General features: G+C 34.2%; 8 protein-coding genes, 2 long non-coding RNA genes, 2 other non-coding genes and 2 pseudogenes across 15 annotated transcripts; 7 read left to right on the top strand and 7 right to left on the bottom strand.

Moving 5' to 3' along the window:
* Positions 1-27,785: 27,785 nt before the first annotated feature.
* LOC140181460 (protein FAR1-RELATED SEQUENCE 5-like) lies at positions 27,786-28,550 on the bottom strand. The gene has a single exon (XM_072225048.1). The coding sequence runs from the start codon at positions 28,548-28,550 to the stop codon at positions 27,786-27,788; it is 765 nt and encodes a 254-aa protein (XP_072081149.1).
* A 63-nt stretch (positions 28,551-28,613) lies between these two features.
* LOC140181459 (protein FAR1-RELATED SEQUENCE 5-like) lies at positions 28,614-29,363 on the bottom strand. Its single transcript, XM_072225047.1, has one exon. It carries the CDS (start codon positions 29,361-29,363, stop codon positions 28,614-28,616), a length of 750 nt encoding a protein of 249 aa, XP_072081148.1.
* A 20,590-nt stretch (positions 29,364-49,953) lies between these two features.
* On the bottom strand, positions 49,954-51,819 carry LOC112772972 (probable indole-3-acetic acid-amido synthetase GH3.1). Its single transcript, XM_025818003.2, has 2 exons — positions 51,704-51,819; positions 49,954-51,552 (listed from the first exon to the last, which is right to left on the bottom strand). The coding sequence occupies exons 1-2, from the start codon at positions 51,817-51,819 to the stop codon at positions 50,175-50,177; spliced, it is 1,494 nt and encodes a 497-aa protein (XP_025673788.2). The 3' UTR covers positions 49,954-50,174.
* A 914-nt stretch (positions 51,820-52,733) lies between these two features.
* LOC112770421 (protein FAR1-RELATED SEQUENCE 5-like) lies at positions 52,734-56,484 on the top strand. Its single transcript, XM_025814780.1, has 4 exons — positions 52,734-52,835; positions 54,397-55,071; positions 55,156-55,994; positions 56,115-56,484. The coding sequence occupies exons 1-4, from the start codon at positions 52,734-52,736 to the stop codon at positions 56,482-56,484; spliced, it is 1,986 nt and encodes a 661-aa protein (XP_025670565.1).
* An 11,944-nt stretch (positions 56,485-68,428) lies between these two features.
* Positions 68,429-72,556, top strand: LOC112771707 (probable protein phosphatase 2C 52). 4 transcript variants are annotated; one of them, XM_072224199.1, is made up of 9 exons: positions 68,490-68,844; positions 69,187-69,289; positions 69,404-69,463; positions 69,578-69,739; positions 69,874-69,927; positions 70,757-70,975; positions 71,063-71,180; positions 71,263-71,486; positions 71,901-72,556. In XM_072224199.1, the coding sequence occupies exons 6-9, from the start codon at positions 70,847-70,849 to the stop codon at positions 72,204-72,206; spliced, it is 777 nt and encodes a 258-aa protein (XP_072080300.1). In that variant the 5' UTR covers positions 68,490-68,844; positions 69,187-69,289; positions 69,404-69,463; positions 69,578-69,739; positions 69,874-69,927; positions 70,757-70,846; the 3' UTR covers positions 72,207-72,556. The 4 variants fall into 4 exon arrangements, with proteins under 4 accessions (XP_029151063.1, XP_072080298.1, XP_072080300.1 ...); XM_072224198.1 differs by having other exon boundaries at positions 68,512-68,844; positions 69,159-69,289; XM_029295230.2 differs by having other exon boundaries at positions 68,429-68,844; positions 69,874-70,975.
* Positions 72,557-76,836: 4,280 nt separating this feature from the next.
* On the bottom strand, positions 76,837-78,616 carry LOC112769194 (uncharacterized). Its single transcript, XR_003186392.3, has 2 exons — positions 78,491-78,616; positions 76,837-78,349 (listed from the first exon to the last, which is right to left on the bottom strand). It is a non-coding gene; the product is annotated as an uncharacterized lncRNA (long non-coding RNA).
* LOC112769193 (TMV resistance protein N-like) lies at positions 77,266-82,145 on the top strand (annotated as a pseudogene).
* On the top strand, positions 82,035-83,661 carry LOC112769192 (beta-galactosidase 10-like). Its single transcript, XM_072225046.1, has 7 exons — positions 82,035-82,204; positions 82,314-82,367; positions 82,608-82,717; positions 82,807-82,916; positions 83,152-83,259; positions 83,380-83,483; positions 83,592-83,661. The coding sequence occupies exons 1-7, from the start codon at positions 82,035-82,037 to the stop codon at positions 83,659-83,661; spliced, it is 726 nt and encodes a 241-aa protein (XP_072081147.1).
* On the top strand, positions 82,060-85,251 carry LOC112770418 (uncharacterized). The gene is made up of 8 exons (XM_072224196.1): positions 82,060-82,204; positions 82,608-82,717; positions 82,807-82,916; positions 83,152-83,259; positions 83,380-83,490; positions 83,592-84,038; positions 84,159-84,234; positions 84,861-85,251. The coding sequence occupies exons 6-8, from the start codon at positions 83,671-83,673 to the stop codon at positions 84,969-84,971; spliced, it is 555 nt and encodes a 184-aa protein (XP_072080297.1). The 5' UTR covers positions 82,060-82,204; positions 82,608-82,717; positions 82,807-82,916; positions 83,152-83,259; positions 83,380-83,490; positions 83,592-83,670; the 3' UTR covers positions 84,972-85,251.
* Positions 85,252-85,894: 643 nt separating this feature from the next.
* Positions 85,895-86,754, bottom strand: LOC140181165 (uncharacterized). The gene is made up of 2 exons (XR_011875932.1): positions 86,660-86,754; positions 85,895-86,535 (listed from the first exon to the last, which is right to left on the bottom strand). It is a non-coding gene; the product is annotated as an uncharacterized lncRNA (long non-coding RNA).
* A 538-nt stretch (positions 86,755-87,292) lies between these two features.
* Positions 87,293-92,572, bottom strand: LOC112769191 (probable glucan 1,3-alpha-glucosidase; annotated as a pseudogene).
* A 44,433-nt stretch (positions 92,573-137,005) lies between these two features.
* LOC140181458 (uncharacterized) lies at positions 137,006-138,714 on the bottom strand. The gene is made up of 3 exons (XM_072225045.1): positions 137,800-138,714; positions 137,530-137,643; positions 137,006-137,428 (listed from the first exon to the last, which is right to left on the bottom strand). Exons 1-3 carry the CDS (start codon positions 138,712-138,714, stop codon positions 137,006-137,008), a joined length of 1,452 nt encoding a protein of 483 aa, XP_072081146.1.
* Positions 138,715-143,482: 4,768 nt separating this feature from the next.
* On the top strand, positions 143,483-143,556 carry TRNAP-UGG (transfer RNA proline (anticodon UGG)). Its single transcript has one exon. It is a non-coding gene; the product is annotated as a tRNA-Pro (tRNA).
* A 193-nt stretch (positions 143,557-143,749) lies between these two features.
* Positions 143,750-143,823, top strand: TRNAW-CCA (transfer RNA tryptophan (anticodon CCA)). Its single transcript has one exon. It is a non-coding gene; the product is annotated as a tRNA-Trp (tRNA).
* The last annotated feature ends 356 nt before the right edge of the window (positions 143,824-144,179 follow it).

Below are 144,179 nucleotides of genomic sequence, written 5' to 3'. Positions count from 1 at the left end.
CAATAGCCAATTCCTTGGTCAATTGCTCATGAAAAGAGATGAAGTGTGGTCACTGATTATACCACATGCATTTCCCAAATCAAGTATTGAGAGGGTTATAGCCACATACCCATCCACACCCAATTTGGTCCAGCATGAGAAAGCATTTCTAGCTGATCTCTTCATTCCTCTTTCAAGGCTCCGAAGAGATCCAAGTTTGAATAGCTTCTTTTCCAAGATAACTATCCAATTGGATGAAGATCGAAAGCTTTCAAGTAAAATCAAGAGGAAAAATAGAAGAAGAACAAGAAAATTAGTATTGATCCATCAAATTACAACAGAGCTCCCTAACCCAATGAAAGGGGTTTAGTTGTTCATAGCTCTGGAAAATAAAAACAAAGATGGAGAATACATGATAGAACTAGAAGTGCAGAGAAAGTAAAATACAGAGAGTAGTTCTAAGCCAAGAGGCTCTCTATAATTTCTAACTCTCCAAAAGCTCCCCTCTAATTCAAAACTACCCCTATATATACTACTCTTCTGCTCTTCTAGTTGATTCTTCAAGTCTTGGGTATGTGCCTTGGATCTTGAGTTTGTAGCAGTTCCTCTTCTTCATTGGGCTTAACTTCACTTGCAGAGAGAAAGTGTGAAGTGGGCAGAGACTTGAGCTTAGGACGTTAAGGGTGTTAACGTTTAAATGAAGAGTGGATTCGAGAACGTTAGTGTCATTCAACATTTTCACTAACGTTCCTCACCAATTTAGAAGCCACGTTAACCTTGACGTTAGTGGCACAAACGTTGCCACTAACGTGGCCCTTTCATCCTTCGCACACGTTATTGGGACTCAACATTCCCAATAACGTTGCAAATCCTTCCACTTCCCTACGTTAGAGTCCACGTTAACTTAGTTAACGTGGCTCCTCTAACGTAGGCTTGCCAATCTTCGAGAACGTTAGTGACACTCAACATTGTCACTAACGTTCCATTGTTCCATTAGTCTCACGTTAGAGTCCACGTTAACTTGGTTAACGTGGCCTTTAACGTGGCCTTGCTAGCCATCTTCAACGTTAGTGACAATGTTGAGTGTCACTAACGTTGGCTCTTGAATCCTTTATCCACGTTAGCTTCCACGTTAACTAAGTTAACGTGGGAGTTAACGTGGCTCATAGTGGCTTGAGTGGTTGCTTCCAACGTTAGTGACAATGTTAAGTGTCACTAACGTTGGCGATGGCCTTCCTCTTTCACGTTAGCTTCCACGTTAACTAGGTTAACGTGGAAGTTAACGTGGCTTCTTAGGGGCTTTGTGGTTTCATTCCAACGTTAGTGACAATGTTGAGTGTCACTAACGTTGTCGACCACTTTGTTGCTTCACGTTAGCTTCCACGTTAACTAGGTTAACGTGGGAGTTAACGTGGCTCTTGTACCCTTGGCCAACATTAGTGATTATGTTTAATGTCACTAACGTTGGCTTCCCCCTTTGTTCTTAACGTTAGAGGCCACGTTAACTAAGTTAACGTGGCAACTAACATGGCCACTTATGAGCATGGACCAATGTTAGTGATAATGTTAAGTGTCACTAACGTTGGTTCCATTTTTCTTCTTCCACGTTAGAGCTCACGTTAACCTAGTTAACGTGACTCTTAACGTGGGCAATGATGGCTTCTATAGCTTTATTGGCAATTGCTTGTCTCATTACTTTGCAAGTTACTCCCATTCCTTGCTTCCTTTGTCCTGAAATCAAGCAGTAAAGTGCATCAAAGTTCTAATCCAAGTCATGGGATATGCAATATCAATTTTGTCATTAAAACCATGCAAAATCCTCATGAAATCATGTAAAATACACAATGCATGCTTGAATCAAGATGTAAATGATTTTCTACCCAAAACTAGCTTATTTCCTAAGAAAATGCAATGAAACTACCTAAAAACAGTAAAGAAAAGGTCAGTGAAACTGGCCAAAATGCCCTGGCATCAATGGCTTTCCCTCTCCACTATATATACACCTTTTACATTGGCAGTATTTGGGGTCTACATTATCTGTTTTGTTCCTCTGCTGTTCCCTCTATTGAAAGTAATGTGGCGGCCTAGGTGGTCCACAGTAAGTGTTTTTGTTTTCCTGGTCCTTATTTTGTTGGCCTCTGTGCCGTCGTAAGTGGTCCACGTCTTCTGTGTTGTGCTGTTGCTTAATTGTTAATGGTTCGCTATCTGGTGGAGCCGTGGTTGACTTGAAATTAATTACACAAATTTGTTGGTAATGCCTCGTATGCTGTTTTTCAATATCCAATCTTTTGTGAAACAAGCACCCAATTGCATGCTAACTGTTCATAATGCCATCATCAATAGTTGCCGTTTCATTTTCTTGGCTTCATGCACGTTGCATTCATGTTACACATGCCTTTAACTTTAAGTACATCTCCTTCTCGTTTTTTGGTTTGCCCAACCAAATGTGCCGCACTTTGGAGACGACGTCAGCGATGATGTCATGGTCACTCTAAGAGCGGGGGAGATTTCCGTCCGGGCAGACTACGCCAGATACAGGGGCAATAGAAGGCGCAATTGTGGCACCATCGGCGGAGGGTGGGCTGATTTCTTGCGCAAGTGCAACGTAACTGTGGAGAAGCTGGCCGTCTTTGAGATCTCCAGGACCAACCCAGACGTGGAGCTGTTGGTCCAATTTGTTGATTTTGAATGAATCCAACTGGGTTGATGAACTAGCTGACCATGTTATTTTGGATTTCCTTTTTTGATTTGGCAACAACTTTTTGTGTTCTGATTGTTGATGTGTTGCAACTGCTAGACTTAAATCTTTTTGTACATGATACAATCTTGTGACCGGTGTAACTAAGAACTTTTTAAAATATCAGTGTTCCTTAGATTACTTTACAATTCCAATTCACACAGCACCATGGATGCTCTCTACACTAATTTATATGGTCAAATTGGAAGTATAATAGTCGAAAACAGTTTTCTATAGCTACCCATTGTTTGTCCAAACATAGAACATCACGCATGATCTTCTAAGAAACTAAAACACCTGTTGCATCACCAAACCTTTGCCTAATTTGAAGACCCACGTTCCCACTGGATTGAGCTGTGAGCGCACTAAAAATAATGAATAGTTACCAAATTGTGCCCTGTGAATCATAACCCTCGTCCAAGGCAACGTCCGATGCATCGTCCCATGCCAACTACAACGATACATTCAGTTAGCCATGAACTACGAATTGATGAACGGTCAATACATTAATTGAAAAGGACGACTAAACAAATTTGTTGACAAAGCTTACCTCATCCTCCTCAGACGAGTCCTCCCTTGTGCCAGTTTCACCTTCGCCCTCACCACTAAAGTATGATGCACCCTCTTGTGTGTTCATTCTGCTGTTGGGATTTAAGTGGCAGGAAACTCGATTATGCCCTGTCTGGCGACAAAGACCGCACCTCTTCACCCCCTTCACCGTTTCCTTTCTTTGCCTCTTTCGACACCGCACCAACTCGTGCAGTGAAAAGGACCATACTAGACCATTTATCTAGTTTTAACAACACTTTTAATAGCCCAACACTTGAGCCCAGCATTGGTTTCAGAAAAAATGTGCATCTCAGGGGAAAAAATTAGTCCAGAGGCCCATCACGATTGACCCAAGTTCAACCAACTGTGTTCTAACCTAACCCGCCCGACCCGTAACACCATCGGCCCCTCCTTCGTCATCCTCTCGCCCACCATCCCCGCGCCGCTTCGATCCTTCCTTGTTGGACGTCTCCGGCAAAGCCATGCATCTAGTCGAAACATCACTCATTGTTATCCGACGGTGATCGAATCCAGCTCCGGCGAGGACACTATGCAGATCTTCATCCTCCGAACCAACGAGTCGCGACAGAGGCCGCACTTCGGAGAGCAGGCAGCTCTGCAGTGTGACTCCGTGGGAGAAAGCTTCCTACAACTCCATTACTCCATTGACGGGTCAGTGACGGATACGTATCCATCGCAGCTTATCTTGTATGCGTCAAACGACGTCCACGGCGCTTTTTCTTCCCTCCCAGCCCTCCTCTATCATGTCTGATTTAGCGTTAAACAGAATCACTAACAGCCATTAATTTAGTTCTTAAAACATGATAAACTAATTCTACATAAACCCAAGTAATTTTTTATTGTAACAAAAATAACCAGCTACAAAGTGAAATTTGCAAACTAACCCTCTGGCACACCTAAACCACTAACCAATCATAAGAGGAGAGAGAAAGAGTAATCTCTACCATTGGATTGAAAAAGCAGGGAGATCCGACGGCCAACCTCAAATGGCGCACCGATCAGCCAAACATATAAAAATTGGTATCCTCTACTATAGTTGTGAAATGAATTTATCACCTTGCTTTATATTATGCCTATACTTTTATGGTATAGAAAATTTTTAAATCTTCTTAAAACATTAATATTTTAGTGATTTTAATTGTTAATTTTAATTAATAAATAATATATATTTTATAATTAAAATCAACGGTTAAAATAACTAAAATATATTTAAAAAATATTTAAAATTTTAATATAATCATCGTAATAAAGTTTATTTCTTCTTCTAAATAATGACATAAGGTTTAACTTAATTTCACATAAACCATATATATATATATATATATATATATATATATATATATATATATATATATATATATATATATATATATATATAGTCAAATTAACAAAAAGTGTAACCCTAACTATTTTAATTAGAAATGATACAAATATAAATATATAATTAAAATTTTAATTTTGATGTATTACAATTTATAATAATAATTTAAGAATAAATTTGATATTAAATGCTATTATTGTATATATGTATAATAAAAAAAAGTCTATTTATAGACTAAAAATACAATCTATTCATAATGATAAAATCACTTTAATATTAAACTAAATAAACGAACATAAAATCAATATGAGATATATTTAGATAATATATTAATATATAATATCCTAAATATATTCTAATATGATATATTAACAGTATAAAAAAATTTATACATATATTTAATTATTAATGATATAATATGAATTATTAAAGTTATAATAATATAAAATTTTTGGACATTATTTATGCATAACCATAAAAAACAATGACATAGATAGAAGAAATCCAACAAAGATTTTCATGGTTGATACACACATATAGTGGGTGACCAAATCCCATCATCCATCTCGAACCACAACAAAACAACACAACCATGAATAATGATAATCTCTTTCTCGAGATTCTAACATTCTCTCCAACAAACTTATTATTATAAAATTCCCTTCACAACTTTACTGACTTGGCCCAACTCATTCATTTCTTGATTCCCCTTCTCTTCACACCACCATTTCACATGTAAATAAATAAAAACTTAATTATTTGTATGGTGTTTATAATTTTATTAAATTTTTAATTATATTTTTATATTTTTTAATTAAATTTTTATATTATTTTTAATTTTATAATTAAATTATTTATATGTTTCTAACGAATTCTTTTCGCCATAATCTAACCAAAAAGTCTTGGTATCCTCCATATATATTGGACACGCTAATCTTCCCCCATGCTCTAACCAGACAACATTTCATAAGCAGAAAAATCGTTAATAGTTCACATTAATGCGGCTTTTAACTAAAAATTCATCTTTCTATGAATGTCGTATGTTAGGACGCCTTCGTCCCACAACTCTTTAAGTTCATCTATCAATAGTTGAAGATAAACATCAATTTTTGCTTTAGGATTTTCTTTTTTAGGTATGATGCACGTTAGAAACAAGAAAGGATCTTTCATACACATATGAGGTGGAAGGTTATAAAGGGTGACTATAACAGGCCAGCAAAAGTACGGTGTGCTAAAATGAACATTAGGAGAAAACCCATCAAAACAAAGTCCAAGTCTAACATTACGCGGTTCGCTTGTAAAATGAGGATACTTGGTATCAAAATATTTTCATGCTTCACCATGAGAAGGATGTGTCATCATCACGTCGTCGTTTCTGCGATTTTCGTGATGCTACAACATATGAGGGGCAGTACTCATTGATGCATACAACCTTTGTAGCCTTGGAATCAATGGCAAATAATGCATTCTTTTATATGGAACCTCTTTATTTTTACCCTTCCTAGGCTTAAATCTCTGCTCCCTACAAAATTTACATTGTCTAAGATCTTTGTCCTCTTTGTAATATATCATACAACCATTGATACAACAATCTATCTTAACCTCCTTAAACCCAAGCTGGGAAACAATTTTCTTAGCTTCATAGTAATTAGCAGGAATTTCATTTGGAGTTGTTTGCATTTCTCTAAACAAAGTTACCCACTGGTCAAAAGATCCCTGGATTGGTTTTCCTCTGATTTTATACTCAGCATCCTACTAGCAAGTGACAATCGTAAATGGATACAATTAGAAATTTGTTTATAAACATGAATCATATTTGCTTATATAACTTATAAATTAAGTTTGATTATAGATTTGAACATAAGACTACTACTTTCTTATACAAGTGACTTGATTTACGGCTGATTTACGGCCGAGTAAGGACACCAATGCTTCCAAAGGACCAACAATCGACCAATTCTATCTTCTTCTCTTTGTTTTATGTTTACTCACACCGGATTCTTGAATTTATGTTTCAGTGTTTGCATTCTATTGAGTTTTGACACTTAGAAAATAGTTGAAGTCATGATCATCAAAAACTAGGAAGATGAAGACTATTTCTCACTCATTCATTTATCATAGTAATCAATTTTTGGATGGTGGCTTTTGATGGTTAATTAGTTTAATCAAGTTGTGGACTAAAGAGTGTAAAACCAATTTTTTATACATTAATAGATAAGAGAATTCACCATAATTATTAAAAAATAATAATGTCACTCTTATTTTTTATAATATTATTGTTCACATATATATTATCTAAGTTGATAAAAAAGTATATATAGACCACATAGGAATGAATTTAGTGTCATTATATACATAAGAAAGACTAATATACATAAGCTAGCTAAATACAGAACATGCAACTAACTGACTAGATATCAGATTGATTAGTGCATAATACACTAATTTAATGTGATCATATACATAAGAAATACTAATATATCAAATTAGAGTCTAGACAGATTATTTCTATTCCTTTGAATCACTAACTGACGAGATGTCAAAAGTGATGAACCCCTATGAGTTGTAGTATATATGTTCAACATTCTCTTTTGTGGGTGCATCAATAAGTGATTTTATGAAATATTATTTACTTTGATAAATAAAATTATTTGACATTAATCTATTTTTTTTCTTAGTCATACAATTCACACACATTCACACTCAACACATACTCTATTAAGGCTTCATCCACTGTATCTAGTGAAAGTTATGGACTTCCATTTATGATTTATCCTTCTAATTGCTTTTTTGAAAAAAAATAAAATATATATTTGCTTTCAAGCTCATAAATATATTAATAACTATTTGCGAGTCCAGTTTGGTTATTAGGGAAGGATCATATTCATACGGTAACTCAGGTGAGAAATTGTTGTTAGGAAAATAATTTCAAATCACCTATTTTTTTTCTCTCTCTCATACACAGCATGATTTTTTTCTGTCAATTCCTTAATTTATGCTGTTCTTTTTATTAATGACATTTTAATATTAATATTTTTTTGTTTGTTTTTTTCCTCTCCTTATGTTGTTTACAAGGCATTGCTTACAAAGACAGCCTCTAACGATCCTAAAACTGGTTATATTTTAATTGAATTTTTAGGATATGTTATTCTCTGGTTTGCTTTCTCTATATTCAAACAAAGAAAGGTATCCATCTTGGTTTCTTAGTTCATTAGTACTATAATAATGCTGCAATATAAATTATATAATTAATAAACCTGATGAATACAATGTCTTGTTATTACTGTTACTACAATTTCTTATTACCAAAGCACTAATATGTGTTAATATTAGGCTATGGATTCATGTTTCTTTAAATCAGGCTATGGATTCTCGCTTCTTCAAATCATTGTACAATGCATGTTATAGAAGTTTCATTATAATCATTAAAGTCAACTTTGTTTTACGCACACAGTCTTCAGTCTTCATCATGTAATATGAAATTAGTTTTTTTTCCTTCTTAATTTCTTATCCATTAGTAATAAGTTGTATTCTTATAAAATTAAGTATATTTATAGTTTAATTTATTTTTAATATATATTTTATATTTTAATATATATTTTATATTATTGATTGATTTTAGTATATACTAGTAATTCAATATAGATACTATTGTATTACGATAAAATTATTATTAATAAAATATTTTAAGTATTTTTATTTAATAAGTAAAAAATAAATATATTAAAAATTAAAATTTTGTGCTTTAAAAAAAATTAATTTATTATCTTAACATATGTCTTTAAAACACATATTAAATAAATCCTATAAAAATATGTAGCAGTTATATTAACTTTCATATAATATCAGTGTTATATGTCATTTTAATCAAATTTTTTTTGTAGTGTATGTTGCTACTTATGATCGGTGGACAATTTTAGAGGCTATATAAAATACAAAAAACAAAAGGATAAAATTGAGGCAAACAAATCTTTTAAAAAAAATTTATTATTTTTAGTTATTAATTTAATTTTTTTAATTTAATAATTTATTAATATATTTTTAGTCAATATTTTTAAATATTATTAACTAATTATTAGTCAAAAATATAAATTATAATATTCTTCTAACATTTTTTTTTAAATAAATAGAACAAATGATCCTGAACAGATAATTTACGATAATAGTGTATGTAAAAAAAATAGAAAAAGAATTAAAGTGAAAATATTCTGAACTCATATTTGTATGCTTTATTTTCTTCAAAACTACTTATCAAAATTAGAAAAGAAAAAGTGAAAATATCATTAGTATTTAAAGTTATCTTTCTAACAAATTTAAATATAAGATTAATGCAATAATGTTGTTTCAATTCAAGTAATGTTACTAAAAGAGTCTGTGTATGAAAATAGGAAAGTGAGTGGAGGTTGTTTGTGTAACTTCTATCAGTATAAGATTTTGTTTTGTTGACTTGTGAGAAAAAGATAAAAAGGTAAATTGGTTATTATCTGAAAATGATATAGTAATCGGTTACGCTAAGTTACCAACAGCATTTCTACCAACATCTGCCAACTCTTATGTATAACTGTGTTTAATGGATGTGTCTTCGTAGATGTGTCTAATAAAAATGTATTTTTTATGGCTGTGTTTAATAGAAGTGTCTTTATAGATATATTTTTTGGATGTGTCTATTTATAGTTGGCAATAAGTTGACAGATAATATGTTGGTACCCTATACTTTTTCTATAGTAATTTATTATTGGAAAGTCTTTCCCTTTTTTGTGGCAGCCAAAAAGTTACCGTGATTGATACTCAATAAGCCCTAAACTAAATTATCATATTTTTTTAGGGACAAAAAAATCAAATTAAACAAGATAATGACTAGACTCAAATAGTTTTAGAAATACTAGAACCTAAACCAATTAGATACAAGGACTTGATTACTAAATGTTAAACTATATAACAATCTAATTAATGAGACATGGAGTAAAGTCATAAAAATATTTAAGTAGTTGAATAAATGGAATCAATATCAACTTTATTTGTAAGAAAATAATTCTAATTTGTTTCCTTTTTATATTGAATAATGAATACCATAACAGAGCTGTGTTCACGGCACACCCTAAAATGAACCAACAGCGGCGTATCATGGTGAAAGTCAGTTCCTCCCCCTTCTGTGCAATATTCACTGTGATCGAAATTTATTATGATATAAATAATTGCAACTGGCTTAGTATTATTATTGGATAACTCAATGAAACAGGTGCCTTCCTACACCGGTACAGTGGTACCTAATTATTATATTGGTTTCTATTTTTCCGCATTAATTAATTATATAAAATGAAAACTATTTTATTTTAATTATCTTGTTTTATTTCATATGATTACATAATATATATATTGTCATCGTAAAAGAAAGATAAATCCACAGTAGAATTAATAACAATGCAGAACGACTAACATGTAAGAAAGGTAAAGAGTTGTAAAATATTGAGGACACATGCATGTTCATATTCATTGTTGTTCAATACTGATGAAAAAGGTCAAATGCGACGGTGCAGTTGGAGCTCTTGAATATTTTCTTTTGAAGTTCTGAAACTCTTTTATATTTGGTCATTGAAATGATAATTTTGTACTAATTTTATATATTCCTGCCTTTTATTAGATGTCTTGATTAACTATACTCCAGCTTATAAAATTAAAAAAAAAAAGAATAAAGATAATATAATAGATATATAACAAAGATATTTTCTTAAATTAGTGTAATTATGTATTATTCATTAAATATTAATTGTAATATTGTAATATAGTTATAATAAAGATATTTTTATAAAATAATTTATTTAGAGAAATATAAATTGGTTATTAATAATCGGTGCCATTATCATATAATTATCATATTATTAATATTATTATTATTATTAAAATTATTAAAAATATTTTCGATTGAGAATTGATAAGTAGTTTAATAATACGCATTAAATATTAATTTTATATATGAATATAATAAATATATTTTCCTAAATAATTATGCATTATTATTTAAATGCTAATTATAGTATAATTATAATAAAGATATTTTTATAAAATAAATTTAGAAGAGAAAATAGTGTATTCATTTTGGCGGAAAAATGAATTCATGAGGAATCGACACCTCACTTCTATTAGTTGGGGAAAAATCCAATTTTAGTATATTAAGTATATAGATAGATAGATAAATAGATAATATAATGTTTAATAAGAGTAAATTACATAAAGACAGATTAAAATGTGTGGAGCCCATTTACTTAACACTTTCCAATAATAAATTACTATATCATTTTCAGATAATAACCAATTTATCTTTTTATCTTTTCCACACAAGTCAACAAAACAAAACCTTATACTTGATAGAAGTTACACAAACAATCTCCACTCACTTTCCTATTTTCATACACAGACACTTTTAGTAACATTGCTTGAATTGAAACAACATTATTGCATTAATCTTATATTTAAATTTGTTAGAAAGATAACTTTAAATAAAAACACATGACACCTTCAAATTATTCATAATGTGTTCATTTTTCTCCAATAAGGAAAAATGTTATGTTTAATAGCAATAGTATAGTACATTGGAACTATTTAATGCAAAATATAATTTCATTTCATCATTATATAGCATAACAATATCTCGGAATTATCTTATTATAAAAGTTAATTACTACTAAAAATTAATTTCTTTTATTATCTTAATGATCATATAAAATTACCCTAGCACTCCTACGGATTAAAATTAATTGAGTTTTATTAACTATTTTTCTAAAATATTGGTTACAAATTTAAAATTATTTCAAATGCTAGAAAGATTGAATTTGTCACTATTGAGTATTGATGATCTAGAGTTTTCATCTTCTTAACCCAGAGATTTTATTTTAAAAATCTTAACTAATTTATTGTAGATTGGTTTAAAATTTAAATTAATTTTATTATACGCTTTTGTAGATTTCCGAATTTTAATTGAAACTCACCTTTACTAGCTACTTGGCCTGATTGTGTTTGGTATTGATCAAAGACCTTTACAAAATAATCTTATGCCTAAGGTTTCTTTAGCATTATTTTATCCTTTTTTTCCGAACATGAATTCTGAATCTAATGTATAGAACTATAAATATTATATACATAAAATTATAGATATTAAATTAAATAAAATAGTTTTAAAGATCATAATAATTTTACTACAAATTTCAGGAATTAGTAGATCATAAAAATAATGTAAAAAATCAACTATCTATAATTTAATTCAAATAAAATATATATAAGAAATTTTGATGGTTCTTTGAATTTGACCATGCTTAAATTCTTTTGCTGATGCTCGGTATATAAGGTGAATATTATAGTATTACACGACAGGAAGTTTCCTTAGTGGAAACATGGAACAATTAATTATTTAATTATGAATGTTTGTTTGCAACTAATGGGAATGTACCCTATGGCTCTGTATTGGCCATTTTTAGAAAAGCAGAGTGAGAAAAAAACCGAGTGATACCATAGTCAATATCAACCCGTACTTACATTAAATTTCATTTACACTTTTCAGTTTGGATTTTCTTATTATACAACCCATATTTTTCCAGTGTGAATCACACTACAATCTCCATCACCCCTTCCTTTACACTTTTCAGTTTGGATTTCCTTATCTCCATCACCCCTTCCTTTACGTATACAGTTAAAGGTTCTTATAGCCAACCATTTCTTAGCATCACACTATAAGTCACTGCTTCCAACATTTTTTCAGAGTGAGAGTGAGAACCAAACAGTTTTCAGAGTGAATCACAGTACTATAAGTCAATCTTAGCCGAACCAAACAAGTCTCCACTATAAGTCATCTTTCTTCTTTACTTTAAATCCTCTTCATGGCTTCCACCTCTTCTACTTCTTCAAGATCATGCAAGTACCATGTATTCCTCAGCTTCAGGGGTGAAGACACTCGCCAAAAATTCACTAGCTATCTCTATGCCGCACTCACAAGGAAGGGAATCACTACCTTCATTGATGAGACCAATCTTTGCAAAGGTGACGCTATTTCATATGAACTCCTAACAGCAATTGAAGACTCCATGTTTGCGATAATTGTTCTCTCACCAAACTACGCTTCCTCCACTTGCGATAATTATTTTATTGTTAATTTCACCGTACCAAAGTAGTTAGTTGAACGTATTTACAAAGGAGTTCACAGGTCAATTTCCAAAAAATAATTTCTTTCTTTAAAAGTTTAATCATGTATGCTTGTTCTGTTTCATGTATAAATTCTCCTTGCTGAAGATTTGATATTGACGTATCAGTGTCTTGGTTTGAACAAAACATTCATGTTTGGAAAAAAAAAGGATAAAATAATGCTAAAGAAACCTTAGGCATAAGATTATTTTGTAAAGGTCTTTGATCAATACCAAACACAATCAGGCCAAGTAGCTAGTAAAGGTGAGTTTCAATTAAAATTCAGAAATCTACAAAAGCGTATAATAAAGTTAATTTAAATTTTAAATCAATCTACAATAAATTAGTTAAGATTTTTAAAATAAAATCTCTGGGTTAAGAAGATGAAAGCTCTAGATCATCAATACTCAATAGTGACAAATTCAATCTTTCTAGCATTTGAAATAATTTTAAATTTGTAACCAATATTTTTAGGAAAATAGTTAATAAAACTCAATTAATTTTAATCCGTAGGAGTGCTAGGGTAATTTTATATGATCATTAAGATAATAAAAGAAATTAATTTTTTTTTTGTCTTACTTGATATCGTAATTCAGGATTTCTGTTAACTTTGTTTTTAATTTTTTGTCCTATTTCAAATCGTTACTCACGATTTCTTTTTATCCTACACCAAAACATCATAATATTAACGAAGTACACCAATAATAACCTAATATAAAAAAAAATTTAGCATATTCGTATAATCTATCAAAATGTCTAAAATAAAAAATATAAATCTTCTATTTTTTAAAATAAAAAACTGCATCAACGTTTTGTATTTAATAAAGGCAACCACTCGAATGAAGACACTAAAAATGTCTTCTTTTTAAAGATATTCACACATGTCATGTTATTATTGGACATCCTTATTATTAAACCGGTTAAAATTTTATTTTTTATTATAAACCAGAATAAAAATTTATGGGAGCATTCCCCTTTAATAAATTTAAAAATTATTTTTACATACCAAACGGCGGTGACGTTTTGTGTCTCTTAAAAAGTATAAAAGAAAAAATCAGCCCCTTGGCCTTACACTTCCCGTAATAATAACAATGTTAAATGTTCGCATTAGAATTTTTGTCATTTTGCATATTAAGTTTTTATCCTTCACATGCCACACACTTTAATTAAAATAGTTTTTAATATCGTATCGCCGTGTGCAGACGCTACTGATCTCATGCAATGGCAGGTCACCTCTTGCTATGTTAGGAAGCACTTTGCAAAGGCTTGAACATTGGACGGCACCCGAGGTTGCCTAACCGGTGCAATTTTAAACGCATGTGATGCATCCTGCCTCGATGGAGCTGACCGTCTTCATACTCCAAGAAAGGTGTTTGCAGACCCAACTTTTTGACCGGGCAACAGCTAGCCGATTCCATCCTCTTCACAAATCAAGCCATCGCCAAAACACAACCATCCCCACCCACAACCAACGCGGACCAACCCATCGGACGCCGACGACCGATACTGCAACTAACAATGGCCGAACATGGGACACCCGCTGCATCCAACAACGTGAATGACGACACGGCCCAGGTACGATTGTGGTGCATTGGCTGATTTTGACTTTTTATTTATTTATTTTTTTAAGTTATGCTTATGCTGCTCCCGATTCTACTGAGTTAGTTGTATATCACAACGTACTAACAAGCGCCCAATGCCATGAGGACCAGAGAACACCAAACCCAGACGACAACACTTCAAACGACGCGTTACTGGAAATAATGAGAGAGGTGCTCGAGAACACAAAGGTTGGTAACACCCGTCTCAATTTCCGTTCTAACTGTTTCGATAACTCCAACCATCTGACAGATCTGTTACGATTTTCCATGGAAGAACACGCAATGCCGAATGGACAGAGTCGAAGCGGAAATGGTGACGATTCGGTTGTTGGTGGGCGGTCTCAGAGAGCCTATCACCGAGGCGCAAAAGGGACCTGCGAATAAAGTCAACGCAACGTCTGATGGAAACCGGATTGAGAAACAAAGAATACCGGTCGCCGACAGGGAACACATACACAACCCGATGTCACGCGCCTCCATTTCCAACCGTAGACAGTTGATGCTTCCAGGAGCGATGAGAAAGAGACTGCATCAGTCGTCGACAAAAAGCAGCGGCGAAGACGTCGACATGTCTGTTTACGATGACGACGAGGATCAGAAACGGGCCATGTACCCAAAGATGTGCAGGTCAAACACGCACGGCGTCAAACATGGGGCTAAGGGTGGCAAGGCCACATTCTTCTTCACTTGATTAAAGGAGAAGGTATACAGGGGTAACCGGGGGACTATATCGCCCCAACGAAGCAACAATGCCGACAACCCGACAGGGCGCAATGGACTGCAGCCAATGCAAAACAGAAAAGGCAGTTTTCCCTTTAACACGATGACGTCATTCGACGAGAGCTCATCGAAGCCGGAAAGCAGCCACGGACGGACAGCCGATACCTATAAGAAGATTCCGCGACGACCCCCGTCAAACTTGACCAAGAAGGGAACAAATACCACCAACGCATGGCCCATCTCTCAGCACGAGATGGACATATCTGTAAGTACGTCTACGACCATCATGCTGACCCCACGTAAGTATTCGATCTGAACATCAACGACTGAATCTGCCGTGTGCCGTCATTAGTGCCGGACGGCCGCAGTTAAATTGGGTTGGCGTGTGTAACATCTTCCATTTGTTGACGGTAGGGAGATCGTTGTACGCGTCGGGTCGCAGCATGCAACTCGTTCTGACATGGGATGCCTGTTAGACGGACGGCAACCAACCCTGAAGGCACGTGGCAATCCATCGTATCCTCTTCGAATTAATGGAATTTTTTCCGCTGACCCGGATTTATTATTTCCATGCGAAGTCTGATTTTTTTGTGTTGGGCATGATTTGCAGATAATGGAGTTGATCACGATCATGGTTGCATCGGAGGGAGAAACCGATGGAGATCACCCTCGAGCGGTGTGGTGCTTGCATCCGAATTTTGCGGTACGCCCAAATCCTAATTCGGTAGTTTATTTGAGTGCATACCTAGGATTTAATGTTCTCTGTTTTAACACAAACCATGTACCGTTGACATGCACGGTGACTTGTTTCAACTTCTGAATACTTCCTGAGTAACCAGGCCGATGTAATGGAGGGCGTCCACCCTGAAATTTTGGCGCAGCGATACGGCAATGACCACATGCACCCGACGGAAGACCTATGCCTTGTAAGCTACCGACCGATTAGATTATTGTACGCAAGTTCTGAACCTGGGCGGACTGAATTATGACTCTCTTATCGTATTCAGCTTTTTCCATCAATCGCAGGTCTATATGCCAGTACTGGAAGAAGATTGTGAGAAGCACTGGTTCTTGGCTATGGTTGACCTGTCGGAGAGGCAGGTCTTCCAATTTGACACGAATGCAACTAAGGAATCAAAGGCAAGACGGAGACGTGTCATACAATGCATGGTAAGCGACGCACATAGGTTAATTCAGCGTCCTATCTGAATACGCTAATCTTTATTATATTGGCGAATCTGTGCCAGCTGACTGCGCTGGATGGAATCGTTGCAACTGACGGGTATAAAAACTCACACTCTAAGAGCGCTCCCGAGTTTGCCAGTTTGGACATCATAGCCGCACCGGGAGTGCCAAAAAACAGCAGCAGTACAGACTCTGGTATTTGGGTCATGCAGTGGATGGCAATGGGACGGAGGTTCACCCATGCGGTGCTGCCAATTGTAAGTTAATGCTTGCCTACTAGTAGAATGCAATTGCACTGTGTGTCTCTAATAAACGCCGCATTGACCATTGCAGCTGGACGAAGAGAAGACCAGGATCAAAATGGCAATTGCACTGCTAACGGGAAGATGTAACGAGAAAAGCGGTCCATTGCTTGCGAAGGCGGCGGAAGCGGCCAAGACGGGGGAACCATGTCTAAGAGAGGTGTGAAGGGGCCAAATACAACGTTTTTTTTTCCTTCCACTGCAATTTTTTTGGTTGTTGGATGCATTGATACCGGTTATGTTATGTGACATTGTTGGGTCTCCTCACTGGACGGATAGTCTTCGTGGGCTGATTATATCATGGGCCATATATCCTATTACTGTTATTCTATCTTTATGTTGGGCCCCTTTATGTTATATCATGTTATTTTCCAGCGTGCATCTTCGTTGAGGATGATCGGCCGTGTCATCGCCACCATGCATCAAGTTTTCCGAGTCTTCCGAGCTTCGGTCGGAGGTGGAGTTGACATCGGCGGAGCGAGGAGTTTTGCCTTGGATGAAGAGGAGAGTAGCTTCGAATAGGGTCGGGCATTAAGGGTTGGGTCGCTATGCGAGTTCGGTTTCTGGGTTTTGGGTCGAGTCAGTTTCTCTGGCCCAACACCTAGTAAAAAAAAAAGTTATTTTCCAGCATGAGAAAAAAAAAAGTTATGTTCCAAGAAAAAAAATTAAAAACTGTAAAGATACCAAAAAAATAAAGTAATTATGAACAACTTACCTGCTTCCATCGCCTACATCAATCCGTCCATCCATCGCCAATGCAAGGCTGCCAATATGAAGTGACTATTCACTGACCCACGCAATGGAATGAATGATTAAGGCTATGTTTAAATCTTGAACTCATTCGGTGGTTAGCGTTTTTTTGGAAATCCGGTTATTGCCCTTGGTAATTGCACCAACATTAATGACCCATTAATGCCCAGTCTAATCAGGTTTAATAGTTATTTATTAAAAAAAAAACTTAAAAAGGCGGGAGTTGTTTCGCCTATTTAACGCGCGTACGTTTCTCATTTACCAAAAAAATAAAAAAATGCAAACTTTTCGAAGAAGGGAACCCATTGTTAGAGACTCAAAAACTCCCGGCAGTAAAGAACCGGAAACCATCAAAGAAATCACAGGCGAGGTATGACAATGCCGACGCTCGCTGATTTCCGCTTCTTCAGATTCATAATCCCCAACACGGAGAATCAACTTGTAAGTTTTCAGTTGTTTTTGTTCTACTACCATATCCCCAGGGCCCGCATGCAAGCCCACATCAATATCAATTTCTTACTCGTGCAGAGAATGCCAGCGCCCTTCTTCAACGCTGTCCGGGAGAACATGAGCAACCCCATCGAGGTAAGCACCACAAATGGTCAGTCGTGGAGCATCTCCTGGGTTGTCGAGGAGGAGCATCCACATCGAATCGTCTTCACCAGAGGGTGGCGAGCCTTTTACGAACACTACCATCTTTGAATCGGTAACACAATGCTATTTTCGTATCACCAACCAAAGTTTTTCTACGTGGCCATCCATGACGCAAGATACTACGAGATCAACTATGGAAGGTAACAAGATTATTCTAGCGGGTTTTCTGTATGCACTCGGCTAAGGCGTTTGTTTTATGCTGTTTTACGTTGTACCAGAAACTTGCGTAATGGAAGTCTTCCAGCAATCCCCGCACATGGCAACTATACAGTCCAGTTCTTCGCGATAATCCTGGTGAACGACCTCGATACACTGGTATAGATGCCAATTTCAATTCCTTTACTACCTGCAATCATCAATCCATCCATGTGTGTCACATTGTAAACCTTTTTTTTTCCACCATCTGCTACAGATGCTCCCGCTATGGTTCTCGCGGGATTATGGCCGGTCCCTACCGCGACCCCTGACCCTAACCACGCCTACAGGACATCATCATCACGTGGGCTGGAATATGGAACCTAATGGAAGGATCGTGCCTCATGGAGGATGGGACGCTGTCCGGGAACACTACGGCCTAAGGGATCAGTGGCTGGTGCTGTTCCGTTATCACGAAGCTCAAAACACCACGTATGTCATGTTCTTCAACGGTCATACAATGGAAATCAACTACTTGGCCCATGCCGAGCCGGGGACGGACTCCACTTGTATAAGCTATCCGACGGCCCCAAGTCAAGGCACATAGCCGATGGGTTCAGATCGACCAATCCCTTCTTTGTCAGCCCAATCGTGCATAGACTGCCAACCCGTTTTCTCATAAGTCTCCCGACAGTTATTTTTAAAGGCAACTATTTCCGGTGCTATTGTTCTATTCAATTATTTCATTGCTCTCACCCTACAAAATATGTCCTCGCTTCCAGCCGAATGTCCCCCCTCTGCCGGGAGTATACGAGGATAGCCCAATTTCGATTACAAACGAGAGGGGCGCGTGGACCGTTCAATATACGCACTATGTCGGGAGGACAAACGGATGTTTTGGAATGGGCTGGTGTGCCTTAGCAACAGCATGTCAACTAAGACACGGCCATGTGTGTGTCTTCGAGCGGCGCGGCTGCATATATATTGAGAACTCTTGTATCCTAAACCCCCCAGCCACTGATGATATTTTTGTGGCAACGAATTCCAACACCCAAACTCACCGGCAAGTGTACCGGGTCGCATCAAGTAGTAAAACTCACAGGAGTGAGGTCGATCCCACAGGGATTGATGGATCAAGCAACTTTAGTGGGTGATTAGTTTAGTCAAGCTAACATTTGAGTGATAATTGATGCAGCAGAAAGTAAATGACAAGGAAAATTAAAGTGCAGAAAGTAAATTGGACAGTAACTTAAAGAACAAGAAAGTAAAATAGCTGAAACTTAAATTGCAAGAAATGTAAATTGCATTAAATGTAAAGGGGAGTGGGTGCTGGAAATTAAAGAGAGCAATAGATCAAAGCTTAGAGAAAATTAAACTTGCAGGAAAAGTAAATCAGATCATGAACAGAAATGTAAAATGCAGAGCACTTGCAGAAGAATTAAATTGCTTGAAAGTAAATTGAATTCAGTGAGAACAGAAAGCAATGAGAACCAAAGATCAAAATCAAGCTCAATGTAAATTAAATTGTAAACTTGCAGCAAAGGAACTTGTAGTAGAGGAGAAATTAAAATTGCAGAAGAAGAACAAGAGAAATCTTAGACCGAGAGGGAAACAGAATTCATTCTCCCCTCAATCCAAGATTCAAATTTAAAGAAAGAAAAACTAGAAGAGGGAAAGCTCTCCAATCCTAATGCTCCCTAGTGGAGCCAGCCTCCTATTCTCTCTAATGGAGCTCTCTCCTTTTTGAAATGAAATTAATGCCTTTATATAGGCTTTTACAAAATGAAAATGAAAAATGAAAATAATATTTACAAAATGAAATTCCTAATCTAGCTTCTCTATGTGCCTTTGAGTCATGTGGGCTTTGCTTGCTTTGGAGTGGAATTGGGTTGAAGATGGATCCGGATGGCATTGGTCTTGAGAAGAAATCCGCTTGAAATTTGGACTTTGGAACATTCACGTTTGAGTCAACGTTTGAGGCAAACGTTGACTCAAACGTCTTCGTGAAGGCATTATGCAGAATGGCCATTTTACTGTCACTCACGTCTGGGTTCACGTTTGAGGTCAAACGTGAGCTCAAACGTGATCTCCTCCAAGGCTTTCTTTGGCCAACGTTTGACCTCACGTTTGAGGCAAACGTTGGCGCAAACGTGGGCTCCCCTCCAGGGCATCCATCTAGCAACATTTGGTCCTTAAAGATGCCTTTCACTCATGCCTCAATTTCGTGCCAAATATGGATTGCCATATATCATTGGAAAGCTCTAAATGTCAGCTTTCTAACCCAACTGGAATCATCTTAATTGGACATCTACAATTCAAGTTATGCTCCTTTGAAGGGGACAAGGTCGCTGGTGTTGCTGTCACTCACGTTTGACCCCACGTTTGAGGTCAAACGTGAACGCAAACATTGGGAACATTGCCAGTTTTGGAGGCTCGAACGTACTGTCCACCCCATACTATTATACATTTTTGGAAAGCCCTAAATGTCTACTTTCCAATTCCGTTGGAAGAGCATCATTTGGAGCTCGACAACTCGAGTTATACTCCGTTGAAGGTGCAGAGGTCAGTTGGCCTCACTGCAGGTTGACACCATGTTCGTTTATGCATATTTCGGGGCAGTTTTCTCCCTCAATTTTAGTGTCCACCATGCAGTGCCATATATGCTTGGAAAGCTCTTGATTCCTACTTTCCAATGGTTTTGGAATCACCTCATTTGGAGCTCTGTAGCTCAAGTTATTCTTGTTGGAAGTATGCCCCCTTCAGGCTGTGGAGAGCAACATTTCCCAAGGTATTCCTTAGCCAACGTTTGACCTCACGTTTGAGGCAAACGTTGGCGCAAACGTTGAGCTCCTGGGTGGCTGTGCTGATGAAACTTCCTTGATTTGGTCATGGGCCACGCTTTTAAAAGCGTGGCCTAAGGCTCCAAAGTGTGCTCCAACTTCAAAGTGTGCCCCAAAGCTCTTTTTTTCTCCTTTTTAGCTTATTTTGTGCTTCTTTGCTTTTTTTTCTTCTTATTTCCTACAAAGTTTATCAAATCAAAAGATCAAAGAAATATACCATTTAAGCACCAAAGAATGCAATATTTAAGCACTAATCATTAATTTCTTGTATGAAAAAGCATAGAAAAACATGACATGGTGACATGTCATCACAACACCAAACTTAAACCTTGCTTGTCCCCAAGCAAGAAAAGAATCATGCATTTAAAGATTGACAATCCAAGGTAAGAAGAGTAGCAACTCAATTTTCATGGTAAGCTAGTTTTCTAAGCATGCTACAATCACAAAAGAGATGTAAATGATTGATGTTTCTATCTAGCTCAATTTATGAAATCTTTCTCTTATATTTCTTCCTTGAAACAAGCTTTTGATTTTATTATTAGCTTCTTCTTTTGGGTGCTTTGCCCCATGAGTTGATAACAAAGCTACGACTTCTAAATGCTTTGTTTTCAAGTATTACCACTTGATACATAAGCACCACAAGCATTTAATTAGAGGACTTCATTAAGCTCATTTTTCTTTTCTTTTCTTGACTCTCTAATCATTGATGCTCAGAGCCTTGAGCTTTGAGGGAGTGCTTTTGCACTTGAGCCTAGCCTTGACTTCTAAGTGTTTTGTTTTCAAGCATTTGGCTTTATACATAAACACCACAAGTACTTAACAAATAATTTGCCATTGGTACTCAGAGCCTTCATCTTTCTCATTCTTTCCCTTTTTCTTTTCTTGCTTTATTTGCTTCTTCAAGGTTTTCATGATTTTCAAAAGATTTCACAAAATGTCCTAGATGAAAACTTCAATTAAATAAAATCCAATGCAATTGAGCAACAATTAACCATACTAGCCTTCCAATACTTGTATGCACATGCTAAATTCTTCTTTAATTCCTTGTTTGTTTATGATCATGATACTTTACTGCTTTTGAATTCACAATACTCAAGTTGATAGTCATAATGGCATGGCAACATGTTACAAATCAAGATGCAGGCTATGCTTTATTCATACACACATGTAAACAGAAAAGATGAAGACAATCATGCATTTTAAGTGCTGGAAACAAATGAGGAGAAAAGGAACTCTAAACCTTGTAGTTCATCTTCATTATTGTTGTCCTTTTCCTCTATTCTTCCTTCTTCCCTTGCCAAACTCATAATGCTTGCTCATCCTCAAGCAACAATCAGAACAATGGCTACGGGGCTAAGATGGATCATGAATGTCTTACACAATGAAAAGTTAGTAGTATATGTGTTCTAAGCAAGCAAAATTAAAGATAATAGTCAAGGCACAAGAGACAGAGACATTGTGATTGCAAACTTAAGAAGGTGAGCATAATACTTTACATAAAGAATAAGTGGCACACCAAACTTAGTGTGACACTTTCACTTGGAATTGATGCAAGTATCTTGTAAGGATTAGAACCAAATTTGTTGCATAGCAACACCAAACTTAGAATGCAACCATATTTCAATTTATTGAAATTTAAACTAAACAAAGGAAGAAAACAAAGCAGAGAAAAAATGTCACCTACGGTTGGGTTACCTCCTAACAAGTGCTCTTTTAGTGTCATTAGCTTGACATGTTGTTCTTCACTTTCTTCCTCTTCTTCCAGTTTGTTAAGAGGAATGACCTTAAGGGGGGAGAAGATTCAGCTATTTCCCCTTGTCTTGGCCTTTCCTCAGCAAGCTTCCTTTTGCAAATGGCTTGATTGATCTTGCTTGCTGGATTAGGGACAGAATTGGTGTTCTTGCTAGTTGCCTTCACTTCTTTGGATTCAAGATTTGGTTGCTGTGTGATTATTGGAGTTTTGTATTCATCTAAAGCCTTTTGAATTGGTGGTTCCATGAGCTTTTCCTCTATGTACTTCTCTGCTTCACTTGAGTTTGGAATTCTTTGGTTGTCTTTCTCACTTTCTTGCTCTTCCACTTCCTCCCGTGCACTCAACATTTGACTTAATAGCTTTTTCATTGAGGAGGTTTGTTGATCTTCCCAACATTTCTTCATCTCCTCTTCATATCTTTCAATCATGGATTCAATTGTTGAGCCGTTTTGTTTCAAGGAGGTTTGAGAGAGTTGTGAGTTTTCATGTTCCCTTGTCATCTCAAGTGGCTTCTGTGAATATGCAAGTTCAGGTTCCAATACTTTCACCACCTCTTCCTTTTTTGCAATTTCACTTGACACAGGGACCTTGTGTTCTTGTTTTTCCATTTCCTCCTTCCTTGCATTCAACAATTGGCCTACCTTCACTTCCATGTTTTTGAGGGAGTTTTCTAGTTCTTTCTGGTATTTCTCTTTCTCCTCTGCAAATCTTTTGAGCATGGACTCAAGCTTTGAGAGCCTTGAGTGGTTCATGGAAGTTTGTGTGTGTGGTAAGTTTTGAAAGGGGCTTTCTGTTGAAGCATGGTCAAGTGATGATATCGTTGGATGAATATCATATGGAGCATTAGAATTCCCTTCCCTGCCACCATTAGAATCATGACTAGCATCATTTTGTGGTGGAAGAAAATATCCCATATGGTTTTCTTGCTCATCTTGTGTCTCTGAAGCAAATCTCCATGGATTGGAGTGCTTAGAATTTGTATTTTCTTGGTGATATTCCCAGCCACCATTAGATATTGGTGATGGTGGGTGATATCCCATAAAATTTTGTTTGACCATAAGATGAGTTGAACTCCATTTGTATTTTGTAAACATCAATGAAAATTGAAAATCATGTCACAGAGAAAGAATTTCTTAGTGAGGCAATAGCTCAAACACCTTGCTATCAATTTAAAATGGAGAACAAAAACAAAGAAAATGCTTGATCTAGACTTCTCACCCACTTAATCATTGTTGATATAAATCAATCCCTGGCAACGGCGCCAAAAACTTGATGGATGTTTTTGTGGAAAAATGAATTTCCAAAACACCGAACTCACCGGCAAGTGTACCGGGTCGCATCAAGTAGTAAAACTCATGGGAGTGAGGTCGATCCCACAGGGATTGATGGATCAAGCAACTTTAGTGGGTGATTAGTTTAGTCAAGCTAACATTTGAGTGATAATTGATGCAGCAGAAAGTAAATGACAAGGAAAATTAAAGTGCAGAAAGTAAATTGGACAGTAACTTAAAGAACAAGAAAGTAAAATAGCTGAAACTTAAATTGTAAGAAATGTAAATTGTATTAAATGTAAAGGGGAGTGGGTGCTGGAAATTAAAGAGAGCAATAGATCAAAGCTTAGAGAAAATTAAACTTGCAGGAAAAGTAAATCAGATCATGAACAGAAATGTAAAATGCAGAGCACTTACAGAAGAATTAAATTGCTTGAAAGTAAATTGAATTCAGTGAGAACAGAAAGCAATGAGAACCAAAGATCAAAATCAAGCTCAATGTAAATTAAATTGTAAACTTGCAGCAAAGGAACTTGTAGTAGAGGAGAAATTAAAATTGCAGAAGAAGAACAAGAGAAATCTTAGACCGAGAGGGAAACAGAATTCCTTTTCCCCTCAATCCAAGATTCAAATTTAAAGAAAGAAAAACTAGAAGAGGGAAAGCTCTCCAATCCTAATGCTCCCTAGTGGAGCCAGCCTCCTATTCTCTCTAATGGAGCTCTCTCCTTTTTAAAATGAAATTAATGCCTTTATATAGGCTTTTACAAAATGAAAATGAAAAATGAAAATAATATTTACAAAATGAAATTCCTAATCTAGCTTCTCTATGTGCCTTTGAGTCATGTGGGCTTTGCTTGCTTTGGAGTGGAATTGGGTTGAAGATGGATCCGGATGGCATTGGTCTTGAGAAGAAATCCGCTTGAAATTTGGACTTTGGAACATTCACGTTTGAGTCAACGTTTGAGGCAAACGTTGACTCAAACGTCTTCGTGAAGGCATTATGCAGAATGGCCATTTTACTGTCACTCACGTCTGGGTTCACGTTTGAGGTCAAACGTGAGCTCAAACGTGATCTCCTCCAAGGCTTTCTTTGGCCAACGTTTGACCTCACGTTTGAGGCAAACGTTGGCGCAAACGTGGGCTCCCCTCCAGGGCATCCATCTAGCAACATTTGGTCCTTAAAGATGCCTTTCACTCATGCCTCAATTTCGTGCCAAATATGGATTGCCATATATCATTGGAAAGCTCTAAATGTCAGCTTTCTAACCCAACTGGAATCATCTTAATTGGACATCTACAATTCAAGTTATGCTCCTTTGAAGGGGACAAGGTCGCTGGTGTTGCTGTCACTCACGTTTGACCCCACGTTTGAGGTCAAACGTGAACGCAAACATTGGGAACATTGCCAGTTTTGGAGGCTCGAACGTACTGTCCACCCCATACTATTATACATTGTTGGAAAGCCCTAAATGTCTACTTTCCAATGCCGTTGGAAGAGCATCATTTGGAGCTCGACAACTCGAGTTATACTCCGTTGAAGGTGCAGAGGTCAGTTGGCCTCACTGCAGGTTGACACCATGTTCGTTTATGCATATTTCGGGGCAGTTTTCTCCCTCAATTTTAGTGTCCACCATGCAGTGCCATATATGCTTGGAAAGCTCTTGATTCCTACTTTCCAATGGTTTTGGAATCACCTCATTTGGAGCTCTGTAGCTCAAGTTATTCTTGTTGGAAGTATGCCCCCTTCAGGCTGTGGAGAGCAACATTTCCCAAGGTATTCCTTAGCCAACGTTTGACCTCACGTTTGAGGCAAACGTTGGCGCAAACGTTGAGCTCCTGGGTGGCTGTGCTGATGAAACTTCCTTGATTTGGTCATGGGCCACGCTTTTAAAAGCGTGGCCTAAGGCTCCAAAGTGTGCTCCAACTTCAAAGTGTGCCCCAAAGCTCTTTTTTTCTCCTTTTTAGCTTATTTTGTGCTTCTTTGCTTCTTTTTCTTCTTATTTCCTACAAAGTTTATCAAATTAAAAGATCAAAGAAATATACCATTTAAGCACCAAAGAATGCAATATTTAAGCACTAATCATTAATTTCTTGTATGAAAAAGCATAGAAAAACATGACATGGTGACATGTCATCAGCCACCGCCCCCCAACTCAATCAAAGTAACTCGATCGGTCCATGGTGTTTTCTTGCCTCAGTTTGTCAAATACAATGATGCAACCTGCATGTCCATACATCTGTATCTTTAATCTACATTATATTTCCAGGCATACAATTCTACCTTGCCCTCATTAACTTATGCTTTAGATGATAAACACGATAATCGTTTCTGTTGTTAATGTGCGCGTAGCATTGCAAATAGACTGATCTCCCAATATTAGAAATGTATGTCAATTAGTGCCTATGAAGTTTGAATGTAATTTTATGATGTGAAGCTTGAATGTAATTCGATTCACTTCACCTACATTTTGTATGTTTGAATTTTGAATTTTGAAACCTCACACTGATTTGTTAGTACCCTAAAAATGAGAATTAGTGGTGGTTGTTTATTGATTCAGATTTGTTGCCGTGCTTCATTTAGTATTGATTCAGATTTGTTGCCGTGCTTCATTTAGTGTATTTTATTCATCATGTCCGGTGTTTTAAGCGTGTGCTTTAAATTACATCCAGAAGCCATGATCCCTTACAAAGAATTTCAAAACCGTGATTGAACCACATGCATTTTCCAATTAGCACACAAGGTAGTACAAGACGTAACCAGTTCCGAATGTCTGCTGCAAAGAGGCGGACGAAGGGAGTTTTTTTAGGAGACGTCCATCTGAATGTCCACATAAACGTTACATACAAAATATCCACTTACCATACATACAAAATATCCACTACACATAGAATCGCTATAAAGATGTCCCTAACTAACATGTTCGGTTCAACAAAAGGGTCAAAAACGAGCGATTAATAATACATCAGGTTTGACAGTGGATTTGCAGCTATTCGCATGACACCACTTCACACCTCCACTTCTTCAATCTCGATTAAAACCTGTTCTATCTAGAGCACAACCACATACCAACGAAAGCCAACATAGCAAAAACTTGTTTTAACGTCGACGACATATAGACGGTTCTGTACCCAGATGAAATGCAGACAATATTCTGTGTACGGCTACAGCCTACCGGAGAATGTGAAAGGATTCGACCAACCTACCGTTGCAACACACAGTCGTGACGATTGTAGGCCCCCTTTGCTCAATCGGCGAGAGACATGACAGGCCCGGACGTGTTGGTCCCAGCGAAGTCGCTGTTAGCAAACCCAGCCTGCGTGTCACTATCGGAGCATTGGAACGAAGAAATCTCGGCGGTCGCATACATATCGCCGGATAGGTTATCATAGAGCTGACACCAATGTGAAAAACAAATTATTAGAACCATTTAACAGGGCAGAAAACTTAACTAGATCATCTATAAAGCGACTAACCACCATGTCAGTGTCCATCGAATCCATGTCATCTGCAACTGCGCTGGATGACTCCATCGTGGGGCGGTCTGGACAAGTCGTCCTGTTGTGTCCCACCTCCCGGCACAAACGACATCGCTGGGTTTTCTTTCCACCATGAGCACTGTTATCCTTTGTATTGCGCCTGGGTGGATTCCGCGCCGGGCCTCTGCCATCCTCAGTAGGTGGCCCCTTGGGTGGAAAACGGGTGTCCCCTGCATCTTCGTTCTTGAAGTGCTTCAGCATCAGCATGGCAATGTCTCTTGCAAACTGGAATTTTTCAGTGCTGTGACATGCAATCTTTCACACTTTCCGGTACCAATCCATCAGGCACCAGTGTTGCGTCAGTTGTACAGAATCCCAAATCATGCCCATCGACTGCACCGCCACAAGTTTTGCATCCTTGGTCCATCTCGGCAATATCAGAGACCACGAGATCTCATGAACATTGTTAAGAACAAGCACCACAATTATATGTTCGCAGGGGACCCCAAAACATTCCATTCTCATGCACGTGCATCGGACCTCCCTCGTATCAGACGTTGCAACAACACGCCAATCCTTCCCCGGAGTGCCGTATCGAGAGACGGTGTGGATAAAATAGGAACCGTTGTCTTCAGAGTCAACCACCCTCATTGCGCAGGCCCTGTCAAGAATGGGAACAAACAAATAGAATATTGCACGAGTGTAGTTCTCGGCTGCACTCCGCTCCAGCTGTTTCAGGTTGGTGGTCATAACAGGGTCACCCTTTGCACACTCAAAATCAGCCTCCACCTCCTTTGCACGCACGAACATCAAGCATCGATGGAAATGACGTAAAAACTCAGTGTAGCTGTATCGAGACTTAACATACCGTGATATCACAGCGTGCAAGCCCTCGCACCTTGATGTTGTTCGAAATTCAGCAAAGAACTTTCCCCGTATGTGTGTTGTGGCCCAACTGTGCCTTCTCTCGTACATGTCCTGTACCCATCTTTTATCGGCGACGCCAAATTTCTCAACTATCTCAAACCACTTTCTCTGGAATGTTCGGACCTCGTAGTCTCCAAGCATGCAATCCCTAAACATCCTAGTGAATTTGGGCTTTCCGATGTTGCTCGTGGCGTTTCGGAGTAGATGCCAAGCGCAGAGTCAATGGTGAGCCTCCAGAAAAACTTGCTCGATCGCAGACTTCATTTGCCTGTCACCGTCGGTTATTATGGACACGGGAGCCTTCCTTTTCATTGAAGTTTGCAACTGTTGAAGCAGCCAGACATAGGTCTCTTCTTTCTCGTCTGCCACCAGTGCAGTGGCAAAGACAACCATTTGGTTGTGGTGATTCACACCGGAGAATACTACAAGAGGTGAAAGGTAAACGTTTTTCTTGTACATTGCATCAGATGCAACCATGTCTCCAAACACCTGGTAATCAATTTGGCTGGTGCCGTCACACCAAAACAAATGTTGCAACACGCCCTCACCGTCAACAACTTCCTTGTAGTACAGTGCTGGATCATTTGTCTTGCACTCTCGGAGATACCTTTGGCACGATTCCGCATCTAGGCCACCCTCCCTTCGTTGCTTCGCATTTACATTGTGCATGTCCCTTGTTGTGTACAGGACATTATGATACCCGCCGGCTAGGCTCGCCATAAAACCGTGGATTCGGGAGACGCCAATGCCCCCTTTGCGCATGTCGTTCATCTGCTCGATGTCCGCTTCGCTCATCCTCCGATGGCCTGGAAGCATGGAAGAAAATCGCAACTCAAGAACGTGGTGGTTATGCGCGTCTGAAAAGTACGCAACGTGCCAACGTCCTGATTCATCGTCCACGCGGAGTAGCATCCTTGCAGGGCATCCACAACGTGTCTCGGCCCTCGGCCTCTTTTGCCGGTTAGGCATCGAGTAGAACTTCGGGGATCAGTACCCTTGTCAGTGGCATACGAACTCCTGCCGTATCCTTACTTCGCCGCGTTTTTCGCTTCTGGAACGTCTCGCCCCGAAGCCATGGTGCTTTGCATATTGCTGGTATAACTCAAATGCAATGTCAACGTCTGCGAAATTAAACCGGAAAACATCCTCCTCGCTCAAGTTTAAAAAATCAATCCAACCTATCGACTCCACGGAATCAACAGCGTAAAACTCGTCTTCCGCATAATTGTCAGACATTCCTCCGGCGCCATCCAAACTGTCTTCCAATTCAACCGCATCCCCATTGTCGACATCGGCCTCTGCATGATGGTCGTGTTCTGTTTCATCTTCCTGAAAGTCGTACTCGTCCGACTCCATCCCTGCAGAGCCTTCGCCCTCAAACGATCCAACTCCGTGCTCTGCTCCGTCAGACATTTCTGGTTCATCGGCGACGCGCATGCCCCCAGTGGTATCTTCATCCCCGGCAACTCTGTGCCAAACAGCAACAATGTGGTAATTTAGCGAAACACGCAAAATTGGGGGATGTCCTCCAAAGAAAATTGAAGTCCTATGAGGAAGAAAAAGGGGGATATTTGTAAATCAAGTGAAGGGTGATAATACAACGGGTACCTTCTTTCCGTTGATGGAGACGGCGAAGCCATCAACTGCCGAAGACAACCGACAATGCAGATCAGGCTCCGTCGTCGTCAGAGGTGAGGCTATTTGTGGGCTTGGATCCGCCTGAACAGACTCGTTAACACTGGGGGGGAGAAGAAGTTATCTGAGTGGGGAGGCTTTAGTCGTTCTCGGTGGTGGAGATAGGAAGGGACGGTGCGATTGCGACGGAGGGGAAGGCGAGGAAGAGGACGCGATTGCGACGGAGGGGAAGGGGAGGAATAGGGCGGCAGTAATAGTTGATAACCAAATACTAAGTGTCCAGCTAATTCTAACAATTAAGTTAATTGTATGCATTTTAAAAATCGTAAAAATGACCCCCTATTTTATATGAAATTGCAGAAAGAACCCAGGAAAAGCATTAGATTTCATTTTGGCGCTCCCTGGCTGACCAGTGCGCCAAACACCAAAATGGCGTTTTGGTGCGCTAACTGGGCCCGCGTACCGAATTCGTGCCCTGATAGAAGTTACACAAACAACCTCCACTCACTTTCCTATTTTCATACACAGACACTTTTAGTAACATTGCTTGAATTGAAACAACATTATTGCATTAATCTTATATTTAAATTTGTTAGAAAGATAACTTTAAATACTAATGATATTTTCAATTTTTCTTTTCCAATTTTGATAAGTAGTTTTGAAGAAAATAAAGCATACAAATATGAGTTCAGAATATTTTCACTTTAACTCTTTTTCTATTTTTTTACATACACTATTATCGTAAATTATCTGTTCAGGATCATTTGTTCTATTTATTTAAAAAAATGTTAGAAGAATATTATAATTTATATTTTTGACTAATAATTAGTTAATAATATTTAAAAATATTGACTAAAAATATATTAATAAATTATTAGATTAAAAAATTAAATTAATAACTAAAAATAATAAATTTTTTTTAAAAGATTTGTTTGCCTCAATTTTATCCTTTTGTTTTTTGTATTTTATATAGCCTCTAAAATTGTCCACCAATCATAAGTAGCAACATACACTACAAAAAAGAAATTGATTAAAATGACATATAACACTGATATTATATGAAAGTTAATATAACTGCTACAATTTTTTATAGGATTTATTCAATATGTGTTTTAAAGACATATGTTAAGATAATAAATTAATTTTTTTAAAGCACAAAATTTTAATTTTTAATATATTTATTTTTTACTTATTAAATAAAAATACTTAAAATATTTTATTAATAATAATTTTATCGTAATACAATAGTATCTATATTGAATTACTAGTATATACTAAAATCAATCAATAATATAAAATATATATTAAAATATAAAATATATATTAAAAATAAATTAAACTATAAATATACTTAATTTTATAAGAATACAACTTATTACTAATGGATAAGAAATTAAGAGGGAAAAAAAACTAATTTCATATTACATGATGAAGACTGAAGACTGTGTGCGTAAAACAAAGTTGACTTTAATGATTATAATGAAACTTCTATAACATGCATTGTACAATGATTTGAAGAAGCGAGAATCCATAGCCTGATTTAAAGAAACATGAATCCATAGCCTAATATTAACACATATTAGTGCTTTGGTAATAAGAAATTATAGTAACAGTAATAACAAGACATTGTATTCATCAGGTTTATTATATAATTTATATTGCAGCATTATTATAGTACTAATGAACTAAGAAACCAAGATGGATACCTTTCTTTGTTTGAATATAGAGAAAGCAAACCAGAGAATAACATATCCTAAAAATTCAATTAAAATATAACCAGTTTTAGGATCGTTAGAGGCTGCCTTTGTAAGCAATGCCTTGTAAACAACATAAGGAGAGGAAAAAAACAAACAAAAAATATTAATATTGAAATGCCATTAATAAAAAGAACAGCATAAATTAAGGAATTTACAGAGAAAAATCATGATGTGTATGAGAGAGAGAAAAAAAATAGGTGATTTGAAATTATTTTCCTAACAACAATTTCTCACCTGAGTTATCGTATGAATATGATCCTTCCCTAATAACCAAACTGGACTCGCAAATAGTTATTAATATATTTATGAGCTTGAAAGCAAATATATATTTTATTTTTTTTCAAAAAAGCAATTAGAAGGATAAATCATAAATGGAAGTCCATAACTTTCACTAGATACAGTGGATGAAGCCTTAATAGAGTATGTGTTGAGTGTGAATGTGTGTGAATTGTATGACTAAGAAAAAAAATAGATTAATGTCAAATAATTTTATTTATCAAAGTAAATAATATTTCATAAAGTCACTTATTGATGCACCCACAGAAGAGAATGTTGAACATATATACTACAACTCATAGGGGTTCATCACTTTCTTTTGACATCTCGTCAGTTAGTGATTCAAAGGAATAGAAATAATCTGTCTAGACTCTAATTTGATATATTAGTATTTCTTATGTATATGATCACATTAAATTAGTGTATTATGCACTAATCAATCTGATATCTAGTCAGTTAGTTGCATGTTCTGTATTTAGCTAGCTTATGTATATTAGTCTTTCTTATGTATATGATGACACTAAATTCATTCCTATGTGGTCTATATATACTTTTTCATCAACTTAGATAATATATATGTGAACAATAATATTATAAAAAATAAGAGTGACATTATTATTTTTTAATAATTATGGTGAATTCTCTTATCTATTAATTTATAAAAAATTGGTTTTACACTCTTTAGTCCACAACTTGATTAAACTAATTAACCATCAAAAGCCACCATCCAAAAATTGATTACTATGATAAATGAATGAGTGAGAAATGGTCTTCATCTTCCTAGTTTTTGATGATCATGACTTCAACTATTTTCTAAGTGTCAAAACTCAATAGAATGCAAACACTGAAACATAAATTCAAGAATCCGGTGTGAGTAAACATAAAACAAAGAGAAGAAGACAGAATTGGACGATTGTTGGTCCTTTGGAAGCATTGGTGTCCTTACTCGACCGTAAATCAGTCGTAAATCAAGTCACTTGTATAAGAAAGTAGTAGTCTTATGTTCAAATCTATAATCAAACTTAATTTATAAGTTATATAAGCAAATATGATTCATGTTTATAAACAAATTTCTAATTGTATCCATTCACGATTGTCACTTGCTAGTAGGATGCTGAGTATAAATCAGAGGAAAACCAATCCAGGAATCTTTTGACCAGTGGGTAACTTTGTTTAGAGAAATGCAAACAACTCCAAATGAAATTCCTGCTAATTACTATGAAGCTAAGAAAATTGTTTCCCAGCTTGGGTTTAAGGAGGTTAAGATAGATTGTTGTGTCAATGGTTGTATGATATATTACAAAGAGGACAAAGATCTTAGACAATATAAATTTTGTAGGGAGCAGAGATTTAAGCCTAGGAAGGGTAAAAATAAAGAGGTTCCATATAAAAGAATGCATTATTTGCCATTGATTCCAAGGCTACAAAGGTTGTATGCATCAATGAGTACTGCCCCTCATATGTTGTAGCATCACGAAAATCGCAGAAACGACGACGTGATGATGACACATCCTTCTCATGGTGAAGCATGGAAATATTTTGATACCAAGTATCCTCATTTTACAAGCGAACCGCGTAATGTTAGACTTGGACTTTGTTTTTATGGGTTTTCTCCTAATGTTCATTTTAGTACACCGTACTTTTGCTGGCCTGTTATAGTCACCCCTTATAACCTTCCACCTCATATGTGTATGAATGATCCTTTCTTGTTTCTAACGTGCATCATACCTAAAAAAGAAAATCCTAAAGCAAAAATTGATGTTTATCTTCAACCATTGATAGATGAACTTAAAGAGTTGTGGGACGAAGGCGTCCTAACATACGACATTCATAGAAAGATGAATTTTTAGTTAAAGGCCGCATTAATGTGGACTATTAACGATTTTCCTGCTTATAAAATGTTGTCTGGTTAGAGCATGGGGGGAAGATTAGCGTGTCTAATATGCATGGAGGATACCAAGACTTTTTGGTTAGATTATGGCGAAAAGAATTCGTGGTTTGACTGTCATAGGAGATATTTACCTGAAGGTCATCCTTATAGGTGTAATAAAGTTGGTTTTAAGAAGAATGTTGAGGAGGATGAAGAACCTCCTATTAGGCTTAACGGCGAATAGGTCTGGAAAAGAGTTAGACAATATTCTAAATAAAATAGTTGACACAGGAGGACAAGTGTGATTGAGCGGATATGGGGTGGAACACAATTGGACCAAAGGGAGTATATTTTGGGATCTCCCATATTGAAAAGATCATTTGGTTCGTCATTGTTTGGATCTAATGCATATTGAGAATAATGTTTTTGATAACATAATGAATACTGTTATGGATACTCAAAGAACAAAAGACAATGAAAAGGCAAGGTTAGACATGGCTGTACTTTGTAGGCGACCAGATTTGAATTTGGTGGAGGTACATAAAGGTCATTGGACAAAGCCTAAGGGTAACTATGTCTTGACACTCCAACAACGAAAAAATATTTGTAAATGGGTACAAGAGTTGAAAATGCCAGATGGATATGTTTCAAATTTATAAAGGTGTGTCGATGTCAGGGGAGGAAATTGTTTGGAATGAAAACTCATGATTGTCATGTATTTATGGAGTGTTTACTTCCATTATCCTTCAAAGAGTTGCCAGACCACGTGTGAAAACTGTTGACCGAAATAAGTCAATATTTTAGGGACCTTTGTTCATCTACTCTTTGGGTTAATGATCTTGTACAAATGGAAGCTAATATTCCTGTTATTTTGTGCAAGTTAAAAAGAAATTTTCCTCTTGCTTTTTTTTGACGTAATGGAGCATCTACCAATTCACTTGGCATATGAGGCACGTGTTTGTGGACCAGCTCAGTATAGGTGGATGTATCCATTTGAGCGTAAAATAGGCATGTATAAGAGATCGGTGAAGAATCGGGCTAGAATAGAGGATTCAATTTGTCAAGCATACCTGGCTAGAGAGACATCAAGTTATTGTTCTTATTACTTTGAGCCACATGTAATGTCTAAGAGAACAAGAGCGAACCGGAATGGCATAACTTGTCCTCATCTATTGAGTTTAGCATTCGGTCCAAAAACTAGGGCAACGAGTGTCGGTATGTTCAAGGTCAACGGTATAGATTTCATACTTCTGAGCATGCATGTGGAAAGAAGACAGATAATACAGGTATATATGTTAAAGGTGATAGAGAGAATGATGCATCTGACTGGTATGGTACTCTTAAAGAGATTTTGATTGTTAAATATCCAAGTCTTGTTAGTTTGAGAGTCACCTTGTTTTACTGTGAGTGATATGACCCTACCAAGCCTCGGGGAATGCATAGACACAAAGACTACAAAATAACTGAAGTATTACCTACTAGGAGATATGGGAGTTACGATCCATTCATCCTTGCACAAAAAGCTAGATAAGTGTATTACATGCCATATCCACAAGGCTGTAAGTGTAATTGGAAGGTTGTGATTACATGTAAACCGCGAAAAATAATAGAGGAGACACAAAATGAGTCTGAAACTGAGGTGTATCAGAATGATGAACCTCCACATGCTAGGATCATTTCAGAAACCGAGTTTCCAACATCATTAGCATCTACATCAGGAGATATTGATATGATACAACTTCAAGTAGCTAACCTCCAGGTTCCTAATGTAAATAATGAGGAGGATGATGACGTTGAGATCTATGATGACGATGATGCTTACATTGATGATGATGATGGAAGTTTAGAATTCTCGGATTGAGGTTTTAGTTGTAATTCATATTTCGTAATTTCTTGTATCGATTACTTGTAATTCAAATCACAAGCAATTTAGTTGTGAAAATAAATGTTTAGTGTGTGCGTGTGGAAGATGACACTGATATAATTTAGATTCTGAGGAATTAGGTTTTTATTTTCTCCCTCTGTTTAAGTCATAAGATGATGCTGGTTTGTGGTTTTGGTGGTCATTGCAGCTTTCGGATTGAATTGGTCATCACATAATCATGTATTGATTCTGCTATTATTTCTTTCTTTTATCAATGTGTTGTATTTCCTTTTTTGATGTTATTGTTTTCTTATGAAGATTGTGGTCCTGGTTTGTTTGTTTAACATGGATAAATCCAGGCAGAATCATCCATATCTATTATGTATATCATCTTGATGGTCCATATGAAGCTAAAAAGAGTACAGTTCATGTTTACTCATTCATATAAACTGTCTACATTCTTTTATCCTTTTGTTTTCTGCATCTGATTGAGCCTTTTTTTGAGTGTTCACAAGCATCTTTATCTTGTAGTAGAAACTGTATGTGTTAGAAAAAAGTGCTTGGCATCTAATGCTTTTTTTTTAATTTTCTGTTTTATCTTTTAATACAGTATTGAGAAGCAGCCCCCACATCAAAAAATTTGGAAAGTTGGAATACAGTATAGAATATGGTTGGTAGAGACAGAGATTGCAGCTGTGGCTGTGGCCGTGGCCGAGGCCGAGGCCGAAAGGGGAGGCCTAGGCTTTCTACTGGTCACCCTCTTGACTTACATGCGGATCCATACACTATTGTTGGGTCATCATCAGCCACGACTGCTCCGACCAATGGGAGACCGCCACCTATTGCTACAACTACCCTCTCTTGTCAGGAGCCTCAGATACACATGATGCCTACTCCGGGTGTGCCAAGATCATGCACACAACAAGCCAATGAACCTTCCAACACTGCCTCACATGGTGTGCAGAGTGATCCAGCTATTGTAGCGCCCAGTCGAGCAGGATCTTGTAGGGAAAGACAAACCACATCTAATGGTATCCAAGATACTCATGGTCAAGGAATATCCACCGCCACTGGTCACTCCAGCACAAGTGCTCCCAAGCTTAGATATGATGGTGCCAAATGGTTTGTTATTTGCTTTAAATTTTATGAATTGCATGTCTCATTTTTACTAAGTAATCTGTCCTTATCATTTTTTTTTGGTTTTTGATGTAGTTGACACCCACGTAAGCCTAGTTTGAAGCGTATTTCTCGGGTTTTTAAGAAAAACTACAACAAGACTTGGCTGAGTTTTGATGAGGCAGATGATGATACTCGAAAAATATGGTGGACAGAGTGGAGGGTAAATTTTAATTACTATATTATAGTAATTAACTCGAAAAATTATATGGCTGAGTTTTTAAGGACCTGCATGTTTTTACTGCACATGCTAATCTCATTAATTAATTACTAAAGTACATGTCATAATCTGTTTAATTTCAACGTGATGAAGGGCTAATTTGTTGCTGATAGATTTTTTTTCGAATCTTGTTGTTTAGAATTTCAATGGCATATTATATACTATACCATCTGATTTATATATATACTTGCTGGCTGCTTTAGTTAACATGTATGTCCTTCCATTGCGCTTCATTGCCTCTGTTATGTCAGATGCTCTCTTTAAGAGCTCAGAGAAAGTGTTTATGTTGCTCATAGAAAGATAAATTTGGGATCCATCTTCCACATTTCTAATACACCCGTACACCAATTGTGGCTCTCAGAGAGTGTCTATACAAAGTAAAACTTGATCTCTGTACCTCTTGACGAACGCTACCAATCCTTCTCCTTGTCTCTGTTTCACTCTCCCCAGGTCCATGATGTGCATGGAGGGTTCCTCTTCCAGGAACTTGTTGCAGAACTCCGTTACTAATTGCAACCAGGTGTTGATGTTACTGGCTTTCAACTTGCAATACCACGTGAATGCCCTTCCTGTCAGTGATTTTGAGAACTCCTTGATCTTGAGCTCCTGGTGGTTCCTGAACACCCTGAGATCATCCAAGAATGACAGGATGTGTTCTTTAGTACTTCCAGTACCATCAAATTTACAAAAGGTAGGTGGTTGGTACCCCTTAGGGTACGGTTTTGCCAAAATATGATGCCCGAATGGTGGACTTATCTCCCAAGTGGGTTCACTTGCTTCTCCTTTGCCCTTTAAAATATGTGCCAACTCCCTACGAGTGACTGGGGTGTTCTCGCCTTCCTCCATATTCTCCTGGTTCGCGAATGGAGGCGGTGAGGGGGTTCTATACCTCGTTTGATCTCTAGCCATCATTTCCGTGATCAAAGCTTGCATCTTTGTTTGGTTGTCTATCATATAGTTGTACACATGAGCAGGAATGGTTACATAAGTGTGCATGCCAGTGGTACCTCCAGCATGGGGTGTGAAGAAATTTGCATGGGCATGAGCTCCTTCTCCTCCTGCACCCAGATTCTGCTGCTCCATGTGTTCCTCTTCTTGGTTGTGTCCGTCCTCGTCTTGAGGTGATCCCAAGCTGAGGTTGAGATCCCGAGGAGTTATTGAGCGTCGCTTAGGTGGTCGATTCTGCCCAGGATGAGTATTGCTAGATTCAGCCATCACGTCGAAGTGTTCCTCCCCAGTAGAGTCGCCAGATGATTCGGGTGGGTTTCGTGAAAAATAGATTAAGTGAAAAATAATAGTTAAGATGAGAGATTAGGGGTAAGTAAATTTGTGAGGAAGACACTTCTATTAATGGCAAATAAGCAATACAAGAACTAATAATGAGGAAGAGAGGTGGAGAACAAGTGTTGAGACCTCTACTAATGTCACAAGAGGATGAATGAGCTTTGTTTAAAGTGGACAAGGGTTGGTTAATGGTTGTTGAGCGTTTTGGTGGAACACCAGAACGCTAGTTTTTACTCGTGAAGGTGGTGAATGAAATGAAGAACAATGAAAGAAAATTTGGGTAGAGGAAAAGATGGATTTTTTAGCTTCTTAGCTTCAGAAGTCAGAAAGGTCTGTGAAGAAGAAGATGAAGATGAAAGTGAAAAGTGAGAGTCTGGTTGAAGGTGAAGGTGAAAAGTGAAGTGTGGTTGAAGGTGAAAAGTGAAGTGCCTTACAGAGGTGACTTGAGGTCCTTTTTATAGTGTAAAACCATGATGAAGAGGACACCCCTTGGCCAATGGTTTTAGTCTGACATTTGGTTTACTGCTCTTTCCAAAATATCTTTAGGTACTCCTGTCACCTCAAGTCTTGTCAACTGAAAAGGTAGGAAGTTGATTCTCACACGTTAAACTAAAGCTCCTGACATGTGACATTAGTGAAGGGACATCTAGTTTGGTTTTCTTTCAACTAGATGACACCTTTACACTCCAAATCCAACCAATCCACTTCCACCAATATAGTTCCCACTGAAGAGAAATTTAACTCCTTAAGGTGTTCTTTTGGGTTCCATCCTTTTAGCCCAATACCTTTAGGAGGAACTTAACTCTTTTTTTACCATGTTTGTAGGTCATTATAAAAATTAATTATGTACAAAAAAGGTTTATATTTTTAGTACACAATCAATCATAGAGCTCAAACTCTTTAGTGAGAGCTGACGGATTTTTTATTGACTAATCATTAATTTTACAAGTATTTAAATTATATCCAATATCCATTCAACTAGTACTCCAGGGTATTAGGTGTCCGGAATCAAAGTATAATAAATACATTGTTAATTATTATGACAATGGCAGGTCAAAGAAAACCCTATTACCATGTTCATCTTGAGAATATCCTATTGACAAATATGTGGTAATTATAACCATTAAGAATTCTCAAATTGAGTCAGTTCAATGGTCATATCTATATATGCACCATCTATATATATAATTTAATAATTGAGATCTATTAATCTTTATCCAATGAAGACCATTATATATATATATATATATATATATATATATATATATATTGATCTTTTTGGATTATTAATGTCCTTTTTAATAATCCTATGACCAAGAATAATTTAGATTAAATTATAAAAGATTTATCTCTCAATATTATGATCACTATCACAATGATAAATCTCTAAATTTAATCAAAGACTTTATTATATTAATATTTTAATATAATAACAATAACAAATTATTTGACACATAATTTATTAGATTGTGGTCATACTACTTATTTCCAACAGTAATATGATGATCAGATAAAGCTTTTTCGGAAAGTAAATATTTGATCATTAACAAGTAAAAATTATTATCTTCTAAACTTTTTCACATTATGATTGACTCTTATTTTTTCAAATAAATATTTGCCATGATAGCTCGCGCAAGTGTCTTCAACGTTCATTTTATTTTCTCTTTCATTTATTTTGCTGCTTGCATTGTTTGTAAAAATATAAAGTAAATAAATTTGCATTTTTTAAATTTATCCTTAGGTTATTATTATCATAATATTGTTATCAAACTAAACTTTGGTTTTACAAGTTCGTGAATTTCACTGAGATCTGATGATCATATGCAAAGAATGAAACAGAATTCTGATAACATTGCGTTAGGATTTCATGAAAATATGATAATAAATTGAAATATAAGGATATATTCATATATAATAATAACTAGGTTCTAGTTGCCTTTATATATATGGCGTAGAACCTGTTATCACCAAAATAATGTTGAACATAATATTATTAGAAGAATTCAAATTAAAGCGCTTTTAATGCAAGCTTAATACTCGGGAGGCGGAAGTGATGTGTGGACAGAGATAGGCTTGCTTTGATGGAGGTGGTGAGTTGTAACGTAAGGAGGAGGAAGTGAAGGTGAAGAGTGGCAGTGGAGACTTTTAATTAAATATATGGTGGAGGAGGTGACGGAGAAGGTGGAGGTGGTGACTTGTAAAAATATGGAGGAGGTGGTGGAGACTTGTAGACATATGGTGGTGGTAGTGATGGAGATGATGGTGGTGGCGATTTATAGATATAAGGAGGTGATGGTGATGGGGATGGTGGTGGAGGAGACTTGTAGAAATATGGAGGTGGTGGTGAAGGTGAGGGTGGAGGAGGAGACTTGTAGATATATGGTGGTGGGGGTGGAGAGTTAAAATAATAGGGAGGAGGAGGAGATTTGTTGATATATGGAGGTGGTGGAGAAAGAGAAGGAGAAGGTGGAGGAGGAGATTTATAATAATATGGAGGAGGTGGCGACGGAGAAGGTGGTGGTGGAGACTTGTAAATGTATGAAGATGGAGGAGGGGGAGACTTGTACATATAGGGTGGGTGAGGTTTATGTGCGGGTGGCGCCGCCTGTGGAGCTGGGTGGTAGGGAGAGTTGTGGCTTCCATAATAATTAAGGACTCTGATCATCATCAGCAGCAACATTGATAGCAATTAAGCAAAATGCTAATGCATAAATGAGTGGAGAAATGGATCCTCTCAATTTTTTTTAACAATTGAGGGAGTAAAGTGTAATCTCTCACTATTAATTGTTATAGGTAGGATCAAAAGAAAACATGAGAGAGAGTGTATTGAAGGGTTATAGATCACACTTTATTCCCTCAATTTTTTTTCAACAATTGAGAGGATCTATTCCCAATGAGCGGAGGCAAATGCTTCCATGTCATTGAGGTTCCCATAACAACTAACTCTTATTAAGTGTTAAACCCTAATTAGTCCTCTTTCCCTTACTAATTAGGGTTTATTTTTGTTGCTTGGCATAGTGAGGATTGCAACCCTATATAGTGCAAGCATCCAATACCTTGACTTATAACAATTATTTGTTAAATTCATTAATAGATTGCCGCCTTATTAGTTTTCAACTTAATGTGGCTTCCATAAAACAAAGTTCACATTTTCCACAAAGTCAAGGTTATTTGAGAGGGTTGGTGATGGCATACGCACGTCTTTAGGAACCAATTTTATTAATTAGTAGCATATGTATGATGTATCAACTATCAAGATTCAAGAGTGTTATTATTTCTCTTCGGGCACTCCAAACTCCAAAGTGTGAAGCAGCTTATCAAAGTCAATCACTAACTTGCTCTAACATGTCTTTTTAATTTCTTTATACTTTGATTTATTTGTTCTTTCATCCATATTTAGCAATATATATTTCTGGATTATAAAAACGTGTTATTAATTAGTGTTATATATTTGCTTTTGTGCTCACATTTTTGTCGGTGAATAATGTTTAAACTGCCTCAAAAGAAAAAAAAAAGAAAAAAACCCTTATCAATGTGCTAACAAAATATAAACCATGCATGATGACATATGGTAGAAAAGTAGAATTGAAATATTTTCTATAGACATATGTAAATAAATGTTTCTCTAATTCTTTATTAATTTTTATATTTACTCCAATCCTTTCATCATCTAGGTTTATGTCTACAAGAATTTTAAAGCAAAGTGATTGTATGTGTTAAATATCTTTAAATTTACAAGTCAGTTCAACATATAAATTAAAGGACAATTTACATAAATAAATTATTGGAAATAGAAATTTACACAAATACAATTTTCTAAAACATCTTACATTCATATTTTGAATGAATTTTATGTAAATCGCAACATTCTACCACGGTTTAAGAATTACACGTAATTTGCACAAGTTATCGCTGATTATGTTTAAAACACATATAAGCATAATCCATTGTACTCTATCACAGACTATGACTAAAATGCAAGACATAAATCGCTGCACTTTATCGCAGTTTATGAAGGAATAGTGAAGCATAGTCTGCTATAATCTATAGCGGATTATGAACAGGTGGATTCATTATATATAACAGTTGAAGATAATTGTGAAGTAGAGTGTCAAATTCACAATGTCTAGTGAAGAGAGTTTTTTAACTCTATTGCATTGTTCTGAAAATTTTTTAAAAAGCAAAAGAGCGGATATAAAGTTTACTGGAGAACTTTTGAGTGTCTTTATCCGGTTATCGAATACCTTGTCAGATCTAAAAATCAGTATATTGCAGAAGTTTGGGGTGTATGGGATCAAGTGAGTGAAGAATTTATTTTACCAGATCTCTATTGCATTTGTGTCAAATGGTGTGAACGAAATACGATACGTTTGTGATAACATCCGACGAAGATCTGCAGGTTCTGTAAGTGAGAACACACGAGTTGTATGCAAAGTTGGAGGATGGTGTCAACAGTTCTGAGGCATCGTCTCCGAATCCTCAATCGACTGTGTTGAGGGTGCTTCTAGTTCGATGCGTGGTTGCTCCGACTTATCCGTTGGTTGCATCTCTATCTTTTATAATTGGGATGACTAGTTCTCTTTGCATGATTCCTGATTCTGTAGTTGACAGTGAACCGAATCAAGTTGAAAATGCAATGCGAGATGATGATTCGGACGAAGAGTCTGTCGACATAGTTGTGGACAGTGATGAGGATACAAGGAGCAATCTACCTACACAATATAGCCCATCAAGTTCTGGCACACAGCAACATCCTCCACATTTCTTGACCTTGAACTTGGAAGCTATGGGGCAACAGTTGGACTTAGATGCTATCTTTCGGGGTCAGGGATTGCATGATAGAGCCGCTCTTATAAAACTTCAGATTGGGCAATCTTTTCAGAATAAAGAAGAAGCTGTGTAAAGAGTTATACCATCCGTCGTGGAGTTGAGTACAGGATATTAGAGTCAGATCATTTTAAGTACCATGAGAAATGCAAGGAGTTTGGTAAAGGTTGCACTTGGTTGATTCGCATCCCACTTAGGCAATAAAAGGGTACCTAAGAGGTTAGAAGGTACAATGGATTTCACACTTGCTTGGCTACATTGATTTCAAGTGATCACCCACAGCTTGATTATTACGTCATTTGTGCGAAAATTTTTCCATTGATTAGAGCCGATGTTGTGGTTACGGTAAAGATGTTGCAGCAAGCTACAGAAGTAACCTATAGTTTCAGAACTACTTACAGAAAGGTTTAGCTGGCAAAGCAGAAGGCAAGAGTACAGATATATGGAGATTGGGAAGAGTCCTACGGCGAGTTGTCCCGTTGGATGCTTGGTGTGCAGTCCACCATGAGTAGATAGTAGCATCATAATATAAGCACGGGCATATATACGCACCGTATCCTCACTCGCATCGGCTGGGAGCACCCTAAACCTCTCATCAAACTATGTAAAGTGGATTGTCATCTGCTTGACTTTATTCGGCAGCGGCAGCTCGCCGAATAACTCCTGAAATCACTCCCACGCTGGTCTGCCATCTTCAATAAACTGTTTGGAGTCAGTGAGGCACCTACTAACAGTCTCTCCATCATGGGTAACCCCAACTGATACGTCCTGCAGTATGATGGTGCACTCTCCGAACGGCATGTGGAAGCTGTGTGTCTTAGGATGCCACCTCTCAATGAATGCACTCACCAATCTATAAGCTCATCCACTCAAAACCAATGAGTGTTCATCTTAGTCAAGTGATACAAACCATCCCTTTCCAAATAAGGTATGATCCGGTCATGCAAAGGCATATTCTGTTTCCTCTTAATACTATAAATACACTTAGTTGACTGCATTATATGAAAAAAATAACTACGCAATTTATGAAAATATCCTAATCAGATTTTAAATACATAAATGCGTGTTTTCTATTTAATCTTTTAAACATACAAAAATTATATAGATGTTACGTGAAAATAAAAAATATAAAAATTCTAAAACATGCAAGCCTAAACCATAAATCATTTATGAAAAAGTCCTAATCAGATTTCAGATACACAATGTGTGTTATTTATCTAATCTTTTAAATAAAACTGGATATATGTTATGTGAGAAAAAAATATAAAAATTCTAAAACATAAAAGTCTAACTCATAGATTATTTATAAAAAATATCCTCATCAACAAATAAATATACAAATGTGTGTTATTTATCCAATCTTTTAAATATACAAAAATTGCAAAAATATTAGGTAAGACAAAATATAAAAAGACTTATATATTTAAACAGTTACAACTAATCTCTTAATGCAACGACAACTCTTATAGTTAGAGAAAGTTTAGGAGGCCAGCAGTTTTATTAAAATTTGGCCAGCACTTAACCATCAAAAGAAAAATGAGTAATCCTACACTATTAGATATAATCTCACATCATTAAAAATATCGATGATAGCTAATTGATGACTACAAATCATTACTGGCCCCCAAATACTCCTCCTTACCGTTAAAAAAAAAAACTAACCTCTTCATTAATACTTACAGCAATGAGAGCAATGCCGTTTCAACTGGTATAAGCGATTTTCTTCAGCCATAGTCCCACTAGAATATAGTATTCTAAAATTCTCTCTCAACCTCCTCTCAATCTAAAATTTGTTCACACAAGTGAATGAAGAATCTGTTGCTGATTATCGCCGTTTTATAATGCTGCAACACATAAACTGTAACAGCCTCTAGCAGATTATACTTCACCATTTCTTCATAAACCGCGACAAAATGCAGCAGTTTATAGCTTGTATTTTAGTCATTATCTGCGATATGGTACAACAAATTATGTTTGTGTGTGTTTTAAACGTAATTCACGATAACCTATAACGAATTACTTATAATTCTTAAATCGTAGTAGGGTGCCACAGTTTGCATAGAATTCATTCAGGACATAAATGTAAACTGTTTCAAAAAATTATATTTATATAAATTTAATTTTCTAATAATTTATTTATGTAAATTATCTTAAATTAAATTCAGCCATAATAGTTAGGTATATATATACTAACAGTAACTATTAAAATAGAATAAATATTAGAATATAAAATATATATTAAAAATAAATTTAATTATATATATACATAATAATTAATTTTAATGATTAATTTTAATTTATAAATAATATTTTTTATTAAAATCTAAGTCCACATTTTAGTAGAATTATATAAAAAGACGATAACATAATACATATGTGTTTTTACTTCAATTTTGTCTTTCATTCATTTGATTGGCTCTAATTACTAATGTTCTGATAGTGTTTTATTAATTTACCCACTTAATTAGGGAAAATCAACTCTTTTAATTCAATAGAAAATATAAAAAAAAATTTAAAAAAAATAAAAGATAAGAAGAAAAAAAAAGAAAGGAAAGAGAACAAAATTAATCTAATCAATATTCCCGTTGTAATTTCTTATTCCTTCACTTCCTAGTACATTTATATTTTGATATTCTTCCTATTCATATGTAACATTTTTTGTAATAAAAACTGATCAACATTCTTATATCTGGTGGGCATAGTTTTTTAAGTTATATGCTTAATATAATGTTACAGCTGTTATTACTTCTTATATAATTATGTGGTTAGGAACATGTTTTGAGGTGATCGAGTAGATATATTTATTTTTAATTTTAAAATTATCATTTTTAATTGTAAATCTCAACGACTTTTTTTTTTTTAAATTAAAGCAAAGATAGTAAAGATAAAAAAAAATACTATACATCAAAGTCTTTTTATTAACAAAGACTAATCAATATTATAACTAATATTATTTTAAATTATTTAACTTAATTAATTGAATTTAGTTCATAAAAAAATTTTAGATATATATCACTACCTAAAAAAAAAAAAGATCTTTTCAATTAGCAGAGATAAAAACAGTGTAAAAAATTTAAACAAATATATAAAAACTAATTTTTAATTTTAAAAAATATCCCAAAACAAAAGCACCTTAAATTATGATATACTACCACTCTTATCATATCATGTCATTGTGGATTTTATTAGTGAAGCTAGGCAACACTTATTTAAATCATTTTATAAGAGAAACAACTACGTATACCTATTGAGTTTTGAAGTTTTCTCTATCAATTTCTTTTAAAAAATAAATATATTAAAAACTATAGCTGTATAAATACACAAGCTTAAAATCGTTCACTGAACCGACCATTTGAAATTATACATATTAATATAAAATGTACATTAAAAATATATAAATTTATTTGAATAATATTCAAATATTAGTTAAATTGATATTTGTATTTGTATTTAAATTTTGAATTTATTAGACAATTATCTTTTTGATATATTTTTATTTATTTAACACCTATAAAGAGATTGTAAATTATATATTGATGGTGTATATATAGTAGATAATTAGATATATAGCAAACACATCATCATTTTCTCTAATCTCTTTTCCTTCTAACATAAACAACACACATGTATAATTAATTTTTAGTGTATACATAATAATTTTGTAAAAACTAAAACACGATTAGCAAAAAAAATATTTATATCCATTTTCTACTCTTTCACAATTTATTGATGACTTAATTAGATGCAGCCCTAGTCTTTTGTTAAATCCTCTGCTAATGATAGTACTAATTAGAGATAAACAATATAGTTGACTAGTAGCGCACGTTTTGCAACTATGGAGGTCTTGTGGTTTGACATGCTAACGTCCCCTTTCTCATTTGCCATGTTTATGTATACTTTACTTAGTGCATGTATTTGTGCCATGCACAAAAATTTGTTATTTTTTATTAATATTTGAGGTATATTTAATAAAAAAATATTTTTCGACATATTAAGTTTTATTATTTACCATTAAACTAACTAAAAATAATTCTAATTTCCTTGCAAGAATCTTGGGATGGAAATATAATTATATATATATATATATATATATATATATATATATATATATATATATATATATATATATATATACCATTTATTGTTATTATTATTGATTGACGGTTCATTTTTATTGTACTGTTATTGTGACAAAATTATTTTCCTAATTAAACGCCTCGTTAATTAGTATGTAATTTACTAATTTGTTTTAATATGAAGATGTAATAAGGAATGCAGAATATAATTGTTCAGGTATATAATATTTCGTCATCTGTATACATAAATTATGTGTACAAAACCGAATAGAGAATACAAAATTTGATACACTAATTCGATGGAACATATATAAATGGTTATAAATAATTATTTTTCTAATGCTTTATGCTGAATTTTTTTTTTAAATCAATAAAGATTAAATTTTAGATCTTTAAATTATAGAAATTTTAATATTATATCATAAAATTATTTTTTAATTTAAATTAATAAATAGAAATATATAAATCATTACATCTTAACGCTAATTAATTATTTGTCAAAATTAGCTTACCTTCTAAAAATCTTTATTAAAATTTAACTTTTAGATTTAGAAGATATATATGTGATGGAAAAAGATTTTTTTTAAAAAAAATTGATAACATGAGAAGAATTGAGTTTTAAATAACTATCGAGTTTATAATTTTTATAATCTGAATTTTATTATTTTGATTTAAAGGTAATCAGATATTTATTATTTTACTTTATTTTTTTACTTTAGAAAAGATTAATCTATATTAAATTAGCTCAAATCAATTTGCAGTTAGGTTTAATTATTTAATTGAAATGATATTTATACAATAAACTAAAAATAATTCAAAATTATTCATACTAGATAATTTTTAATTTGTAATACATGTAAATAATTTATAAATTTAATTTTAAAGTTAACCTTTACTTTTTTTATAATTTTAGGGAGAAAATGAGATAATTAAGATAGTTAGAAAAAAAATAAAGAAAGAAGAAGAACATGTTGAGAAGAAAGAAATGAGAGAAAAAATATAAGAAAGAAAAGAAAAGAGTTGACAAAGAAGAAATCTCCCCCCCCCCCAAAAACAGTTATGTAACAAAAAAAAAAAACGAAAAACAAGGGAAAAAAATCAAGCATTAGAGGAGGAGAAAGAAGAAAAAAGTTTAATTTAAAACATAATTAAAAAATAATTTAATATTTATCTAAAATAGACAATTACGGTAACTTTTTGGCTGCTACAAAAAAGGGAAAGACTTAAATCAATACTATAATGCTAAAGAAAGGACAAAAATAATACTAAAGAAACCTTAAGCATAAGATTATTTTGTAAAGGTCTTTGATCAATACCAAACACAATCAGGCCAAATAGCTAGTAAAAGTGAGTTTCAATTAAAATTCGAAAATCTACAAAAACGTATAATAAAATTAATTTAAATTTTAAACCAATCTACAATAAATTAGTTAAGATTTTTAAAATAAAATCTCTGGGTTAAGAAAATGAAAATTCTAGATCATCAATACTCAATAGTGACAAATTCAATCTTTCTAGCATTTGAAATAATTTTAAATTTGTAACCAATATTTTTAGAAAAATAGTTAATAAAACTCAATTAATTTTAATCCGTAGGAGTGCTAGGGTAATTTTATATGATCATTAAGATAATAAAAGAAATTAATTTTTAGAAGTAATTAACTTTTATAATAAGATAATTCCGAGATATTGTTATGCTATATAATGATGAAATGAAATCATATTTTGCATTAAATAGTTCCAATATACTATACTATTGCTATTAAACATAACATTTTGCCTTATTGAAGAAAAATGAACACATTATAGTATTGATATAAGTCTTTCTCTTTTTTGTAGCAGCCAAGAAATTACCGTGATTGACACTAATAAATATTCTATGAGTCTTGCTTTTGCTTTTCCTCAGAAAATCTAGGAAGTTGGACCAATGAGTTTACTCGGGTGACACCTTCCAGACCCGACCAATGAGTCCCTCTTTAGTTTAAATCTTGAAAATAAATTATTATATTTTTTAGGATTAAAACCAAATATAATAACCAGCTTTGCTAGGTAGACAACAACATAAACAATGGGTTAAAAATTTGGTCCAATAAAATTAATTTCATTTAGTAATTTAAAAATTTTTACCATTCAATATACTCTAATTTACAATATACTCTAATATACTTGAAAAAGTGAAAATATCATTAGTATTTAAAGTTATTTTTCTAACAAATTCAAATATAAGATTAATGCAATAATGTTGTTTCAATTCAAGCAATGTTACTAAAAGTGTCTGTGTATGAAAATAGGAAAGTGAGTGGAGGTTGTTTGTGTAACTTCCATCAGAATAAGGTTTTGTTTTGTTGACGTGTGTGGAAAAGATAAAAAAGTAAATTGGTTATTATCTGAAAATGATATAGTAATTTATTATTGAAAAGTCTTTCCTTTTTTTGTGGCAGCCAAAAAGTTACTGTGATTGACACTCAATAAGCCCTAAACTAAATTATCATATTTTTTTAGGGACAAAAAAATTAAATTAAACAAGATAATGACTAGACTCAAATAGAAAAATAAGAAAATAAAAAAAAGAAGTTTAAAGGTTAAAGCACACAGTTATGTTTTAACAGAGTTAAGCCACGACGGCCAAAAAAGAGAAAAGCTAAAAGCAAGCACTTTTGAACATCACATTAAGAAGTTAATACACAGATACTTCCATGAGATAATAATAATAATAAATTAAAAAAAAGAAAAAGAAAACATTTTTATTGAGATCTAGTTCTAGTGCATGACTACTGCATGGCGGGAAGGATCCTTCAACGACGACGTTCCGGTGTCCAGTGAGGTGCAGCTGGGCTGAAATGAACAAAGACCACCCTAGAGTCGAGCAGTTTCATTATTGGTGTGAAGCTTACGCACCTTGGAACCTTGTACTGATTAATGGACGCACCCCTGGAGATAGCATAGTCCATGAGCTCCTCAAATGTTCCATTCTTCACCACTCTTATTTCCAAAGGTCCAATTGAATTATCTGCAACTCTTCCCTGTCTATAAACCGAGTTTAAAGACTCCTCCATTGCCAAGCAGCACTGGTTTAGAACTTCATTAGTTGGAGGACGAGAAGCGTTCTTTATAATAAGCTCCCAGTAAATCACGTAATGCCCTGGGATCGATTTTGTGTCTGCATAACTCGTGTACTCAACCACCGTCGTGTTGAACTCCTTTAACAACACAGATGCGTTCTCTATGCCTCTCTGAAGCTCCGATTCATCGGTTTTGTCAGAATCGATGCTCAAAAGAACGTTCTTTCTTCTTACAAAGCGGAATTCTGGCGCGGTGTTGTGGAACCTTGTGACTTGAAGAATGTCACCCACACAGTAACGGTTGAGGCCGCAGTAGGTTGTGATAACGAGCTCGTAGTACTTCCCGACTTCGACGTCGGCGAGGTCAACGAGCGGCGGCGGCGAGTCACGGGAGAGAGTGAGAGGAGACGAGTCATCGTGTGGAATGAACTCGAAGTAACCCATGTTTGGCATAATGGTGTAAGAAACGTCAGAAGGATCCGAAATTGGCCTGAGATTAAGACCAAAGTAGCACTCGGAGGAACCGTACATGGTGCAAGCTTTAGGTAATCCACCACTGTAGTAGTCCAGCGTGGGAATGTATTGCGCCATGGCACCGGTGACGATCACGTCCAGGTACTTAGTATTTGGCCAGATTCTTGTGATTATCCGTTCCCAGTCCTCACTGGAGCACTCCATCGTTATGAATTCCGCCAGCTCCGGGTCAGGTTTGAGGAGTTTGGCCATGCATTCCCTTATGGAAGGGTCGGTGATTTTGGGGCTTAGGGTTCCGGTTGAGATGTCATGGCTCAAATGTTGCCAGTTAAGCTGGAGGAAGTGGATGGCCCTGAGAAGGCCGGAGGCGAAGACGGCACCGACGCGGAGGACTTGGTGGCGCATGATGAGGCCGCATAGCATCTGTGTGTACATACTCTGGAACGAATCGGGGCAGAGGATCGCCTCATTCGGGCTTGTGTACAAGTTGTATGGGTCAAACGGATGGTTCTTGAAGTGCTCGCTTTTGTAGTAGCTTGTTAGCACCGGCCGCGCCACCAGCCCTCCGGGGGTCTTCGTTTCTGCCTTCACGAACAGGAAGTGAAGCGCTTTTCCTTTGTCCAAATCAGGGACGTACCTGTGTATGTGCAAAGCGTAAGAACCAAATTAATTAATTAATTTTTTATTTTAATTAATTAGGAGTTAGTACTGTAGCTGATACATATACACGTCGGTTGCGTTGAGTTAATGCAAGCACTGTGAAAGAGAAGAGAGAGAAAGAAACGTACTGGTTCATGACTGGCATGAGAAGGCTGTACAGTAACTGACGTCGGTCTAACTCCTCATGAATGAACGGCATCAGTTTTCTTTCGCCAGCAGATGTGCCAGAACTGGAAGTTTTCATCATTACATATCATCATCATATACATATTTCGTGACTGGTAAATAGTTACGGAAGGTTTTCACATGTTCCAATGTATTATAGTGGAACAAAGCTATACCAGAGACAAAAGGGTTGCAGGTAATTTATTTGTCGTGTTGTATATAGTGTAATTTCAAACTTATCCCTGAGCTAAGAAGGCAAATTACAAAAAGGATAATAAGGAAGCCAATATGCATAGTTGTAGTTGGCTATAAACGGCTCTAAGCCGATGGTCTGAATGGCATTGGGTCATTATTGATTTTTCTTTTACCCAAACCCAACTCTTTTTTTTCGGTGGAACACATGTAGATTTCTTAGCTGGGGAAAGCCCATGGTGTAAGCCTTTGTTCTTTCAATGTATTGAAGGGTATTGTTACAAGGTAGCAGCAGTTGCAGAAAAAGCGGGGTAGGCGGTGTTTCAATCAATACCAAAAATCGGGACACTGGAACAAATGGAGCAAAGACGAACAAGCTTCTTGCCAAGGTGAAACTAACAGAGAGACCTGATGCAGATTTCATGAATCAGATCACGCTTGATTCCAAAGTTGAGGATGAACCGGTAAGTGGAATTAAACATGTTCATGTTGTAGGCCATGGGAGCTTGACTCTTGGTGGTAGAATTCGATGCGTTGGGAGAGAAGATCAGATTGGGGTTTGAATGGGTTGAGTTATGGGTTTAGATAAGATTTTGGGCTTAGCCCAAGCCAAAAAGAAAAAGGTCTTGTTACAAAAAAAATAAGGTTCTAGTAATAATACCTAAGCGGCGACCATTTATGATTTGGGATGAAACACATTGTGTGTTTGTATGAGAAGATGAAGTTCTCAAAATCATCACTGTAGTTATTGTTTTCTCAAGTTTGTTTGTTGTGAACTTCAGTCGGTTGTAACTGGAAAAAATGGAAGCCAGCAGCAGTGTCGTCCAGGACGCATGGTTATGGAGTGGTTCAAGAAAAATTTTATTGACGGAAGAAGGCGATGTTGGTGATGTTGACATGCAGGTATGTGTGGCTTTTAACACTGTGATACCATTCCCGTATGTTGCTGTGCATATGTGATTTACTACAAAACTATTTATGTGGATGTACTGAACTGATTTATGTGGATGTATTGAACTATTATTGCATAAAAAAATTTGATTCGCTGTTACAGTTTTTTGTGTTACGATCACATTTTTATCAGCTTGGTTAGTTAATTAGTTTAGGCAATTTATCAGAAGTTAAATTTTGACAGTAATATACAGACCAAATTTTACTAGATATTATATGCTTATAATTTTCATTGCTTTTTATGTCTTGTTCTTTGACATTTTAGTTTAGTTCAAATAACAAAGTATCTTTTCGAAATCAATGTCACAGGCTCAAGAACATGTTACATGTTTGGATAAATATTAATAAATAAAATAAAATTATTGGAGATAAAAAGTTTAGATAAAGTCACTGTATAAGATTTTTTGGGATGGCTAAATTTTTTTTTAAAAAATACACATATAACCTTAAATTATTTTTTTATTTAGCTATCTCTTGTTGATATAATTATGTATTCATGTATATAAATTATTGTAAAATACGTAATTTTTAATTAGAGAACTAAGAACAAATATATTTTATAAAAAAAATTTAATATCGAAAAAACTATTTTCTACAAGAGATACATAAAATGAATGGGTGTTTAATCATTTTTTGTGTAAATAAACAAATATTATATATGTACTCCTGTGTTTATATTTTGATGAACATATATACTAAAAACAAATGCTGCCTATACGTCGGTAATGATTTATTGGAGTAATTTTTTCAAAAGTTAAGAATGTTACTGTAGACTCAAAATTTGAAGTATTGATTTATTATTTGAAATGATTGGCAAATTTTTTAAAGAAAAAATCTTATTTGCATTCATTTTTTGTTATACACTAGATCGACTCACTAATGTTTGTTATAAAATGGATTCTAGATCTTAAATAAGAGCAGTAGAGAATAAGTTTTTTATCAACATTCAAAATCTAAGAAATTTTTTTATTATCTCAAATATAGTGCATGAGATTCAATAATGAATAGTATAGGATTCGGCAACTTATATTCTTATTTGACAAAAGCAACTTATTTTTTTAAATGTACCATTTAAGATTCATAATTTTTTTTTTTTTATTTTTTAGACTCGAACGGAAAATAACTTAAAAAAAAAGGTCAAATTTACCTATATTTGATCAACTCAAATTCTTTACTTTGAGACTTAATTTGTGCGTTATTTTGCATTTCACTTCATCAAATAAAACAACATTAATAGTTTAATACTTCAAACTTCACTTGCAAGAAATTAAATATGATCACCCTAAAAAATTATTATTTAGGATAAATTAAAGACATTCAATGAAAGCATAATGGAATATTTATCATTTTTTTTATTTTTTAAATTATAAAAGTCTTTTATTTTGCCTAGCTAGGGTGAGATCAAAGAAACGTGATTACTGAAAATATTTACATGGGTAGTGTTTATACATTATCCATTTGATAGTAAAATGGTTGAGTTAATTTTACTAATCTGTTTTGTGTTATAATGTAGGATGGAATGTATGATATGGGAGTTGAGGCAGATGAAGCTCTTGTGCAGGTGGAGGGGACAGCTAGTGGATCCCCAGACCAGTTGATAAATCTGGAAGGTGTTACTGTAGATGATGTTCTTCAAATGGAATTCAACACTCCCGAAGAAGCAAGTGGTTTCTACAACAACTATAGTCGACTGAAAGGTTTTGCATCAAGGCAAGGGAAGAAAATAAGGAATAGCATAGGGCATATTGTTAGATATACATTTGTATGTAACAGGCAGGGTTTTCGAGAGAAGAAATGGTTGGAAAAAATGGATAGGAAAAGGGAGCATAAGGTAGTCACTCGTTGTGGGTGTCTCGCTGAGATGAGGATTAAGAAAAAAGATGGAACCGGGAATTGGTACGTGTCGCGGTTCATTGATGAACATAACCACGAGATGGTATCTGGAAAGTTTGTAAATTATCTAAGATCACATAGGAAGATATCGGAGGTTGAGATTGCTCAGCTGACTAGTATGAGGGGAATTGGGATTAGTATTCCAAAGATATACGAATCATTTGCAGCACAGCTTGGAGGTTTTAATAAGGTTCCTTTCACGAAACAAGATATGTATAACGAGGTTAGGAGGCAAAGAGAATTGCAAGGTGGAGATGTGAATGCTGCTATTAGGTTTTTGGAGGGGGTTGCTCGTGTATATGGTAGAATGTTTTAGCGGTATAAGGTGGGATCGGAAGAGCACTTACACGATCTTTTTTGGAGTGATGGTCGTAGTCAGGATGATTATGCTGTTTTTGGGGATGTGCTTGCTTTTGATGCAACTTATGGACGTAATAAGTACAACCTACCGGTGGTGGTGTTCTCAGGAGTTAATCATCACAACCAAACTTGTGTGTTTGCCACGGCAATGGTTTCATGTGAGTCTCAAGAGTCATATATTTGGGTTTTACAACAATTTCTCGATTGCATGCAAGGAAAATCGCCAATTTCAGTGATCACAGACGGTGATCCTGCCATGAGAATAGCCATACAATCTGTTTTTCCCCAAGCTCATCACAGGCTCTGCGCATGGCATCTTTTGAGAAATGCAACACAGAATATATGTGATCCGCGTTTCACGCAATTGCTAAAACATTGTATGTTGGCAGACATGGAGACCGAAGAATTCGAAATGCACTGGCAGTCAATGGTCGACGAGTGTGGCGTTGTTGATGTAGAGTGGGTGAAAGACTTGTATAGGAAAAAGAATTCTTGGGCGACCGCCTACATACGAGGGAGGTTCTTTGCCGGTATAAGAACCACGTCTCGTTGTGAGTCGTTACATGCTAAGCTTGGGAGGTTTGTTGAGAGTAGGTATGGAGTATTGGAGTTTGTCACTAACTTTCAAAGATGTGTAGATTTTCTTCGTGATAATGAGGATGAGCTCGAATTTAGGTCATGCTATGGTACTCCCGTGTTGCAAACAGAGTTTATGGAGCTGGAAAAATCCGGATGGAGTAAATTCACACGAGAGATGTTTTGGAGATTTCGCGAGTCCCTCAGACGATGTGTTCGGGTTAGGATATTTGAAAGCAAGGTTACAGATCAGTGCCACATTTATAGGATTGAAAAGTACCGGTGACCGGATATGAGGTGGATTGTTGTGTGGGAACCTGTCACAAATAATTTCAGGTGCACATGCATGCGGATGGAGTCCTTCGGGCTACCATGTGTGCATATCCTTGCTGTATGTGTTAGGTTGGATTTATGTGCACTGCCCGATAGCCTTGTGTTGCGCAGGTGGGCTAAAATAGCAAAGTTAACGATTGGATCAGGTGAAGAAACAACGGACCACGCAGCAACTTATAGAAGCAGGTTGGGTGCCTTTTCTCAGATATGCAAGAGGTTAGGACGGGTTGCATGCATGAGTGATGAGGACTTCAAGCAATACTCTAAGAAGCTTCTAAGTGATGCAGTTGTGTTGGAAATTAAGTACGGGTTGAGACCCACCGAACCTATGGTGACAAGCGGGTTAGTCCGTCAAGGGATAAAGGACCCAGTCCGTGTTAGAACAAAGGGCACCGGACGATGTTCCCAGGCCGCTCCGTCAGTTGGGAAGAAGCGATGAAAGTGTAGCACATGTGGCCGACTTGGACATCGAAGGACGCGATGTCCCAATGCACCGAGCCAGGCTTCCTTACGGCCAAGAGACGACTATGTGCTTAATAGGATGACTCAAGAAGTTCAGGTAATTATAACGTTGTTCTTAATGAATTAACTTTTGAAACCTAATTTGCCATGAAACTAAAATATTAAGATACATTAAAGATGGTACTTGATTAGTTTTAGTTCATAGTTATTGACACTCAACTTTATTATTCTCATATTTTAATTAGTGACTCTTGACTAGTGAATTTTTTTAATGTTGGTGATATTTAAATTGTAAAAGAATTGATTAGGTGGTAAGGCTATAAAAATTTGAAGTCAATCTAAAAATTAGGTGGTAATATAATGATAGGACAGGCACTAGCAACACTTGAGTGCATTTGTCCAATCTTATGAAATGAGCTATTAGACTAATAAGAAAGGCTATTGTATCTTAAATGAGTTACCTTAAATGAGGATGGGATCATGGAAGACTATTAGAAAAAAGTAACATTAAATGAAAGAATATTAGGCAAGATTGAAATAACTTGTGGCATAAGTTGTTACATCTTTTAATTTTTACCACCGTTGTCATCTTTCGAAGTTTGGTTTCATGTGATCATTCTCAACCATTTGAATTAGTTTTAGTTTTTAGAATATCTTATAAAATTCAGGCTTACCTCGGTGTATGCATACTATCATTTGTTTTTCTAAATCATTAATCGAATATCAATCCTATTGAATCATCCAAAACTATTTTAAACAAAGTGATTATGTTTTATTCTTTTGTTGTACTACCGAAGTTTAACTAAGAAGGTCTCTGTTGACAAAACTGTTCAACCATGCAGGGTGGCGAAAAACCAGTTCGGACCAGGAAGCGGAAGATTGGTTGTGATCCTTCTATTGTCCACCAACCGATTTTCTCCGAGTCTACCACATGTATTGGTGAATGTAGTTAGTTGCCAGAGGTGTGACCCTTAGGGTTAAATTTGGCTGTTTAGTTGACAAAGTTATATTTTGGATAATTTGTGTTTATCTCTATTTAAATTGGATAAGTACTTGAACCATTATGAAGGGTTTATTTGTTGCATTAGATTGAGTAATGTAATCCGTTTGCTTCTATATGTATTGGTGGATTTAAGATGGATTTAAGCTGTATCACCATATTTTGTCATGGTTCGAAAGACTTTTTTTTAATGTTCCGATTCGTAACAATTACCAAATTTGCCACTAACCAGTGGAGACTTTTAAACTAGACTTGTATGTAGGGACGAATCTATGAAATAGAATGTGGGAGCAAAATGCCAACACTACCATTAATGAAATTTCTGGAGCAGTATATAACAATAATAACTGTTTATCCCTATTAAATTCATTCATTTGTTATTGCTGGAATTTTTTACCTCAATCATGTGTACTTGATAGTCATGAGAGTTTCCTTTTAGATATGCATTTTCATGATCAATTCTTGGAGTTAATTAAAAAATGTATTTCTTATTAGAAATTGGTTGAGATTTGATAGAATATTGTGTGTCCATGGTTGTTTTTACTTTTTAAAATTACCTTTAATTTTGTCGTATCATCTGAAACAGTAAAAAATAATTATATAAGTTTTCAATATTAAGAAGAGTCGGTCTGCTGATGGTAAGGGAGATAAATTCTAAAATGATTGTAGTTACATAATTAAAAAACTTTATCCAAATTAGATTTAAATACTCTATTAGATTTTATAGCTTTCGCAAAATTTTTATTTACGTACTCACAATTAAAAAATTTGTCTTTATGTTAAGTTTGTATATTAGATAAAAAATTTTAAGTTGGTTCTTTTTAATTTTTTTGTTATCAACTGTTTTATATTTAAACTAGGATGTCTTATACAATATGTTAAAAACAAAATATTTTATAGTTAGTCTCTCTTCTTTTAAAGATGATAACTAGTAACGATCTAATTACTTTTTTTTGTCTAATACAATGAATTTATTTTAAAATGTTAGAGTATAAGAACTAAATTTAAAAAATGGTAAAGATAAGAACTAATAAAATACTGAAACCAAAAGATTATTACTATGATTATTATATTAAAAATGTCTCTTAAAATAGCAGTCGGTAATAGTTAAGGAAGATAACTCACTTTTATTTTAAACATAATTGAAGAGTTCATTTTGGCAAAGTATAGACAATTCCCATAATTAAGCAGATTAATATCACATACCATCAATACTATTGGTCTTCATGATTCAGATTCAAAATACATATGCATAGATAGATTTAACAACAGTGAAGCCTAAAGACTAATATTTCACCATGGTTCAAAAGAGGTAACTCTAAAAGAGTATACCTAAGCTTGGAAATGTGAATTGTGTGCTATGACGGGTACCCTAGATCACTATTCTCCACACCAAAATAACTAAACAAGTAGAGCATTACATCTTAATATCATGACAGACCTATATAATTCATTAACATTTTGCAATTCTAAGATAAATAGGAATAATCCATGTTTGCTACTCAATGCTGTGCAGAATGGTGTTCCATGCCGCTGCACTATTCAAATCAACCTTCTTTAGAACCTCGTTGATTGGAAAGCGGACGATGTTTATAGCTGTCCTCATCCGCACCCTATCCGGCATTGTCTATTCATGAAATCCACACAAAATTTAGGTAACGAAGTGAAACATCGGTCGAGGAAGGCAACTTCTGTCCCAATTTTAAAAGAAATCTTGTATATCTTACCATGTTTCCTATGTCAGTGATGTTGAATTTGCCAGCCAGTTGAAGCCAATATAACATCCATGTTGCCGACTGAAAGCTGCCATTTGTTTTCACCATAAATTACTTCACGTTCACAATGGTATCATTCTTTTGTAAACAATGATTCACGAGCTTGATTTTCTCAAACCTGTCATCCAGAGTAGGAACTCCTTGTGGATATTGAATAGGTCCCCATGTAGTAGGGTCAGGGGACACAAGCTGGAAGCTTCCAGCGTTGCGGTCTAGCCTAAAAATTTGTGATAGCGCAATCATCTGAAAGGTAAAATAAAATTTAATTAATAAAAAGCTCAAATGACCATCTTTATCTCACCAGAAAATTAGGTGTTACATTAGTAGTTTATGAATATAAAACAAATTTTTAAAACTCACTATGGTTCGCATGTTGCGTTCTCGCCGTTCTATTGTATCCGGTGCCTTGGTCACGTCAAGAGAGTACACCCTTGCATTTGATACATCTATGACCATCAGATACCATGAATGACTTGCTTCGCAAATTGGCACAAACACCTACAACTCATCATTTGAAAGATAATTGTGAACTAAAACTTTATTTGTAAATTAATTTCACAGATACTCAATTACAATAAGATTTCGATGATAAATATTACATGTTCCAGTTGGGTTGTTTCAGGCATCCATCGCTCAAGGTACCGTTTGATGATGACCTCCAAAGGTTTTAGAAGGAGAATATCATTTGCCATGGTAGAAGGAACAAACCATTTACGAGGTGGTAATGCTCTTGAGGCTTTCATGGAAGCCATCATTACAGTAATATTAACAATCTGCAAAATTTTTTAAAAGAAACCATACGTCAATGTATTCTCGGTACCTTCCCGTGTCAATATTATTTCTAAGACTGAAATGAATTAACTCACATCAGAATGGGGCACATAACGTGGACAAAGAGAAAATAACTGCCCTCTGGAAACCTCAAGTTGAGTGAATTTGAACAAAATTTCCCTATGCATGAATGGCACAAGTGAGTACATTTGTTAAATAATGGCATAAAAAAAAGTTAAAAAACTAAATCAAACCATATTGGCAAACTGGTGCAAAAGAAAGTACCCGTAGTTATTAGTCTCATTAGTCTTTCGAAATATATAAGCCGCAAATCAGACTTCATCATACACAAGGTCCATCTCCGGGGTCGGCCTGAACTCCATGTCGTAGGTCTGCACATAATAGCAACAAAAGAAATGCATCAACTCTTTCTTCCTTGAGTCAGGTTATTTATTACTATAAAATACTCTTATGTACTTGCCTGTGGAATTAGAAAAACAGGGGAATCGTAGCTGTTTAAGAGTGGATCTCGTAGGACACTTGTGGGTGGACCAACTTGGGTTATGAGGGGGACTTGATTGTTCACACACCCTCTCATCGAAAGAACTGGTATATAGGGTGAAATTTCAGCAGAATGAGGAATACTGTCATTGTCTAGAGGCTCCATCTTGGGTAGTTTCGTTGGTCTAGTCCTACAAGGTGAACCTGAAAATAACTCACCAACCTGGGTGTTGCAATCCGTGTGGGTTAGGCTCGGAAGTTGCATGACAGAATGCATTATCTAGTTCATCAAAACCTTACATCATTTACAGCAAACTAAATAGTGTAAAATATTGATTGGGGAGAATATGAAGGCCTTAAAGAAAGAGACAACAACTTTTTAAGAGAACCTGTACCATCTCTGTGGATCTTATGACAGGTGAACTCCTAGCGACAGTTCGGGAGATACCGACTTTCGGGACTCCTGTCGACCAATGCAGTTTGCGAGCTAGTGGGGGCTTCGAATTTGCTACACGAGACTTAGGCCTCGGTGTAGAACGTTGCTCGTCGATGATAACATCGTCGTCGTAGTCAGGAGAATTGGGGACTGTAATGTCAAACATCCCTACTAGGCATTCTCCTGCAATGCCTTTTCCATTGTCATGCGACTTGAGTGCAATTGTTTCTGTTATTTTTTTGTCCGCTGGCATAGGGATTTCACCGGCGAGGAATTCATCAGTGTTAGAGTACAACTTTGGACCAGTTAATTGTGCTTGTGATGGGTTCCGCATGCCCTGAGTATTGGTTCTACAGATCCCCGACGTGAATGTCTCAGCACCTCCTTTAAGATGGGGTAAATTGTTATGAAGGCCAGTGAAGTTCTTCACAATATTTAACAGACGCTTCTCAAAACACTGCATTTTATCCTCCATGACAGCAGTTCTAACCTCATGGTTCTACACAAAAAAACAACTAGCATTACGTTTGACTATACTATCAGGGGATGAAGTTCCAAAAGAAGTGTCGGAATAAAAATATGCATGAGATTAAAAAAGCATTTGTCTATGTCGGAAAGCCTTGTCTACCATATGAACACAACATGTACCACATATAACAATGAAAAAAAAAACACTCAAAATTTGTACAGTATACAAACCTGCACAATATCTAGCACCTTCTGGATAGAGGCTTTATCGACAACGTCAACAGCATCATCGGTAGAGTCTTTATGCACAAATTGATCTACTGACTGTTAGAGTCATGAAAAAGCGATACATCAGCACAAATAACGTGCGGCACGTCATCATTAAGTAAAGGACTATAAAATTAACGAAATAAATAGATAAAAGTTAGACACGTCACCCCTTGAATCATAAGCTCCAGGTTTAAGTTATTGTTGTCTTCCACGGAATGCACCTCCAGGACAGACGTGGGGCTCAGTGCTGGAACAACCCTACAGTACAAACAGTAATGTAGTAGGCTCAAGCCAAAAAGCATAACAAAGACTAGTGTGGTTAAACGTGTGATCCGAAAAATGCACTACAACTTATAACAAAAAGGCATTAACAAAAAACTTAAAGCATTGTTGTGGCACTTACGCATCATCCGTCTGAGGCTCCTGTGAGTCATCCGCAGGAAATGGCCGATATTCTTCCATGGTCACAACTTCAGAACACAACAAATATTAAGACTGAAAGTAAAGGAGGGAGAAAGATGTAGACTGGTGCATAAGACCATGCCTCAAATGCCCTATTTATAAGGCGAGGATGGTTCCTTCAAGGCAACCACAGTTGCTTACTCCATGCCTTCTATTGTTCAAAGGTCATGGCCCACAATTGTTGGGTTAATCAATCGACATCAAGCTTTTTTAATTTAACATAACGGTGAGAAATAGAACTGACTTAATATTAGAGTTGTTTAAAATGGTGGGTTTAGCAACTATCACAAACTAAATGGATATTAATATTTTTTTATAATAATTTAATTATTATTCAACTAACATAGAATGAATAAAATTTTTTAATTTAAAGAATTTTTTATTTTATATTGGATGGTGTTTAAAACATCGTTTTAATATAATTTTTTAATATTATAACAATTTTATTGCATAATTATTAATCTTGATGAATAAAATTCTTCTATATAAAACTATTAATATATCTTATATTTTTTAATTAAAAATAAAAAATTAAACTATCATCTAAAGTATTATATATCAAAAAAAGGGGTATTTATGTACTAAAAAATTCTATACTTATTAAAATACCTCAATTCTTTTTTGATATCAACTTCTAAATTTCATTTAATAACATCTGATGATATATATTAATGTGACATATCTAATGTTTACAGAATTGTTATACTAGGTTTAGATATATTTCAATAAAATATATATATTTTTAATTAAATAATAGTAACTAATTTTACTAATTTACCCATCAAAAAGAACTTGACTGACTTAGATCACATTAATGTAAGTCTTACATGCATAATCAAAAATGATCACCGAAATAAATACATAACATTTTAGGAGTACAGACATATAAAATTGTCATTTCAATTTACTTGTTATTTCTCGTTATTGTATCACAATGTATGTTAGACAGAAAAACATATGTCATGCATGGAAACATATACATAAAGTACAATAAAACCTAGAGAAGTAAGAACTAATAAGCCATTAAAGATAACATGATTATCTGGGTGCTATGAAATTGATAAAAAATATTTTTTAAAATCAAAACTATTTTTTTACTGTATTTAAGAATTTTCTAATAATAAAAATAAAAATAAGACTAAAATAAAAAAAAACATTTTTAAAAAACTACAACTAACATTATTTTCAAAAAGATTTTTTTCTAAAAAAAAATATTAACAAACATGATAATAAATTAAAAAAATACTCTTATCTTATTTTATTCAAATATTATTTGAAAGAGTAAAAAAATATTTTTACATGAGATTTCAAAAAATAAAATCATTTTTATTTTTGTAACAAAATTTTTAAAAAAAATTTATTTTAAAAAACATCTTTTTCGTAAAATAATTTGATGAATATTATGTGTATATAAAACAAAAATAAAAACAAAATATAATGTGTATTGCTTAATTTAGCAAGTTTTATCCAAATAAACAAATAGAATAACAGAATTAAAAATATATAAAAAAAATTAATGTATGGATATATTGTCGAAAATAAAAATAAATAAAACAATGATAACTTATTTTCTGTGCACTTACTTTATTTTTCAATTCTACCGTTGCCAAAACTTGAAGTCTCATCACACTGCAAAAATTGTTAATTACGAGTGTTTTCAAGGAGAAATGATTAAATACTACAGAGCATCGGATTAACCAAATCAAGCTAAAAGATTTGGTCGCTGATCCCTGTTAGAAAACCTTTTGGCATTTTGAATGGGAGGATACAAGTTTTGTAGACTTTCTTCATCTATACTGCACTATACCTAGACTGACAATAGCATCATCATTATTGAATTGCAACAGCGCACCTTTTCAAGAAAATGCAACCTTTCCCGCCAAAATTAATAGGTTTAACATGGTAAAAAAATTGGACTGATGGTCATCTCCAACCATTGTGTAGTCCTCACAAAAGCCACGTAGTTTTTCTCTATGTTGACACCTATTATGGGAATAGCAAGAGTTTCTTTCATGTCCTGGATTTTAAAATTTCATGCTTGTGCCTATTTACTAACAACAAAAGTTAGTGATGAATTTAGGGGGAGGGAAGACACATTATAATTCTTTTATTTCGAGCGAAGATAAAAAATGTGAGTGACATATAAAAAAACAAATAATGCTTATTAAACTAATTCCGTTGTTTATAAAAAATAAAAATCTTAATAAACGCTTATTTTTAATAAACGAAATAATGCTTAGAAGGACACCTACAAAATTTCCAAAAATAAATTATTTAAATATTTTAAATAAAAAATTTATGTAGCAAGTACAATTTTGTAAATAAATATAAAATAATAAATAATTAAATACTTATTTTAAATAATATATACAGCTTAAAAATATTTAAATTTGTTGAAATTAAACTGAAAATAATTATCAATTATTACTTTAATATGTGTAAAGTAAGATATTTTTTATCTGTTACTTAATTTACTAATAATTTAAAATTAGTTTAGAGTTAATTTTTGTTTTCATATATTTTTTGTCATTACTTATAACATTTTTAGGATTTGAACATCTATATGTATGATTCAACTGGGTACAAAGGCCTATTATAAAAAAAGGATAAACAACATTAATAAACTAAACAGATTTAAATATTAGATGACACTGTAATAGTATATATTATTTTTGAGGGTTATATGAGTAAAAAAAGAATTTAAATTCATCAAAAAAACAAAATTTGACACTATTTTAAGTATGAAAATATATGTATCACAAATATCATATGCATCACATATAATTTTTTTTTTTTTTGCGCCACTGTCTCATTAGAATTTGTCTGTACCTCTTAGGGTTGGTAATCTATACCTTATTTATTTATATTTGTTGCGTGAATAATTATAAAGAAGACAAAAAAATAAACTATTTTATCTTTTTACTTTTTACTATTTCTAAAAAAATAAGGTCTTTTTAAATTTATATTTTTACCTAACATATTTAAAAGATGAAGACAAAGATAAATATTTATGACACTTAAGTAAAATTTATCTTTCATAAATAACTAATGTGTATTTTGTTTTATATATAATTTTTTGATAAAAAAAATTATATCTATTAATTTTTGAATTATTATTTCTAAATAAGATAGATATATATTTATTGTGTACTTTTATAATTTAGTATTTTAAATGTCTTTTATTTTTATTGATTATATTTTAACAAAAAAATAATGATATAAATAAAGTTAGGACAAAATTAAAATGATAGAAAATATTTAATTAACAAAATAAAGTCTGAATAATATACTTAAAAAAATAAATAAATTTATTTTAAATAAAACATAATAGGAAAGCAGCTGAACATGCACGATTGTATCTGTTGAGCCGCTAGTTTCTATGTAAATTGAATTCATCAAATTAGAATTACTTTCTCTGGTATTAAATCGAATTAATCTTATTCGAATTAGTAGGATAAATAGGAATTCAAAATTGATAACTTTAATTTATGAAGGAATGAAATTCGATACAAGTAAATCGACACATGCAAATTTACTTGAGTCTAGATGTATTGATTTACTTGTATCGAATTTTATTTCTTCATAAATCGAAACTACCAATTTCGATTTATATATCATTTATCTAACTAATTTCAGTCACATTGATTCGATTTAATACCAAAAAATATAATTCAAATTTTATGAATTCAATCTACATACAAATATATATAAATATGCGTATGTTTTTTTATTTAGGACTTTCATATAATATTTAAATTTATTTAGTTTATTAATTATATTTATCTATAAAAAAATGAGACTCACCTACATGTTACATGTCCCTGCTTGTGCTTTTCACCACGTAATACTGTGTCCGTCTTTAAAACAAAATTTAAACAAGGAAAAACATTAGTAAAGATGAATTTAAACAACATAAAATATAACAATTAATTTCAAATCAAACTTTAATTATTCATAATAAAAAAATAATAAATTATTCAATATTCACTTCTCATGCAATGTGGGTTTTCAACGTCTACCTCGACAATATATTGGCAATAATAATAGACTTTCCTACTATTTTGAAATACATTAAAACACAGTAATAACATAATTTTTTAATATCTAAAATCATTATTTTCAAAACATGTAAATGGGCTTAATTTGTTTCTTCTTTTAAAAAAACATATTTTTTTATCTATGTTATTCTAAACGGTCCAAAATGCGGCCCATTCAATTCCACTAGCCTGAACAAACAATATAGTAATCGACTCACATTAATATCACGGCTGGCTTAAAAGCTCATTAGGACAAGCTAGACATTATCATGTTCAATAAATGAGTAAATGGATCAATCAGTTTGATTCCACGCTGATTCATTTCGTGTTATGCACACAAAGATTTATATCCACCAAATCTGATCCTTCCATTTAATTTATTCATAAAATGGACGGTGATTAAATTTGGTATAGCTTAGTTCCAATAAAGTGGAATGGAACAGGTGAAAACTTTCCAATAGTTACTGTGATCAATGTGTATATACAGAATTACATACCTCGTGAGGAACTTAGAGATTGGGTAAGCGCAGAAGATTGGAGAGCGGTCACCATTTACAATGCGTTGGATATCAGGCTGAAGATCCTCGTAAGTAACGATAGGAATTTTGGACATGAAGGTCTTCCGGTCAGTGGCTCCGTTTAGGCCAAATCGCTTCAGATACTCTGTATCGGCGTTCTGGCGCAGAATCTCCTCCAAAACTCTCTCCTGGACCGAGTCGGTGTTTTTTGTGACCTCCTCGATGAACTGAAGAGCCTTTGCGCTCTTCTCGTCACAAGCAGGTGCAGAATCACAAGCCATCAATGGAATCAAGTTGATTATAGTGGAAAATGTGGAAAATGAGTGTGAGAGGAGGGGGGGGGGGGGTTCTTGTTTTTATAGTGGAATTTGGAGGCGTAAGACTTGGGGCAAGGCAGATCATGGGAAGCCACGTTGAGAAGAGAGGGGCCAAATAGCAATTTTGGAGGGAAGCGTAGGGAGTGTGAGACAAGAGATTAATTTATTTTGTTGGTGTAAACATGGCTGGGGAAAATGTGGGCCCATGAACACGTAGGATCGCCACGTCATCAAGACCTTGTCGAAGACGATTTCTCGTTCGTCATGGCCGAACCACGCCGCCATTTTCCTTGCAGAGGTTTGTTGGTCTCCGAAAGCGACCAGTGCCGGCTGTTCCCTCTTGTAATATTGTATCCCATTTCATTCAGCAGACGGCCCAAGGCTTAACTACACTACTCACATCTGAATTGTGATAAAATAATTTGTTATTGGTCTCGGTTATAATTATTTTTTTTTTTTACTAAAGATAAGAGACTCGAACTCGCAACTTCTTAATTGAGTATGAGAAGATTATGCCATTTGAGCTGTTACTCATTGGCAGTCTCGGTTATTATTAGTATCTGAATTTTATTGAATTTAAGCTGGCTAGAGCTTAATTATTACTATCTACTTATTACAGAATAGAAGCGTTTTACCATCGTAATCTAGTTTTTGTTTTGTTATTTCAGTCCAAACATCCAAAGATGATTCTATTTTAACCTTATAAAAATTTTGTGTTTTGATATAACTTACATATATTTATGAAAAAATTACAAGAAACAACGCTTTTTTTAACAACATAAATAATAAGTAAAAAATATTAATTTTAATTCTAAAATTTAAAATTTAAATTAATTAAGTTTATTTATGTTTAGTAAATTTGAGTTGTAGTTCATGGTTCACGCCGTTCGTTTTCGGTCTGGAGAAGAGCGACGCCGATGAAGGTCCTTGTTGACGAATCAGCGGCGGTGAGGAGGTTTCCGACAGTGACGATAGGAGTTTGTTGACGACCAAGCGACGGCGGCGACGGATGACAATAGAGGGTTTGGAAGAGAAGTTAGTGCTTTGGTAAATTAGAGTATATTGAATGGTAAAAATTTTTAAATTACTAAATAAAATTAATTTTATTGGGCCAAATTTTTAACCCATTGTTTATGTTGTTGTCTACCTAGCAAAGCTGGTTATTATATTTGATTTTAATCCTAAAAAATATAATAATTTATTTTCAAGATTTAAACTAAAGGGGGACTCACATAACGTTGGCAAAAACAATTTTTTTTAAAGTTGCTGACGTGTCACTCTATAATTGGTGTTTTATAAAAACAATTAATAAAATTTATTTTTAAACCAAATACTTTAAATCTGGTTTGACCCAATTGGTTTAAATAAACCGGTCCGATTTTTTTCCTTTTTTTGTCCTTTTCTTCAATCCACCAAACTATGTCGTTTCACAATTCCTTCTCCTCCCTCAACCTCACACTTTCACAGAAGCTCTATCATCTCTCATATCTCATTGACGCGAGCCCAGATTTCTCCTTCTATCAGCATCATCCGACAAGCTCGTCGTCGGTCTCCTCCGGTATCCGATCTCGCGTGCCTTCCTTGCCGTCGTCGTCACAGGCGGCAGTAGCAGCAGCTCCCGGACCTGGACGTCGTCGCCGCTCCGTATCTTGTCACTGCCTCGCAGTCAGTCTCGCGCCGTCATTGCGCCCGTCGACACCGACACAGAAGCAGCAGGTCCCCGACTTCCTCCTCGCCTTCAGCAACTCCTCGGCTTCCTTCGCACAACCTGGTCCGAATTTGGTGAGTTTTCAAAAAAATTTTCCTGTTCGTCTCTTTTGTGTTTGGTTGCTGTGTTTGATTTTTTTGTCAAAAATAATCACATTGAGTGAAGATCACCAATATGGGCACATGTGTATTCATAAAAAGATGAACTGTATGAATAATTGAAGCCAAATTTGGGGTTTTTTACTATTTTATTAATAATTGTATAATTGGGATCAAACAGAATTAAATGGGTTATGCAAAAAACTAGTACCTAAAATAAATGGATTTTGAAATAAGTAGTGATGAAAGGGAAACAGTAATATAAAATTCTTGCTTTATTACTGTCTTAGCGACTCCCTGCAAATTCAATGCTATTAGGACGTAATGGAAAACAGTGAAGAATTGTCCTGTGAAGAATGAGGGTGACAATTTGGATGATAAGATTGGTGGTGGCACACAGGCTAGCTTTGGTGCAGAAGAGGTCAGTCAAATTCAAAATGGCATTATGCTTTACTTGAATTAAAATAACCTGTTAAATTCTATGTTGTAGTTATACTTGATAGCAAGTTTGACTTTATGCCTTCTTTTGTCATAGGAGCTTCCCAAAGACCTTATGGCTTCTCAAGGGACGCAAGCTAGCTTCGGTACAGAAGAGGTTAGTAAGATACAATATTACATTAGTGGTTACACGAATTAAAATAAACTGGTAAATTCTATGCTGTAGTTATACTTGATAGAAATTTTGACTGCATGTATCATTTTTTCTTAGGAGCTTCTCAAGGACCCTATGACTTCTCAAGATACATCAGCAGTGCCAAATACAGAAGTAAATGCATATGTGCAGTTAGGGTTTGGAATAGGTGACTCATAATTGATTAATAGCCATGGGGCTCCCATCCCACCATATGGAAGTAATCAGTGGCTATTACAGGTATCAATAATAAGAGATGAATTATTGCATTGTTATAACTTAGTGATTAGTAAATTTTAAACTATTTGATATCTATTATGATTCGCTGAATTCCTTTCTTTTGATCTCAAATTTGTTTGTGCTGTGGAGAACAGGTTGTACAACAAGGACAATATCCGAAGTTCAATGGGATGCAGTCGTGCATTGAGGTTGATATATGATGGGGACTGCTAGACTGTGTATCAAAGAAAAACCAGTAGCAATTTAATGTTTGGTTGTACTCCATGAGAATTTTTTATTTCTTGAATCATTGTTTGAGCATTTTAGGCAATTTAATACCTTCTGATATAGGTGCAGTAACAGATTGTTAAACTGATTTATTTTCTTTTTTACTTTCCAATTGTCATGACAGGTTTATTGTCTTAGTTGGCTATGAATATTTCAATAACAGATTAAATATGCAAATATTTCTTGTGTTTTACATCAAGCCTCGTTAGTTTTGATAATAAAATTTGAATATCCTCAATCCAAATCCATATCATGGCTTGTAATTAAAAGCCAGACGTAATGGATAATTCGATCTGGATATAGTGATTAGCACTTGCTGGATGAAACAGCATTATGTGGTTTATTTATATAGGTGGTGTGACTCTATCAATGCTTATGCTAATTTATTTAAGGCTATTTCTTCTTGTATTTTGTTTCTCATTTCTACATTTTATAAATTGGTGTCCTTTCTTGTCTGTGTGTATTCTAGGCCAAAATTGTTTGCTTTTTGTCTAAAAAAAATTGGTTTTTGTTCGTTATATTCTTCCTCCTTGCTATGGAATGAGAAAACTTGGACACTATCACAAGTGTGTTGCCTTACTCTTTATTTTGATATTCTATTCTATGAAGATTTATGTTCTGTTCTGTGAAAGAAAATGCATAGAAATTTAGTTGTTAACCCTTTTGAAAATTGAAGCCTTTTGTGTTCTCTGCTTTTTCTACTTAAGTTTAGTTTTCCAATGCATAGTTTATGGATTAAATTAATGTCAGGAGCCTCAGAGTTTGATGTTGTCAATGTGATTCTTGAGGAGGGACCAATCATCCTACATATCTTTAGTATATTCTATCACTTGGTTTCACATGTTAGTAAATTCCATGTGGAGAGAAGCTTTCATGAAGGCGTATAAGGCCATGGACAAAGAGCTAAGGTCTCATCCGAATCTGGATTGTTTCTGTAGTGGGAGCACGGCTGTAACCATAGTGAAGCAGGTAGCAGCTCAATGAGTAGTGCATTCAATTGCTGCATATACTTCATTGCTTCTTTTCACTGACACTTCTATGTTGTTCACTTTCCAGGGATCAAATCTGTTCATGAGCAACATAGGGGATTCCCGAGCAATCATGGGATCCAAGGACAGCAATGACTCCATGGTGGCAATTCGGTTGACAATTGATTTGAAACCTGATTTGCCAAGTTAGTTTTGTCATCATTGTTCATCCTTTATCAGTTCAGTCTATGTTTTTGCTTTGAGATAGCTTATCTGAATTTTTTACAGGGGAAGCTGAAAGAATCAAAAGGTGCAAGGGCAGGGTATTTGCCTTGCAAGATGAACCAGAAGTTCCAAGGGTGTGGTTACCTTTTGATGATGCACCTGGATTAGCAATGGCTAGAGCATTTGGCGATTTTTGTTTGAAGGATTACGGTGTCATTTCTATACCAGAATTTTCTTACCGGCTTCTTACAGACAAAGACGAGTTCATTGTTCTTGCCTCGGATGGAGTAAGGCTTTCGAAAATATATCTGCTTTTATTTGTTCTTGTGGTCTCAGTTGCCACAGTAATGTTACAATTATCGGTAAAGCCTCTCAGCATAGAGCATTTGCAGCATTTTCTGTTTCCTAGATGCATAGTTTTTTCTTGTTTTGTAGTTTTGGACCATGTGAAAGTCATCAAAGCAAAGTAACTTAGTTTAAGCTATGTATAACTTGCTGTAGGAAAATTTTGCTATGCATAATAGTTCTACCCATGTAAGCAAGAAAAGCTGTCATTCTCATCTATGTGTATGTTTACTTTTGTAAGTGAATAGACATATGATATGATGAATTTGAATCCAACACTTGAAAAATTTTTAACTAGTTCCTGTGTTTTTTTTAAGGCTACTTATGCTTAATATCCATCTTGGTATTTTGTGCAGGTCTGGGATGTGTTAAGCAATGAAGAGGTGGTTGAGATAGTATCCACGGCACCAACTCGAGCATCAACAGCAAGGGTTCTGGTGGATTCTGCAGCCCGAGAGTGGAAACTCAAGTATCCCACGTCAAAGATGGATGATTGTGCTGTTGTATGCCTTTTTTTGGATGGTAAAATGGATGTGGAATCTGATTGTGATGAGCAATGCTATTCTTCTGCAACAATCCAAAGCAACCATTCGGGTAATCCAGTTGAGTCCGATGATGGTCAAAAGGCCGAGCCTTCTTTGCAAAGGAACTTCACTGTATGAACCTCGGAAGAAAATCAAACCTATAGAGGAATATCTGTTGATGGTGAGGATGGAGCTTCAGCAGTAGTAGCAGCTAAAGATCAAAATTGGTCGGGTCTGAAAGGTGTCACCCGAGTAAACTCATTGGTCCAACTTCCTAGATTTTCTGAGGAAAAGCAAAAGCAAGCCTCATAGATTGTATTTGGTATTGATCAAAGACCTTTACAAAATAATCTTATGCCTAAGGTTTCTTTAGCATTATTTTGTCCTTTTTTTTCCGAACATGAATTCTGAAGCTAATGTATAGAACTATAAATATTATATACATAAAATTATAGATATTAAATTAAATAAAATAGTTTTAAAGATCATAATAATTTTACTACAAATTTCAGGAATTAGTAGATCATAAAAATAATGTAAAAAATCAACTATCTATAATTTAATTCAAATAAAATATATATAAGAAATTATGATGGTTCTTTGAATTTGACCATGCTTAAATTCTTTTGCTGATGCTCGGTATATAAGGTGAATGTTATAGTATTACACGATAGGAAGTTTCCTTAGTGGAAACATGGAACAATTAATTATTTAATTATGAATGATTGTTTGCAACTAAAGGGAATGTACCCTATGGCTCTGTATTGGCCATTTTTAGAAAAGCAGAGTGAGAAAGAAACCGAGTGATACCATAGTCAATATCAACCCGTACTTACATTAAATTTCATTTACACTTTTCAGTTTGGATTTGCTTATTATACAACCCATAAATATATTAATAACTATTTGCGAGTTCAGTTTGGTTATTAGGGAAGGATCATATTCATACGGTAACTCAGGTGAGAAATTGTTGTTAGGAAAATAATTTCAAATCACCTATTTTTTTTCTCTCTCTCATACACAGCATGATTTTTTTCTGTCAATTCCTTAATTTATGCTGTTCTTTTTATTAATGGCATTTCAATATTAATATTTTTTTTGTTTGTTTTTTTCCTCTCCTTATGTTGTTTACAAGGCATTGCTTACAAAGGCAGCCTCTAACGATCCTAAAACTGGTTATATTTTAATTGAATTTTTAGGATATGTTATTCTCTGGTTTGCTTTCTCTATATTCAAACAAAGAAAGGTATCCATCTTAGTTTCTTAGTTCATTAGTACTATAATAATGCTGCAATATAAATTATATAATTAATAAACCTGATGAATACAATGTCTTGTTATTACTGTTACTACAATTTCTTATTACCAAAGCACTAATATGTGTTAATATTAGGCTACGGATTCATGTTTCTTTAAATCAGGCTATGGATTCTCGCTTCTTCAAATCATTGTACAATGCATGTTATAGAAGTTTCATTATAATCATTAAAGTCAACTTTGTTTTACGCACATAGTCTTCAGTCTTCATCATGTAATATGAAATTAGTTTTTTTTTCCCTCTTAATTTCTTATCCATTAGTAATAAGTTGTATTCTTTTAAAATTAAGTATATTTATAGTTTAATTTATTTTTAATATATATTTTATATTTTAATATATATTTTATATTATTGATTGATTTTAGTATATACTAGTAATTCAATATAGATACTATTGTATTACGATAAAATTATTATTAATAAAATATTTTAAGTATTTTTATTTAATAAGTAAAAAATAAATATATTAAAAATTAAAATTTTGTGCTTTAAAAAAATTAATTTATTATCTTAACATATGTCTTTAAAACACATATTAAATAAATCCTATAAAAAATTATAGCAGTTATATTAACTTTCATATAATATCAGTGTTATATGTCATTTTAATCAATTTTTTTTTTGTAGTGTATGTTGCTACTTATGATCGGTGGACAATTTTAGAGGCTATATAAAATACAAAAAACAAAAGGATAAAATTTAGCAGTCAAAAAGTCTTTCCCTTTTTTGTGGCAGCCAAAAAGTTACCGTGATTGATACTCAATAAGCTCTAAACTAAATTATCATATCTTTTTAGGGACAAAAAAATCAAATTAAACAAGATAATGACTAGACTCAAATAGTTTTAGAAATACTAGAACCTAAACCAATTAGATACAAGGACTTGATTACTAAATGTTAAACTATATAACAATCTAATTAATGAGACATGGAGTAAAGTCATAAAAATATTTAAGTAGTTGAATAAATGGAATCAATATCAACTTTATTTGTAAGAAAATAATTCTAATTTGTTTCCTTTTTATATTGAATAATGAAAACCATAACAGAGCTGTGTTTACGGCACCCTAAAATGAACCAACAGCGGCGTATCATGGTGAAAGTCAGTTCTTCCCCCTTCCGTACAATATTCACTGTGATCGAAATTTATTATGATATAAATAATTGTAACTGGCTTAGTATTATTATTGGATAACTCAATGAAACAGGTGCCTTCCTACACTGGTACGGTGGTACCTAATTATTATATTGGTTTCTATTTTTCCGCATTAATTAATCATATAAAATGAAAACTATTTTATTTTAATTATCTTGTTTTATTTCATATGATTACATAATATATATATGGCAACTACTCCCATGAAGATGGCAAAAACATCTTCTCATGATGATCCTTGTTCAAAAAGTGTAACTTATTTATTTAGCAACATTTTAAATAAAAGTAACACTTTTACTTCAAATCAAATCAAGCCCTACAATCTATCATCCAATGGTCAAAATGATGTATCTTCACATGATGATAATCATTAAATCTTCATTGGAGTAGCCACCTATATATATTGTCATCGTAAAAGAAAGATAAATCCACAGTAGAATTAATAACAATGCAGGACGACTAACATGTAAGAAAGGTAAAGAGTTGTAAAATATTGAGGACACATGCATGTTCACGTTCATTGTTGTTCAATACTGATGAAAAAGGTCAAATGCGACGGTGCAGTCGGAGCTCTTGAATATTTTCTTTTGAAGTTCTGAAACTCTTTTATATTTGGTCATTGAAATGATAATTTTGTACTAATTTTATATATTCCTGCCTTTTATTAGATGTCTTGATTAACTATACTCCAGCTTATAAAATTAAAAAAAAAGAATAAAGATAATAGAATAGATATATAACAAAGATATTTTTTTAAATTAGTATAATTATGTATTATTCATTAAATATTAATTGTAATATTGTAATATAGTTATAATAAAGATATTTTTATAAAATAAATTTATTTAGAGAAATATAAATTGGTTATTAATAACCGGTGCCATTATCATATAATTATCATATTATTAATATTATTATTATTATTAAAATTATTAAAAATATTTTCGATTGAGAATTGATAAGTAGTTTAATAATACGCATTAAATATTAATTTTATATATGAATATAATAAATATATTTTCCTAAATAATTATGCATTATTATTTAAATGCTAATTATAGTATAATTATAATAAAGATATTTTTATAAAATAAATTTAGAAGAGAAAATAGTGCATTTATTTTGGCGGAAAAATGAATTCATGAGGAATCGACACCTCACTTCTATTAATTGGGGAAAAATCCAATTTTAGTATATTAAGTATATAGATAGATAGATAGATAGATAATATAATGTTTAATAAGAGTAAATTACATAAAGACAGATTAAAATGTGTGGAGCCCATTTACTTAACACTTTCCAATAATAAATTACTTTATCTTTTTATCTTTTCCACACAAGTCAACAAAACAAAACCTTATACTTGATAGAAGTTACACAAACAATCTCCACTCACTTTCCTATTTTCATACACAAACACTTTAGTAACATTGCTTGAATTGAAACAACATTATTGCATTAATCTTATATTTAAATTTGTTAGAAAGATAACTTTAAATAAAAACACATGACACCTTCAAATTATTCATAATGTGTTCATTTTTCTCCAATAAGGCAAAATGTTATGTTTAATAGCAATAGTATAGTACATTGGAACTATTTAATGCAAAATATAATTTTATTTCATCATTATATAGCATAACAATATCTTAGAATTATCTTATTATAAAAGTTAATTACTTCTAAAAATTAATTTCTTTTATTATCTTAATGATCGTATAAAATTACCCTAGCACTCCTACGGATTAAAATTAATTGAGTTTTATTAACTATTTTTCTAAAAATATTGGTTACAAATTTAAAATTATTTCAAATGCTAGAAAGATTGAATTTGTCACTATTGAGTATTGATGATCTAGAGTTTTCATCTTCTTAACCCAGAGATTTTATTTTAAAAATCTTAACTAATTTATTGTAGATTGGTTTAAAATTTAAATTAATTTTATTATACGCTTTTGTAGATTTCCGAATTTTAATTGAAACTCACCTTTACTAGCTACTTGGCCTGATTGTGTTTGGTATTGATCAAAGACCTTTACAAAATAATCTTATGCCTAAGGTTTCTTTAGCATTATTTTGTCCTTTTTTTTCGAACATGAATTCTGAATCTAATGTATAAAACTATAAATATTATATACATAAAATTATAGATATTAAATTAAATAAAATAATTTTAAAGATCATAATAATTTTACTACAAATTTCAGGAATTAGTAGATCATAAAAATAATGTAAAAAATTAACTATCTATAATTTAATTCAAATAAAATATATATAAGAAATTATGATGGTTCTTTGAATTTGACCATGCTTAAATTCTTTTGCTGATGCTCGGTATATAAGGTGAATGTTATAGTATTACACGACAGGAAGTTTTCTTAGTGGAAACATGGAATAATTAATTATTTAATTATGAATGTTTGTTTGTAAACTAAAGGGAATGTACCCTATGGCTCTGTATTGACCATTTTTAGAAAAGCAGAGTGAGAAAGAAACCGAGTGATACCATAGTCAATATCAACCCGTACTTACATTAAATTTCATTTACACTTTTCAGTTTGGATTTCCTTATTATACAACCCATATTTTTCCAGTGTGAATCACACTACAATCTCCATCACCCCTTCCTTTACACTTTTCAGTTTGGATTTCCTTATCTCCATCACCCCTTCCTTTACGTATACAGTTAAAGGTTCTTATAGCCAACCATTTCTTAGCATCACACTATAAGTCACTGCTTCCAACATTTTTTCAGAGTGAGAGTGAGAACCAAACAGTTTTCAGAGTGAATCACAGTGCTATAAGTCAATCTTAGCCGAACCAAACAAGTCTCCACTATAAGTCATCTTTCTTCTTTACTTTAAATCCTCTTCATGGATTCCACCTCTTCTACTTCTTTAAGATCATGCAAGTATCATGTATTCCTCAGCTTCAGGGGTGAAGACACTCGCCAAAAATTCACTAGCCATCTCTATGCCGCACTCACAAGGAAGGGAATCACTACCTTCATTGATGAGACCAATCTTTGCAAAGGTGACGCTATTTCAGATGAACTCCTAACAGCAATTGAAGACTCCATGTTTGCGATAATTGTTCTCTCACCAAACTACGCTTCCTCCACTTGGTGCTTGGACGAGCTCCAGAAGATCCTTGAATGCAAGCATAAGTTGGGACAACACGTCGAAGCGGTGTTCTACGATGTGGAGCCTTCTGATGTCAGACACCAGAAAGGAACCTTCGGAGAAGCTTTCATGAAACATGAAAAAAGATTCGGACGTGAAAGTGACAAGGTTAGAACATGGAGACATGTGTTAACAGAAGTTGCCGGTTACTCTGGTTGGACCTCCAATATTCAGTAAGCTCACTAATAATCATTCACTTCATTTGTTGTTGCTGTAAATTATGTTAACAACGTAACAAAGTAAGAAAATTGTTGCATGTCTGAATATAGGGAGAGGGGAAATAATTAGGCAAAAACAAAAGGAAGTTATATAAAAACATTAAAGGAAAGAGGATCCAAGCAAAGATGCAGAAAAGTCTGCCCCATATGTGTTGAACTTAAAAAGCGTTGTAATGCTTGATATAAAGAATAAACATCACTACAAGCAACAGAAAAATTTAGATCATGCTATTAAAGAAAGCAAATAGCGAGCATATTTCTTCCATGTAGATGATGCAGGATAGAATGGAACAAAAAAGGAGAACACCACAAAAATCTTACTGATCTCTCAGTTCTTGGTGTGTCTGTAGGTTGGAAACCATAGTCCTTAGCATTAATCTCAAGATGAAAACCTTGACGTGTCACTCCTGCAAAATGAAATGAATTGTTTAAGCAGAATATGGCATTGGACAATGCAGTCAACTAAGTATTAGCAAGTTTTAGCAGTCCAATCGGATAATTTTTTAAGCAGGTAATATTATAAGAAAACAAAGAGACCAAATACATACCACCAGGTTCAGAAGTGGATGGAATGTTAAGTGAACAGAACCCTGAACAGTAGTTCACAGGAAGTCCCTTGCTTGCATTAACTGATCTCAATCTTGTAGTCATTGAAAGAGCTCCTTCCTCTCCCTATAATAAGAGCATCCCCCATAAACTAAGATTACATGAGGTGACTTCTCTTGATATATATATATATATATGAGAAGATAAACTAAAGTAGATGAACAGCTGCTAACAAGATAAGCTACTCGGACTCGGGGTGCTACCTTTACATATTGTTGAACCTTTTCAGTCGTTGCAAGTGGAGGACGTTTCTTTATGTGCTCCCTTAAACTAGAGAGTAGCTGCAGAAAAAATAACAGGTTTAACCAACTTCATTCTGACATAACTGTTATAATGAATATACATATAGATAGCAAAACCATAATGGACATTTCCAAAAATAGCATTATAATTATTTATGTTAAAAATTACTCATTTTCATTTATTTCGCATTGTTAATTGTTCACACTATTTCAATTTTGAAGACGTCCCTACAGATTTTAGACGATGTAAAATAGTACCCAAAAGTTTCAAATATAGTAGTAAGGTCCCTATCTGGTACTTATGATTTCACTTCAAATAGGAAGCAACTTAGCCCTAGCTAACAGGAGATATTTTACATTGTTTGAAAATCAAAACTATTTCCCATAATTTTTAACTAAAGAAACTAAATTGAATCAAGAGAGAAACTAAAGGATCCAAGGAAAGTATAGTAGAATATTGGAAAACATAAAAAGAAATTGGAAAGAAAATAAACTTTCTCCTCTTTTGCACAAAATTTGTTGCTTTAATTTTCTTTTATGCCTTCTCTTAACAGGAATGAGGCAACATTGGTGGAAGACATTTCTCAGAGCATACATAAAAGATTGATACCAAACTTGCCATCTACCATGAACAAGCTTGTAGGCATTGATTCAAGGGTGAAACAAGTGATTAGCTACATTGGTATTGGGTTGGATGATAATGTTCGTTTAATCGGCATATGTGGGATGGGCGGCATAGGCAAGACAACTACTGCTAGAATAGTATATGAAGCCATCCAAAGTCAATTTCAAGTTGCTTGTTTTCTCGCAAATGTAAGAGAAACATGTCAGAAAAATGGTATTCTTCAAGCACAACAAAAACTTGTTAGCCATATCAATGGAAGCTCCGGTCATTTTGATAATGAGCATGATGGGAAGAGAATAATTCGGGCTTCTTTGTGTCACAAAAAGGTTCTTCTTGTTCTTGATGATATAGATAAAGAAGAACAGTTGGAGAATTTGGCAGGGGAGCAAAATTGGTTTGGTTGTGGAAGCAGAATACTCATCACAAGTAGAGACATGCATGTGCTAAAGATAAGTGATCCACATGAGATTTATAATGTTGAAGAGCTAGGAGAAAGTGAAGCCTTTGATCTCTTTTGTTTGAAGGCTTTTAAACAACCAAAGCCTACAGAAGAGTATTTGGATTTGACCAAACAGGTGGTCAAATATTGTGCCGGTCTTCCATTGGCACTTGAGGTTTTGGGTTCGCACTTTTATGGTAGACCAGTTAAAGACTGGCTAAGTGCTTTGGGAAAACTCAAGAGCTCTCCACATGTTCCAATATTTGATAAATTAAAAATTAGTTTTGACGGCCTAGACTCAATGGATCAAGATATATCTCTAGACATTGCTTATTTCTTCAAAGGACGTTCTAAAGAAGTTGTAACAAGAATTTTAGATAATTGTGGATATTATATTGATATTGGCATATCTACCTTGCTGGATAGATCTTTATTAACAGTGACAAAATGTGGGGATTTGGAAATGCATGACTTGATTGAACAAATGGGCAAGTATATCGTAACCCAAGAATCGCCAAATGACCCTAGCAAGCGTAGCAGGTTGCGGGGTTACCACGACATCAATTATGTTCTTACTCAAAACAGGGTAAGCGGAATCCTTTTCACAATTAAAAAAAATTCTCTCTTTTTTTTAATTTTTTCCTGAGAAAGATATCAATTAAGTATAGTTAAATGACTTCTCCTTGATTTGTTGTGTAGGGAACTGAAGCAACTCGTGATATCGTTGTTCAGAAACAGGATGCCTATCGAGAACAACACATAGTGCGTTGGAGAGGTCTGACCTTTTCGGATATATCTCAGCTAAAGCTCCTCAATTTAGATGGGGTAGAAGCTCTGATTCTCAGCTATGTTCCTTCTTCATTGAGAGTTTTCCGTTGGAGACGTTGTCCAATGGAAACTCTCCCGTTTATAAACGAAAGCTATGAGCTAGTTGAAATTAATCTGTATGATAGCCCCAGCATTGTAGATGTCTGGCACGGAAAAAAGGTGAACCTTTTTGTGCAGAGCTCTATTAAATTTTACTGCATTAATTATTGTTTGCAAGGATAGTAATGGTGTGATGTTTCTTTGTTTTGTTCAGTTTCTGGAAAAGCTGAAGTACTTATTTCTGTCCAAGTACCGTCGGCTAAAACGAATTCCGGATCTGTCGGAAGCTCCAAATCTTAAAGTGCTGGACATTCAAAATTGTGAAAAACTGAATGATATTCCACAGATCTCACAGGCCACAAGAGCCTTGTTAAGCTGATTTTAAGTGAGTGCTCAAGTCTTAAATCCCTTGGGAGTAAATTGGAGATGAGTTCCCTCAAAGAACTCAATCTTGATTATTGCAGAATGAGGAAACTTCCAGAGTTTGGAGAATGCATGGAAAATTTATCAGTTCTTTCTTTGTGGGGAGCAGCCATAGAAGAACTACCCACAACGATTGGGTGTTTAGTTGGGCTAAAGGAGTTGCGCCTCCAGTTTTGCACAAGGATGACTTGCCTTCCAGAAAGCATTCAAAATTTAAAATCCCTCACAATTTTGAATCTTGCTTTCTGCTCAAATGTCGTTCAGTCTTTGCATTGTTTGTCTGGTCTGACCTCATTGGATACTCTGGGATTAACGGGGTGTTTTGTCAGACCTCAAGAGTCGCGGTGTTTCAACCTTGGCAACCTGGTATCTTTGACGGATTTGGATTTATCCCGTAACAAATTTGAAAAGCTTCCAGTAAATATCAATGAACTCCCAGGGCTTAGACGTCTGAATCTAGACTACTGCCCTACGCTGAAGCTTTTACCAAAGCTTCCGTCAAGTATAACAGAGTTATATGCACATGGTTGTAAATCACTGGATCCATTGCCTTCGAATGTGTGTCGTGGCATTGCACCATCAGCTATCCATGATTCTGATGGGCTCTTGCATAAGTGGCTCGCACAGAATGAAGGGGAGGAAATTCGGAAATGGATCCTCGAGATTTTGAACAGCGACACATGGAACTGAAAATTCTCAGCATTTCATCCTTTGCTTGAGGTAATGAGTAGTTGAGTGAAAGCTTATATATATATTAAAGCAGCCCGCTACACAAGCATCTTAATGTAAAAGATTTTAATGTATTGATCTTATTATGTATTTCCTTTTCTATTCTGCACACTTAGCCATGAAATCTTCAACAGGTTTCTACTCAGACACACGTAGTTTCGATGATTGATGAGAATTTGCAGCAATCAAATAAAGGTGCAGTGACTTTCAAATGGGATGTATTGAAGGAGAATGCAGGGATCTGGGGGGAGGCAGACTTCGTTAAAACTGGTTTTGTCGACCTTATAAATACCACCAAAGATACCACTGATTATCTGTGGCACACAACAAGGTACTGATAGGAGTAAGGGTACTGAGTTGTTTTCGGAACACCTAAGAATTTCTACCAAAATATGTTGGAATCATGGAAGTCAATAACTTGTTATTAAATGTTTTATAAGATCTGCTTTTGCTTCTTCTTCTGGTAATGTTGGAGAGTTTCGGTTTCAATACATGTTAATAAAATTGATGAATATCATTACCAAGATGTTATATTTTATGAATCCAATTTGGTTCTCTTTTAAAGCATAGGTGGGTTTGCATGTTCATAATATTGTCTATAGTTGGCATGCTGCTTCTTTTCACACACTCATCTATATATAATGTAAAATGCTCAGACATGTATAAATGAATTGAAATGTACTAGTAAAGTAAGTTGCCTTGTCGATTACGGCTAACTTTTGTGTTTATGGCAGTATATATGTTGGTGAAAATGAAGAGTTCCTAAAGAATGGAAGCAAACCAGTTCTTCTAATAAATTCCACTGGTCATGCTCTCCATGCATTCGTGAATCAGGAGTACCAAGGTTACTCTCTGATAAATATAATAATTATGAAGGTATTTGGAATTAAATTTAAATGGAATCTCAGAGTTTAAACCGTTTTCTTGTTTCAGGCACCGGAACTGGAAATGGTACACATTCGCCATTCTTTTTCAAGAATCCTATTCCTCTGAGGCCAGGGAAGAATGAGATTGCTTTATTATGCTTGACCGTTGGCTTACCGGTGAGTTGCTTGCTCCTTATGAGATTCCTTAACTACCCTGATGCTTGGAACTCAGTGGCAAAAAATGTTAATAGAAATTTGAAAAGCTCTGTTGAATTTACTCTTCATTAGTTTGAAGTTTTAAATTATAAGTACTAACAGTTAACTACCTTTGAGACAATAGTTATTGTAGAATGATTTGTTGTCATTCCCACTAATTGACTTGAGTTCTTGCCATGATTTTCTGATGTTTTAGACTGCTGGACCATTTTATGACTTCCTCAGAGCAGGACTGATAAGTGTAAAGATTAAGGGATTCAACAATGGGACAGTAGATTTGTCTTCTAGTGCCTGGAGTTACAAGGTATTTTTGCTCTTACATTATCTGATTATCAATCATTTGTAGAAACATGAGTATGGTATCAAAAATGAAAATTTCTATTACCCTTTTGTCCTACATCTCCTATATTTCTTGCTTTGCCAGATCGGAGTACAAGGAGAACAACTGAAGTTATACCAGGGAGACGGGTGGAGTAGTGTGAAGTGGACAACCACATCCGAACCACCTAAAGGGCAGGCATTAACATGGTACAAGGTAGCCAAGTTTCTTTATTTTTGGCATTAACTATGGAAACTGTCATTTTTTTATTTAATGTTGTGTTTTTCAGTTAGTATTCTAATCACTTGGTCATGCAGGCCGTCGTGGATGCTCCGTCCGGGGATGAACCAATTGGATTGGATATGTTGCATATGGGAAAGGGTCTAGCTTGGTTAAATGGAGAAGAAATTGGAAGATATTGGTCTCGGAATAGCAAGTTCGAGGAAAAAGACTGTCTACAAGAATGTGACTAGAGAGGCAAATTCCTCCCTGACAAATGTGACACTGATTGTGGAAAGCCTACACAGAAATGGTAACACTATATGCATTAGTAAGGTTCATATTAGCACTCTATACATATTAGCACTCTCACAATTTGCATTCCCATCACATGAATCTTCATCATCACCATCATTTCAGCAAGAGATCTTTAAGGGTAGCAGGTTGTTTAGGATGTATGTGATTGTTGGAACAGCAGTGGATTTGTTTTTGCTATTGGCTTATGTTCTTGGTGGATTTGCAAGAGGGGATGAGCATGCTGTGAGGTCAGCAACACCACATTTGTTCTTGTTGTCATGTCAGATTCTCACTGAGAATGTTATTAGTGGGTTGTCTTTGTTTTCACCTCCGGTGAGGGCGCTGGTGCCCATGATTTACACTGTCAGGAGGATCTTTGTTGATGTTGATTGGATTCATGATGTTTGGCTTAACAAGACTTTGTCTGCAACTGCAAGCCTTCGGGTAATTTGATTTGCTCCATAGTTTCTTTGGTAGATAGAACTTTTTGGATCCAACGATTGAAACAATGTTTAACTCTATTTTTGTCATACAACATTAATATATAAGGTGTCATGTTGGCTAGAATATTTAGTGTCATATTTCTTATACCTTTATATAAGGTGTCATGTAACGAACTGATATCTTAATTTTAATAGAAACAAACCGATATCTTAATTTTAACAGAAACGAACCGACATATAAACAGTCTCACTGTAGACATGATACGTGATAAGGCTCAACGGCGTCATTCGATCCATGTAGCCAACCCAACCTAGTAGGATAAGGATTTGTTGTTGTTGTTATAATGGAAATGAACCATTAGCTTGTTGATCATTGAGTTTCGATATCCTAGTTGTTCTTATCCATTTATTGCATCCACAAAAAACACTCTAGATTCTAGTTGATTATTTCAGAATTTTGACAAAACTGCACATAAATAGAATATCTGATACTGTACCCACTCGGTCTACATTCTATCTAATGATTAAGATTAACGCTCACTTCATATGTACAAGTAGCATTTTCCATTTTTGATATGTTAGCAAATATATGTGGAAATGAATCTGAAAAACTGTTGAATAATGCAGGACATAATATGGTATTGGTTTGGGAAGGGGATTGCAGTGGCAAACTTGGGATATTTCTCCATGAATCTGTTTTTTTTTCTTGATACCAAGGTTCCTTCCCAGAGCTTTTGAGAAGTATTTGCAACAGAAGGGAGAGATTCATGCCAAGTCAGCAGAGGAAAAGAGGTCTTCACCAATCAACAAACCCCAATCTTCAGAGAAGAAGATAGAATAAACATAAGTCAGTTTTGAAACAGATATAGCATTTTTTGCCCCTCTTTCCCTTTAATTACAATGATAATGGATGTACCAAGACCTAAAGTAACTTAACTATTTATGATGGTTTTAGTCCTTATGGAGGAATTTATATATATCATACAGGATCACTAATCTAAATGTTGGATTTACTTTATTCTTTCCCTTTCCATTAACTCTATTGTTGGAGGAACAACACTCTTTGAATATATCATAAAGTGTGTGTTTGTTTGATACTTTTACTTAAAAGTTGAAAATGAGTTTTGAGACAACTGAAATGATGTAATTGCAAAACCAATTAAATATGATGAGATGATTTAGAATTTTACTCTTGTCTTCTATGTGTGATGCTTGTAATGGTATTTTAATCTTATTCTATCCTGAACTCATATATATAGGGAGTTTTTTATATGTGTTGGATGCTCTTCAGTCTCTAGAGAGATTACAGTAAGGTTTGCCACTTTGCCTTTTTAACAGGATCCTGCTTAAAATAAAAGTTCAGACTTGAATATAAAGAATGATATTTATTTCAAAAAATGAAATCCAAAACCAAGATCAAAGTTTCAAAATCCTAATGAATTTTATTCCATCAAATATCTAACCCTAAATTCTACATATTCATTTGAACTGTTGATTTTATCATAATCCAAAAGCGATACAGTGCGTGTAAAACTAAGAGTAAATAGTTATTTTTGACCATAAAAGATTGAGGTGTTGACAATATTAACCATGAATGATTTAAATAAAGTAAAAACAATGGACTCAATAAAGTAAATATTGACAATATGGACTCATATGAATTGTGACAATTGCAGAGGAAGAAAATTCCTGAATCGAATCAACATAGGACAAAGCCAAAAATTGTAATCATCTTCTATAACATAGTAGACATATAAGTTCATGCTAATTCATTATAGCTGTTTCATGAACATAAGTAACAAAGTAAACCTAGCTATTACCAATATGATTAGTCTATATAACAATACCAAAATACTATAACTAAGTTCTAAAAAAGAGTGCAGTGCACATGGTTTATATAACAAGCCATATATAACAGTATTTAACACTACAACAAACATTCTTTAATCCAAGCCATCTTAGGTCCTAATTAGGTGTGAAATTACTACTGCCACTAGAGAGTCTATTTGTTGGTGCTCCAAGTCTTGAAGTCGGCATAAATTGCATGAATCTTGTAGCAGTTCCAGCGCTAGCACTGTGATTGATTTCTTGGCTAACAATAGGCCTACTTGAGGGGTTATTTATTGAAGGAGGCCTGAAGAGTTGAAGGATGCCTCTTTGTGTTCTTTCTTTTGGTCGGCCTCTTGCTATTGGAGGGCCTATTCTGCAGTGAAGATCTGATTGGTGGTGGTCTTATAGGTGCCAGTTGAATTAGAGGTTGGTGATTTTGAAGAGAAAATAGTGGAGCCGAATTTGGTATCACCTGATTAGAAAGAAAATAATTGCAAAAACTTATTAAAACTATAAGGTATTGCTTAAAGATAAAATAAATGACATGAAAAAGTAAAACATGACTAAATCAAATGGAATAGTTAAAATCACCATACATGGCATTTAACAGGTGCTGCTGGTCCTGCTTCTTTGGCTGCAGCCATGCCATCCTTTTTTTTTTTTTTTTTTGCTGCAGCCATGTCATCACACAAATTTACATTTGGTTATAAATGTTAAACGGAGTAAATTTTTCATGGTTATAAAATTTATTTGAATTATTCATTGTCAATATTACCAGCGCCTCAATCTTTTATGATAAAAAATGACTATTTACTCGTAAAAGTAAATACGAAAACTTTCTATACCGTAGCTGTACAATGATTGGACAAGAAATCAAGAATGGTTCTTCATCTAGCATTATTGATTTTGTAATAGCCACGTGCTAACGGAATTATCTATTTATATTTATACACCAAATTGCATATGGTCTACTGCAACATTTCTTAAGTTCGTAAACATTTTAAAGAGATGGTTATATATACTTTAGTTTTTCTTTTCTGTGATTTTAAAATTAAATAAAATTTTGTTTGATATCACAACCACACAAATAAAATTTGATCAACCTAGAAATGATCACATTTTATCTATATAACATTTGTTATGTTGATATTTTTCCTCAATTAGCACATTTCGGCAGCATTAATGCGTTATATGTATACCCAACTTACAAGTCACGTCAACAAATAAAATTTTAAGTGAAAATCCATTTAGTATAGATGATTAAGTTTGCATAAACCTAAACTAACCAAGTTATAAAATTGATCACATCAGCTTTCTCAAGAAACAACCATGAGCAAGAGAGCACCATTCCGGAGGATGAAAAATTTTCCTTACCAAACTGATTCTCGTAGAAAACAACGGTGTCTCAAAAAGTTATCAAATCCTACGTCATTAAACAAGGAAACTAAATTTGGTGCAGACATTCTTCAAGAATGTTGTTGACTTGTTTCCCTTTCTTGCCTCAACTTCTACAAACATAGCTACAGAAACAGGGCAAATTTGGTTTTGCCCTCCAAGATTGATGATTGGGCATTAGATTCCTCCCTCAAAGAAACTTTGGTTGCATCACGAAATTTTTATAGTCCAATCATCGGTGACACGGACATTAGGCTTGCGAATGGTGATTACTGCTGGTGAGTTTTTCCTTTGAACCCAAAATGGGGTGAGTTCAATATCAAGTTATCAACCTTCTGATTTGAAGGTTCAACCAGAGCATTCTTTGAACCAGAAGCATGTCCTAACAGAATAATCCTCTCAATAACAGTGTTTACCGGATACCGAGCATTGCCATTGGAAGCAGGTGCGAGGTCTAAAGATGTAAGCTTGCCATCTTTGAAAATGAAACGCCTGTGGATATAGGCACCTTGCAGAAAATTAAAGCTGCTGCCATCATCAATGTATAGTTCACCTTCGGCTGCTTGAGAACTATTTACAGCTATTACCTGTCGGACAACATCAGAAATTTTATCATGATAAGAGTTGCAATCTATTTTACATTAAACTCATTCAAATATTCCACAGCAAAATTTTCTCACAATGGCAATATGGCATACAATGTTCAAAGTGTTCCTGTTGAATAGAAAAACAATAGTCCAAGACCAAGTATAAGCATTCAAGCATATTAACAAGAATTGCAGAAAGTCAGCATGAATACATACCAGAGTATAAGGATCATTTGTCATCTGAGTGGAACTTCTCCTAAATCGGTCTTTCCTTGTTATAATGGTTCCAGCTCTCATGAAGACAGCAATGCTCTCTTCTGTAACAGCCAACTTGTGTGTCGCCCCTCCCTTGTATATATTTCCGGTTCTAAAGTTCTTTTCCGGGCAAATACACTTAAGTTTGTTTAGCTCGCTGCCATCCATAAGCATTGTAAAATCTTCAGTCGGGAACCACAAAAATGAAGGAAACAAATGATTTTACTGAAAAACTAACTAAAGCACCTCAGTGTATATCCCCTGCACTAATAGACTGTTTCCAATCATGAAAGCTTCATCATTGCTGAAGGTAGCTTCCTCAGATGGGAATTCCATCCACAATGGACGCATAACAGGAACACCAGTAGTGTTAGCCTCCCTGAATAATGTATAGTAATATGGAAGCAGTGCATATCGAACATGTATTGCATCCCGAATCAACTCTGTATTTCCTTCTCTGCATAACACTAGGATCACTATATCATAATGTTGACAAACAAAATTAATCAAATCAGAAATGTTGAGAAATTGTTTGTTTAAATTCTAGTAAGTGTTTAGGGTTTTAAACTCATTTTTCAAAAGAGCCTAATTAAGTTATTTATCCAAACTGGCCCTTAACACAATATCAGGCACAATTTGATAATCAAGACAATTGAATTATGACAAATTTAGGCAGTATTGCTACATATTAACTCCCTGCATGTTTGCATCACCCAGTTAGGAAGATCAGGAGAAGAAGCCAAATGGGAGTTGTTGTGAATTTTAGTGGACGTCTATTTATATTATACTGATTTGAAGTTTGACATACAATGTAGCTCCAATTCATTTACATCTAAAGTGGCATAGTACTTCTGTGGAGAACTTTATTTCTAGAGTACAGATAGCCTGATTTAATATATGCCCTTTTAGAAACAATTTTTAGTAATATTTCATTTCATGTGCTCCAATTCATTTATAAATCTAAAGTGACATAATATTTTTGTAGTCACTTCCCCCAAAAAAAAAAATAAATAAATAAATCAGTCACTTCACTTCAATAGGTTATTGCATGATTTAATATGAATTTCACTCATTTTCAGCAGTGGATGGCTTGTAATCAAAGAAAAGTAAGGCTGCTGACTAATTACCAAAAGAAAAGGATTTATTTTACTTAAGAAAAAGAAAGTCTTAAAGTAAAGCAATCTTACCCAAACAACCATGGTTCTCGTCTTTTGGTATCATGATGGGCATGGGCCCTAAAGAAAGGATAGAAAGCTCCTAGCTGATACCACCGAACCAATAATTCAGGCTCAGGATTCCCAAAAAAGCCACCAACATCAGCACCTATGTAACATACATGAGATATGATCATTTGAATGACATATTGTGCTAATATCTAATACTGAGAATAAATATCCGAGATAAATAGAAATAATTAATACTTCATGAGAAGGATGGTACCAACCAGAGAATGACACCCCAGTAAGACCAAGGGTCAAAACCATTGGAACAGAAACTCTTAGGTGATCCCACTCGGCAGTGTTGTCCCCAGTCCAAATTGCTCCGTACATTTGAGTTCCAGCAAATAATGCTCTCGACAGAACAAATGGCCTCTCTTTCCCATCACCACGTTTTACCAGCCCTTCAGATGTTGCCATGTGGAAGTAGTATCCATAGGCATTGTGCACCTCACGATGCTCCACACCTCCGATGTGTAAAGCATCTCTAAGCATTGTCACCTGGATACAAAGCAACCAACCACATCTTTGATTTGCATATCTCCAAGAGGACATTATAAGTTTAAAATCTCAATAGACATGTCATAAAAGAACAGTGGAGCAGGAAATATGGATTACATGGAACCCATAGATCCATGCTCTACTTTTCAAATGACATAAAACCTTAAAGAATTATAAATAGACATGAGAAATGAACAATCATAGGTACTTGTATAAGATAGCAGAACCAGTTAGACCACATTGTTGGATATCTCAGAATCAAATTTTAGCCCCAATATTATCCTATATATTGTTTGACTCCTCAATCACCAAGGGATATTTAGTTTTTATTCTCCAGCCTCTTCCAGTTGAGGCAATTTGCTAAAGAAGCTACACTAACAGTTTATTGCCATAACAACAAATGATATGAAGCATCGGGGTGGCATAAAACGTGGGAAGAAGATATTGGCCTCTAATACTATTGAGTTGTGATAAATGCATATCATCTTTGTGGCCTTATAGAGATAACGTATGTTAGTCTATCCGTGCATGAACTATTTATAATCTTATTGAATTTCCTAGCATATAAGAGGAATGCCAGTCTTCTATTTAGAGGCTCATATGATCATTATTGCGTTGCTTAGATAACTATGATGAAATGGGTTTATTGATCAGTGGTTAGTTCCCTACAAATATATGAATTCTATTCCTTTTTCTAAATCCAAATGCATGAAATAATCAATGTGCCATGAAATACATTGCATAAGTACATCCAGGACATAATCAAAACCATGAAACCAAAATAGCAAGTATGCCCCTGAAATATCTCACATACCTCAGGGCCATTGAAGACCGAAGGCTCGTTCATGTGGTTCCATATATAGAGTGAAGGAGTTGAACCAACATAATTCTGATAAGAGAACTTATCACCCCACCAAGACCTACCCCCGGGCTCAACATATTGAGGTATGAAGATGAGCCAGGCCAGCACCATCCATCATAGTCATTGCCATTACAATCCTTAACATAATACCCCTTCTCAGTTGCCTCCTTGTGCAAAGGAAATGAATTGTCGCACTTAATATGAGGATCCACGATGGTAACCATGTGCCTGCCCTTCACAGCAATCTTCCTCTGCATCTCCTCAGGGTTAGGGAACAGCACATTGTCCCAAGTAAAATACTTCTTCCCATCAGTGTGCACAATGTCAAGCCACAACACATCATAAGGTATATCAAACTCATCAAACTTAGAATCCACATGCTCCACATCCTCCTCGTCCTTATAGTTCCACCTACACTGATGATAAGCTGTTGAAAACAATTGTGGCATCGCCGGCATCCCCGTTACACTTGTGTACTGCTTCAGCACATCCTTAGGGGTAGGACCAACGAAGAAAAACGCATCCACAACACCAGCCTCACTCATCCAAAGCGTATCAACCCGGTTCTTGGGCAGCTTCGAAATCCCATTCTCCGCATCCCAGCCCGATCCAAGAACATCGATTTGCATTTCAGCAGCATTCAACCAGAAAAAACCTGAACTCCCCCTCTGCTTCCCATGCGAAAGCATGAACGGAACTGATCCGTATAGGCCGAAAGGTGAATCATGAATGTACTCGAAAACATCCAAATTGAATAGCCTATATGGTTCAGATTCTTCCACGCCAGGCCCCTTCGTCGGCTTCAACGCGAGGCCCGTGGCATGCTCAGGGATTCCATACACAAAATCCGCGCCATGAAACGTGACGTCGAAGCTAATCGACTGAGGACCGTAAGGTCGCTTATCGTGGTGACTTCGGAAACTCTCTTCCCAATCGTCGCATTCGCCTTTCCCCTTCAATTGCTCGAAATCAAACAATCCGTGAGAGTTCATAGACACGACACGAGTGTTCCCATTCGATTTATCTCGGACAAAGACCTCGAAGGGATCGTGGCGGAGCACGGCGTCAAATCCATCAGAGACATAGACGACGGAGGAAGGAGAATCGTCACCGTCTAGGGTTTCCTGCGTGACGCGCTGGAGCCATAGCTTTGTGCTTTGAAACTCCGAAACGACGACGTCGGGGACGTGGAAGCGGGACTTGGGAGGGTTGAGGGAACGGTCCTCATCGATGGTTACGCGAACGACGCCGTTTTGGTATACGGAGAGAGAGAGGAGTAAAGGGTTTGTGTTTTGTTGGGTTTCTTCTTGTTTGGATTTAGCGACGAGTTTGGCAATGAGGTTTCCGTCAGAGATGGTGACGTCAGTGGCGATGAGAGGGGTGGAAGTGGATGAGGTTCGGGATCGGGCGCGTTTGCAGAAAGGGGTTTGGTGGCAGGTTCGGAACTCTTCTTTCTTCCAGGAATGGACGTGGTTGAAGCAGAGGAATTGGAAGAGGAGGAAGAAGAGAAGAGAGAGGGTTTGGGTCTTGTTCTTCATGTTCTTTGTTCAGATCATGGAAATGGAGCTATGGTCTTACACTCTTACATGAAGCTATGACTCAGTGTAACAGCATTCAGCAATCAACGTCTTCCTCACTCACTCTCACTCAGCAATGGCCTTGAGGGCATGTTTGTAATTTTCGTTTTCGGAAAGTAGTTTGGGTAGTTGTTGGCTTGCTTTACTTGCATATCCATCGAATACTTTCTCAGATGTTAGGTAAAAAATTAATATAAACTAAATTTTAGAAATAATTTTAAAAATATGTTAAAAATAATAAAATATTATAAAAATAATTTTTAAAATATGTTTAATTAAATTATTATGTAATAATTTTTAATTATCAACTTCATATAAAAACGAATATTAGTAAATCTTCAAAATTTTTCTATGCATAAAAATATCACTTGACTTTATCATATGTAATATGTAATGGTCATAAAAAAGAATAATAATATCACTTTTATATTTTACTAGCAGTTCAACAAGCACAAATAGTCGCTTTTCTATTATTTTGAAGAGATTAATTTTTATAATTTTATTTTTAAAATTATAAATTTAATAAATAATCTAAATATTAAGAATAAAAAAATTTATAAATTATTTAACTTACAAATTTAAAATAAATAAGATATTAAATAAATTTGTTACATTGTTATTATGTAACAATATAAAAATAAAGATTTAGAAACATTATTTACAATTAACTATTTAAAAATATTATTAAGTTTATTTATTTATTTTTAATGGTATTTAATTTAAAGCAGAGATATAAATTTATATTCAAATTTTTATTTTATATTTAATTTTTTAAATTATCTTTAATTTTATTATTTTTTTTAAAATTATTAATCTATATTTTTATTATATCCTTCACTATATCAAACACTATTCTTTCTCTTACTATATATTATTCTCTATCCACATACATGTTATTATCTCATCGCCACTATTATATTACCTTGTTTTCCTTTTTCACTTTTTTTTCTCCTTCCACATTCTCTTCATCCTATCGTTATTAATTATCACCAAGTATCATCGTCGCAATTTTTACTCTTATCTATCACTTTGATTTATAACCATCTATTGTGTTAACTTTGATGAGTTGTTGAAGTTTTGCTAAAAGAATTAAGACATAAAGTATTTAAAATTTTTTCAAATTATCAAAATTTGATATCAGTAATCCTAAAAAACAATATCAAAATATATTATTTTCAACTAAAATAATTTAAAATAGTATATAATTGTAAGTTTTTTAACTAATAATTATAAATTTAAGTCGCAGTTTAATATAGTGCCTTGGGATAGAAGGTAACCATTGCTATCCACATTCGACTGCTATTTTATAAGTTTTATATTTATTTTATTGTGCACATAAATTAAACTATACTTTATTATTTGATTTTACATGTTTTGAAATAATACCATCATATTATAAGAATGGAATTAATTTTCATAATCTAATACGAATCTTCTTATTATTTTGTTCGTCATTTGAATATTATTTATAAAAAATAGTTACTTAAAGTGAAACACTATAAAGAGAAACATAAAATTTTTAGATTTTATGGTTCTAGTTTGCTTCTCAAACCTCACTTGATGTACTCAAATTTAATAATTTTGATGGTGGTGATTCTTTGTAATTAGTTAAAAAGTTTTAACTTTCTCTTTCTCTCTCTAGCTCTCCCTACGATCTTGAACAAACTTAATTTTGTTATTAAATAGATTTTTAAGTTTTGAATATTTTTAACTTCTTATGTAATAAGTATCTTTTAAATTATCTAATGCATAAAAAATTACAACTTTTCATGTATCTTGAAAATTAAAAATTAAAGTTAAATGATATTAATTTTTTTATTAAGTACAAAAATAAACATTAAGTCTAAATGATATTAGTTCTTTTATTAAGGCAGAGAAATTTCATGAAAAGATAATATTAAATCCCATGTTCTTATATATGAGAACATGTACCATTTATTATATTATATATAATCTTTATACCATATAACAAAAGGTGAAAATCTATATCTTCTTTTTGTTACTTTTTTTTGTTGTCCAAATTAGTTTGTATATTATCAACCTATTTCTATTATTTATGCAATTTTTTTTTCTTTTTGTTGTTATCCATTAATAAATGTTGAATTAACGACTTTGTTTATTATATTTTTTTTTAAATAAAAAGCTCAACACAATAAGGTGGAACATCAACGTCTCAATAGAAAAGTACTAAACAGATAAAATAAACTAATTCCTAATCATCTTTGACACAAACTATCAACAACCCAAAAGATCAAATATCACTTCACTCTTTGTAACTCTTAATCGACCTGTTAACTACTCCTGCAACACCTGATTCTTGGTTCCTAAAAATTCTGTCATTCCTTTTCAACCAAGTGCTCCAAATGATAACAATGAAACCAAACTCACCAATATTTTATTAATTTGATTGCACGATTGACCTCCTGAACCACGTAAACTTACGGTCATTCACCTCTATATCTACCAGTTTGATAATGTTGTTAACACACTAGTGCCTTTTCTTTCTTCCAACTGCACAACCTCATTGAAGACACTCATGTAGCAAAGAGGAACCTGACATATTTCCGATAAAAAACTCAACTCTTCCCACACAACAAGCTTCTCTTCCCTTGTATGCGCACCATACACCAAGCAAACAGCACAAATAAAAATTATTGTTTGTCAATTCCCCTTCTATACATAATCATATCTCTCCTTTGTAATAATTACTCAACCTAAACATCATAACATCTCACATTATTAATAAATCTCTAGAAGCACATTCCGATCCCACAAATTCCAAACTCACCGCATTATTACCCCAAAATTGCACTACATCAAACTTAGAAATCACCTCCTTCTTTGTCTCTATCAATCCTAACATATTTACATTATTTTTACGCTTAAATTTGTTACCATTTTCCACTTTCCAACACGCCCTAAACCCCTCATATTTCACGAACTAAAATCATTTAAAAACTTTATTACACACCTTATTTCGGTTTTTGGGGCGACACCTTCTTTCTTTCTCTTTTTGTTTTGCTTGCTTTCTTTTTTGTGCCAATACTTCATTCTGAGCTTGGAGAATAGCCATAATGTCCTCATCCTCGTCATATAAAATAGCTCCTGATTCGACAGCCAAATTCCAAGCAGCCTATTTTCAACCATATCTTTATCCCAACTTCCTTCGTGTTCATCTTGATTAGTTTCACCATCTGCATCATGCTCTGAGTCCTCCGAATCTTCCAAGTTCCTTACAGCCCCTTCATCATCCAACTCAGTTTCCTGCACCACTGTATTCTCATTCTCTAAATTTGAAACTTGCACTGCATCACCCCTCGTCAGACATATGCCAACATGCTGCTTACCACTCTCGTTCAAACTAGCGTGGATCTCATTAACTACACTTGGTGGAATATTTTTCTCCACTATGTTGTTAGAACAATTCTCCGCACCTCCGCCAATCTCTTTTCCGGCTTGATTCTGCTCGTTGGGTGCATAAGGGGCTTCACGCTCCTCCCTGCCCTCCACGCCATCAAGTTCAGCGTGGACATTATCACCTCCGCCACTAGCAGCTGACTTCCGCACTGCTCCTATATCTGCCTCGTCAGCGCTGTTCACCGTGGCATCAACCCATTCGCGAACTCCATGACCAGCCACGCCTCTCTCTTCATCGTCACCTACAACAGCCAGCAAGAAGGCCCTTTTAAAATGCACAATGACGTACTCTCCGTCGCACCACACAGCCATTTCGACGCCAACTGAACTTTTGTTCAACACCAAATCAACCCCTTCTTTCCATTTATCCCCATATTCCCAAGTGTCCGTTCTTTCAGAGATTGTTTCGTTACTGATTGTTTGAGATCCCATAAATTCCGCACTCACCATAACTGCCGGATACACTAATGTATTTATTTCGATTAGACTCAATAAATTACCAAAATTCAAACCTATTCTCTTGAACTACTTTTTGATTATATGGTTGAATTGTTTAACGGAAGATCTTTATACTCTAAAATTTTCAAAGTAAAAGAAAAATGCAATAAAATAAATTAGAAAACCTAATAAAATAAAATTATTTTTAAAATAGAATATATATATATATATAAGAAAAATAATAATAAATTAAAATTTACATGGTCCATGACATAGAAAAATAAAAAGAAGGAAATAACCATGAAAATTGAAATAATGAAAAATATATAACATAGATGTTTTCTTGGCACATTTAAATGTTATATGTTAATCTAATAATCAATAAAAAATAATATTATTCAATGTAAAGTAAATTAAACATAAATGTTTAATAATTAAAAAATATTAATAATTTGACATGTTTAATTAAATTATTATATAATAATTTTTAATTATCAACTTCATATAAAAACGAATGTTAGTAAATTTTCAAAATTTTTCTTTTATTTTTTCACACATAAAAATATCACTTGACTTTATCATATGTATTGGGTAATTGTAATAAAAAAGAACAATAATATCACTTTTATTTTTTACTAGCACACGAATAGTTGCTTTTCTATTATTTTGAAGAGATTAATTTTTATAATTTTATTTCTAAAATTATAAATTTAATAAAATAATCTAAATATTAAGAATAAAAAATTTAAAAATAAAAAAATTATAAGTTATTTAACTTTGTTAGAATATAATTAGGATCAATTAGCATTATTTAGTATATCTGAATATTTATTATAGGATATTATGTCTTTATTATTTCGATTCTCTTAGTACTTATAAATACCCTTCTATATTGTATCATTCTAGACAACTTGAATACACTCAATAATATATCATTTTTTCTCTAGTTTAGTCTCTTGTTTCTAACATGGTATCAGAATCATGGTATTCTCCTTGAAGAGGATAGGTTGTTTTTCTTGCTGTGAAATTACCGTAGTTTTTGTACTTTTTTTTCTATGCCATTTTTCCTTACCTTTTGTCACTCCTTTAATACTTTTTCACCTCACCAACTAGCATATTCTCCCTGTCTTGTGTTTTTCCGAGTTGAATGATCAAACACCATTGTCATCCGCTGCCTACCTATTCTCATGAAGAAATCATATAGTTTTAGCTCTCTTTCGACAGTTTCGTCTGCGTTCTCTCGTGGCAGTTCCGTCTGCGTTTTCTCGTGGCAGTTCTGTCTGCATTTCGTCCGTGTTTCCTTGTGGCAGTTCCGTTTGCATTTCTTCCTGGCAGTTTCATCTGCACTTCCTTCAGACAGCGGCAGTTTCGTCTGCGCTTCCTTCAGACAAGCGGCAGTTCTGTCTGCGCCTTTCTTCAGACATTCCATTTGCGCCTCCTTCAGACAAGCGGCAGTTTCGTCTGCACTTCCTTCAGACAAGCGACAGTTCCATCTGTGCTTCCTTCAGACAAGCGGCAGTTCCATCTACGCTTTCTTCTGACAGTTTCGTCTGCACCCGTTCTACTCTTGTTTTCAATAAGTTTCAAACTCAAGTTGTCACTTGAGTTTGAGGGGAATGTTAGAATATAATTAGGATCAATTAGAATTATTTAGTATCTGAATATTTATTATAGAATATTACGTCTTTATTATTACGATTCTCTTAGCATCTATAAATATCCTTCTATATTGTATCATTTTAGACAACTTGAATAGACAACTTAAATACACTCGATAATACACAAAGCTTTTTAGGAGTGAGCACGAGTTGGTTTGGTTCGGGTTCATGGTAAAATTAGAACCGAACCGATCAAAATATAATTGGTTCGGTTTGGTTTGAATTTGTATTTTTTTGTACATGTACCCGAATCAAATCAAACCGATTAAGAACGAATTTGTTTGGTTTGGGTAATTGGATACCCGATGACTTTGAAATTCATAAAAAAAAATCAAATTTTTATCTTAAAAATTCAACAAGTACAATAAACATGTATTATTAATAGAAATAATCCAAACATATTAAATACCAAATACATTAAAAACTAAACTCATTAAAATCCAAACATATTAATAGTGAATAATCTGTCTAATGGAAAAGTCATATATAATTTTTTTATTTAATTAATATATGATCGGGTTCGCGGGTTGGTTCGGGTTCCGCACCCCCAGAGTCGATACCCGAACCAATCACTAACAAAGGCCATCGGTTTGGACCCGATTACCCGTTGGTCCAGAACCAATTTAATTGGTTCGGTTCGGATTCGGACGGGTAATCGGGTACCCACTACCCGTGCTCACCCCTAAATCTTTTCTCCAGTTTAGTCTCTTGTTTCTAACAATATTCAACACTTGCAATTCCTGAAATATGTGAACTAACATCATTGAGGATTATAATTATCCTCCAAGTTTGTGATCCACTTTGGTGAATTACCATGTAATGTTGGCAGAGTTTTCGTTCATTTTTTTTCTCCAGTTATAGAATATGCAATGGTAGATCTTAAAAAAAAAGTAGCTTGCACAAATGATTTCGGTAGAATATGCAATGGTAGTTTTGTGATCCACTTTGGTGTATTACTATGTTGAGAATAGAAATGGATTGAAAACTTCAGAAGCTAGGGGGAAGAATACAAATTCAAGGCAACAAATTGCTTCCTCTGGTTTTGAAAAGGACGAAGACAATGGTTCGGTTGTGGAAACTCCTAATTTCAATGTTCAAAGGTCATGTCAGCAAAGGCTGAAAGTTCCAGGCTTACAAAGGGATATGGAAATACTAAAATCCGAACTTGTGAAGTTCATTGCAGCACATGGAGAAGAAGGGCTTATGCCGATGAGTCACGGAAGAGTTGATATCGAGAAGGCTATCACTCGCATAGTGGATTCACAAAGATTGCAACCATCATGAATCTTTCCTTGGCTTACAAACAACGAAAACCAAAGGGTTACTGGGACAATCTCGAAAATCTGCAGCACGAGGTGGGTTGCAAAATCTTCATTTCCTTCCTTACTCTAAAGTCCCTAAAAGATGTTTTAGTAGTCATTGATTCATATGCATTACATTATTGCTTTTGCATCTTAGATCATAATGAAACTCATTTTTTCATGCAGATAAGTAGATTTCAAAGGAGTTGGGGAATGGATCCTTCATTTATGCCAAGCAAAAAGTCATTTGAACGTGCAGGTAGGTTTGAGATATCCTGCTCTCAACTTTGAATTCGCTGCTTACAGTAAACTATAGATTTACATGCATGCCTTCTACTCTAATGTGGAAGAAAAACGTGAAAATCTCACATAAACTCATCAGGTGTTGATTTTCACTATTGATATTGAGTATGGGATCCACAAAAACATCATATCAAAGGAGGAAATCCACACAACCCTGAAAAATGAGTGTTATTTATGGAATTTGCCGCAGGTCGGTACGATATTGCTCGTGCACTAGAAAAATGGGGTGGACTTCACGAGGTTTCTCGGCTTCTGTCCCTGAAGGTGAGACAACATCGAAGCCGACAGGATGACACCCTTGTTGAGAAGGGTAAGAGAGTTGATAATGTAGATGATGGTGATTTGGAAACACCATCTAAACCATGTATATACCAAGATACACATAAGTGGCTTACAAAACTAAGACAGTTGGACATAAATTGGTTTGAATAACATGATGAGGCAGTATTGGTTTATTTATAGTTCCATGATTCTACATTGTTACAGTATTTAACCCTTTATACTTTTCTGAGAGTAAGTAATAACACTTTTGCTTGCAATTTTGAGCACTAAATGTGAGGGTTTGCTCCTTTGTTTTTGTTTCTTTTACATGTTCTTTTTTTGTGTGTCAAAATTAACCTTAAATAATGGAGGATCCTTATGTTTTCTATTTGCAGGAGACTTAAGCATTTCAATACTCTTGTATATAATGAAATAACCATTTTAGGTATATATTAAAATTACTCACTAATATAAAATATATATTGAAATATAAAATATGTATTGAAAACGTGGAAAATCCATTACACATGAACATAATAAACACAACCTTCAAAAGTTGCTTTTCTTTTTGATGTTCTGGTTCCACTTTTCTTCAAATCTTGTATGTCTTGCTTGCACACCCACCGAGCCCCAGAACACTCTACTTTCATTTGAACATTCCAAGGCAATACCAGTTCAAAGCGATAGTCTTGGAAAAATTGGTCAACAAAATAGTCACTGGTCAAGCAAAGGATGAAATGCCGAGAATTTTTAGTTTCAAGCGTCCAAGTTAAATCTTTTTGAATGAATTCCTTACTGTTGCAAATCAGTATCACCGACAAATCTTCCACACAATTACTACTCTTCGTTGGGCATAATCGGAAACAGAGAGCAAGTGCCATGGTTTCATTATGTGGCAATGTGACTGATACTCTATTACCCTCTTCTAATAGTCCTTTAGTTAATATAAGTTTATTTTTGTCAATTTCAAAATTTTGTAGGTATTGATTTTAGAGGTTTGCTACACATACAAGTCTTTTTGACTTACAAGTTTTACAAGTTGCTACACATACGGGTCTTTTAATGCGTTATTCAGTTTCCAAAGCGCTACACTCACCGTGGATTATGAACGACTCCTCTTCCTCACTCACCGTGGATTATGAACGACTCCTCTTCCTCTTCCTCTTCCTCTTCTTCCTCTTCCTCTTCCTCCATGTATTTCTTCGTTATTCTCTTTGCCTTTTCATTAGTTGTTTTACTTGCGTTTATTACTGGTATTCTTGCTTCGTTTTTTTTCGATTTTCATGGTTTCTGAAATCAAGCTTTGAAATCGTTTTGAAGATAATGGAACTTCAGAAATACACCCAAACGATTACAGAAATACACCCAAACGATTATAGAAATACACCCAAACGGTTACAGAAATTCACCCAAACGATATTTCTTCGTTATTCTCTTTGCCTTTTCATTAGTTGTTTTACTTGCGTTTATTACTGGTATTCTTGCTTCTTTTTTTTCGATTTTCATGGTTTCTGAAATCAAGCTTTAAAATCGTTTTGAAAATAATAGAACTTCAGAAATACACCCAAATGATTATAGAAATACACCCAAACGATTACAGAAATACACCCAAATGGTTACAAGAATTCACCCAAACGATATTTCTTCGTTATTCTCTTTGCCTTTTCATTAGTTGTTTTACTTGCGTTTATTACTGGTATTCTTGCTTCTTTTTTTTCGATTTTCATGGTTTCTGAAATCAAGCTTTGAAATCGTTTTGAAAATAATGGAACTTTAGAAATACACCCAAACGATTACAAAAATATACCCAAACAATTACAGAAATACACCCAAATGGTTACAGGAATTCACCTAAACGATTATAGAAATACACCCAAAGGATTACAGAAATACACCCAAAATTCGTTGAAGTACACCTTATGCATAATTCAGAACTCTTTCTCTTTCTCCTCCTCATCTTCTGCTGCTTCTTCTTCTTCAAAAATGATTTCAGAGCTTGATATCAAAAAATAATGGAAATCAAGAATAATGAAAAAAGAAAACAAAGAGAAAAGCACGTAAATGAAGAAGGAGAAAGAGAAGGCAAAAAACGAAAGAAAAGAAGAAGAAGAAGAGGAGGAAAAGGAAGAAGAATGTGCAGCAAGAAGAAGAAGAAGGTGCAGTGAAATTGTGCAGTAACAGTTGAAGAAGGAGAAAGAGAAAGCAAGAAACGAAAGAAAAGAAGAAGAAGAGGAAGAGGAAGAAGAACGTGCAGTAACGGTTCAAGCGCGTTAATATAATAACTTGTAAAGACTTGTATAAAAAAATGCTTGTATGTGGAGAATTTCTCTTCATTTTATGGGCATTCACAGTGCGATTTGAATCGGTTTTAAGTAAAAAATTCATCTGATTCAAACATAAATTTTATTTGTGGTACAATTTATATTGGATGATTTTTTGTAAAAACTTCGATCCAGTTTCAAACGGTTTAGATTGATTAGATTTGCAGATTTATAAATTTAAAATATTAAATTTGCATAACATGTCTTAACTTTAAATTTTAAATAATCAATGATGACATAACAAGACTCAAAAATATCTTAAATATGGGAAGGAATTTTTATATGCTGCTACTGAACTCAGGCCGGACTATGGTGTTAATCGCCAGGTTCCTTAACTTTTCATCCTATGCGGAGAAAACCATTTATATAGACTTACCATCAAGTTATTCTCTTTTATGACATTTTTCCTTGTGAATTTCACTTGTAGTTAATAGAGCTGCTGTCGGTTTGTGCTCCATCACCTGAAAAGAAACTGAACCTTTTAAAAGAAATTGTTGTTGAGCATGAGATAGAATGGGATCTGGCTGCTTCAGAAACTGAGTTCTTTAAGAAACACGAGGACTTGCTGGTAAGTACTAGGCAGTAGTGACTAGTGCAATAGTAACAATCTCATGTTGGCTTTCCTTTCTTTGCACCATAATCTTAACATGTTTTTTCAATTCCAGAATGGCCCCACACAATTTGTTGGGTCAAACGTGCCACCACCTGAAGAAAAACAAGATGAAGAGTCAGACACTGCTCCTGATACATTCAATAAAGAACAACCTGATCTGATTCCGATTCAGACATATTGGACTTCCTTGATGTGCCTAAGGTATCGGTCCAGCCAAATGCAAATATTGCCACAGCTCCAGTTGTTCCACCTCCTGAAGTTAATCTTCGTTCATCTAGCTACTCTGGAGATATCCCAGATGTAAGGCATGAGCAAGTTCACGAGATGTCAACTATTCAGAGAGATTAACCCCATAATACATCTGGTAAAATGGAAAGCAAGTAGTTTGTGCTGTTCATCTCACCTCCACTACCGGCTGGATCATATTCTACTAGACATAGTAATTCTCCTCCCCCCATGTTGAGCACAAAAATTGAAGCCAATGTGAACTCCTTGTCAAGCTCAAAATATGAAGCCAATGTGGACCTGCAGGATGTGTTGGCTACTTCTCATGCTGCCACAAAAACTGTTGAACGTGCTACAGTTGCAGCTCGCTCAGCAGCTAGTTTTGCTCAAGTCCTAATTAGCAAGCTTACCAGGAAAAACAGTGAACAGTCACCTGATAACAGCTCTGTGAACGCATTTTATGCAGGGGATGACAATCAATCTACTACAGAAAGGGGACATCTAGCTAAGCATAATTCTAGAGGTACCATAATGTCCTAATGTCCAACAATCTATATTGCTTGCCGGAGAGTGGAGAAAGGCGTGCCCTTGGGGTAATTGTGAAACTTGATCTTGAGGATGTGGTGGATGTTGTTGGGGTTGGAGGTGATGCTATTATCGATGATGTGGAGATGGATGTTTCTAGTAGGTGAAGTGCAGAGGAGGTGGGTGTACCAGTCACAGAGATTTAGAAAGTGTGTGGTCTATGACATGTTGAAGTAGGTGCGACATGCGTGCCAGTTACACCATGATTTGATCTTGGAGTTGAAGTGGAGGAAGGAAAAGATGGAAAAGAAGACTGTGAATGTGAAGAAGGAGAGTATGAATATTAGGATTATGCGAGATATGATGAAAATTGGGAAAAAATAGTGTCATTTTCGAACAAAGGGGTCAGGAATCATTTTATCCCCTGTTAGAGTTGTCAGTGACCATTTTGTTTTCTGTTAGAGTTGACGGAGCCAAGTACCTAAGCGACTGACAAAATTAATTGTTAAGAACTAATCGAATAATTAATTTTAGTTGGGGACTAAAATGTCTGATTCGAATTATATGCCACGCAAAAACCCTTATTGGTGTGATAATTAATATTGAGTAAATGGGAATAAGACGTTCCTTATTTTATTATTAAGATGACATAACAATTTAATATATATTAGAGTAAAGTATTATTTTGTTCCTAATATTTGGAGTAAGTTTTAAAGTTGTTCATAACGAATATTTAAATCATTCTATTTAAGTCTCTAACGTTTCAAAATCATTTCAATATTGTCTTGCTGTTAGTTATTTGTTAATAGAATTGATGGTGGGACAAAAGTGAAACGATTTTAAAATATTAAAGATTTAAATAAGACAAAATCAAGTAAAATGAAAGTAAATTTTAACAGAATAAATTGTATTACAAATTTAAGATTTTTACTTATCATGGAATACTTGTATAATGATTAGTAGATAAACTTCTAAGAAAAAAAAATATGATACATATATAATATAGTATAAATTATGCCTTTTTATCTCTAATGTATCAAATTTCTTTAATGTTTAATTTAAATAAATTTTATTTTTAACTTTAAATTAATTTTAATTTTATCTTTCAATAATATCAATTTTTTTACAATACATAATTATTCAATTATTTTTTTAATTACATCTAAATAAATACTCTTAATCATATTACTTTTATTCTAGATATATTTTTTTTTAAATTTTACTCTTAAATATTTTTATTCATCATCATAAAATACATGTAGAATGGCTATTACATAAACTTGCAAAAAAGAAAAAAAAAGCATAGTACATAATACAATTATATCTTTTTCTTTCTAATGTATCGAACTTTTTTAATATTTAAATTTTATTATTAATTTTGAAATAAATTTTAATTTTATCCTTCAATAATATCAAATTTTTTACGATAGATAATAATTATTCAATTATTTTTTAATTACATCTATGTAAATTACTTTTAATCGCATAAGTTTCATTCTAAATAAATTTATTTTTTAATTTTACTCTTACTATAACATTACTTTCAGTCTAAATAAATTTATTTTTTTATTAAAAAAATTAAAAAATAAATTAAATAATTATCTATCATAAAAAAATTATAATTATTGAAAAACAATAAAATTTATTTAAAAGTTAAAAATAAAATGTAATTAAATTAACGTTAAAGAAGTTTAGTAGGTTAGAGATAAAGAGTTATCATGTAAACTTTTATTGTATATATGCATTATATTTGTTTTTCTGTTTTGGAAGTTTATCTACCAGTCATTCTTCTATAAGTATGAGTAAAAATTTTAATTTCGTAATGCAATTCATTCTATTAAAATTCACTATCATTTTATTTGATTTGGTCATTTTTCTAAAGTAATATATCTTTTCACAAATATTTTTGTCCTATTTAAGTTCTTAATATTTCAAAATCTTTTTAGTATTGTCATACCGTCAATTCTATTAACGGATTACTAACAATAAGATAACATTGAGACGGTTTTATAATATTAAGGACTTAAATGAAATAATTTAAATATTAAAAATAACTTTAAAACTTACTCCAACCGTTAAGAACAAAAATAATACTTTACTTTATATATTATAACCAAAATGCTATATTTTGGAAAAAAAAGTGAAATTAACAATCAACAACTATGCTTATACATATAACACGTGAAAAGAAAAAATCATTGTTATCCTCGTTCTCCATCTCATAAAACTTCTTTTTACCTTGGCATCTCATTACCTCTAAATAGGGTTGTACATAAGTTGGGTGAAGTCGGGTTTGCTTTAACTTAGATTTGATCTTAAATAATGAGCGAATCTATTTTTGAGATTCTTATCCGGCTCTAAACCCGATAAAATCTTACTACTATCGAGTCACATTAAAACTGGATCTAAACCGGTAAAGCACAGGTCTTGATAAATTTTATGTCAAAAAATTATGATGCATTGATTTATAAAAAAAGCATACTTATCATAGAGAAGTTGATATCCATATTTGAACTTTAATTTGTCTATAAATTCTAATTTCATACTTCTTTGATCTATTTTCTAATTCAACAAGTGTGATTAAAAACAAAACAATAAATTTATAATTAATATAACATAATATTGGAATTAATTTAAAACATATATACATTTTTTAGTCCCCTTAAAGTACACATGGGTCAGATAAAGTCGGGTTTGTCTTGATCCAAACCCGACCCTAAATAATGACCGAGTCTATTTTAAAATCCTTACCCAATTCTAAATCTATAAAATCACGCCAAATTAATCTCAAATTATTTAAATTCAGACCGAACAATGTACACCCCTGCCTCTAAACTAAATTACATCCTTTCACATTCTAAACTTTATCCTCCTCATCACTTTGTTTCTCATCATGATTATCTCCTTCGTCCTTCCCCTCCTTTATCATCTAATGTTACCCCACCTTCCGCGGTATGTTCCTACTTTACCTGCGTCCAGTAACGGACCCAGAAAATTTTAAGAGTGGGGCAAAAATATATATACTAAAATAAAATTTGTTAAATATTATTAATTATATAGAAATATAAAAATTAAAGAGTTAGTGAACACTTTCATTCTTAAAATACTATTCATTATATATAATTTATAAAAAAATATTTTTTATTTCTAAAACTTGAACTTAAAATATTTTAATTAAATTATAAATACCTTATTATCCTAACTAATTTTTTATACACATTTAATAATAAAAGACTGAATTAATTGGTATATTAGCGCCTAATAATACACTAATATTTATAATTTGAAACTAGAATTATATATAAATACTAAAAAAATTAAATCTGTATACGAAAAGTATGTTTATATAAAATAACAGAAACATAATTCACAATTTTTTTCTTTCTTTCTTTTTAAAATAATTAAATTTGTTATATATTTTTTAATTTAATTTTGATATAATGTTAGATGAAAGATTTTATACATTTGTGTAATTATGTATTGTAATTAAAATATTTTTCTATTACTATTTCTAAAAATAAAAAAATATATTTTAAATTAGTAAATTAATCAATTTATTTTAAAATTTTATACGCAACATAGGTAAAAAATATTAGATTAATAAAAATGAATAAATCGAAAATAAAATAAAATATATAAAGTCACGACGAAAATAAAATATTAGATTAATACCTAAACTACAATTGTTTGAATTAAAATTTGCAATTGAAAATATCAAAAAGAGAAACAATTAAATTGAAAGATACATAGGGTCATGGAGAATTATATAAAAAACATAAAAAATTTAAAATTTATTTTTTGATGAAGAGAAGATGACCACTAGATAAGGAATAGAAAAAAAGTTGAAAATATAAAAATAAAAACAGGGTTTAAGGGAATAAAAGAGTGACGACACAAGAATTAAATTTGATTAGGTTAAATAATAATAAAAAATGATAGAGAAATAAAAAAAGTGAATTTGGAACTTTAGCTAATTGAGTTTAATTTATTTATAGTGGGATCATTTAAAATTTAAAGTGGGAGCATATTATATATAACTATATTTTAAAAAAAATTAAAACACTGTGGGGCAAGTGCCCCCTCTTCTTTGCTACTGGGTCCGTCCCTGCCTGCGTCTTACTTCATAGTTTAATTATCATAATCTAAATTTGATTAAATGTGACTACTTTTTGTTATTCATAAAATTAATTTAATATTAAGATTTTGATTTTATGATTAAATATTTTTTTGGACAAATATTAATTGTTAGATATTGATATATACGAATATTTGTTTTTTTTTTGGTACATGGACACGATGTGTGCCAACCTAATATTAGTTGGAGTGGCATGGTAGTGTTGTAGGGCACACAACCCCTATAGGATTGCACATCAGTTAGGGTCGTGCCACTAATTGTGGTAGGATAGTTGTAATCATGTTAATCTAGCTAATTCAATTAAAAGCTCAATCTCAATAATCATAAATCATGAATGATATTAATGTAATCAACTCTGTTAAATAATTAATTAGGAATGTATTCAATTGCAACTAACTATCGTATAGGCTACAACAAAAAGCTCAATAAAAAAAAACTCACAACCTCTAGCCGAACTTAAATTTATTTTCACTTTTCTCTCTAGCTAACAATAAAGTGGAAAAAAAAAAACAACCGTAGAAACCCTTTTCCATTCCTCCCACTCCAATAGCCGCGCCATTCACCATCCTCTCCAATTTGCTCAGCCGCCGCGACACGCCACAACCGTATCGTTGCGCCACACTCATCAGCGTTGTCATTCAATAGTCTGTCACACCAAGCAGCTGCATCTCCTGCGCTATAAAGGATGTTTGAAATCCCCAGCGGCAGTTAGGCCACAAACGACGCTCCAAAGTGGCGCCATTGCGCTGCGCGGCCCACCTTCGAGCTTCAATCAAAAGTCTTCCGGTCCCCGCCTCTGCACGTCCTACGCTATGAAAGACACAGAAAAAACTCATTTCTTGCCAATTACAAGGGCTCTATAAACAAGGTAATACCACTTGTGTAAGTTCACCTTTTTTTTTTGAATTTTATGTTTGGAGGGAACATGAAATCTAGTTATCCTCCGTTTTGGATGTTTCATTGGCATGGGTTATGGATGCTGTGTGTACATGTATTATCGACACCATTCCCTTGTGATTTTGGTTGTTTTCCTTGTTTTTTTTATTCAGATATTTATTTCGCTTAAACATTGATGATCACCTTTGGGGTTTTTGATTTTTTTAATTAGATTTTCATCTTAATTGGATGTTTTTTTTGTAGGGTTTAGGATGTTTCTTTTTGAGATACTAGATATTTTTTTACAGGGTTTTAGATATTTCTTTTGTTGGATCATCATGTATGGTTTCAGATGTTTCATTTTCACTTGACGAAGTTGCATGTTTGATATATCAGATGTTTCTTTTTGGGTCATTGGATGCTTTCTTGATAAGGATTCAGATGTTTCTTTTTGGGCCATTCGAATGTTTCTTTTTTGAGTTATTGGAATTTTTTTTCAAAGCCTTCTACTTGTTTCTTTCTGAGTTATTGGATGTTTATTAAATGGTTTTAGATGTTTCTTTGATTAGATCAATATATAAGGTTTCAGATGTTTTGTTCTCACTTGTCGAAGTTGCATGCTCGATATATTAGAAGCTTTGTGTGGGTTTTCGGATGTTTTGGATGTTATTTTTTTATGATTCTGTATTTTTTCTGGTTTTGGACGTTTTGTTTTTTAATAATTTTAGATGGTTCTTTTTGTTTAAACTTTGGATGTTCTTTTGACATTCGTTTTCAATGTTTCTTTTATTATACATTTGTAGAGAAAAAAGCATACAAGAGGAAGAAGGCATCCCAGAATAGATTTTGGATGAGTTTCTTATGGGTTGTAGTTTATGCTTATCATGTACAGTTGAGGAGTGATGTACTGAGTTCGAATTCTAAAAATTTGTCATGATGTAGGTTTAGGGTTAAGTGGTTCTTACTATTGAGCATTTGTTAAATTCTTGTTTTGAATGTTTCTTTTTAACAAGTTTTGGATGTTCTTTTTTGGTAGTTTCGAATGTTCTTATTTTAGTGTGTGAAATTTCATTTATCATTAAAGGACAAGTACGTTATACATGCTATGATGCCACCAATAAAAGGAATATCATATATCCAAATAATTTTTTTGTGTAGTTTCAAATGTTTTTTCCGTAGTCTCAGATGTTCTTATGGTTCATAAGGCATTGTTAACAAAAAAAATGCATGTATTCCTAATGGAAAAAAAATGAAAGACTAATGATAAAGAGAATAATGTGTTCTATACTTTAAAAGTGTTATATGAAAAAAATAAAAAATAACATGTATACGTCCTAATTACATTAAACTACGAATTTTTAAAAGTATTTACCAAAAATATGAATCCACTAAGTTGTTGCGATTCATCTACTCCACGACTTACACTAAAGGATTAAGCAATCAAAATAGCTAATGCAGAACTATCCTCAAATGAAACAAGAGTTCCAAATTGAATTACATTGCCGACCTCCTAGTGCCAAGTAGCTAACCAATTAGATTAGTCACCTGCTATAGTACAGAAGAAGAAACAATAAGGAGACATATTTAGACAACAAGACAATATTACTATAATTAACATTAGTCATTTCTATGATTTTAGAGGTAAGAACTTCCATGATACATGATCTATTTGAATGAGGATTAGACATGACAGACATGCCATGCAACCAAAACCATGGTTATTAAAGCATCTTTGGGTAAAAATTGTATTATCAATTTAAATGATTATGATTCCAAAAGCCAAGAAACACATAATTCTATAGGTAATTTATTTGTGTATTTATCCCAAAGAAACACGTATCAAGTGAAAAAAAAGGGAAGTTTTAAAAAAATACTACCAAGACAATTTGCAAACAAGATCTTTTGAAGCTTCAGAAAGAACCTGAACACGATCTATTAGTGTTGTATGATACCTTATTAACATACAATCTAGTTAATTACAAGTATAAAATAAAATATACCTCATCTTCACAAAAGACAGTGATTTTTGAAACACAGTCTCAAGTACTCTTAAAAATTTAATTTTTAAAGATCATTAAATTACTTAATTGTCCATATTTTATCAATGCACCGAACAAAGAATAGTAATTCACACATAAGCTAATATGTCCCTAAAACTTTAAGAAAAAAAATAAAAATATAATGTACTCTACATAGGAAATAAACTTACTGTACATATAGAGAGCATCTTATCAACATTTTTAGGCTCCAAACTATTTTGAAAACGCTCAAGATAAGAATTAGCAATCCAATATCTATTTGAATTAGGAGTGTGCACTTGCAATTATGAAATAAAAAACTTTACTCTATTGATAAATTGTGTGGATTGCATGTGAGAATCTAATAAACATAAGGAATTTCACTGAACCTTATCAATCAACATAATTTAACCGTCCTCTGCCTTCCCAAGTTCATATTTTGTGTCAACCATTCTAAGGCCATGTTTTGAAGCCACATGCTGAAAATTCAAACTTCGTCAAAATAAGGCAATATCAAAAGTTAAATTCAATGTTTATCAATATAAAAGGAAATTCAAACAAGATAGATAAATAAATGAAGAAAAAGTATATTAAACCATCTTTTTCCTCTTATCCATGACAACACTAAAGAAGAATCACAGTAGTCCATACACAAACAAATCCAGCCCAACAAATAGAATAAATTTCTTCGTCACACCTTTTCTCATTTGTTACAATTTTAGCTTATCCGTATTCCTTCTAAAAACACATTTAGTTATGCTAACTCATGTTTTGATAGCTAATGAAATCACCTAGAAGATTTTATTATTTTAGCCATTTCGTATTCATAGTCAGTTTTGTATATATATAGGTAGCATTGTTTTTCATATTTCAGTATGAAAAATATGCACAATTAAATCATTCTTTGTTGTCATTTTCTTGTCTATTTCAAGTTTTATTATGGTATCAGAGCTCTTTTTGAACTCTGCTGGTATCCATGGTTAAAATAGCCAATCCAAATCATCAATGTCCCTCGCCTTCTCCCGCGATGGATGACCATCTTTCTAATTTAGCTCAGGATCCCACCAATCTCTACTACATTCATCCTAGTGAGAACCCCACCTCAGTTTCGGTTACCCATATTCTAACAAGAAGTAACTATCATTCACCATGGCCATTATTTCTAAGAATAAACATGGGTTTCTTACTAGTTCCTCCTCTGCCTAATGATCTTCTTTTTTTAGCCTGGGAACGTTGCAACAACTTGGTCTTTTCTTGGCTGTTTCATTCTCTGTCCCCCCTTCTATTATTCAAAGTGTCATCTGCTACTACCTTCTCCATGTGGATAGACTTCAAAGAACTCTTTGCTCAAAGCGATCTTCTCTGCATTACTGAGTTGCAAGAAGAAGTCTATGCACTCAAGCATGGTAATATGTCTGTCATTGAATTTTGTGCATCTCTGAAGTTTCTCTCGGAGGAATTTAACAATTCTCGTCCTCTCCCGGTCTGTCCCTGCCCATCAGCATCTCATGGATCACATGATTTCATAATTCGATTTCTCAAGAGATTGGATGAATAGTTCTCGGTGGTTTAGTCTCAAGTGCTTCTTCTGGACCCATTGCCGCTGGTAACCAGAGTCTTCACCTTGGTCATCCAACACGTAAGTCAGCTACAGGCTACCGTCGACATTCTTGATGATCTATTCTCCATCTATAAAACAAGTGGCGGCTCCTCCACTTTGAAGCTCTGCACATATTGCAGTCGCGGTGGCCACATGGTTGAAGTATGCTACTCGAAACACAGGTACCCACTGAGGCACCCACGTCATCCTGACCATCCAAGGTTTCATGATCATACTTCATCCTCTACAAATGCAGTCATCGTCACTCCATCCCTTCCCAAAGACAATGGACCATCCAATCAAATTGGGCTTCTGTCAAATTCAAGTGTTTATTACCTTTGTTCTTTAAACACATTTTCTACGTTAAATAATTTTACCAACAGAAACATTTTCTTAAATTCTTGGATTATCAATTCTGGTGCCACATATCCTATTGCATCAAAGTTGTCTTGGTTTATTTCATATTGCAAAATTTTTTCTATCATTGTTCACTTACCAAATAACATTCAAGTCACCGCTTCATATAAAGGTGTTGTTCAATCCTTCATGATGTTCTTTATTTGCATTATTTTAATTTTAATATTGTTTCCAAATCCAAAGTTACTTCAATCTTCAATGTCAACTCATTTTTCATCCTCTTATTATATTTTACAGGTTAACAATTCGAGAACGATTGGTTTGGGTAGAATGAGAGAGGGATTACATGTTCTTGAAATACCTTCATTCTAATCCATCACCTTCACACTCCATTCATACAATCCAAACAAATTCACCCATTACATCATCCAACTTGTGGCACTTTCGTTTAGGATATCTTTGTGAACAAAGGCTTAATTATTTACATAGAAATTTTTCTTTATTTCCATGCATCATGATGAAGCTTGTGATATTTGTCATTTTTCTAAGCAAAAGAAACTTTCTTTTTCTCAAAGATTTACCAAAGTAAGTGCTAATTTTGATATATCACAATTCGATATATGGGATCATTTTGGCAAAATTCTATTCATAATCACAAATATTGTTTTACTATAGTTGATAATTTTAGTTATTTTACTTAGGTTGTTTTATTAGAATCGAAATGAGAAGTACAAAATCATGTAAAAAATTTTATCAACTTAGTTAAAAGACAATTTAACTCTAAAGTTAAATGCATTCATTCAGATAATGGATCAGAATTTCGTTTACATAACTTTTACTCTTACAAAGGCATAATTCATTAATGTAGTTGTGTTGAAACCCCACAACAAAATGGTAGGATCGAATGCAAGCACCAACATATTTTAAATATAGCCGGTTTACCTTTTTTAATTAATTTTAAAACACTATTTGAGGTTTTATTTACCTATTTCCAAATTATCATGACATAAAAGTTTTTCGATGCTTGTGTTATATTTCTACTCTTACAATAAATAGATTAAAATTTGATCCAAGAACTAAAAAGGGTATTTTTATTGGATTTCAAATAGATATTTCAAATAGATATAAAGATATATTATCTATCTTTTTGATAAAAAAAAAAAAAGATTAAGGTTTCCAAGAATGTTATTTTTTATGAAGTAATCTTACCTTTAGTCCACAAAAATAGCCAAACTCCTTCCTTTAGTCCAACAACCCAAATCTGAACCAAACACTTCTCCTTCTCACAAAAATTCTTTAAAGTCTCTTGATAGGCCACACACTTTTCTTTTTCCCAGCCCACATACTACACATAACCAAACCATATTCCTTCACCCAGAAATACAATAACCCTTTCAGTCGGACCCTCACCTATACCTGTTGATCCACACTCATCTATTTTTCCTAGTTCTCCAAACACACGACACAGGACATCCTCTTCTCCCTCTTCGATGCTAATCCCTTCTTCTTCACCATCATGTTCTAACCAGCTTGAACCCATGAATGTCAAGCCTCCTTTAAGTCATGCATCCTCCTCTCCTTCAACAATAAACATACATCATCACCTCATCATTCCTCATTATGTCGAGTGACCTTGCTGACCTTCAGCTTATCTATCTGATTATTTGTTCAATTCCTCATTCACCTATGCAAATCCCTCTTCCTCAAAGTATTAGTATCCTTTATTTTCAGTCATGTCTTTTTTTTTCTCTTTTACCTTCACATAATCAGTTTATTTTACCTATATATTCTAATATTGAGCCACAATCTTTTAAGGATGCCAGTACCCACTCTAATTGGCGCAAAGCTATGAAAGATTAGTTGAATGCTCTTGAGTTGAACAAAACCTGGTGTATTGTTGATTGTTCTGTAAGTGTTAAGCCGATTGGTTGTAAATGGGTATATCGTACCAAATGCAAGCTTGATGGTTTGGTTGATAGGTATAAGACATGTCTTGTGGCTAAGAGATTTACCCAAACTGAAGGTGTTAATTTTTTGAAAACATTCTCTCTTGTTGTCAAGCCTACCACCATTAGACTGGTTTTGGATTTGGCATCTATAAAGCATTGGCCTATACATCAATTAGATGTCAATAATGCTTTTTTTATACAGGGATCTTCTGAAGAAGTTTACATGACTCTACCACGTGGGATTACATCTCCTCTATCTAATCTATGTTGCAAGTTGCTGAAGTCATCGTACGGTTTACAATAATCTACTCGTATATGGTATGAAAAACTTTCTAATCTTTTTCTATCTCATGGATATCAGCAGACCTTATTTGATTGTGATTATAGCTTATTTGTTAAATTTACTAGTGCTGAAATATCTATCCTTCTAGTTTATGTAGATGATATTATTTTTACTGGTAATTCCATTTTCTGAACTTGTTGTCATTAAATCTATTCTACACTAACACTTCTGCATTAAAGACTTGGGTCCATTAAAATATTTTTTGGATATTGAGGTTGCTCAATCAGCAAAGAAAATTTGTTTATCCCAAAATAAATATTGTCTTGATCTTTTGGAAGATTCTAGATTATTAGGTGCCAAACCTGCCTCTGTTTCCATGTGTAGTGCCACAAGATTATATTAAGATAATAGTCCCATGATACCTGACCCTTTTGTTTATCGTCGTTTGGTTGGATGACTTATCTATCTCACCACTACACGACTAGACATCATGTATGGCACTCAACAATTAGGCCAATTTATGACATCTCCAACTGAATTTCATCTTTAAGCTGTCAAGCACATGTTAGATATTTAAAAAATAGCCCCAGCAAAGGCTTTTTCTTCCCAAGAGAATCTGAAATTCAAATCCTTGGATTTAGTGACTCTGATTGGGTGGGATGCTCCGATACTCAAAGATTATTAACCTATTATTGCTTTTCTTGGGAAATTCTTTGATTTCTTGGAAAACTAAGAAACAAACCACTATTATCAGGTCATCTACCGAAACCGAATATTGTGCTCTTGCTAGTACAACTTGTGAGCTTCAATAGTTACTCAATATGTTGCAATTTCTTCACATATCTCCTATTCGTCCACCAGTGTTATATTGTGATAATCAAAGCGCTCTTCACAACGTAGCTAATCTGATTTTTCATGAATGGACTAAACATCTGGAAGTTGATTGTCATTTAGTTTGTCAGAAGCTCAAGTTAGAGTGATAAAACTTCTTCCCATACATTCTTCTAGACCGATAGCAGACATATTTACCAAGCCTTTATCTCCTGAACTCTTTCATCTCAATCTTTCCAAGCTTGGTGTTCTTGACATTTTTCACCTTCTAGCTTGCGGGGGCATATTAAACCATCCTTGCCCTCTTACCCATGACAACACCAAAGAAGAATCATAGTAGTCCATACACAAATAATTTCAGTCCAACTAATAGAATAAATTTCTTTCTCACAGCTTTTCTCATTCAATTACATTCATAGCTTATCCACGTTCCTTCTAAAAATAAAGCTAGTAGTTATGCTTACTAACCTTTTGACAGGTAAAGGAATCACCTAAAAGATTTTATTATTTTAGCCATTCTGTAAGTTAGTTTTGTATATATAGGTAGCATTATTTTTTGCATTTCAATATGAACAATATACACAAGTAAATTATTCTTTGTCTTTATCTTCATGTCTATTTCAAGTTTTATTTAAGTATAGATAAATAAATGAATGGCAAACTATAACAACAATTCAATTTCATTTTGTTTCTTTCTCTAATGCATGGAAGCTAACAGATACAACATGAATTGCAAAAAAAAATGGCAAATTAAAAAAAATAAAAACTACCTAGTGAAGCAAATCCGCAAAGAACAGACGGCAGAGACAACAGGAATGGTGCTGGAGGAGCTTGAGCAAAAAGAAGATAACCGTCTTGAAACTCAAAATTAGTAAAAAAAATAGATCACCGGTCGTGTAAGTGATGAAAGCACGGGGTTGAGAGATTGGCAATAGTGAAAGAGATCGAGTGAGATTGGTGACAGAGAGGTGAGACTGAGATCTGAAGTGTACGTGCGCGTGCGAGATGGGGGGAAGGTGCAACGATGTGCAACAGTGATCAGTGAACGTGCGGCGGTGAGTGGAAGAGGTTTGGGACAACAGTAGAAGGCAACGATCTTAGTCATGCATGCGCAACTGTATGAAGAAAGGTGGAGGGGAGAGAAGAAGACAAAGGAAAGGAAAAGAAAGTGAAGCCCTATAAAATATAGATATCTAAAATTTTAAAATCATGACTTTTTGAAAAGTTGGCTGCAATAGGCTGCATATAAAATTAATTTTTCTATATTTTTTCTAATGTCATTGAATTAATTCGTTCTATTATGCCAATCATTAATAACATAAAAATTCTATTAAAATTTATTAATCTAATTAGCAAAGCCCTAACTAGTCAACTAATTATAACATGAAAATTTAATCAGAGTCATGCCGATTCAATTATTGTCTAATTATCATTAATCATGAAAAATAATTAAACTCCAAACTCTCCTATGTTTTACTCTTATCCTAGAGTAAGGATTCTACTCCATGATATACAAAGACATTTCAACAACACTTGAGTTCAAAAATAAAACCTAAAATTTTAATACTCAAGAAACACATTCCAAGTCAACTTCACTAAAATTACAAGGAAATCAACACTTGCTCAATTAAACATAAATTTCAAGATAATAAGAATTCAAATATTCATAAAATTCAACTAACAATTTTTATTAACAAGAAGTCATTAATAATAAACAAAAATAGAAAAGAAATGAGATGGAACCCAACAACAAAATATTCTTTTTTGTGAGAAATACAAAAATTTACAAGAGAATGTTATAATCCACTGTTTGAAGTTGCTAAAAATCCATTTGAAAGGAGCAAATGTTGCAGAAAAATAAGAAAAGAAAACTAAAACTATGAAAAAAAACTAAAAAGGAATTGGAGTTTTTCTTATTACTAGAAAATTTTAGGTATATTTTGTCTCTAAAGTTTGTTAAAAGTTTTAAAAATATTTCTAAATTTTATTTTATTTTAAAAATTTTCGATTTATATCAATTATACCCCTAACAACTAAATTTTTTTAAAAAAAATATTTAAGGCAAATTTGGCAATAATGATTGACGAGCTTGTGATAGAACTTTGTGTCTGTCTTTCTTGTGTTAAATATTAGGACAAGTTACATAAATAAATTATTTGGAGTTTAAATTTATGCAAATGCAATTTTTGAAAATAGGTTACAATCATATCCTAAACATACTTTATGTAATTCGCTACAGGGTCTCACGAATTATAGACAAAACACACTAAGTCATAGTTCGCAACACCCTATCGCGGATTATGAAGGAAAATAACAATGCATAAACCACTACACCCTATCGCGATTTATGAGCAAACAATGGTCAAGCATAGGGGTGTTCGCGGTGCGGTTTGGATCAGTTTTGAGTCAAAAACTCATCCGATTCGAACACTAATTTTACTTGCAGTGCGGTTTGGATTGGATGATTTTTTTTAAAAAAATTTGATCCGATCCAATTTCAAGCGGTTTGGATTGGATTGGATTTGCAGTTTTGTAAATTAAAAAAATTAAACACATATAACAAGTCTCAACATCAAATTTTAAATAATCAATAATGACATAACCAAGGTTCTAAATACCGGTTTGGACCGGTCGGTCAAACCAGTTGAACCGTGAATCGTAAAGAAATACGGCTCGGGCAAATAGCAAAATCGGAGGTTTCAAAAATCGGAATTGAACTGGTAAATTGGCCGGGAACCGGTCGGTCGAACCGAACTGTGACCTAGCCGATTTTTTGAATGGATAGCTAAACATTGCGGTTTCAACCTCTGCAATTAGCTAGTTAGCCCTAACTCCATCCTGATGCCCAGATCCAGCTTCCAGAAGTCCAGAACGCCTCTCTTACACGACAAGGCTCCTCCCAATCTCATCGAGCTCCTGGTCATCCCTCACCTCCGTCCAGCCACCGCCTCGTGCCGCTGCTGTCATTCCTTCGAACAGCCACTGTCTGCTCGCTCCCTTTCCTCCACTGCACAGCAGCCATCGCAACCTTCCTTCCCTTCCATCGCGCAGCCACCATGGGAACGTCGAATCCTCCGTCGCACAGCCACGCTGCTGTTGGCACTAGCTCTGTTGGTCACTCGGTTCAAAGGTGCTCCACCACTGCTCCTTGTCTTGGTCACTCGGTGTCTCTGTCTCCCTCTTGCATGCTCTGTTGAAGGCGTCTTCGAGCTTCCAGGTAATTTTTTTTAGATATGATTGTTTGAGTGAATAATTATTGCATGTCTCTGTCTCCCAAATGATTATGATTGAATAATTGTTTGAATCTGTGAAGCTCTGTGAACTAAAGTCACTGAAGTGTGAAGTCTGATATACTGATATAGTGATACTGATATTTTATTTTTCTTTGAACTGTGAACTTGTGATGTGTGAACTAATTCAACTGAAGTTATTGAACTGAACTATGAACTTTGTTTAATAATTTCTTTTCACTGAACTGATTTTTCTTTGTTTGCTGAACTAAATTTTGTTGTTTGTTGAATAATTGTGAATAATTTTGAATAATTTTGGATGTTGTTTGTTGTGAACTTGAGATTATTGGGTTGGAAGGGTTGTTGTGATATTGTAATTGGAAAAAACCATTATTGGATTGCTGATAATGTTTAAGTATGGATGAGAGTATCAACCAAGAACTACCTAGGAATAATAATGCTGAGAATAATTTGGCTTCAAATGAACCTTCTCTTCCTCCCGGATCTAATGAAAGTTAATCACAAACTTCTAAATTTTGTTTTTTGTAATAATAATTGTTGAAGCATTGATTTATTGTTGGTTATAAACCTTACTGTTGATTGTTTGAAGCATGATTAATTGTTAAAGCATTGATTAATTGTTGGTTCTAAAGTCTAAACCTAGTTGTTGATTGCTTGAAGCATGATTAATTGTTGAAGCTGATTGCTTGAAGCATGATTAATTGTTGAAGCAAATTTCTTGAAGCATGATTAATTGTTGGTTCTAAAATCTAAACCTTGCTGTCAATTGCTTGAAGCATAATTAATTGTTAAAGCATTGATAATTGATTAGTTTATGGGTGTTAAACCTTAATAATTAACATTTTTTCTTAATTAGATCCTTATATATGCACATACGCAAGCTAAGAATGAAGTATTTATAGTTTTCTGTATCTGTATATGCAGGGTTGCATGCAATCATCCACACGAGAACATAACATTCAAGATAGATGAGAGTAGCAGTAACCCTAATTACTTGGCATTTGTGATTTGGTATCAACAAGGAATTAGAGACATAACTGTTGTCCAGCTTTGTGAGGTATACTATATATATACTCATTCTTTTACTTCCAAATTATTCTGCTGAATCAAGTAATTAACGTCAAGAGTAGTTGAAATTTGAGTCTTCAACATCTTACACTAATGCTACTATCCTATGTAATGAAATAGTGGTTATTGTTGTGACTAAAAAAATTATTTTTCATCGAATATATTGTATTGGAATCACTAAATAGACACCCTCACAAAAACCATTACTGAAAACTCTTTATTGTGTTATCTATATGTATGTAAGAATTAAGTTCCTAGTATATAACTAATATGTATAAAACATTATTGAATAATTAGTCAGTAATATTTAAAAGTGTTGGTTAAAAATATAGTATTAGACTGTTAAACTAAAGGCGTTAAACAATTGACTAAGAGTGTTAGCTAATATAAATTAAAATTGTTGACTCCTAAACTTTTTTCATTATGGATGGTACTAGCAGCTAGTATTATTGATCATACATATAACTATTATGCAGACTCAGAACTTTGAGTGCAAGCTACTAGATCAGAGCCACATGGTGCCGTGTGGACTAGCACCTGCCGCATTGATGGCATTGATTAGTTGATTAGTGTTCATGAGAGCATGCATGTTCAATAACCATTATAGAGTTTTCATATCACTTGCATCATTTTTTGTCTACATATGTTGTAATATGAAATGAAATTTTGGCAAGAGACAACTTCTTTGGATGTCTGGTGCCATTGATTTATATGGCTTTGTTTGGTGATGTCCGTTTTCAGATGCATGAACAGGAACCTTGGATGGTATTTTTTCGCGAAATGTATTTATATTTTATTTATTATTTTATTATAAAACGGTTTTTTCGGTTCAACCATGGTCGAACCGGTTAAATCTATGAACCAGTAGCTAAAACGGTTTGATGACCGGTTCGATTTTTAGAACCTTGGACATAACAAGTCTCAACATTATCTTAAAAAACCAATGATAACATAACAATAGAAATAAAATTATAGGTCAGTTAAAATAAATAAATAAATAACATTTTGAACATAAAATATTTATTAAATAATAATAATCATGAATAATATACAAGTATATAACAAATTGAACATGTTATAAGTATAATTGAAAATATAATAATAAAATAATAATATTATATATAACACATTATGCGGTTTAAATTGAATTAAATCGGTTATAAAAAGTAGATCTAAAATCCGATCCGATCCAGCAATTTACAAAAAATAAAATTAATTTTATAAACTGTTGCGGATTACGTGATACATCCTTATAAACTATTTCTCACGTATTGAATATTTTTAATAAATTAATTTTTTTAAGTTAAATAATTTTATAATCTTATTTTAAACTTTTTTATAATAAAAATTTAAAATTTAATTTTTGTTATTTAAATAAAATATATACATGTATAATATGTATTAACTATAGAAATATATATAAAGTTATAAACTATGTTGAATTAGCTATAAATTATATTTAGATTACTTGATTTAAATTAATCTAAAAATTCATACACTTGAATTATCTATTTTTTAAAAAATATTAGGACAATTCTCAAAAAATAATTTTATGATTTATTTTAGATGTAATTATTTAATGTTACAAAATTATTATATTATATTATTTTTTTTTAGAGTATATTAAATGAAAAATACAAAGCATAAACCCTATCATAGTTTATGACCAAATGGTGAAGCATAATCCGTTATAATAATAATAATAATAATGTATAGTATGTACTAACTATTGGAATATATATAAATCATATTAAATTAGCTATAAATTCTGTTTAGATCACTTGTAAATTTATTTAAGTGAAAAATCCATACACATATTTTATCCATTTAAAAAAATGTTAGGACCATTATTAAAAAAATAATTTGGCGACTTATTTTAGATATAATTATTCAATGTGATAAAATTATTATTATGTTAACCATTTTTTATTTTTGTAAAGCACATTAAATTTTATACTAATCAGAGTACGTTTTAGCATATATTCTACGAAAAATTTTAGGAGATATGCTCCAATTTCTCTTACTTATAGTTAAAAGATGACTCTAAATATTTATAGGAATATTCATCCTATATTTAAAAATTTGATAGTGATAAAATTTACTCTAGAAAAATAAAAAAAATATAATATAATAATAAATTTTAACATTAAATCATTACATCTAAAATAAGTCATAAAATTACTTTTTGAGAATTGTCCTAATTTTTTTTAATGGATAAGACATGTGTATAAATGTTTATTTTAAAAAATTTAAATCAACTGATCTAAATAGAATTTATAGCTAATTCAACATAGTTTTTATATATTTTTATAGTTAGTACATATTATACATTTATATATTATTATATATATCAATATCACATGTTATTTTACGTAAATTATGTATAAATTTTTTATTTTGATTTTTATTTATTTTAAATTTTATTTAAATAACAAAAATTAAATTTTAAATTTTTTATTATAAAAATTTAATATAAGATGATAAAATTATTTAACTTAAAAAAATTAATTTATTTAAAAAAATTCAATACATGAGCAAGGGTTTACAAGGATATACACGATAGCCTCTAGGCGGATTATGCTTCACTGCCGTTTGCTCATAAATAATGACAGGGTAGCGGTTTATGTATTGTTATTTTCGTTAATAATTCGCGATAGAAAATAAAGAATTATGATTTAGTGTGTTTTGACTTTTGATTATAATTCGTGAGACCTTATAGCGAATTACATGTAATTTGTAAACCATGGCAGGGTGTACATAAGGTATGTTTAGGACACGAAGGTATTTATTTTCAAAAGTTACATTTGCATGAATTTAAACTCTAAATAATTTATTTATGTAACTTGTCCTAAATATTATTCTTGTAAAATTATTGTTGAATTAGTCCTAAACTTAAAAATTAGTTGTCAATATACATTTGATATAAATTGAAAATTTCTGAAACAAAATTAATTCAAAATCAAATTTAGAGATTTTTTTTAAAGTTTTTAACAAATTTTAAAGACAATATATATACTTTATTCAAAATTTAAAAATTAACCTAAAACTAAATTATATATTGAGTGAATATTCTTATCTTCTTTGCCTTGTGACCTTTTTTCCTTTTAACTATAATTCTTATTAGGTGAACTAACGATGTTTACAAATAGTAATTCACATGCTAAGTTAATGGGATTTGCAAAACTTAATTTGCGTATGTGAAGTTATATATTCTCACTGTTATATGTGACATATAGATAAGGATTTTTTTTTTTTTTTTTTTTGAGAGAGACACACATAGATAGTTCGAAACTCTATGTTAAATAAGAAATATATCGTATAAATTTTTAATTTGTACTATAATCTGGTGTTTTGTACGTGTGTTAATTATATAATTTTATCCTGTATAATTTTTATTGTGTCAATATATGAGCTCATGTAGGATAAAATTAATAAATACTCATATACACAAATATGTTAAATTTTACTATCCAGTAATGCACCTAACATATGATAAATTTTTTTTTTTTTTAAGAATACTAACTAATAGTTTATTACTATTATGTATGTCTTATATGAAATACCAAAAAGGCATAAAATTTGTATGATGAAAAATGTATCAATAAAATATGGGATCTTAGCAGAAATAGTGGGATTAAATTGTTATGGCATTATAAGATTTTTTTTTTTCCCTTACTCGTAAATTATTTACGAGTTGGTATATATTTATTGGTGCAAATAAAATTGAGAAAAAAAAGTTAACAATGTGAGTAGATTATGGGCAACTATGTGATAGGTTCAGTTTATGGCCCAAACAAATTAAATAAGTCCACTTTGGGTAAGCTACAAAAACGTATTTGAAAAGATTTAAACGCTCATAAAAATATTTCGAAAAATAACAATGAAAAAAATAATTTTAAAATATAATAAAATAACAAAAAAAAATATCTTTTATAAATGTCAAATAATTTTTGTGTTCTCAAACGGTTTGTGGATTTTATCTAAATTTTTATAAAAATATTTAAATATTTATTTATAAATTACAGACAAAACATTAGAGCCAAAATCAATTTATAAACCTCTCTTTTAAGCGGTAAGTGAAATTACTAAAATAATATTGAATTTTAATTGAAATTTACACGCTATAGCACCTACTAAGGCTTTTCTAGTGCTCTGCTAGGGTTTATAATAGCGCCTACTAAGACTCCTTAAATTGATAAAATTCAAACTGTGATCTGATCCACCACCGAGCACCTGATCACTACATTACGACGGTGCAGTATGGGAGATAAGAGGGAAGAGGCGGGTTGGAGGAAACAGAATGCAAAAGATCGTCCTGGAGGGGTGGTATTTCTTGGAGAAGAACATATCAAAGAAGGGGTTCAGGCCTACGCCAATAGCCTGATAGGCAGACTCTTCGCTAATAGACAATTTACAACTGGCACCATGGAGAATGCATTAATAGCAATATGGGGTAAGCCGAAAGGATTTAGAGTTACTGAAATAAAACCTAATGTCTTTCAATTCTTCTTTGATATGGAAGAAGAACTACTGAAAATTGAAAAAGACTCTCCTTGGTTATTCAAGAATTTTGCTTTACACGTTAGAAGATGGAATGTCTAGGAGGAGGCTGCTAACAATGTAATATCTGAATTCTCAGTCTGAATGCAATTGTGGGGGATCCCAGAAAAGTTCAAAACAATAGAAGCAGGGAGAAAAATAGGAGGAAGCCTGGGAAGGTGTCTGATTTGGGTTTTTTTGAGGTTAGGGGAAAAGAAAATAGAATCCTCAAGGTTAGGGTTGATATTTGTGGTGAGAAAGAAGTAAAAGACAGCCTGCTGATTGCTGGTCTGGATAAGAAGACCATCGAAATAGGTCTTAGGTATGAAAGACTAGGCATCGTGTGCACCTATTGTGTAAATTTAAGCCACGAGATAAAAAACTGTTCACAATGGTTAGAAGATTCTGTTGCTGGTCATATTCAAGAAAATAAAATTGGAGACTGGGTGAAGTCTGATCAAGTGGGAAGAAGAATTGTAAATAATGAAAGGGAATTTTATAATAAATCAAACTCAGCAAGCTCAATGTCGCCTCACCCAAAGAAGAAAGTATCCCTAGCTTGGTTGATAGAAGGCTTCTCAAAACTTAGCATGTCAGAACAGGGGGTACAAACTAAGGACCAACAAGCAGCAAAGCAGAGGCTAGTGCGGAGGACTCAAACGAGGGTACTGATGATTCTTGGATGCCTACAAATGACACTACGTCCCTGATGATTTTGGGCGAAATCCTTATAGCTCAGATTGATGCTAATGGAAATACGAGTAATGCTAATATGGCCGCTAAAAAAGGGAAGATCCCTAGACTGAAGCAAATGGCAATGGAAGGAGGTAACTACATCAAACAAGCTGGAGAGAAAAGGAGGAGTGTGGGTAAAGAAAATAATGATTAGCAGAAAAAGCTTTGCCTTAGTATTAATTAGATTTTGGATGATTAGGTGGAGGGTGCCAGCTTTCAATTATCACCCAAGGAGATATAAGGCTACTCTGATGGAATTGTCAGGGTTTGGGAAGACCCCTGATAGTCCATCATTTGAAAGGGATGTCAAGATCCCACTTCCCTGAGCTTGGTTTCTTCTGCGAAACTAAGAACCAGGCTTGCAATGTGGAGCAAAAATTAAGGGCAACTGGCTTTAGTAATTGGTTTCTCGTAGACCCTGATGGTGTGGCGGGAGGAATGGCGTTGGCTTGGAGGGAAGGGGTGACAATGCAGGTTGTGCAATCTAACCAATTCTTTATTGCGGCAAGAATTATTGATCAGGGTCTTAATGAAAGCTGGGGTTTGATAGGGGTGCACTTAAACACCAATGAGCAGATATGTTCATTGCAATTTTCTCAATTACAGATGTTTATCCAATAATTTGGAGGAAAGGTTGTAGTCATGGGAGACTTTAATGCCATCACTTCACAAGCTGTGAAATTGGAAGGTATTGCTAAATCGGCATCCTCCATCACTGCATTTCACAACTTTATTGATGATGAAACTCTTATGGACCTAGGGATGGTAGGGAGACCTTTCACTTAGTCAAATAGGCGTCGTGGGGATGATTTGGTACAGAAAAGATTGGATAGGACCCTCGCCAAGACTGATTGGCTGTCGATGTATGCTAATTCAGTGGTCCTTAGGCTCTCTAAGTTGGGCTCAAACCATGTCCCACTTTTGATAAACTCTAACCCGAGACCAGAAAGATCTAAGAGGCGATTCACATTCCAAGAGAGATGGTGCTCAAAACCTGAGGTGCGACAGATTATTTGTGATACTTGGAAAGAAGAAATTTCAAACTCCCCAATGTTTGTTCTGGCCGAAAAGTTAAAAAGGTGTAGACACCATCTCGTTCAATGGCAAAGGGAGGGAAATCACAACTCTAAAAAATAGATTGAGCAACTAAACTGTCGGATTGGAGAGCTGAGATCAACGGGCATGTATGGTGGAGAGGAGCTATTGGAACTAGAGCGAAAATTAGAAATAGCCTACCATGATGAAGAGATGTGTTGGAAGGTGAAGTCCAAGGTTAAATGGCTTTAAGAAGGGAACCGCAACACTCAATTCTTCCATTGAAGGTTCATAAACAGGATGAGAAGAAATAGAATTTGAAAATTAGAGAGCGTAAATGGTGAAACAGCATCTACTAATTCAGAAATTACAGGAGTAGCTGAAGGATATTTTAAGGAGATTTTCTCTTCCACATGCCAAACCGATCCGGAGCCTTATTTCACCGAATTTGAGCCTAAGGTTACAGCTTCCATGAACTGTAGACTGCGAAGACCGATTACTATAGAAGAAGTTAAGAGAGCTACTTTCAGTGTGTATTCCCAAAGTGTCCCGGGAGAAGATGGCATGATAGCCAAGTTCTTCCAGTGTTACTGGATAGTATTAGCAGTGACTTATTTTGTGCAGTTCGTAGTTTCTATACAGGTGGAAGACTTCTTAAAAGTTTAAATCACACTCATATTTGTCTCATTCCTAAAGTTCTGGATGCTAACAATATAACTCAGGTGAGACTTATTAGCCTCTCTATGGTGGTCTATAAAATTATTTCTAAAATTCTGGTTTTTAGACTTCAAGGTTTGATGACAAATTTAGTGAGTTTTAACCAGAGTGCATTTATTAAAGGTCCTTTGATCTCAGATAATATCTTAATTGCACATGAATATATGCATTATCTTAAAAATAAGAGGCAAGGGCTGGAGACTGAAATGGCTGTGAAATTGGATATAAGCAAGGCTTATGATAGGGTGGAATGGTATTTTCTCTGGTTCATGTTATCTAAATTTGGCTTTGATGGTACTTTGATTGCTTGGATTCAAGAGTTAATCACAACTATTTCTTATTCTATCATTGTGGAAGGTCAACCCTGTGGTTTTTTTAAACTAAATAGAGGTATCTGTCAAGGAGACCCTCTATCTCCATATCTTTTCATATTTTGTGCAGAAGGTCTCTCCTTCTTACTACACAAGATAGAACAAAACAATCTAATTCAAGGTATTCAAGTGTTAAGGAGATGCCCCAGAGTCAATCATCTACTGTTTGCGGATGATTCGATCATATTTTGTAAAGCTTCTACGGACTCGTGCGAGAATATTGTGGAAGTCTTACATACATACAAGGACTTTAGCGGACAAAAAGTGAATCTCAACAAATCCTTAGTCTTTTTCAGTCGTAATACTCCGGATTTACTCATAAATCAATGGGTAGCGGCATTAAATATTAACAACATTGGGGCTATAGATAAATATTTGGGCCTTCCTTCTATTGTTAATAAATCTAAAAAAGCTACCTTCACCCTCATCAAGGAGAAGATCAAAAAGCAAATTCTAGGCTGGAAAGGAAAGCTACTGTCAGCATGAGGTCGACATATTCTACTCAGGGCAGTAAGAGAAGCAGTCCCTATATATACACTTTCCTGTTTTAAGCTCTCTGATGCACTCGTCTCAGAAATTCATAGTATGCTCTTTCAATTCTGGCGGGAACAGCGAGGTACAGAGAGAAAAATGGTGTGGATCAGTTGGAACACCATGACCAAACCTAAGAAGGAAGGGGGGCTTGGGATCAAGGACCTTAGGGCTCAGAATCTAGCCTTACTGGAGAAGCAGTTTTGGCGAATAACAACACAACTAAATTCACTCCTATCTAGAGTTTTAAAAGAAAAGTATTATCGATATGGTAATGCACTAAAAGCCGAAGTTGGAAACACACCTTCATGGGGGTGGTGCAGCTTGTTAGAGGGACGCAAAGTGGTTGAGAAGGGGCTTTCTTGGAGCGTTGGTACAGGCTTAGAAATTAGAATTTTTGAAGACCCGTGGCTTCCACCTCCCTATCCGTTCTCTGTCCCTCCACAATCAGTTCATCAAGCTACAAATTCCAACAATTTTCTGGGTTAAGGATATGATTACTTCAAACAGCCAGTGGAACATAAATATGATTCAACATGTTTTTACCGAAGACATTAGTAACATAATTTTGTCAGTATCGATTGAAGGAGATAGAGATAAAATTAAATGGGTCTTGCACAGATCAAACACTTACAATATTGCTGCAGGCTACCTGATTGCTTACAACTTTTTTCATGAGCCCCTAGAGCTTTGCCCTCCAACTCTGCGCCTAAGAGACCTATGGACGTCTCTGTGGAAGCTCTCAGTTCCCCAAAAAATTCAAATCTTTCTCTGGAAAGCTTGTCATGAACGTCTATCAGTCTCTTCTCTTCTGCATCACCGATTCCCATCCACTAGTGAAATTTGTCCTTGTTGTCATGAATAATTCAATGTGATAATTTGAGAATTATCATTAGTTTTTTAAGATACTATTAAGACTTATTATGTCATTGCTAGTTATTTAAAATTTTCAATGTGAAAACTTGTTATATATTTATTTTTTTAATTTATAAAACGGCAAATCTAATTCAATTGACACCATTTGAAATATGATCGGATTTGATCGGATTATCTATAAAAAAATTATCCAATCCAAATGTATCAAAAATAAAATTAGTATTTAGATTAGATAAATTTTTTATACAAAATCAATCCAAACCACACCACAAACATCCCTCGTCGTTAGAAATGAGTTACGCTTTTAAAGTGATAGTTTAGAAAAACCAATAGCAATGTTTTCTACCCCTTATTAAACCATAATTAAAAAGAATATCCAACCCTCATCTTTGTCTAATTGATCACCTTATAAACGTAATAATATTATATATCTATAGTTACTATGGATAAGTGTACTCTGACATTCTTCATTTTTTTCTTGGGTTGAAATTACAAATTCAGCAAGTTAAATAATCAGAAAACTATAAAACCTATTTGGATTGTTATTTCAGTTCATTGCTGTTGTTCGTTACTATCATCATCCTAAGCCAAGCATCGGACAAACTGAGCATCCTCCTTGTTTGAAATGATAAGAGAGAGCAATAGAAAAAGGATTTGTGTCTATTTGAGTTGTGTGGAATGATACAATATAAAAGGGTATTTATAGGTGGTAAGAGAATCGAAATAATAAAGGCGTAATATCCCATAATAAATATTCAGATATGCTAAATAATTCTCATGAAAGCTAATTGATCTTGATATATTCTAACATCTCCCTCAAACTCAAGTGACAACTTGAATTTGAAACTTATTTAAAATAATGAAATAAATAAAAAAACTACATAAACTTATAGAACGGGTGCAGACGAAACTATCAGAAGAAAGTACGGACAGAACTGCCAGAAGGAAGTGCAGACGGGGCTGCCGGAAGGAAGCACAGACAGAACTGCCACAAGGAAGCGTAGACAAAACCACCACAAGGAAGCACAGACAGAACTGCCACAAAGAAACGTAGATAGAACTGTTACAAGGAAGCACAGACAGAACTGTCACAAGGAAAGTGCAGACGAAACTGCCAAAAAGATGGCGAAGTATCCGAAAATTGACGAAAAGTGGTAAACTGCGAAGAGATGGTAAAATGCCAAAAGTTGACAAACTGCCGGAAGGTGACGAAAAATACATAGTTTTTTCACGGGAATGGGTAAGTAGCGAATAACAATGGTGTTTGATTCATTAGACTCAAAAAATTAGAAGACAAAAAGGATAGCTTAATTGATGAAGTGAAAAGACATAAAAAAAAGTGACAAAAGGCAAGAAAAATGACACAAAGAAAAAGTGTGAAAAAGAGATAATTTCACTAAAAGAAAAATAACCTATCCTCTTCAACTTCAAGAAAGATATTACGGCTCTGATACCATGTTAGAAAGGATAAGAGAGAGCAATAGAAAAAGGATTTGTGTCTATTCAAGTTGTGTGGAATGATACAATATAAAATGGTATTTATAGGTGGTAGGAGAATTGAAATAATAAAGACATACTATCCTATAATAAATATTCAGATATACTAAATAATTTTAATGAAAACTAATTGATCATAATATATTCTAACATTCCTTTTTTGAGCATCGTCATTGACTAAGTGCTCTCATAAGTTAAACAAATTGAAGAATAAATTTGTGACTAAAAAAGTTACTTATGGAATTTATATAGGTGTTATGCTCCAAGATAGGTCTGGATAGAGAAGTTTAGGGATATGGGACAGGAGCTTCTTGTAGTTAGCAAGAATCAAGTGTTTAAAAAAAAGTTTTGAAGACCCTCTCTTTGAAGGTGAACGTCCTGCTACTTTTGTGTGTGTATTGTCCTTTTTTTTCTCTTAATAACTGAAATTGCTTATGAGTCTAGCACCAACACATTCCTTTCTTCTTCAAATAACTCAACTTCTATCACCAACCATCCACACCTTCTTGCAACCACACACACCAAACCCACATCCACATCCAACCTAAATTTAAAAACTGAAAATTTTCACAAACTTCATTATCATAGTTATAATCTTTTTTTCTATAATTGAACTAGATTGTTTTAGAAGAAAAAACTTTTCACTCCTTAATTTTTACAAATGCCACAAAAGAGAAGCTTAAAAAAACATACAAGAGGCTTGCAATGAAGTGGCATCCAGATAGAAACCATCACCAAGAAGTGAAAAATAAGGAAGAAGCTAAAGCAACGTTCAAGCAGGTATCTGAGGCCTATAATGTCTTAAGTGACTCCAAAAAGTGGCAAATCTATGAAGAAAAGTTGCGGTAAAAGAAGAGTCATGCATGCTCGCATGGCGAGAGTTGCAAGCACTTGCGACAGCGTCTGGTCGTCGTAGTTAGTCGGACACATGGCGATATGCGGCCATCTCGCAGAATGCATATCCACTATTAATCACCGTTATCCCCTTTATTTGTGTATAGCACCAGTTCAAATTATTCATATATCTATGCCTACTAGTTCAAATTTTTTGGCAAGTAATTTTATGATATGGTATAAAGTCTCTATATGTGAAAAGTCTAGAGTTCAATCACTATTTACAAAAATATATATGAAAGAAACAAAAAAAAAGATAGGTTGTACAAAATTGTTGGTGGGTCCCCAATTCAAGTGGGGTCAACTTAAATAAAAAACAGTAGGGTGAGCACGGGTTAGGTTAGTTTGGGTTTAAGGTGAAATTAGAACCAAACCAATTGAATTATAATTGGTTCGATTTGGTTCAAATTTACACTTTTTTGTGTGTACCTGAAGCAAACCAAACCAAATAAAAACAGATTGGTTCGGTTCGGGTAATTAGGTATCCGATGAAACAGAAATTCATAAAAAATAAAAAGAAAAAAACGAAATTTTAAACATGTAACATTAATAGAAATAATCCAAACATGTTAAACACCAAATACATTAAAAACTAAACACATTAAAATTCAAACATATTAAACACTAAAGACATTAAAATCCAAACATATTAAAAAACATATATATTTTAAATTTTTTTATTTAATTAATATATGGTCGGGTCTATGGGTTGGCTCGGGTTCCGCACCTCCAGAACCGTTACCCGAACCAATTACTAGAGAGAATCATTGATTTGGTTGGGTTAAACCCGATTACCCATTAGTTTCAGAACCAATTTAATTGGTTCAGTTTGGGTTTGGATGGATAATCGGATACCCGCGATCCATTCTCACTCCTAAAAAAAGAAAGAAAAAGAAACAATGAGGGAGAGGAGAGAGTCATCGACAAAGGAGAAGAGAAAAAAAAGGGAAAATGGCAGTTTCAATGTGCTCCTATTGAACCGGTAAATTTACTCTATTTCTTATGAAATTTTAGTATGTTATTCTTGGTGTAAAGATGAACATTAGAATATAACTTGCTAGTTGTATTACCTTTTCTTTTGACTGATTTGAGATACCCACTTTATGGAGGGTTTATGTTGATTCTATCAGTTTTGATGATGTATTTTGTTGATTATTGAGATGCCCTAATGTTACTAGAAAGATTGATTGTGTACCCATTATTTTAATAGTGAAAAATTTTACTGGATTAGGTTCCATGAATTTTTTATTCCTCCTTTGGAATTTTTCCACGATAAAAATTTCAGTGTTTGATTATTTAATTTCTGCCATTATATTTGCTGCTTGGAGTATCTTTGGAGTTGCCTATTTGATTGCACAGGTTGTGAAAAAATATTTTGGTACTTTTGCTGTTAGATAGGTTCTTATCTGAACTTTAATTTTCCCAACAAAGAGGTATCCAAAGCTTTGGTTATTTATTTCTGTGCTAGTTAAATGGAGAAAAATACTCATGGGCCAAATATGGTCAAATTGAATTCTAAAATTACTCAATTTGAAAGATCCTGATGGAAGATATATTGTATAGTAAGGACTTGTATGATCTTGTGGAGGGGAATAAAACCAAAGGTACCAAATTTAATGTTGAAGGGAAGAAGCTGAATCGGAAGTTACTTTGATTAGGCAATAGCTTGATCTTAGTGTGTATCTGCATGTTGATACCGAAACTAAAGTTGAGAAGATGTGGAAGAAATTGAAGGAGTTGTATGAGAAGAAAAATGTGCAAAACAAAACATTTTTTATTCGGAAGCTAGTCAATATGAAATATATTGAAGGTAAATCAATGTTGAAGCACTTGAGCATATTTCAAGAGACTGTGAACCAACTGACAAATAATGACATCACTTTAAATTATGAGTTGCGAGCCTTGTTGCTAAGTTCTTTACCTGATAGTTGGGAAGTTCTGGTTGTGACACTGACTAACTCAACTCCAAAAAAAAAGTTGATGTTAGCAATGGTTAAAGAGAGAATGTTGAACGAAAAATCCATAAGAAAAGAACGGAGTTTGATTAATGCCTTCTCCTAATCAGAAGCACTTGTTTCAGAGTCATGGGAGAAAAGGCACAGTAGAAAATCTCACAATTCTGACAGGTCAAAGGGCCAAAGCAAGTCAAAAAAAAAGTACAAGACAAGAAAGGAGTTCATTTGTTACCATTGTGGTAAGCTGAGGCATATCAAAAAGTATTGTAGGTTCTTGAAAAGAAAACAATCAAGGGAAAGAAACGAAGACAAAGATAAAGATAGTGATAAAGAAATTGATGCTATTGTTTATGAAAATGTTCTTATCACATATGATGAAAACTATGTTAATCTTGTCTGTGATAATTCCACTTGGATTATGGATTCTGGTGCTTCATGTCATGTTATTATGAGGCATGAATTTTTCACTTCTAATACTGCTAGAAATTTTGGCAAGATTGAATTGGGAGATAAAGAGGTGTGTATGTGATATCATTAGTATGGATGATGTGTGATTTGAAACCAACATAAGAAGTAATAAGTTGCAGTTGAAGAATGTTAGGCATGCGCCAGATATGTGGTTCAATTTGATCTCAGTGAAAGCATTGGATCAAAAGGGTTATTGTACTTCTTTTGGTAGTGAAAAATGCAAGATTACCAAATGGGCTCTCATTGTTATAAGGAAGATAATAGTCTCATTATTCTCTACCAGTTACAAACAAAATTGTACAAAGAAGAGGTGAATGTAGCTGATGATTCCTTCTTTAATTTGTGGCATATGCATCTTGGTCACTTGAACGAGAAAGGACTAAGCATTTTAGTCAAGAAGCACTCACTTCCAGTAAAAGGTACAACTTTAAATACTTGTATTCATTGTTTTGTTGGAAAGCATGCTAGAGTATCATTTTATAGTTCTAGACCTCATAAGAGATCACATGTTCTAGATTTAGTCCACACTAATGTTTGCACTATGGATGCTAAGACACTAGGCGGTGCATCCTACTTTGCTATTTTTATTGATGATTATTCTCGAAAAGTGAGGACTTTTATTTTGAAATGTAAAGACCAGAAAATTCAAATTCAAAAACTAAAAATTTTCACAAACTCCATTACCAAAGTTATAATTTTTTTTTCTATAATTGAATTAGATTGTAAAGTTAGAAGAAGAATTTTTTCACTCCTCAATTTTTACAATCACAAAAGAAGAGATTAAGAAAGCATACAAGAGGTTACAATGAAGTGACATCCAAATAGAAATCATCACCAAGAAGTGAAGAATAAAGAAAAAACTAAAACAACGTTCAGGCGAATATCTGAGGCTTATAATGTCTTGAGTGACTCCAAAAAGCGTCAAATCTATGAAGAAAAGTTGCGGTCAAAGAAGAGTCACGCCTATTCGCATGGTGAGAGTTGCAAGCACTTGTCGCAACATCTGATCGTTGTAGTTAGTCAGACACATGGCGACATGCGACCATCTCGCGGGGTGCACATCCACCATTAATCACTCCTATCCCCATTAGTTGTGTATAACACCTATAAGAAAACCATTTCAAAATTAATTATGCAAATGTGTTAGTGACTTAGTGTAGTAAAGAGAGAATAAAAAAGTGTATATCTAGCGTAAGATATATAATTATTCATATATCTATACTTACAAGTTTATATTTTTTGGTAAGTAATTTTATGATATAGTATCAAAGTCTCTATATGTGAAAAAGTCTAGAATTCAATCATTGTTTACAGAAATATGTATGAAATAAACAAAAGAAAAAGATAGTTTATACAAAATTTACATAAATTTAAAAATTTTTGCATGAGAAGAGTATAAGATCTATAACTATTAATGTACCTTTTCTATATATTTATTTAAAATTTTGGAATACGTGATATCATGAAATATCATATTAATAGTATTTTACAATGAAGCATAAAATTTTTGTTTTTATAATAGATAAAAATAAAAAATTAAATAAAGACATTTAATTATTATAATTTTCACCATTTACTTTTTTTTTTTTTTTGAAACAAAGAAAGCTCAACACATTGGAGTGGAGCAAGAAATAAACAGAACATAAATAACATAGAACATAAAAGGATGAATCCCGGTCATCTCCGGCAGGGCCATCAACAACCAATAGGATCAATACCAGACCACTCCTTGTAGCTCAAAAACGTCCTTTCTTGTAAGTGCTCTACACCTGCTTCTCTGTTATTGAATATTCTATCGTTTCTCTCCATCCAGATATTCCAAATCACTGCAAAGAAATTAACTAATAAAAACCGCTCCTCTTTCTTTCTGTGATGTATATCAAGCCAACTCTCAAATAGTCCTTTCATGGTTCCAGGGACCGCCCACGGTCTATCAAAGCGTCTGAGCCAAGCGCCCCATACCTACCACGTAAACTCACATACAAGAAACAAATGATGCACAGATTCCGTTTCCTTTTTACACAAGACACATAAACTCTTATTTTGATGAAGCACGCCTAGTCTGATCAACCTCTCTTTAGTATTTACCCTGCCAATCAAAACAAACCAGCCAAAAAGCTCAATTCGCGAAGGTACCAACCCTCCCCAAATTGATCTAGTGAAACTGTAGCTCGTAATCTCCTCCGAGAGAGTCTCCGATTGTAACACCTACAGGAACGAGTTAGTAGAAAAAACACCTGTATTATCAAATTTCCACACAATATTATCCTCTCTGCCAGTTGAAAGATTGACTGGCCGTAATCTCTCATGAAGCTGATGAACTAACTCCAGCTCCCATTGGAACAACGCTCTCCTCCAATGGAAGTTCCAAATCCACTCTACCCCATCCCAGAACCCACAGTCTCCTATCACTGATCCTTGTTGGTTTGAAATGGAGAAGAGCCTTGGAAAACTTGCTTTAAGAGGACCACCTTGCACCCAATTATCTTCCCAAAACCGCGTTCGTCTTCCATTCCCTACTTCCATCGCCAGACCAGTAATAAGTTTTTCTTTCACCTGTTGTTCTACTATATTTAACTGACAGATGTCTTTTCATGGGCCCCCTTCACTGGAAGAGTCTGACTAGATAACATAACATTAGGGTTCAGATTATTACAGGAACACACAACCTGCTTCCACAACAGGCAATCCTCCTTTGAGAAACGCCACCATCATTTGAACAAGAGCACTGTGTTCCTGATTACTGCATCTCCTACCCCCAATCCTCCAGCCTTTTTTGGGGCTTGGACCACTTCCCACTTCACTAGTGGCATATCATAATTACCATCCTCCTTACTCCACAAAAAACTTCTTTGAAGTGCAATGAGCTTGTTAGCAACCGCCTTTGGCATCTTGTATAGACTGAGGTAGTAAACCGGCAAGCTATTCAAGACCGACTTAATAAGAACTAGTTTACCTGCTTTGTTTAAAACCTTTGCTTTCCACAAGCTGAGCTTCTCTTTCACCTTGTCTATAATCGGCTTCCAAGTCTTTACCAATCGAGGATTTGCTCCTAAAGGGATACCGAGGTATCTAATAGGTAGCGCCGCTTGTTTACACCCCAGCATACCACACACATGCTCCACCCACTCCTGCTCACAATTGACTGGAATTAAATTCGACTTATCAAAATTGATGCTCAACCCAGACATCAACTCAAAACAGCGCAGCAGCCTCTTATAGTTCGCAATTGTTTCTGTCTCCGGAGGGCAAAACAAGATAGTATCATCTGCGAATTGTAGATGAGACAATTCAATATGATCTCTCCCAACCAGCAACGGAGCAATGCGCCCATTCCTTACAGCTTCCCCCAGCATTCTATGCAAGACATCAACCACGAGCACAAACAATAGAGGATAGAGGGGATTCCCTTGTCTTAAACTCCTCTCCATTTTAAACGCCTTGGAAGGTGAACCATTCACAAGAACAGACATAGAGGTCGTACTGACACACTCTTTCACTCAATTCTTCCACCTTTGCCCGAACCCCATCTTCTGAAGCACAAGATCCACAAAACTCCATCTCACTCTATCGTAGGCTTTCTGAAAGTCTAGTTTTATAATTGCCGCTTGCTTTCTTCTCGTCTTGAGCCATTGGACCGTCTCACAGGCAATGAGGGCGTCATCATGTATCTTCCTACCCTTAACAAAAGCACTCTGTGTCTCTCCTACCAAATCCGGCATAACTGTTCTCATTCGCCGTACTAAGACCTTGGAGATCACCTTATACACACATCCCACCATGCTAATAGGTCTGAAGTCCTTGATCTCTTTAGCACCCACAAACTTCAGAGCTAGCGTTACCCACGTAACATTTGCATCGTTTGGTAACTTAGCACTTTGGAAGAAATCCATCACCGCTGCAGTGAACTCCTGGCCAATATCCTTCCAGCATCATTTGATAAAGTTCAAATTGTACCCATCACTACCCGGGGCTTTAGAGGATTCACAGTCCTAAACTACCTTCCTAATTTCCTCCACATCACCTCCAATGCTATGGCCACCTCACCATCAATCTGTCTTACCAGCCCATCCCGAAAGCCAATCCTCGGAACAAACTCCTGCCGATACAGGTTCTTGTAGAACCCTCTAATTGTGACCTTTATGCGTGTTTGATTCCACACTCACCGTCCATTAATCATCAGAGCATCAATCTGGTTATTCCGTCTCCTAGCCGAGGCAATGTTGTGGAAGTATCTAGTATTTTTATCCATGTACTTAGCATGCTGAGACATCGACATCTGCTTTCAGTGTACCTCCTTCCTAACATACCACTTCTCACAGAAGCTCACCAACGCCTTCCTTCTAGCCTCCATCGTACCATCATAGACACCTTCACTAACCATATTATCCAGTTTCTTAATCTCCTCCTCAAGCGTCTTCAGCCTCTTATCCATGCCCCCGAAATTGTTCTTGTGCCATATACGTAGTGGACCCGTCATAGCCTTCAACTTACTTATGAACTGGGCCTCCCCCAAATTTCTCCATTCATTTTTAACCATACTCAGGAAACCGTCATGTGTAAACCAAGAATCCAGACTTCTGAAAGGACGTGGCCCATCACCAACTCTCTTGTCCTCTACAATCAACGGACAATGGTCTGACAGTCCTCTAGGCCCGCCTTTTAGGCGAACATCAGGGAATTCTTCCATCCATTCTATATTCACTAACACCCTATCAATCCGACTGCACGAACGTCCCCTGAACCATGTGAACTTTCTATCATTCAAAGGTAAATCCAACAACTGCATATCCTGTACCCAATTTTTAAACTCTTCCGCTGACACAGATATACTACTAGCTCCTTTTCGCTCCTCAATATGTAGAAAATCATTAAAATTCCCGAAGAAGCAGAAAGGCACCTGACATAGACCCGCAACATAACTCAACTCCTCCCAAACAACCCGCTTCTCCTCCCTCTCATGCACCCCATACACCAAACAAAAAGCACATGTAAAATTAGTTTTCATCATCACACCTTCAACACACAACCATTTCTCTCCCTTATTACAGTTGACAGCTTTGAACAACTCATTATCCCACATGAGCAATAAACCGCCAGAGGCCCCTGTCGACTCCACATACTCCCATCCCACAGAACTATAACCCCAAATTCTTGCAACATCAAATTTAGTGAGAACCTGCCTCTTAGTTTCAACTAGCCCTAACATGTTTAACTTATAACAGTTCTTCAAAGATTTTATCATACTCAATTTTCCATCCCCCCTCAACCCCCGAATATTCCAACAGCTAAAAATCATTTAACAACAATTTTTCTCACCTTATTTTGATGCTTTGGTCGACTTCTTCGTGCCTTTTCTTTTTGTTTCGCCATCTTTTTCTTCACTGCTAATTCTTCATTCTGCGCTTGTAAGATCGCCATTATATCCACATCCTCGTCATATAAAACAGCACCCGACTGTACTGCTAAAGCCCATATTTTCTCATTTTCTTTCATCTGATCAAGCACCGTGACTCCGCCTTCACCCGTCCCTTGCCTTGCCTCTGCCCTTGTCTCGAATTCCACGTTAGCCACCACACTTCTCTCCCCATTGGCCACAGCTTGCCCCTCTACGTTCCCTGCCACTAGGCCCGAAGCCCCAGATTCCTCATACACCTGAACCGGTTTTGAAAAATGGTTGTCAGAAGATAAACCGGGCTGTCCCTCGTCGTCCGGTTTTAGCAGCCTCGCTGTCTTCTCCCCCATCAGCGACGCCACCCGACCTCCTTCGCCGGTACCCTCACATCTTGAATCGCAGCGCCCCGCCTCATCCATGGCGTCTCGTGCATCAGCCCTCGAAGGATCCAGTTCGAGCATCTCAGCCCTCCTCGCAGTCGCATCATCCCGATCGGGCGATCCTGGGCAGCGTCGCATGGCTTGCGAACACAGTGCCCATGCCTGCACCTTACCCTTCCCAGCATTCTTGGTGATCCCCTCTATGTCAACCCGACCCGGTTCTGTACTCAGCCCAGCCCACGTTTCCCCATCTGAAGCTCTAACATATCCTATGTCCAATGAGCTATTCACGTTAGCCCCTTCCTGTTCCTCACAATTCCTTTTTCGGATCAGCCCATCTGCCTGTCCAATTGTATTTGGGCCACTAAGCTCCAAGCCCAGTCCGCCCCCAACAGCACTATCTCCCTTAGTGTGGACCTTATATGAGAAGCCCAATTCCTTTACACCACTTAACCTTGTATCCCCAAGCACCCCGCCTCCACATACATCCATAGCCTGTGTAACGGTTCTCTCTGAACTCACCTCCTCCACCAAATCAAATCCCCCAAAATCCTCCTTCCCATTACACTCAGTACAGCTCTCCGAATCAATTACGTTAACCGCTTTATTCAATTTATGATTTTTGAAATTTAAATCATTAAGGAGCACCTCATCAATGACCCTTCTACCCTCCTCATCACCGGACATGTTACCATTGAAAATCCTCAGGTCTGCCGCCGGATTCCACGTCACCACCTCATGCAACCTACTATTACCACCAGCATCAGAGTTCTTTATCTCAGCCCACTCAATTTGGTCTCGTACCGTACTTTCTGCACCACAATCCTCAGAACCCACTTCTTTAACATAGACATCAAAGCCACTATCACCGATTGAGATGTGGATCCAATCTCGAATGGCGTCAAGAGTGCCTGTGTCAACTTGAATCCGTCCAACTCTAAAGGATGATCCTACTCCTGAGCCTATATCACATCTAACCACATCACCCCACAGGCCACCCATGGTTTTAAACGTTTCTGTTGACCATACGTGTAGCGGCACCCCATAGCATTCCAACCAAACCTCCTCGTCTCACAACGTTCCGACTCCTCCCATCTCCCAACTTTATGGAAAAATTGTAACAGCTTATCCAGCTTGAAAGTGAACATCTCATTTGCATGCTTCACAGAATCAAACGTGATTAAAACCTTACAGGCTCCTAGCTCGCTTACTTCCACCACATGAGGCACATTTTTACAAATTGTCCTTCTCAACGATTTATGGTCTAAAGGTTTCACCGTGCTTCCTATGAGACTCCGCACTAATCAATCCATATTTTCTGCCGCTATCGACACTTCAGCCCCTTTTATCCGCCCCTTCGCATGTTGGTCATTAACGTGCTTTCCATCCGTCTTCACCTCCACATGTTGGGCCATAGTCATCTCCTTTCCACTTCCACATTCTGTAGGCTCCTCCTCCTGTTGGACTCTTTGCTCCACCGGTACTTGCCGGTTCCTCACTTGTTGTTGCCTTCGAAACCTAGCTTCTCCTACAGATACGATCTTCCCTCGTAGTCTTATATTATTCATCTCCGTAATAGCCTTCAGCGCGCTGTCCTTCGTGGTGTACTGTACAAAAGCAAAGAGATACACTGCTCCTAGTTTACGTTTACGGGCAAGATATATGTCGTTAATTCTTCTAGTCCAACAGAACAAATGATATAATTCCCTCTTTGAAATATCCTCCGGTAAGTTATACACAAACACAGAGAAGGACTCATTTTCCAAGCGATGGTATTCTTCTCGATTCCAAACCCTAGGATCCTTTGTGCGTGACTGGAAAACCCGAATCCCACCCCTCCCAGTGTTTCCCCCCTCTCAATCTCTCGACCTCTCATTAGTAGAATACTAGGATGATTTTGTTTGTTTGGCTACCTATTTTTTTTTTTTTTTAACCAAAAATTTGAATTCACAACCTCTTAAATGAATATAGAAAGACTATGTTATTTAAGTTATAATTTATTGACCATTTACCTAATTTTTTACTCTATACTAAAAAAATTCTTTTTTCATAAAATCCAGGGTTGGTTTGAAAATCAACGAATTGCTGGTTGTAGAATATTATTCTCGTCAGACTTAATACTAACTAAAAAAACAAGAGTTTTGATACGAGAATTTTAGCTCATTCAGGTATCATCTACATGGATATAGGACGATTTGCATTTCTGAGCACATTCTCCATAGGGCCCTCTTATCTCTTCCTTCTTCGAGCTCGGATTATGCAAGAAGGGACCGAGAAATGCCACTATAATTAGCCATTTTTTTTTATCCCCTCTTTTTTTCTATCTTTCTATCTAAAGTAAAACTTTGAATATTATAACACTTTTTTCAAAATTTTGCCAAACATAGATATCTGTTTAATGTAAAAAAAGAAATTAGTTCGAAAAAACTAATGCTTTTGAAATAAAAGACAAAAATTCTTATTTATTCGATTGGGTCATGTCATATGAATTAAATTTTACTGCATATCAAACAAAATAAACGAATGTTTTTATTTGATTTGACAAATTTCGTTTTTATGAGAATTTTTTACTAAAATACAAATATTAAAAAAAGTGTATTAGTATTAAAAAAAGTGTATTAGGAATTTGAATTTGTTTATTCGACCTTTTTTAGTACTTTGAAATATTCGAAAATATTAGAAGTATTGTGCAAAGATTCAGAAAAATTAATAATTCTATTTATATGTTCACTCTTTTTTTTTATTAACTGAAGCCTTTACAAAAGAGATAAAACCGACGAATAAGAAACAAAACTCATTAGGAAAAAAAATATTTTATCTTTTATTCTTTTTTTATGGAATATACACATCAATCTTTATGGATCATACCAGAAAGCACTATCAATTTAAGAAAGCCTACTTGGGTATTGAGCATTTACAAATAAGAAATGAGTTTTTCACAATAGATAGTTGTGTAACTCCGTAAAACAGAATCGAGTCCATAAGATTTAATAAATGAAATAATCGGACTAGAACCAACAGAATTCTATAAAATCTGGATAGATAATATGGTAGAAAGAAATCAAATTGATTTCTTTCTACCATATTATCTATATTATCTATTCTATAATTGTAGTGCAAAAACTTTTACTCTATAATATAATATGGATCAATCTACAATATGTATCTAAATATTCAGATCGACCTTCTTATATATAGACTTATATATATCGAATTTCAATTCCATTACATCATTATATCTAATGTACATAGTAGCTCCAATTTATTCTTTATTTCATCCATTTTTTGTATTGGTTCCACTAAAATATATATGTAATAATCCAAAAGCAACTCTTATTTTTGCTATTCAAATTTATGGGTTTCTGATTCTTAATATCAATCCCGGTATCATATAAAAAAATTGAGTAATACTTTTAGCATTTCCAAGAAGTAATTGATTAAATAGTTGGAATAGTTGTAATAGTTAACAAATGATCGGTAGTTTCTACGAGAAGCTTTTTCTGTATTTTGAAAAGATTGGTAGTCAACCCCAATCTTTTTTACATTTTAACCATGATTGCAAATAAATGAGTTCAATAAAGAACTTAGAAATCCAACTTTGAATTAAGTCCGTAGCGTCTACCAATTTCGCCATACCCCCTTTTTTTCCTTGCGATTAGAATCGCATTAAGATGTTTTTTTTTTAGAATTATGTCGGAACTGTAGAATTTATTAGAAATATATTCCGCTATTGAAAAATGTTTCCACCCATTTTATTTACTTTCTTTCATCTATATCGGATATCCAGATTTTGTCGAATCTGAAATAATTGTATTATTTCTATATTCGCAAAATAGTTATTTTGTTAATAACCACTTGGATTTTCTGCCGAATTCTTAATTCAAATTTGAAATGTACAACGATTCATTCGATAGCTTTTTTGTTTTCTAATAAAAAGGGGTCTATTTCTGCCCGAACATTCCATAAAAATGAAATAGATTTCCATGTTAGGGAAATTTCCTATTTATTATTATTTAAATTATTTCTTAACTTAAGAAGTCTTTCTTTGATTATTATATTAAAATTTTTCTGATTAGAATATAAGAATTTTTATATTCTTAATTATATTATATATTATTTTATATTATATAATATATATACAACGGAGAAAATGTGGAAAACAAGACAAAGATTCTTTACAATGACACAGGAAACCAATTGAAAGGGATGTAGCGCAGCTTGGTAGCGCGTTTGTTTTGGGTACAAAATGTCACGGGTTCAAATCCTGTCATCCCTATCTCGAACTAATACTTATCGTAGGAGAAGTAACAAGGGATCAATTGAGACCGATTCAAATTGGAGATACATATATATCAATATTTATATATAGTATATGGTATATGCAAGCAAGATGTATTGGGGTCACTTAAAATTTAATAATATTTTATTAATATAATATTATTATGTTATTAAAAAAAAATAAATAATAAGCGCTCTTAGTTCAGTTCGGTAGAACGTGGGTCTCCAAAACCCGATGTCGTAGGTTCAAATCCTACAGAGCGTGATTCCATTCTTGTTATATTGAGAATGACAATGAAATAATTAAACAGTAGTTTAAAGGCTGAATTTGACCTCCTGGGGATTGTGGTTAAAACAAAGAAAAGAAATAGGAGGTCAATAAACATCACTAAACAAACGAGATGTTAATTAATCAAAGGTCCAATTGATCACCACGTCGGTATTGTAAATATGCAGTTAGGAATAATCCAGCCAAAGTAATAGGGATTAGTCCTAACACAATTCCAAATAGAAAAACTTCAATCATTCTTTTTTGTTTGAAAGGGAAGGAAAAGGGGAGGTAATATATATCCTTTATACTTAAACTAAATATTAATTAATCTGTATTGACCACGAATCTCA

This window comes from Arachis hypogaea, chromosome 18 (assembly GCF_003086295.3).
Source record: "Arachis hypogaea cultivar Tifrunner chromosome 18, arahy.Tifrunner.gnm2.J5K5, whole genome shotgun sequence".
Classification (NCBI taxonomy): domain Eukaryota; kingdom Viridiplantae; phylum Streptophyta; class Magnoliopsida; order Fabales; family Fabaceae; genus Arachis; species Arachis hypogaea.
Note: the sequence above shows the minus strand (reverse complement) of the source record. Positions and strands in the feature narration are given on the sequence as shown.

Bases quoted from the DNA above. Each gene is read 5' to 3' on its own strand.
- LOC140181460 (XM_072225048.1), bottom strand. From the start codon at position 28,550: ATGTTTAGGGATTGCATGCTTGGAGACTACGAGGTCCGAACATTCCAG.
- LOC140181459 (XM_072225047.1), bottom strand. From the start codon at position 29,363: ATGCCTAACCGGCAAAAGAGGCCGAGGGCCGAGACACGTTGTGGATGC.
- LOC112772972 (XM_025818003.2), bottom strand. From the start codon at position 51,819: ATGAAAACTTCCAGTTCTGGCACATCTGCTGGCGAAAGAAAACTGATG. The intron at 51,553-51,703 runs GTACGTTTCTTT...GCACATACACAG, and splicing joins CTCATGCCAGTCATGAACCA to GTACGTCCCTGATTTGGACA.
- LOC112770421 (XM_025814780.1), top strand. From the start codon at position 52,734: ATGGAAGCCAGCAGCAGTGTCGTCCAGGACGCATGGTTATGGAGTGGT. The intron at 52,836-54,396 runs GTATGTGTGGCT...GTTATAATGTAG, and splicing joins TTGGTGATGTTGACATGCAG to GATGGAATGTATGATATGGG. The intron at 55,995-56,114 runs GTGACCGGATAT...TGTATGTGTTAG, and splicing joins TATAGGATTGAAAAGTACCG to GTTGGATTTATGTGCACTGC.
- LOC112771707 (XM_029295230.2), top strand. From the start codon at position 70,847: ATGTTAGTAAATTCCATGTGGAGAGAAGCTTTCATGAAGGCGTATAAG. The intron at 70,976-71,062 runs GTAGCAGCTCAA...TTCACTTTCCAG, and splicing joins CTGTAACCATAGTGAAGCAG to GGATCAAATCTGTTCATGAG. The intron at 71,181-71,262 runs GTTAGTTTTGTC...AATTTTTTACAG, and splicing joins TTTGAAACCTGATTTGCCAA to GGGAAGCTGAAAGAATCAAA.
- LOC112769192 (XM_072225046.1), top strand. From the start codon at position 82,035: ATGATTGATGAGAATTTGCAGCAATCAAATAAAGGTGCAGTGACTTTC. The intron at 82,718-82,806 runs GTTACTCTCTGA...TTCTTGTTTCAG, and splicing joins CGTGAATCAGGAGTACCAAG to GCACCGGAACTGGAAATGGT. The intron at 82,917-83,151 runs GTGAGTTGCTTG...CTGATGTTTTAG, and splicing joins GCTTGACCGTTGGCTTACCG to ACTGCTGGACCATTTTATGA.
- LOC112770418 (XM_072224196.1), top strand. From the start codon at position 83,671: ATGGAGAAGAAATTGGAAGATATTGGTCTCGGAATAGCAAGTTCGAGG. The intron at 84,039-84,158 runs GTCAGCAACACC...TTACACTGTCAG, and splicing joins GGGGATGAGCATGCTGTGAG to GAGGATCTTTGTTGATGTTG. The intron at 84,235-84,860 runs GTAATTTGATTT...TGAATAATGCAG, and splicing joins CTGCAACTGCAAGCCTTCGG to GACATAATATGGTATTGGTT.
- LOC140181458 (XM_072225045.1), bottom strand. From the start codon at position 138,714: ATGTTAGGGCTAGTTGAAACTAAGAGGCAGGTTCTCACTAAATTTGAT. The intron at 137,644-137,799 runs GTACACTGAAAG...ACACGCATAAAG, and splicing joins AGTGGTATGTTAGGAAGGAG to GTCACAATTAGAGGGTTCTA. The intron at 137,429-137,529 runs GTGATGTGGAGG...TGATGCTGGAAG, and splicing joins AGGTGGCCATAGCATTGGAG to GATATTGGCCAGGAGTTCAC.